Source organism: Lycium barbarum, chromosome 7, assembly GCF_019175385.1.
Source record: "Lycium barbarum isolate Lr01 chromosome 7, ASM1917538v2, whole genome shotgun sequence".
Classification (NCBI taxonomy): domain Eukaryota; kingdom Viridiplantae; phylum Streptophyta; class Magnoliopsida; order Solanales; family Solanaceae; genus Lycium; species Lycium barbarum.
Window position 1 is genome coordinate 124,115,642 of NC_083343.1, and position 125,711 is coordinate 124,241,352.

The following is a 125,711-nucleotide window of genomic DNA, read 5'->3' on the forward strand; positions in this document are numbered from 1 at the left end:
CCTTAGGGACCATAGCCGGGGTAAAATCTACCACGAAGTCGGCTAAGATCTAGGATTTGATGGTCGTTCGAGGTTTATACTCGATATCATAACCGCTAATTTCTACAGCCCATTTGGTTAACCTACCCGACAATTCTGGTTTATGCATGATATTTTTCAAAGGGTAAGTAGTTACTACACATATTGGATGACATTGAAAATAGGGCTTGAGCTTTCTAGAAGCGCTCACCAATGCCAATGTCAATTTTTCCAAATGGGGATAACGGGTCTCCGCATCCCCCAAAGTTCTACTCACGTAATAGATAGGGAATTGTGTACCTGATTATTTTCGGACCAAGACGCCACTTACCGCTATCTCGGAGAAAGCAAGGTAGAGAAAGAGCGGCTCGTCCGCCTTCGGTGTGTGCAGACAGGGGGCCTAGACAAGTACCTCTTCAATTCCTATAGAGCTTCTTGGCACTCCGGTGTCCAAACAAAGTCTTTCTTCTTCCTCAGTAAGGAGAAGAAACGATGACTCTTATCCGAAGACCTCGATGTGAAGCGACTCAACGCCGCTATCCTTCCGGTGAGCCTCTGTACTCCTTTGACGTTATTCACTACCTCGATATCCTCGATGGCCTTGATTTTGTCCGCGTTGATTTCAATACCCCGGTTTGACACCATGAAACCCAAAAATTTACCGGATCGGACACCGAAGGCGCACTTTTCTGGGTTAAGCTTCATGTTATACTTGCGGAGCACGTCGAAGGTTTCCTGCAAATGCTTAAAATGGTCCTCTGTTTCCAGAGACTTAACAACCATATCGTCATTGTAAACTTCTATTATTTTTCCTATTTGTTCTTCGAACATCTCATTAACTAGGCGTTGGTAAGTTGCACCGTCATTTTTTAGGCCAAAAGGCATCACATTATAGCAGTAAGTCCCGTACCGGGTGATGAAGGACGTTTTCTCTTGATCCCCCGGGTGCATCCGAAGTTGGTTATACCTGGAGTAAGCATCGAGAAAACTTAACATCTCATGTCCGGCCGTCGCATCGATCATTCTATCGATGTGAGGCAACAGAAATGAGTCCTTCGGGCAGGCTTTGTTTAAATCCTTGTAATCGACACACATTCGAAATTTATTACCTTTTTTGGGCACCACTACCACATTAGCAAGCAAATCCGGGTATTTCACCTCCCGGATAGAACCTATTTTTAAAAGCTTTGTTACCTCGTCTTTTACGAAGGCGTGTTTTGCTTCTGCCGTGGGCCTTTTTTTTTGCTTCACCGGGGAGAACTTCCCGTCCAAGCTGAGCTTGTGAGTTACTACTTCTGGTGATATACCTTTCATATCTATATGTGACCATGCGAAGCAATCGCCGTTAGCTCGAAGAAATTCAATTAACTTGCTCCTGAGCTCCGGGGTAAGCCTCGTGCCCAGGTATACCTGTCTGTCCGGTAGGTACTCGAACAGGATGATCTGCTCCAGCTCCTCTATAGTTGACTTGCTTGCATCCGAGTCATCCGGCATGGCGAACGATCTGGGTACCTCGAAATCATCCTCTTCATGCACTGGATCCGACCCGGTGTGCTTTGATTGCTATTGGGCGCACTCTCCTCCGGTTACACCCTTTTCCTTCTGAACCGATTCTATGGGCCGAGGCGCCGCTTCCTCTACTGCGAACATTTCCCTTGCAGCGGGCTGTTCACCTCGGATGGTTTTTATCCCTTCCGGGGTGGGGAATTTCAGCAGTTGATGCAGCGTTGAGGGCACGGCCCTCATACTATGTATCCAGGGTCTGCCCAGTAATGCATTATACTTCATGTCCCCTTCGATCACATAGAACACTGTTTGTTGAATGGTGCCATCGACGTTTACAGGTAATGAGATCTCCCCCTTTGTGGTTTCACTTGCCATATTGAACCCGCTGAGTACCCGGGCTACCGGTACGATCTGATCAAGCAGCCCTAGCTGTTCGACCACTCTCCACCGGATGATGTTGGCCGAGCTACCTGGTTCAATCAAAATACGTTTAACCTTAGTTTTAAAGATAAGTACAGATATTACCAACACATCATTGTGCGGTTGAATGATGCCCTCTGCGTCCTCTTTATCGAAGGAGATAGAGCCCCCGGATAAGTGATCTCGGGTGCGCTTTTCACAAACAATAGAAATCTTGGTCCGTTTCATTACCGGCCCCCGAGGGGCATCGACACCCCCAACTATCATGTTGATTGTATGTTGGGGTTCCACCGGCTCGGCTCTTCGATGCGCTTCCCTTCCTTGTAATGACTTTTGGCTCGTTCACTCAGCAGATCTCGGAGATGACCGTTCTTTAGTAACCGGGCCACTTCTTCTCTCAACTGGCGACAATCCTCGGTTCTGTGATGATGGGTCCCGTGATATTCACACACCATACTCGGGTCCCGTTGGCCCGGATCCGACTTTAGAGGTTTTGGCCATCTTACATCCGGGATGCGACTGATGGCCGAGACGAGGCCCGAAGTACTAACGTTGAAGTTGTACTCCGATATCTTTGGCAAACCCTTGCTACCGGCATCACTTCCGACATCGCTCCTGAATGAGAGACCCCGGCTGTTTGATGGACGTTCGACCCGCTTACTACCCCGACCTGAGAAACGGCTTGGGCTCACCCTTGACTTTTCCGACTTAAAACTTTTCCTCTCCGAATGGGAGTATGGCCGATACCTTTCCTTCGATGATTCGGCCTTTGTTTCGTAGCCCTTCTTTGGTTTCTCAAAACTTCTATCCACATTTATTGGGCCCGGGGGGAGCTCGAATTGATCATCCTCCACCTGAATCTTCGACTCGTACCGATTATGGACATCGGCCCATGTCACAGCCTCGTATTCCAGCAAGTTTTGTTTTAATTTGAACGAAGCTGTTGAACTTAGAACATTGAGTCCCTTTGTGAAAGTTTGCACGGCCTATTCCTCTGGAACCGGGGGGAGTTCCATCAGTTCCCTTTGGAACCGGTTAACGAACTCACGCAGTAACTCATCGTCTCTTTGGGTTATACGGAAAATATCGGCCTTGCGGGCCTGTACCTTTTTGGCACCGGCGTGGACCTTGATGAAGGCATCGGCGAGCATTTCGAAGGAGCTGATAGAATGCTCGGGTAGATGGTCGTACCACGTCAATGCTCCTTTTGACAAGGTTTTCCCAAACTTCTTCAGCAATACCGATTCAATTTCGTCCTCCTCCATATCATTACCCTTTATGGCGCATGTGTATGAGGTCACGTGCTCGTGCGGGTCCGTTGTGCCGTCATATTTCTGGATATCCGACATTTTAAACCTCTTCGGTATTAATTTCGGGGCCGCACTCGGAGGAAAAGGCCTTTGGATGTACCTCTTGTTGACACCCAATTTTGTCCCGCCTCTCCTCCAAAATATATATTTTGCGCTTCTAATATTTTAATAAAATAAAATAAAATAAAATAAAAATAAAATAAAATAAAAAATAAATAATAATATATATTATGTTTACTATAGTTATTAGTCCCTATCAATAACGGCGTTTCATTATTCTGTTACAACTATTATTATTATCATTATTATTATTATTATTATTAATAATTATTATCAGCGTTATTTGTTATCAATTTATTAATCATCGTTATTTTTTATTATTAATTATTATCATTATTTTATCATTAATTGTTATTTATTATTATTATTATCATCATTATCTCTCTTATTATTATCATCATTATTATTTTATTATTTCCCCTATTATTGTTATTATTATTAAGTTATTATCATTTTGTTATTTTCAATAATTGTTATTTATTGTTTATTATTAATTACTATCATCTTTATTAGCTTTATTAGTTATTATCATTTCTAATTATCAATATTTGTTATTTACTATTATTATTATATCTATTATTGTTTTATCACCATTTATCATCAACGTTATCATTATTACCATTATCGTTATTGTTATTAACAGTATCACTACCGCTATTTATTTGCTGCTATTATTTAGTATTATTGAAACTTGCATTTTTCGACGTTTCTACCAACTTCCGCACACACATCGCATTTATTTCGCACATTTCTTATGATAGCGTTTTGCTATTAAATATTATAGCACGGCCACTTGCGACATCATATAATTTTTACCCGGGTCTTTTTATAATTAAGTATTTCCGTATTACATGATATTCTGGCACCCTTAGTACATCTTTAATCAAAATGTGTCTCTTATTCAAATTTAGAAGCCAAACTATTTCTTGCACTCAGTCCGTATTTTTGACTTACCGGACCCCAAATCAAAGTCCGATTAACTCCTAATTTTTTTTTGGACTAGACCAGGCTTTTATCTCAATTTTTAAAACCAGTACATGTTTTAATTCACTAGTCCATCCTTTTAGAACCCAGTCTAAAATTGACCCGGTCCACAAATGGACCGGGTCCGACATATGTTCATTAAAACAAGGGAAACCCTAAAAGGTTTCCCATTTTTTTCCGCCTCCGCCTCTCACCTTTCCTCTCTCCTTTTCCTCCGTTCTCTTTTCCCTTTTTCTCCTTGCCGCCGCTCCCACTATCCCCTGTTCCCCGCCACCACCGCCGCCTACCTCACTCCCATTTTTCGCTGTCTCCCACCATACCCTTTCCCCCGGTCCTCTCTCTCTCTTCGTCAAGAAAACCCTAATCTCCCTTTAAATATGAGATTTTCCAGTAGAACTGGGGGGAGGAGAAGGAGGAGAAGGAGGAGAAAACAAACAGAAACGGACCAAAAATCCTCTGAAAAAAAGAAGAACGAAATCGATTTGTTTGATTTCCGGTCGATTCAGAAACCCCTTTCACTTGAAAAACAATCGAAGCTTTTCAGTCGATAAATCCCCTAAAAAAGCGGGTTCCATTTAGCAGTGTTTAATCTCTCTTAATCCCTCCAAAAAAATCAAAAGTTATTTTTGTTTTGTTCTATTCTCTTGGTTTTGTTTGATCCGAGCGCATGCGAGCTCTATTTTGGCGGTGTCCGAGCGTAGATCTGAGGCTTCGCACTTAGTTCGCTGCACTCGAAAAAGGTTGGTAATCTCCCTTCTATTTGATTTTTGTTTTCTACATCTTATGTTTTCATTATTTGTTATGTGTTATGTGTTTATCCTAAGTATGCTAGTTAGTTTATGTTGGTGGGATAATCCGTTTATGTATTAGTTTTGGGTTTGTTTAGTTCTTATGTAATTTGTTAGCCCTGTTTCTTTTACGCTGAATCAGTAATTAAAGCATTTTGCATGTTAGTAAATTAGTCAAATAATGTCAATTAGGTATTTAAGCCTATCGTATGTGATTTATGTGGTTTTATGCGTCGAACTGTTTTAGTTTAGCCTGAAATGTATGGGCAAGGTCTATTTGAGCATGTCGTTTTTTTTAGGTTCGGTTTAGCTTGTTTTAAATACGTCTTAAGTATTACACTGGTCTGGCATATTTAAGGTAGGAAAGGTATGACATGTTAGTTCAGCTGATTTATGGGGTGCTCTGGTTAAAATAAACTAGTTATCCGCTGTTAGCAAGATCCAAGTATTAGCAGTCCTGAATCAAGCTATTATGTATATTTGCCTATGTTCTGCCTGCCACTTTCCCAAGCACATGATATAATCCTGTCTAGAATCTTGTTAGCTTATTTATTGGGCTAAATATAGAAATATAGTTTTGATTAAATGATGAAGAAATGCTATAAATAACTCAAGTGTGTTGTTGTTAAGTGCCTGTTTAGACTCTCCTTTGGAAGATGACTATATGAATCTGTTGATTTATCTGGCAAGAAAATTCGTTCAGTGCGACCTTTATAGACTCTAACTACATATGTGTTTTCTTTTTTTTTTGTGCAAATTCTGGGGACAAAACAAGGTTAGAATGTCCTGAAAATTCTGTTGTTAACCTGCCTTATACTGAAACAGTTTAGAGGTTAAAAAAAAATGATTAATAGTTTATCATGACTGACCTTGCGAACCTGTCATACTTGTTGAACTTGTAGGATTGCTCACTTAGTATTTTCCACCTCTTTAAGGGATAAAACTAGTTTTAAAAAATGACATAGAACCTTATTGCTTGATTATTTGGCATTTGAAACACCCTTGAACTAGATCCCTCTACTCCTAAAGATAAGCTTCTAACTACCTTTGCCTGCAAAACAAATGACTAATTGAAATTGTTGTGAACATCTATGTGCATTTAACTGTTTTGTGTTGATTTACCTGTATCGATCACCCTTTTTGTTATGTCAAAGTGTTTAACGAAGTAAAATATGACATTGTCTATTTGATTATGAGCTCCGAAACTGCGTAGTAAGAATTAGAGGCTTCGAAGTAAGAGATAAGGCTAAAATGGGACTCTGATGGATCTGCACTCACCTAATCGACTCATTAGGAATGGATTAAGCCTTAAAGGGATCTGATCATATCTAAAATTTACGTGAAGTTGAATTTGTGATTGGATTTCCTTGTCTGAGACTAATTATAAAAACTCTGGATATAAACGAACTTAGTATCATGCTATATTGAAGTTTTTTTTTTTTTCACACCTATGTCTATCCTAAAGCCTTTTTTCTTGTTTTTGGGTAAACTTTGGAGTTTTTCCTATGCATAATCTTTTACCACTACTTGCTGTTTAAAATATATCTACTGTATTCCATGATTAGCTCATGATGTGTGATATGAATACTTTAGAACTTGTATTGTGACCCCTTTGCTTCATTATGACATTGCTGTAACTTGTCTTCCTATATGCTGATTAATATGTATCAGGCACTAGACCATTTTTTCCTACTGTGTCCAGTAAATTTTGGTCTTGCTGAATCTTTCTTATTAATCTGATTCCAAGTTGTGTTTATTGGGCAGTGTTTTATTAAGTTTGAGAGTACAAATCTGAGTATAAATATATGACACAATGTGAGCTCTAGGTGGATATAAGAGGGTATGCTCTTCTTGGCGGTTTTGCCCTCTATATCCTAGGTATATGAGAGGTATATCGAGTATATATAGCTGCCTATACTTAGTGAATTTCAGAGCAAAAGCATCATATTTAAGTGGTACATTGATGTATATCACACTCTATGCTTAGAAAATTTTAAGGAGGGATAAGGGGGGCGTATCAGTGGTATACCAGTGGTATACCTGCATGTACCATTCTTTCCAGTTGTCTTCCAGTATCAGTGGTATACCATGCTTTCTAATTGCTTTCCAGTGTCAGTGGTATACCTGTTGTTTCCCGTCCTTATGATATAAAACACTTTCGTTTCTATTTGCTTATCTCAATCCCGTTCATGCTTAAATGCACAAATGTTATACGGTTTTGGATTCTGCCATGTCTAAGTGTTGTTCTGCTTGTAAATTAAATTGTGTTGTACCTGAATTATGCAAATATACGCGGTATATACATAATCCACGGATCTGTTCTGAATTTATATTATACATATGTCCAGTCTTATTTATTGTTCAGGTACTAATCCTCTTCCTTTTCATTTTTTTTTATGCGTGATTACCGCGCGTGAGTCCGAGGGACTCGTCTTCTCCTGCATCCGATGTTGGGTAAAATCCCAACGAAGCACTTTTATCGAGTCGGCCCCATCAACTACACAAAAAAAAAATCAATATTCTGGGCCAGGCCCAATTCCAGCAGCAGCAGCAGCCCAGATCCAAAAAAAAAAAAAAAAAGGGGGAGAGAGAGTTGTTGGGCCGAAGCCCAACAGCAAATAGGCCCAACAGCCCCAAAATGGGCTGGGCCCATTTGATTTACTCCTTTTTATATTTCATTTTCATTTGATTTGTACTGGGTGACTAATATTTTACTTTGTTTTGTTCTTCCTGATTTAGATGAACTTAGTGAATTTAGTGAATCAATCTTAACATATTGGGTAGTAAACCTAGAAAAAAAAAACTCACAAATCAACCTCTAGAATATTTTACCCCCCGAATAATTAATGACATAAATTCATTTTGAGTTAAAGGAATCACGTTTTATTCTTATTATACTAATTTCAAGACATCACTAATGTGCGAATGTAATTTTAGACATATTTTAAATAACCCTTCAAAGTTTAAGTCAATCATGTAATATCCTTAATTAAGCATAGTTAAAAAAAAAAAGGGGGGGGATGAAGAAACTTACTAGTTATTTTGTATCTCATTTATATTTTTTGAAACTCAACGTAAATTAATATACCATCGTTCAGAATTGTTTAAATATTCATTAAAACACTGCACAAATTTGCGTTTTCTTCTATTTTTTGCAAAATCTTATTTTTATAGTATATTTTTTATAAGTTTATTTTAAATAGAATTTGAAGTTTCTTTTTATGCGAATTATTATATTTTCTACAAATTTCATTCTAAATAGCATTTTTTTTAAAGTCTTAACAATATTTATAAATTTTATGGCATTTGAAGTCTCCTTTTATACAAATTATTATATTCTTTTCTATAGATTTTATTAGCATTTTATTTAAGAGCCTTAGCAGCACTTATAAACTTTTATTTCAAATAGTATTCTAAAATCCCTTTTATGCGAATTATTAGTCCCATTTCATTTTTTCGTTATTTAAAATTTTCTTTCTTTATAGAAAATGACGTTTTTAAAATCCTCTTTTGCATAAATTGTTATATTTTTTTTACAAGTCTTATTTGCACAAGCTTTCCTTTAAAATTTAAACACTATATCCAACATTGATTAATTAATCTAAGTTTAGTCGGATAACCGTGAGTTAACGGATTCTAAAGGATGCCTAACCCCTTCCCTTTAGGATAATATAGAACCCGTACCTAGAATCACACTGGTTAAGCAGACCATTAACAGAGGTTTAGTTTTAACTTTACCTTAGTTAATAATTAGGTGTCCTAATTCACCGTAAAAAATCAATTAGGTGGCGACTCCTTTAAATAAAAACAAATTTAGGAATCACCAATATGTTGTACTCCGCTCTAACCCAGGTTAAAATGGGGTGTGACAGCTTGGCGACTCCGCTGGGGATATTCTAGGTTCTAACCATAATAAATTTAGGTTAATAATTGAATTGTTGGATATTTTGTTGTTTTCTTTATGCTTGCTTTATTGTTGCCTTGTTTGTTTCTTTTATGTTCTTTCAAGTGTTTTGTTTTATTATGTAAAATCTTCTATGTAATAATGTGTTACTGCTTTCCCTAAATTGGCATTCCGCTCATATTTCTTCCACTCCTGGAAAATTCACACAAATTCACACACTTAAGCGGTTTCGCGGATCGCGGCCGTGCACTACTAAAATTACCCTTTAGCTGGATTGATCTTGTGGATTTAGTCGATCGGCGGTGCAGTCGACGGCCACAGACTTTCCACTCCCAAGTTGTCCGCTTGGGGGAACCTTGCGTCATAGGAAACCAACTCCTAATCAGCCTAAGATAGAGCTAAACCAAAGCCTTTTATAAGACATGCACGAGCCTAGGAGACTTAATACCCAAGGTGTATTAAGTCCATTAGTAAACCTTTTCCAAACGTCCGAGTGGGTCTACGACCCCGAGCGACAATCATCATGGTATATGCATTGATTTGAAGGATGAATGTGTGTTATGTGGACCCTGTGCTAGTTAGGTAGAACTAACCATTCGTGAACGCAGGTAGCCATGAGTCAACATAATGCCTATCCGAGATTCAGTATGGTTTTGAGCGTCCCTCCCCAACTAAAAGCATGGTGGATTGATTTAGGAGATTACGGACAGCGGGTTGTGCGTGGAGCATTGGGACACTTACCGTCTTTGATGGATATCCAGCCCTATAGAGACGTCATCGAGGCTGCAACTGTGTTTTGGGATGAAAAGAGGATGGTGTTTAGATTTGGCAACATTGAGATGACTCCGTTGTTAGAGGAAATAGGAGGCTATATAGAAAATGTGGCGCTACTACGTAAACCAAGGAAATGGCAAAATTGTGGCATGATTATCCCGAGGCAACCTTCACCAAAAGAATTTGCTGACAGCTTCGGGTTCCGAGAAGGTAAAGGCGTAGAATGTTTGAAAAAGTCTATGATACCACTCGAGTATTTATATCACAGATTCGGTTATCAAAAGAGCTTCGTTGATCATCAGGATGAATTCTCCTCATATGACTCCTGGAAACAGAAACGGTGCTTCGCTTTCGCACTATGTCTTTTAGGGACTATAGTATTTCCTAAAGGAACCACAAAGGACATTCACACCCATCTTGTTATTGTAACTAAGGCTATTTTTGGTGGCATCGATGGGAAACACTATACTCTGGTCCCTATGGTCGTGGCAGACATCTACCGAGCATTAGAACGCTGTAAGCACGGGTATAAGCATTTCGAGGGATGCAACTTGCTTCTACAGATTTGGTTGATGGAACATCTTCAGAAAGTCAACGGGAGTCTATCATTTCGAAAGCCAACGGGTGAAAATCACATTCTAGGTCACGTTCCAAGCGCTATCTTAACGAGTAGACCATTTGAAAAGCCAAAATGTGTAAAAGAGTGGGTAGAATTTCTTAGCCATTTGAACGACGATTCAATTCAATGGATGTTTAGTTGGTTTCCATCCGAGAGTTTGGTGTTTAGAACGAGGGTTATACCATTCTTAATTCTGATGGGACTTCAAAGCCTGCAACCTTACGCCCCACTAAGAACTTTGAGGCAATCGGGAAGAAAGCAAAACATACCTTTAGTGGCAGATATGGACTATTACCGAGCTGATTACAAGGAAGGGAAAATCCCTTTTTTAAAGGAGGTTATCCGCATGTGGAAACTGAGGGAAACTATGAAAGCAGATTCAGTTGAGCCGAATAGATATCAAGCTGGATGCGAGGACAACTATATGGAATGGCTGGCCGCTGATTTGGAGGAATCAATCAAACCCGGCGTTAGTCTGAAAGATCGGATTAAGGATGGGGAAGCCGAAGCATGCATTTTACTTCGACAATTGCGTAAGAAAAATATTGTTTTTGAAGCCGAGCATCATGCGCAACTTAAGGAAAAGGAAAGGGAAGCAGAGAATTGGAAGCAGCAAGCACTTAGTTACGAGCAAAGCATGCAAGAGCTGGACACACTTCTGGCTGAGCAGGGTGATACCTGTATCAAAGAAGGCATCAAAACAGGGGGTGTTTTAGCCATGTCATACCTTGCCCAGAATCGCCGAAAGATTGATCAGTCAATTCGGGCAACCAAGAGACTCAAGAGCAACGAAGGGCCATCTGCATTTTAGTTAACTTGTTCAGTAGCAATTGTAATAATTTCTTTTGCATTGGGATTTTAAACATTGTATTCGTTTTGGGACTTCAATTAATAGCACACTGGAATGACACATAACTACATATGTTATCCTTCAAATCCACGCTAGGCCTACCTTTGGCATAAAAGGTCCCTTGCATAATAGGACGCATCGATTTCCTTCCGATATGTTTGTTTGCTATTCAATATATGTTTGTTTGCAATATGTTTGTTTGCTATTCAGTGTATGTTTGCTACGCAATATGTGCTTATTTGATATGCAGTATGTGATTATTTCAACATTATCTGCTAAATCTCCGTATTATTTTAAACAGCAATCATTCGCACCGTACTAATACAGCTTCTTCATTCGAAAAAGGTCTATTTTTTCTTACTATCCCCCAGAGGTTGATTCGTGTTGACTGTGAACTGGCAGACCACCCATACTTCACGAGATCAAAAGCTCGAACATCCGGCAACATGAATGATTCAGGGGCATCCGAACAGACTGGCTTGGGACTCGTCACTCTTCCGAGAGAGGAACCTGAGGCTTCAGGAGGGGGAAATGATGAACTCATTGCCCAATTGTTGCAGCAAATGGCCAATATGCAGACCGAAATCGAGCGACTGCGAAATCTCACCAATCTGTCCATCACTCTGAACGCCCCTCACCCTGAACAAAGAACAAACACAACAATTCCACCATCCTTTTCGCCTGTCGATTCACCCGCACCACAACCTTCTCCCTCAAACCTTCCACTTTACACAGTCCATCCAAATACCTCCAACCCCCAACAAACTAACCAACAATCTGCCTCACAACAGTCAAATCCACAACAAACCATTCCACACCAGATCCACCCACAACCAACCATCCCACAACAAACTATCCAACAACAAACTATCCCACAACAAGCCAACATACAACAAACTACCTCGCAACCAAATGACCAGCAACAAGCCAACTTCCAGCAAATTAACTTCCAACAAACCAATTCACAACCTTTCACTACCCCTTACATTCCTCAACCTACAGTTACCCAAATTAATCCACATACCCAAAATTACCAAGCGGTTCATCCTACCCCACTGGCACGTATTGCTAGCCATAACACGCAATATGTGGCAGAAGCTCAACCTTTCACGACCCAGATGCAGGCTTTGCAGCACCCAGAGGTTGACCCTTACGAAGAATTAGAAAGGGAGGCCAGGGCAAGGGCAGACGAAGATGTGGCAAAAGAGCTTCGCAGTCTGAGAGAAGCCGTCAGAAATATCCAGACCAATAGAGGAGGTGAAGGGCTGGAATATGAAGATCTGTGCATTCACCCTGACGTTGAGTTACCCGCTGGGTATAAAGTGCCAAAGTTTGACATGTTCGACGGGAAGGGAAACCCTCGGGCCCATTTGAGATCATATTGCGATAAGCTTGTCGGAGTGGGTAAAGATCAGGCCATCCGAATGAAACTATTTATAAGGAGTCTAACAGGAGAAGCACTCGATTGGTATACGTACCAAGACCCGCAGAGATGGCACAGTTGGGGAGATATGGCCCAGGAATTCATGGACAGGTTCAGATTCAACACCGAGACTGTCCCAGATCGGTTCTATTTGATGAAGCTGGAGAGAAAATCGACAGAAACTTTCCGGGAATATGCTATACGCTGGAGAGCGGAAGCCGCAAAAGTCCAACCTCCAATGGCAGAGAGTGAAATGACGATGCTTTTCGTACAATCTCTAAAGGACCCCACATATTATGAGAGAATGTTAAGTGTCATTGGGCAGAAGTTTGCTGAAGTCATCAGGATGGGGGACTTCATAGAAGAAGGAATTAAAACAGGGAGAGTTACAAATCTTGCGGCTTTGCAGGCCACAAGTAAGGCCATTCAGGCAGACCCTGCTAAGAAGAAGAGAGACGGAGTATCCCCAGTCATGGCCGTCCAAGATCAAAAACCAACCCAAAAATCAACCCACCAACATTTCTCACCTCAGCCCTCGCACTACAGCCAGTACACTCAAACACCTCAGCCTTATTACCAACCCCCACCTACCCCTCTTCCCGTCTATCACACTCAGCCAGCATATTATTCACCTCGAACCCCTTCCTACCAAAACCCAACACAACACCGTCCAACCTATGCAACGCAACCCCAGTACCATTCACCAAACCGCCCACAAAACACCCCTAGACCACGCCCAAATGTTGAAAGAAGACCAACCAGAACTTACACACCATTAGCCGAGCCTTTAGCCCAACTGTACGAGAGGCTGAAAATGGCAGGGATACTCCAACCAATTCAAGGAAGAACTCCTGATCCTATCCCAGGATGGTATGACGAGACTAAACATTGTGCATATCATTCGGGAATTGCAGGGCATGATACTGGAAACTGTTTTGCTCTCAAGGATAGAGTTGAGGCATTAATCAAGGAAGGAGTCATACAGCTTAAGGAAGCTCCCCCGAACATAAACAACAATCCGTTACCGAATCACTGCAATGCAGATGCGCACATGATCACTATTGATGAAGATTACAATCTGGAGGGGACCATCGTCCCGGTTAAGAAAAGAGATAAGGTCGAATCGTCAGCTTGTGTTGCTCCCGTAATCACAGTTCAAATGAGGGCCCCGTTCGAAGTACTCACTCCAAGGCCCAAGATCACAGCTTTCGTTGCCCCAGCACCTTCTCACAGCACCAAAACGGTCCCCTGGGACTATCAATCCGGGGTAAAGGACAAAGAAAAAGGAAGAATAGTTGTAGAAACCGTTGCCACCGGGATAACTAGATCTGGACGATGCTATGCCCCCGAAGAGGTGGCACGAGGGGCGCCAAGCAAGGAGAATGGCTCGAAGAAAACTATTACAGACGCTGAAGTCGAAGAATTCTGGAGGAAAATGCCGACGAAGGAATACTCTGTTGTAGAACAGCTGAAGAAAACGCCAGCTCAAATTTCCTTATTCGCATTATTGATGAGTTCTGAAGCTCATAGGAGTGCTTTAGTGAAAATACTGAATGAAGCCTATGTTCCGGCCGAGACTTCCAGTGAAAAATTGTCGGCTATGGTAGGGGAGATCCTCGAGGCCCACCGGGTCTCTTTTCATAATGACGAGCTGCCACCTGAAGGTTTGGGGCATAACAAGGCATTAAACATTACTATCAGATGCAGGGATAAGTTCATCTCCAAAGTATTGGTCGACGGGGGTTCAGCTGTGAATATATGTCCTGTCGTTACTCTACGAGCTTTAGGGATCGATGTTGGGAAACTCCACGGCAGTCAGGTCAGTGTCACAGGTTTTGACGGAGCCCGAAGAGAGGTTGTCGGAGAGATCGATTTATTTCTAGAGATTGGGCCTGTGGAGTTCATGGTGAAATTCCAAGTAATGGACATATCTACTAGTTACAACTTGCTGATTGGGAGACCATGGATCCACATGGCTGGTGCGGTCCCTTCCACTTTGCATCAGAGTTTGAAGTTCGTGTGGAATCATCAGGAAGTGGTAATCCATGGAGAAGGCAACAATTCCCTCTACCCGGAAGTTTCGATTCCTCCTATTGAGAGTGTGGAAAGACTAGACGGATCTGTTTTCCACATCAAAGAGATTGTGTGTGCTGTTCAAGCAGGGAAAATAAAATTGCCACAAGCGCTTATGATGGTGGCATGGGAAATGCTGAAGAACGGTTTCCGACCCGGTCAAGGCCTCGGTTTGAATTCGAATGGGATTGTGGAACCAATCCAACTGCCCGGACACAACCATACTTTCGGTCTCGGATATGAGCCCACCCCTGAGGAGATTGCTTTAGCCAGTCTCAAAAGAAGAAGTGCTAGTCCCTTGCCGAAGCCTGTTCCGCTCCTGAATCAATCATTTCTCAGGGATTCCGCTGCCCAGGCGTCAGAAGAAAAGCTGGAAGACGACCTCCTAGAAAATTTTAAGAACTTATTCATCATCGAAGGAGAAGCAGAGTGCAACATGGTTTCAAGTGGATGTTCCGAAGACCCGACTATCCGGGTTGCAGAGCCAGGATGTCGTCTGAACAATTGGACTTGTACCCCGCCCCCGTTTCTTCGGGAGTCTTGGTAGACAAAACTGTATTCAGTATTTTATGAAACAGACACGATTCAAAATTGAGGCTTGAATCGTGCCTATGCTTTTGTTGTTTTGCCTCCCAACTATTGAAGTTTAAATGCAATTTTCCAGCCATGCTTTTATTTATGTTTTCCATCTTTATTTAATCAATTTTTCTTTTATTTTCAGCAGTCAAATTAATAGATCTGCTGATACCTCGAATATGACACATAGTGAAACGAGCGAGCCCGTAGGAAATGCCGAACAAGATGATGAAGAATGCGAAGAAGATATGCGACCTGAAGGATTAACTAAAGATTATGAATATTTTGAAAATAAGCCAAAACCAAATTTGGATGAAACAGAAATCATAAATTTGGGTAATTCAAAAATCATGATGGAAGTAAGAATCAGCGTCCACTTAACTCCGTCACAGAGAGAGAAATTGATCAAACTTTTGAAAGAGTACATAGATGTGTTCGCCTGGTCTTATGATGATATGCCCGGATTAAGCACTGACATTGTTTCGCACAAGTTGTCTCTTGATCCATCCTGTCCTCCGATAAAGCAAAAGAAAAGAAACATTAAATCAGACTTGAGTTTGAAAATCAAGGAGGAGATCTCTAAACAGTTCGATGCAAAGGTCATACGAACTACGATGTACCCCACTTGGCTAGCCAATATCGTTCCCGTGCCTAAGAAGGATGGCAAAGTTAGAGTGTGCGTGGATTACCGAGATCTTAACAAAGCCAGTCCAAAAGACGACTTTCCCCTCCCGAATATTCATATGCTTATTGATAATTGTGCAAAGCATGAGTTGCAGTCTTTCGTTGATTGCTACGCAGGATATCATCAAATCCTAATGAATGAGGAAGATGCAGAGAAAACAGCATTCATCACACCTTGGGGGGTGTACTACTATCGGGTGATGCCTTTCGGGCTCAAAAACGCAGGAGCTACCTACATGAGAGCCATGACCACCATTTTCCATGATATGATCCATAAAGAGATTGAAGTCTATGTGGATGATATCATCATCAAATCACGAAAGAGCTCAGACCATCTAACGGATTTAAGAAAGTTCTTCGACAGGTTGAGGCGATATAATCTGAAGTTGAACCCCGCAAAATGTGCATTTGGAGTACCTGCAGGGAAATTGTTGGGTTTTATTGTGAGCAGAAGAGGCATAGAGTTAGATCCCTCGAAGATAAAAACCATTCAGGAATTGCCCGCTCCAAAGAGTCGGAAAGATGTGATGAGTTTCCTCGGGCGCCTCAACTACATCAGCCGATTTATAGCACAATCAACGGTGATATGTGAACCAATAATCAAGTTATTGAGGAAGGATGCTCCTACCAAATGGACTGAAGATTGCCAAAGGGCCTTTGACAAAATCAAAGAGTATTTGTCTAGCCCGCCTGTTTTGGTGCCTCCAGAAGCTGGAAGACCTTTGTTATTGTATTTGTCCGTATCAGAAAATGCTTTTGGGTGTGTATTAGGACAGCATGATGAGACAGGAAAGAAGGAGCGAGCGATATATTACTTGAGTAAAAAGTTCACACCTTACGAGGCACGGTATACGTTATTGGAACGCACCTGTTGTGCTTTGACATGGGTTGCACAGAAGTTGAGACATTATTTGTCTGCATATACTACTTACCTCATTTCGAGGATGGACCCACTCAAGTACATCTTCCAGAAGCCTATGCCTACGGGGAAGCTAGCTAAGTGGCAAATGTTGTTGAGCGAGTTTGACATTGTGTATGTTACTCAAAAGGCTGTCAAAGGGCAGGCGATAGCTGATCATCTTGCAGAGAATCCTGTGGACAAGGAATACATACCCCTTAAAACTTATTTCCTGGATGAAGAAGTGTTGTTCATCGGGGAAGGCATCGCAGAAGAGTACCCGGGGTGGAGGCTGTTCTTCGACGGGGCGGCAAATTCTAAAGGGGTCGGCATTGGAGCAGTTTTGATTTCAGAGTCAGGCCAGCACTATCCCATTTCAGCCAAAATCAAGTTCCCGTGTACCAACAATATGGCAGAATATGAGGCTTGTATTCTCGGCCTCAGAATGGCAGCTGACATGCATATACAAGAGCTTCTGGTTATAGGCGATTCAGACTTGCTGGTTCATCAAGTGCGAGGCGAATGGACAACTAAGAACGGGAAGATACTTCCGTACTTGCACTGCGTAAAGGATTTGTGTAAGAGATTCATTAAGGTCGAATTCAAACACGTTCCAAGGACACAGAACGAGTTCGCTGATGCTTTGGCCACGTTGTCTTCTATGATTCAGCATCCAGACAAGAACCGCATAGATCCTATCAAGATAAACGTGCACGATCAACATGCACATTGCTTCTATGTGGACGAAGAGCCTGATGGGGAACCTTGGTACTACGACATTAACAAATATCTTAAGACCGGAGACTATCCGGAAGGGGTAACTAGTGTTCAGAAGAAAACGCTTCGGAGATTAGCAAACCATTTCTTCCTAAGCGGAGAAATCCTGTATAGGAGGACTCCGGAGTTAGGATTATTAAGATGTGTTGACGCTAAAGAAGCGGCTCGTTTGATTGAAGAAGTGCATGGCGGCACATGTGGGCCTCAGATGAATGGCTTTACACTGGCTAAGAAGATCCTTCGCGCAGGCTATTTCTGGATGACTATGGAGTCCGATTGTATCCGTTTTGTGCAGAAGTGTCACCGATGTCAGATTCATGGTGATTTGATTCGAGTTCCGCCAAATGAATTAAATGTGACAAGTTCTCCGTGGCCTTTCGCAAGTTGGGGTATGGATGTCATCGGTCCTATCGAGCCAGCAGCATCGAATGGGCACAGGTTCATTTTGGTAGCCATTGATTATTTCACAAAGTGGGTGGAAGCATCTTCACATAAGTCGGTAACAAAGAAGGTGGTAGCGGATTTCGTTCGGAGCAACATTATTTGCCGATTCGGAGTCCCGGAGTCAATCATAACGGATAACGGCGCTAACCTTAACAGTGGTCTAATGCAGGAGATTTGCGATACCTTCAAGATTACTCATCGCAATTCCACTCCTTATCGCCCTCAGATGAATGGGGCAGTTGAAGCAGCCAATAAAAACATCAAGAGAATACTGAGGAAGATGATCGATAATTACAAGCATTGGCACGAGAAACTGCCGTTAGCTCTTCTCGGGTATCGCACTACCGTGAGAACTTCAACAGGGGCAACACCCTATCTTTTGGTCTACGGGACAGAAGCGGTGTTACCTGCTGAGGTAGAAATACCCTCTTTGAGAATCATCCAAGAAGCTGAGTTAAGTGACGCTAAGTGGACGCAGAATCGATACGAACAATTGATGCTCATTGATGGAAAGAGATTGAATGCCGTTTGTCATGGACAACTTTATCAGAATAGAATGGCCAGAGCTTTCAACAAGAAAGTAAGACCGAGGCAATTCAAAACGGGGCAATTGGTACTGAAACGCATATTCCCATGTCAAGATGAAGCTAAAGGAAAATTTGCACCTAACTGGCAGGGACCTTATATGGTTCATCGAGTATTGACTGGAGGAGCGTTAATCCTAGCAGAAATGGATGGCGAAATTTGGCCGAAAGCTATCAACGCAGATGCCGTCAAGAGATATTATATTTAGAAGCCTTCTTTATTTGTATGTAATATCCCGCAACACTTATTCATGTAATGACACTACTCCCCGTGGCGGGATGCATGACAAACCTATATCAGTTTAGGTCTTTTGGGTATAATTCCAATCAATATCCTTTCGTTTGTATTATGAACTACGCCTGACCTGATTCCCATGGGGGATACGTAGGCGGCCCGCATAGGCCTCGGTCACATCACTTCAAAATTCCAATTTTATTTTGCTTGTAATATGAACTACGCCTGACCTGATTCCCATGGGGGATACGTAGGCGGCCCGCATAGGCCTCGGTCACATCACTTCAAAATTCCAATTTTATTTTGCTTGTAATATGAACTACGCCTGACCTGATTCCCATGGGGGATACGTAGGCGGCCCGCATAGGCCTCGGTCACATCACTTCAAAATTCCAATTTTATTTTGCTTGTAATATGAACTACGCCTGACCTGATTCCCATGGGGGATACGTAGGCGGCCCGCATAGGCCTCGGTCACATCACTTCAAAATTCCAATTTTATTTTGCTTGTAATATGAACTACGCCTGACCTGATTCCCATGGGGGATACGTAGGCGGCCCGCATAGGCCTCGGTCACATCACTTCAAAATTCCAATTTTATTTTGCTTGTAATATGAACTACGCCTAACCTGATTCCCATGGGGGATACGTAGGCGGCCCGCATAGGCCTCGGTCACATCATTTTATTCTCCCCAATCGCAGTTTGGCTTGTAATTTGAACTACACTCGACCTGATTCCCCTAGTGGGATACGTAGGCAGCCTATGTAGGCTCGGTCTCGCCATTTTGAAAAAAAAAAAAAAAAAAAAAAAAAGAGGGATCGCCTCAGGATAACATCGACAGGCTCGGGAGAATGTTTTCAACAGAGTCGTCGGGCAGAAGAAAACTTCGGAAGAGGGGCATTCGCTTTGTTTCACAATGTGTCACAGTTCCGAGTTCAGCAAAAGTTATTTATCACCATACATATATTTTACTATGTCTATTTTCTTCCAAAATAATGTGATCGTAATCAGACTGTTTACTAGTCGGCCAAGACTCAGAATTAGCGGAGGCTACAAGTTCATAGAAAGTTGTAGGCATGAAGCGCCAAGAGCCGGATCCTCAAGTCAACGCGAATCAACCCCCTCCCCGAAACTTACAAAAATTTTCTTTGGATGCAGGTTGCCAAGTTGCAGGAGCGAGGTAGGCACGACCTTGTAAGGATGACGCGTCAAACGGTTTGAGCATTCTTCTATCAATTATATCTTCAAATATCAATAACTTTCGGCGATCACAATAAGCTAATCTTGCAAATTATTTTCTTCAAATATATATCAATGCAAATATTCTGTATTGCCTTCGAATACATTGCTTTTATCCTTTTTTAAATGCCACTGCGTGTGCTTGCATCCGCATTGCACTGCACCTGAATTACTCACCGCCTTTCATATGATGCATGAGCTGCGCACCGCTCTTCGCATCGCTTTCATATATTTACTGGGCCATGCACCGCCCTTTTAAATTTCTGCATAAGGCCATGCACCGCCTTTCATATGATGCGTGGGCTGCGCACCGCCCTTCGCATCACTTTCATATTGCCTGGGCCATGCACCGCCCTTTTTAAATTTCTGCATAAGGCCATGCACCGCCTTTCATATGATGCATGAGCTGCGCACCGCTCTTCGCATCGCTTTTTTTTATATTTACTGGGCCATGCACCGCCCTTTTAAATTTCTGCATAAGGCCATGCACCGCCTTTCATATGATGCGTGGGCTGCGCACCGCCCTTCGCATCACTTTCATATTACATGGGCCATGCACCGCCCTTTTAAATTTTTGCATAAGGCCATGCACCGCCTTTCATATGATGCATGAGCTGCGCACCGCTCTTCGCATCGCTTTCATATATTTACTGGGCCATGCACCGCCCTTTTAAATTTCTGCATAAGGCCATGCACCGCCTTTCATATGATGCGTGGGCTGCGCACCGCCCTTCGCATCACTTTTATATTGCCTAGGCCATGCACCGCCCTTTTTAAATTTCTGCATACGGCCATGCACCGCCTTTCATATGATGCATGAGCTGCGCACCGCTCTTCGCATCGCTTTTTTTTATATTTACTGGGCCATGCACCGCCCTTTTAAATTTCTGCATAAGGCCATGCACCGCCTTTCATATGATGCGTGGGCTGCGCACCGCCCTTCGCATCACTTTCATATTACATGGGCCATGCACCGCCCTTTTAAATTTCTGCATAAGGCCATGCACCGCCTTTCATATGATGCATGGGCTGCGCACCGCCCTTCGCATCGCTTTCATATATCTACTGGGCCATGCACCGCCCTTTTTAAATTTCTGCATAAGGCCATGCACCGCCTTTCATATGATGCATGGGCTGCGCACCGCCCTTCGCATCGCTTTCATATTACATGGGCCATGCACCGCCCTTTTAAATTTCTGCATAAGGCCATGCACCGCCTTTCATATGATGCATGAGCTGCGCACCGCTCTTCGCATCGCTTTCATATTACATGGGCCATGCACCGCCCTTTTAAATTTCTGCATAAGGCCATGCACCGCCTTTCATATGATGCGTGGGCTGCGCACCGCCCTTCGCATCACTTTCATATTACATGGGCCATGCACCGCCCTTTTAAATTTCTGCATAAGGCCATGCACCGCCTTTCATATGATGCATGGGCTGCGCACCGCCCTTCGCATCGCTTTCATATATCTACTGGGCCATGCACCGCCCTTTTTAAATTTCTGCATAAGGCCATGCACCGCCTTTCATATGATGCATGGGCTGCGCACCGCCCTTCGCATCGCTTTCATATTACATGGGCCATGCACCGCCCTTTTAAATTTCTGCATAAGGCCATGCACCGCCTTTCATATGATGCATGAGCTGCGCACCGCTCTTCGCATCGCTTTCATATTACATGGGCCATGCACCGCCCTTTTAAATTTCTGCATAAGGCCATGCACCGCCTTTCATATGATGCGTGGGCTGCGCACCGCCCTTCGCATCACTTTCATATTGCCTGGGCCATGCACCGCCCTTTTAAATTTTTTGCATAAGGCCATGCACCGCCTTTCATATGACGCATGAGCTGCGCACCGCTCTTCGCATCGCTTTCATATATTACATGGGCCATGCACCGCCCTTGTAAATTTCTGCATAAGGCTGAGCACCGCCTTTCATATATCACATGGGCTATGCACCGCCCTTTTAAATTTCTGCACAAGGCCATGCACCGCCTTTCATATGATGCGTGAGCTGTGCACCGCTCTTCGCATCGCGTTCATATGTTTACTGGGCCATGCACCGCCCTTCTAAATTTCCGCATAAAGACGTTGCACCGCACGTGCTTCGTTCTATTATCATTATTTTATTAATACCCTGCACATGCGCAGCCGCATCGCACCGCACTTGCGTCACTGTATTTCAATACTTATTCTTACTGACTATTTTCATCCAGTTTTAGTTTCGCAGGAGCTTTAGCGCAACGTGGAACTATTTCTTCGGCAGCGAACTGGGGCAATACGTCGGGAAGGACAAGCAGACTTCTCGACAAAGGTCAAAGATCTACCTCGAACACTCGGCTCCAAATTCGAATTTCCCGTTCACATTCCAGCACAATCAATTTTCAGGTTTCTATCACGATACCCAGTGTCATCATAATTCGACACTGGGACAATATTTTGCGGAGATCCGCATCAAATCGTGAGTTGCCAGTCATAGGTGTCATAGTCTTTCCAGAACTACACACGGCCTGATTCTCGTGCAACCCGAGATATGTAGGCGATTCAAAGACCAGAGTTCGGCCGTAATTTTATTTACCCTTAGTCCTTCATAATCCTCTAGCCGGGACAAAATAGGCTACTAAGTCAACGTCTTTGCCCGAAAATTCTTTCATCATTATCAGGCAAAGAGGGACAAGTTGTTGACACCCAATTTTGTCCCGCCTCTCCTCCAAAATATATATTTTGCGCTTCTAATATTTTAATAAAATAAAATAAAATAAAAATAAAATAAAAAAAAAAAATAATAATAATATATATTATGTTTACTATAGTTATTAGTCCCTATCAATAACGGCGTTTCATTATTCTGTTACAACTATTATTATTATCATTATTATTATTATTATTAATAATAATTATTATCAGCGTTATTTGTTATCAATTTATTAATCATCGTTATTTTTTATTATTAATTATTATCATTATTTTATCATTAATTGTTATTTATTATTATTATTATCATCATTATCTCTCTTATTATTATCATCATTATTATTTTATTATTTCCCCTATTATTGTTATTATTATTAAGTTATTATCATTTTGTTATTTTCAATAATTGTTATTTATTGTTTATTATTAATTACTATCATCTTTATTAGCTTTATTAGTTATTATCATTTCTAATTATCAATATTTGTTATTTACTATTATTATTATATCTATTATTGTTTTATCACCATTTATCATCAACGTTATCATTATTACCATTATCGTTATTGTTATTAACAGTATCACTACCGCTATTTATTTGCTGCTATTATTTAGTATTATTGAAACTTGCATTTTTCGACGTTTCTACCAACTTCCGCACACACATCGCATTTATTTCGCACATTTCTTATGATAGCGTTTTGCTATTAAATATTATAGCACGGCCACTTGCGACATCATATAATTTTTACCCGGGTCTTTTTATAATTAAGTATTTCCGTATTAGATGATATTCTGGCACCCTTAGTACATCTTTAATCAAAATGTGTCTCTTATTCAAATTTAGAAGCCAAACTATTTCTTGCACTCAGTCCGTATTTTTGACTTACCGGACCCCAAATCAAAGTCCGATTAACTCCTAATTTTTTTTTGGACTAGACCAGGCTTTTATCTCAATTTTTAAAACCAGTACATGTTTTAATTCACTAGTCCATCCTTTTAGAACCCAGTCTAAAATTGACCCGGTCCACAAATGGACCGGGTCCGACATATGTTCATTAAAACAAGGGAAACCCTAAAAGGTTTCCCATTTTTTTCCGCCTCCGCCTCTCACCTTTCCTCTCTCCTTTTCCTCCGTTCTCTTTTCCCTTTTTCTCCTTGCCGCCGCTCCCACTATCCCCTGTTCCCCGCCACCACCGCCGCCTACCTCACTCCCATTTTTCGCTGTCTCCCACCATACCCTTTCCCCCGGTCCTCTCTCTCTCTTCGTCAAGAAAACCCTAATCTCCCTTTAAATATGAGATTTTCCAGTAGAACTGGGGGGAGGAGAAGGAGGAGAAGGAGGAGAAAACAAACAGAAACGGACCAAAAATCCTCTGAAAAAAAGAAGAACGAAATCGATTTGTTTGATTTCCGGTCGATTCAGAAACCCCTTTCACTTGAAAAACAATCGAAGCTTTTCAGTCGATAAATCCCCTAAAAAAGCGGGTTCCATTTAGCAGTGTTTAATCTCTCTTAATCCCTCCAAAAAAATCAAAAGTTATTTTTGTTTTGTTCTATTCTCTTGGTTTTGTTTGATCCGAGCGCATGCGAGCTCTATTTTGGCGGTGTCCGAGCGTAGATCTGAGGCTTCGCACTTAGTTCGCTGCACTCGAAAAAGGTTGGTAATCTCCCTTCTATTTGATTTTTGTTTTCTACATCTTATGTTTTCATTATTTGTTATGTGTTATGTGTTTATCCTAAGTATGCTAGTTAGTTTATGTTGGTGGGATAATCCGTTTATGTATTAGTTTTGGGTTTGTTTAGTTCTTATGTAATTTGTTAGCCCTGTTTCTTTTACGCTGAATCAGTAATTAAAGCATTTTGCATGTTAGTAAATTAGTCAAATAATGTCAATTAGGTATTTAAGCCTATCGTATGTGATTTATGTGGTTTTATGCGTCGAACTGTTTTAGTTTAGCCTGAAACGTATGGGCAAGGTCTATTTGAGCATGTCGTTTTTTTTAGGTTCGGTTTAGCTTGTTTTAAATACGCCTTAAGTATTACACTGGTCTGGCATATTTAAGGTAGGAAAGGTATGACATGTTAGTTCAGCTGATTTATGGGGTGCTCTGGTTAAAATAAACTAGTTATCCGCTGTTAGCAAGATCCAAGTATTAGCAGTCCTGAATCAAGCTATTATGTATATTTGCCTATGTTCTGCCTGCCACTTTCCCAAGCACATGATATAATCCTGTCTAGAATCTTGTTAGCTTATTTATTGGGCTAAATATAGAAATATAGTTTTGATTAAATGATGAAGAAATGCTATAAATAACTCAAGTGTGTTGTTGTTAAGTGCCTGTTTAGACTCTCCTTTGGAAGATGACTATATGAATCTGTTGATTTATCTGGCAAGAAAATCCGTTCAGTGCGACCTTTATAGACTCTAACTGCATATGTGTTTTCTTTTTTTTTGTGCAAATTCTGGGGACAAAACAAGGTTAGAATGTCCTGAAAATTCTGTTGTTAACCTGCCTTATACTGAAACAGTTTAGAGGTTAAAAAAAAATGATTAATAGTTTATCATGACTGACCTTGCGAACCTGTCATACTTGTTGAACTTGTAGGATTGCTCACTTAGTATTTTCCACCTCTTTAAGGGATAAAACTAGTTTTAAAAAATGACATAGAACCTTATTGCTTGATTATTTGGCATTTGAAACACCCTTGAACTAGATCCCTCTACTCCTAAAGATAAGCTTCTAACTACCTTTGCCTGCAAAACAAATGACTAATTGAAATTGTTGTGAACATCTATGTGCATTTAACTGTTTTGTGTTGATTTACCTGTATCGATCACCCTTTTTGTTATGTCAAAGTGTTTAACGAAGTAAAATATGACATTGTCTATTTGATTATGAGCTCCGAAACTGCGTAGTAAGAATTAGAGGCTTCGAAGTAAGAGATAAGGCTAAAATGGGACTCTGATGGATCTGCACTCACCTAATCGACTCATTAGGAATGGATTAAGCCTTAAAGGGATCTGATCATATCTAAAATTTACGTGAAGTTGAATTTGTGATTGGATTTCCTTGTCTGAGACTAATTATAAAAACTCTGGATATAAACGAACTTAGTATCATGCTATATTGAAGTTTTTTTTTTTTTCACACCTATGTCTATCCTAAAGCCTTTTTTCTTGTTTTTGGGTAAACTTTGGAGTTTTTCCTATGCATAATCTTTTACCACTACTTGCTGTTTAAAATATATCTACTGTATTCCATGATTAGCTCATGATGTGTGATATGAATACTTTAGAACTTGTATTGTGACCCCTTTGCTTCATTATGACATTGCTGTAACTTGTCTTCCTATATGCTGATTAATATGTATCAGGCACTAGACCATTTTTTCCTACTGTGTCCAGTAAATTTTGGTCTTGCTGAATCTTTCTTATTAATCTGATTCCAAGTTGTGTTTATTGGGCAGTGTTTTATTAAGTTTGAGAGTACAAATCTGAGTATAAATATATGACACAATGTGAGCTCTAGGTGGATATAAGAGGGTATGCTCTTCTTGGCGGTTTTGCCCTCTATATCCTAGGTATATGAGAGGTATATCGGGTATATATAGCTGCCTATACTTAGTGAATTTCAGAGCAAAAGCATCATATTTAAGTGGTACATTGATGTATATCACACTCTATGCTTAGAAAATTTTAAGGAGGGATAAGGGGGGCGTATCAGTGGTATACCAGTGGTATACCTGCATGTACCATTCTTTCCAGTTGTCTTCCAGTATCAGTGGTATACCATGCTTTCTAATTGCTTTCCAGTGTCAGTGGTATACCTGTTGTTTCCCGTCCTTATGATATAAAACACTTTCGTTTCTATTTGCTTATCTCAATCCCGTTCATGCTTAAATGCACAAATGTTATACGGTTTTGGATTCTGCCATGTCTAAGTGTTGTTCTGCTTGTAAATTAAATTGTGTTGTACCTGAATTATGCAAATATACGCGGTATATACATAATCCACGGATCTGTTCTGAATTTATATTATACATATGTCCAGTCTTATTTATTGTTCAGGTACTAATCCTCTTCCTTTTCATTTTTTTTTTATGCGTGATTACCGCGCGTGAGTCCGAGGGACTCGTCTTCTCCTGCATCCGATGTTGGGTAAAATCCCAACGAAGCACTTTTATCGAGTCGGCCCCATCAACTACACAAAAAAAAAATCAATATTCTGGGCCAGGCCCAATTCCAGCAGCAGCAGCAGCCCAGATCCAAAAAAAAAAAAAAAAAGGGGGAGAGAGAGTTGTTGGGCCGAAGCCCAACAGCAAATAGGCCCAACAGCCCCAAAATGGGCTGGGCCCATTTGATTTACTCCTTTTTATATTTCATTTTCATTTGATTTGTACTGGGTGACTAATATTTTACTTTGTTTTGTTCTTCCTGATTTAGATGAACTTAGTGAATTTAGTGAATCAATCTTAACATATTGGGTAGTAAACCTAGAAAAAAAAAACTCACAAATCAACCTCTAGAATATTTTACCCCCCGAATAATTAATGACATAAATTCATTTTGAGTTAAAGGAATCACGTTTTATTCTTATTATACTAATTTCAAGACATCACTAATGTGCGAATGTAATTTTAGACATATTTTAAATAACCCTTCAAAGTTTGAGTCAATCATGTAATATCCTTAATTAAGCATAGTTAAAAAAAAAAAGGGGGGGGATGAAGAAACTTACTAGTTATTTTGTATCTCATTTATATTTTTTGAAACTCAACGTAAATTAATATACCATCGTTCAGAATTGTTTAAATATTCATTAAAACACTGCACAAATTTGCGTTTTCTTCTATTTTTTGCAAAATCTTATTTTTATAGTATATTTTTTATAAGTTTATTTTAAATAGAATTTGAAGTTTCTTTTTATGCGAATTATTATATTTTCTACAAATTTCATTCTAAATAGCATTTTTTTTAAAGTCTTAACAATATTTATAAATTTTATGGCATTTGAAGTCTCCTTTTATACAAATTATTATATTCTTTTCTATAGATTTTATTAGCATTTTATTTAAGAGCCTTAGCAGCACTTATAAACTTTTATTTCAAATAGTATTCTAAAATCCCTTTTATGCGAATTATTAGTCCCATTTCATTTTTTCGTTATTTAAAATTTTCTTTCTTTATAGAAAATGACGTTTTTAAAATCCTCTTTTGCATAAATTGTTATATTTTTTTTACAAGTCTTATTTGCACAAGCTTTCCTTTAAAATTTAAACACTATATCCAACATTGATTAATTAATCTAAGTTTAGTCGGATAACCGTGAGTTAACGGATTCTAAAGGATGCCTAACCCCTTCCCTTTAGGATAATATAGAACCCGTACCTAGAATCACACTGGTTAAGCAGACCATTAACAGAGGTTTAGTTTTAACTTTACCTTAGTTAATAATTAGGTGTCCTAATTCACCGTAAAAAATCAATTAGGTGGCGACTCCTTTAAATAAAAACAAATTTAGGAATCACCAATATGTTGTACTCCGCTCTAACCCAGGTTAAAATGGGGTGTGACAGCTTGGCGACTCCGCTGGGGATATTCTAGGTTCTAACCATAATAAATTTAGGTTAATAATTGAATTGTTGGATATTTTGTTGTTTTCTTTATGCTTGCTTTATTGTTGCCTTGTTTGTTTCTTTTATGTTCTTTCAAGTGTTTTGTTTTATTATGTAAAATCTTCTATGTAATAATGTGTTACTGCTTTCCCTAAATTGGCATTCCGCTCATATTTCTTCCACTCCTGGAAAATTCACACAAATTCACACACTTAAGCGGTTTCGCGGATCGCGGCCGTGCACTACTAAAATTACCCTTTAGCTGGATTGATCTTGTGGATTTAGTCGATCGGCGGTGCAGTCGACGGCCACAGACTTTCCACTCCCAAGTTGTCCGCTTGGGGGAACCTTGCGTCATAGGAAACCAACTCCTAATCAGCCTAAGATAGAGCTAAACCAAAGCCTTTTATAAGACATGCACGAGCCTAGGAGACTTAATACCCAAGGTGTATTAAGTCCATTAGTAAACCTTTTCCAAACGTCCGAGTGGGTCTACGACCCCGAGCGACAATCATCATGGTATATGCATTGATTTGAAGGATGAATGTGTGTTATGTGGACCCTGTGCTAGTTAGGTAGAACTAACCATTCGTGAACGCAGGTAGCCATGAGTCAACATAATGCCTATCCGAGATTCAGTATGGTTTTGAGCGTCCCTCCCCAACTAAAAGCATGGTGGATTGATTTAGGAGATTACGGACAGCGGGTTGTGCGTGGAGCATTGGGACACTTACCGTCTTTGATGGATATCCAGCCCTATAGAGACGTCATCGAGGCTGCAACTGTGTTTTGGGATGAAAAGAGGATGGTGTTTAGATTTGGCAACATTGAGATGACTCCGTTGTTAGAGGAAATAGGAGGCTATATAGAAAATGTGGCGCTACTACGTAAACCAAGGAAATGGCAAAATTGTGGCATGATTATCCCGAGGCAACCTTCACCAAAAGAATTTGCTGACAGCTTCGGGTTCCGAGAAGGTAAAGGCGTAGAATGTTTGAAAAAGTCTATGATACCACTCGAGTATTTATATCACAGATTCGGTTATCAAAAGAGCTTCGTTGATCATCAGGATGAATTCTCCTCATATGACTCCTGGAAACAGAAACGGTGCTTCGCTTTCGCACTATGTCTTTTAGGGACTATAGTATTTCCTAAAGGAACCACAAAGGACATTCACACCCATCTTGTTATTGTAACTAAGGCTATTTTTGGTGGCATCGATGGGAAACACTATACTCTGGTCCCTATGGTCGTGGCAGACATCTACCGAGCATTAGAACGCTGTAAGCACGGGTATAAGCATTTCGAGGGATGCAACTTGCTTCTACAGATTTGGTTGATGGAACATCTTCAGAAAGTCAACGGGAGTCTATCATTTCGAAAGCCAACGGGTGAAAATCACATTCTAGGTCACGTTCCAAGCGCTATCTTAACGAGTAGACCATTTGAAAAGCCAAAATGTGTAAAAGAGTGGGTAGAATTTCTTAGCCATTTGAACGACGATTCAATTCAATGGATGTTTAGTTGGTTTCCATCCGAGAGTTTGGTGTTTAGAACGAGGGTTATACCATTCTTAATTCTGATGGGACTTCAAAGCCTGCAACCTTACGCCCCACTAAGAACTTTGAGGCAATCGGGAAGAAAGCAAAACATACCTTTAGTGGCAGATATGGACTATTACCGAGCTGATTACAAGGAAGGGAAAATCCCTTTTTTAAAGGAGGTTATCCGCATGTGGAAACTGAGGGAAACTATGAAAGCAGATTCAGTTGAGCCGAATAGATATCAAGCTGGATGCGAGGACAACTATATGGAATGGCTGGCCGCTGATTTGGAGGAATCAATCAAACCCGGCGTTAGTCTGAAAGATCGGATTAAGGATGGGGAAGCCGAAGCATGCATTTTACTTCGACAATTGCGTAAGAAAAATATTGTTTTTGAAGCCGAGCATCATGCGCAACTTAAGGAAAAGGAAAGGGAAGCAGAGAATTGGAAGCAGCAAGCACTTAGTTACGAGCAAAGCATGCAAGAGCTGGACACACTTCTGGCTGAGCAGGGTGATACCTGTATCAAAGAAGGCATCAAAACAGGGGGTGTTTTAGCCATGTCATACCTTGCCCAGAATCGCCGAAAGATTGATCAGTCAATTCGGGCAACCAAGAGACTCAAGAGCAACGAAGGGCCATCTGCATTTTAGTTAACTTGTTCAGTAGCAATTGTAATAATTTCTTTTGCATTGGGATTTTAAACATTGTATTCGTTTTGGGACTTCAATTAATAGCACACTGGAATGACACATAACTACATATGTTATCCTTCAAATCCACGCTAGGCCTACCTTTGGCATAAAAGGTCCCTTGCATAATAGGACGCATCGATTTCCTTCCGATATGTTTGTTTGCTATTCAATATATGTTTGTTTGCAATATGTTTGTTTGCTATTCAGTGTATGTTTGCTACGCAATATGTGCTTATTTGATATGCAGTATGTGATTATTTCAACATTATCTGCTAAATCTCCGTATTATTTTAAACAGCAATCATTCGCACCGTACTAATACAGCTTCTTCATTCGAAAAAGGTCTATTTTTTCTTACTATCCCCCAGAGGTTGATTCGTGTTGACTGTGAACTGGCAGACCACCCATACTTCACGAGATCAAAAGCTCGAACATCCGGCAACATGAATGATTCAGGGGCATCCGAACAGACTGGCTTGGGACTCGTCACTCTTCCGAGAGAGGAACCTGAGGCTTCAGGAGGGGGAAATGATGAACTCATTGCCCAATTGTTGCAGCAAATGGCCAATATGCAGACCGAAATCGAGCGACTGCGAAATCTCACCAATCTGTCCATCACTCTGAACGCCCCTCACCCTGAACAAAGAACAAACACAACAATTCCACCATCCTTTTCGCCTGTCGATTCACCCGCACCACAACCTTCTCCCTCAAACCTTCCACTTTACACAGTCCATCCAAATACCTCCAACCCCCAACAAACTAACCAACAATCTGCCTCACAACAGTCAAATCCACAACAAACCATTCCACACCAGATCCACCCACAACCAACCATCCCACAACAAACTATCCAACAACAAACTATCCCACAACAAGCCAACATACAACAAACTACCTCGCAACCAAATGACCAGCAACAAGCCAACTTCCAGCAAATTAACTTCCAACAAACCAATTCACAACCTTTCACTACCCCTTACATTCCTCAACCTACAGTTACCCAAATTAATCCACATACCCAAAATTACCAAGCGGTTCATCCTACCCCACTGGCACGTATTGCTAGCCATAACACGCAATATGTGGCAGAAGCTCAACCTTTCACGACCCAGATGCAGGCTTTGCAGCACCCAGAGGTTGACCCTTACGAAGAATTAGAAAGGGAGGCCAGGGCAAGGGCAGACGAAGATGTGGCAAAAGAGCTTCGCAGTCTGAGAGAAGCCGTCAGAAATATCCAGACCAATAGAGGAGGTGAAGGGCTGGAATATGAAGATCTGTGCATTCACCCTGACGTTGAGTTACCCGCTGGGTATAAAGTGCCAAAGTTTGACATGTTCGACGGGAAGGGAAACCCTCGGGCCCATTTGAGATCATATTGCGATAAGCTTGTCGGAGTGGGTAAAGATCAGGCCATCCGAATGAAACTATTTATAAGGAGTCTAACAGGAGAAGCACTCGATTGGTATACGTACCAAGACCCGCAGAGATGGCACAGTTGGGGAGATATGGCCCAGGAATTCATGGACAGGTTCAGATTCAACACCGAGACTGTCCCAGATCGGTTCTATTTGATGAAGCTGGAGAGAAAATCGACAGAAACTTTCCGGGAATATGCTATACGCTGGAGAGCGGAAGCCGCAAAAGTCCAACCTCCAATGGCAGAGAGTGAAATGACGATGCTTTTCGTACAATCTCTAAAGGACCCCACATATTATGAGAGAATGTTAAGTGTCATTGGGCAGAAGTTTGCTGAAGTCATCAGGATGGGGGACTTCATAGAAGAAGGAATTAAAACAGGGAGAGTTACAAATCTTGCGGCTTTGCAGGCCACAAGTAAGGCCATTCAGGCAGACCCTGCTAAGAAGAAGAGAGACGGAGTATCCCCAGTCATGGCCGTCCAAGATCAAAAACCAACCCAAAAATCAACCCACCAACATTTCTCACCTCAGCCCTCGCACTACAGCCAGTACACTCAAACACCTCAGCCTTATTACCAACCCCCACCTACCCCTCTTCCCGTCTATCACACTCAGCCAGCATATTATTCACCTCGAACCCCTTCCTACCAAAACCCAACACAACACCGTCCAACCTATGCAACGCAACCCCAGTACCATTCACCAAACCGCCCACAAAACACCCCTAGACCACGCCCAAATGTTGAAAGAAGACCAACCAGAACTTACACACCATTAGCCGAGCCTTTAGCCCAACTGTACGAGAGGCTGAAAATGGCAGGGATACTCCAACCAATTCAAGGAAGAACTCCTGATCCTATCCCAGGATGGTATGACGAGACTAAACATTGTGCATATCATTCGGGAATTGCAGGGCATGATACTGGAAACTGTTTTGCTCTCAAGGATAGAGTTGAGGCATTAATCAAGGAAGGAGTCATACAGCTTAAGGAAGCTCCCCCGAACATAAACAACAATCCGTTACCGAATCACTGCAATGCAGATGCGCACATGATCACTATTGATGAAGATTACAATCTGGAGGGGACCATCGTCCCGGTTAAGAAAAGAGATAAGGTCGAATCGTCAGCTTGTGTTGCTCCCGTAATCACAGTTCAAATGAGGGCCCCGTTCGAAGTACTCACTCCAAGGCCCAAGATCACAGCTTTCGTTGCCCCAGCACCTTCTCACAGCACCAAAACGGTCCCCTGGGACTATCAATCCGGGGTAAAGGACAAAGAAAAAGGAAGAATAGTTGTAGAAACCGTTGCCACCGGGATAACTAGATCTGGACGATGCTATGCCCCCGAAGAGGTGGCACGAGGGGCGCCAAGCAAGGAGAATGGCTCGAAGAAAACTATTACAGACGCTGAAGTCGAAGAATTCTGGAGGAAAATGCCGACGAAGGAATACTCTGTTGTAGAACAGCTGAAGAAAACGCCAGCTCAAATTTCCTTATTCGCATTATTGATGAGTTCTGAAGCTCATAGGAGTGCTTTAGTGAAAATACTGAATGAAGCCTATGTTCCGGCCGAGACTTCCAGTGAAAAATTGTCGGCTATGGTAGGGGAGATCCTCGAGGCCCACCGGGTCTCTTTTCATAATGACGAGCTGCCACCTGAAGGTTTGGGGCATAACAAGGCATTAAACATTACTATCAGATGCAGGGATAAGTTCATCTCCAAAGTATTGGTCGACGGGGGTTCAGCTGTGAATATATGTCCTGTCGTTACTCTACGAGCTTTAGGGATCGATGTTGGGAAACTCCACGGCAGTCAGGTCAGTGTCACAGGTTTTGACGGAGCCCGAAGAGAGGTTGTCGGAGAGATCGATTTATTTCTAGAGATTGGGCCTGTGGAGTTCATGGTGAAATTCCAAGTAATGGACATATCTACTAGTTACAACTTGCTGATTGGGAGACCATGGATCCACATGGCTGGTGCGGTCCCTTCCACTTTGCATCAGAGTTTGAAGTTCGTGTGGAATCATCAGGAAGTGGTAATCCATGGAGAAGGCAACAATTCCCTCTACCCGGAAGTTTCGATTCCTCCTATTGAGAGTGTGGAAAGACTAGACGGATCTGTTTTCCACATCAAAGAGATTGTGTGTGCTGTTCAAGCAGGGAAAATAAAATTGCCACAAGCGCTTATGATGGTGGCATGGGAAATGCTGAAGAACGGTTTCCGACCCGGTCAAGGCCTCGGTTTGAATTCGAATGGGATTGTGGAACCAATCCAACTGCCCGGACACAACCATACTTTCGGTCTCGGATATGAGCCCACCCCTGAGGAGATTGCTTTAGCCAGTCTCAAAAGAAGAAGTGCTAGTCCCTTGCCGAAGCCTGTTCCGCTCCTGAATCAATCATTTCTCAGGGATTCCGCTGCCCAGGCGTCAGAAGAAAAGCTGGAAGACGACCTCCTAGAAAATTTTAAGAACTTATTCATCATCGAAGGAGAAGCAGAGTGCAACATGGTTTCAAGTGGATGTTCCGAAGACCCGACTATCCGGGTTGCAGAGCCAGGATGTCGTCTGAACAATTGGACTTGTACCCCGCCCCCGTTTCTTCGGGAGTCTTGGTAGACAAAACTGTATTCAGTATTTTATGAAACAGACACGATTCAAAATTGAGGCTTGAATCGTGCCTATGCTTTTGTTGTTTTGCCTCCCAACTATTGAAGTTTAAATGCAATTTTCCAGCCATGCTTTTATTTATGTTTTCCATCTTTATTTAATCAATTTTTCTTTTATTTTCAGCAGTCAAATTAATAGATCTGCTGATACCTCGAATATGACACATAGTGAAACGAGCGAGCCCGTAGGAAATGCCGAACAAGATGATGAAGAATGCGAAGAAGATATGCGACCTGAAGGATTAACTAAAGATTATGAATATTTTGAAAATAAGCCAAAACCAAATTTGGATGAAACAGAAATCATAAATTTGGGTAATTCAAAAATCATGATGGAAGTAAGAATCAGCGTCCACTTAACTCCGTCACAGAGAGAGAAATTGATCAAACTTTTGAAAGAGTACATAGATGTGTTCGCCTGGTCTTATGATGATATGCCCGGATTAAGCACTGACATTGTTTCGCACAAGTTGTCTCTTGATCCATCCTGTCCTCCGATAAAGCAAAAGAAAAGAAACATTAAATCAGACTTGAGTTTGAAAATCAAGGAGGAGATCTCTAAACAGTTCGATGCAAAGGTCATACGAACTACGATGTACCCCACTTGGCTAGCCAATATCGTTCCCGTGCCTAAGAAGGATGGCAAAGTTAGAGTGTGCGTGGATTACCGAGATCTTAACAAAGCCAGTCCAAAAGACGACTTTCCCCTCCCGAATATTCATATGCTTATTGATAATTGTGCAAAGCATGAGTTGCAGTCTTTCGTTGATTGCTACGCAGGATATCATCAAATCCTAATGAATGAGGAAGATGCAGAGAAAACAGCATTCATCACACCTTGGGGGGTGTACTACTATCGGGTGATGCCTTTCGGGCTCAAAAACGCAGGAGCTACCTACATGAGAGCCATGACCACCATTTTCCATGATATGATCCATAAAGAGATTGAAGTCTATGTGGATGATATCATCATCAAATCACGAAAGAGCTCAGACCATCTAACGGATTTAAGAAAGTTCTTCGACAGGTTGAGGCGATATAATCTGAAGTTGAACCCCGCAAAATGTGCATTTGGAGTACCTGCAGGGAAATTGTTGGGTTTTATTGTGAGCAGAAGAGGCATAGAGTTAGATCCCTCGAAGATAAAAACCATTCAGGAATTGCCCGCTCCAAAGAGTCGGAAAGATGTGATGAGTTTCCTCGGGCGCCTCAACTACATCAGCCGATTTATAGCACAATCAACGGTGATATGTGAACCAATAATCAAGTTATTGAGGAAGGATGCTCCTACCAAATGGACTGAAGATTGCCAAAGGGCCTTTGACAAAATCAAAGAGTATTTGTCTAGCCCGCCTGTTTTGGTGCCTCCAGAAGCTGGAAGACCTTTGTTATTGTATTTGTCCGTATCAGAAAATGCTTTTGGGTGTGTATTAGGACAGCATGATGAGACAGGAAAGAAGGAGCGAGCGATATATTACTTGAGTAAAAAGTTCACACCTTACGAGGCACGGTATACGTTATTGGAACGCACCTGTTGTGCTTTGACATGGGTTGCACAGAAGTTGAGACATTATTTGTCTGCATATACTACTTACCTCATTTCGAGGATGGACCCACTCAAGTACATCTTCCAGAAGCCTATGCCTACGGGGAAGCTAGCTAAGTGGCAAATGTTGTTGAGCGAGTTTGACATTGTGTATGTTACTCAAAAGGCTGTCAAAGGGCAGGCGATAGCTGATCATCTTGCAGAGAATCCTGTGGACAAGGAATACATACCCCTTAAAACTTATTTCCTGGATGAAGAAGTGTTGTTCATCGGGGAAGGCATCGCAGAAGAGTACCCGGGGTGGAGGCTGTTCTTCGACGGGGCGGCAAATTCTAAAGGGGTCGGCATTGGAGCAGTTTTGATTTCAGAGTCAGGCCAGCACTATCCCATTTCAGCCAAAATCAAGTTCCCGTGTACCAACAATATGGCAGAATATGAGGCTTGTATTCTCGGCCTCAGAATGGCAGCTGACATGCATATACAAGAGCTTCTGGTTATAGGCGATTCAGACTTGCTGGTTCATCAAGTGCGAGGCGAATGGACAACTAAGAACGGGAAGATACTTCCGTACTTGCACTGCGTAAAGGATTTGTGTAAGAGATTCATTAAGGTCGAATTCAAACACGTTCCAAGGACACAGAACGAGTTCGCTGATGCTTTGGCCACGTTGTCTTCTATGATTCAGCATCCAGACAAGAACCGCATAGATCCTATCAAGATAAACGTGCACGATCAACATGCACATTGCTTCTATGTGGACGAAGAGCCTGATGGGGAACCTTGGTACTACGACATTAACAAATATCTTAAGACCGGAGACTATCCGGAAGGGGTAACTAGTGTTCAGAAGAAAACGCTTCGGAGATTAGCAAACCATTTCTTCCTAAGCGGAGAAATCCTGTATAGGAGGACTCCGGAGTTAGGATTATTAAGATGTGTTGACGCTAAAGAAGCGGCTCGTTTGATTGAAGAAGTGCATGGCGGCACATGTGGGCCTCAGATGAATGGCTTTACACTGGCTAAGAAGATCCTTCGCGCAGGCTATTTCTGGATGACTATGGAGTCCGATTGTATCCGTTTTGTGCAGAAGTGTCACCGATGTCAGATTCATGGTGATTTGATTCGAGTTCCGCCAAATGAATTAAATGTGACAAGTTCTCCGTGGCCTTTCGCAAGTTGGGGTATGGATGTCATCGGTCCTATCGAGCCAGCAGCATCGAATGGGCACAGGTTCATTTTGGTAGCCATTGATTATTTCACAAAGTGGGTGGAAGCATCTTCACATAAGTCGGTAACAAAGAAGGTGGTAGCGGATTTCGTTCGGAGCAACATTATTTGCCGATTCGGAGTCCCGGAGTCAATCATAACGGATAACGGCGCTAACCTTAACAGTGGTCTAATGCAGGAGATTTGCGATACCTTCAAGATTACTCATCGCAATTCCACTCCTTATCGCCCTCAGATGAATGGGGCAGTTGAAGCAGCCAATAAAAACATCAAGAGAATACTGAGGAAGATGATCGATAATTACAAGCATTGGCACGAGAAACTGCCGTTAGCTCTTCTCGGGTATCGCACTACCGTGAGAACTTCAACAGGGGCAACACCCTATCTTTTGGTCTACGGGACAGAAGCGGTGTTACCTGCTGAGGTAGAAATACCCTCTTTGAGAATCATCCAAGAAGCTGAGTTAAGTGACGCTAAGTGGACGCAGAATCGATACGAACAATTGATGCTCATTGATGGAAAGAGATTGAATGCCGTTTGTCATGGACAACTTTATCAGAATAGAATGGCCAGAGCTTTCAACAAGAAAGTAAGACCGAGGCAATTCAAAACGGGGCAATTGGTACTGAAACGCATATTCCCATGTCAAGATGAAGCTAAAGGAAAATTTGCACCTAACTGGCAGGGACCTTATATGGTTCATCGAGTATTGACTGGAGGAGCGTTAATCCTAGCAGAAATGGATGGCGAAATTTGGCCGAAAGCTATCAACGCAGATGCCGTCAAGAGATATTATATTTAGAAGCCTTCTTTATTTGTATGTAATATCCCGCAACACTTATTCATGTAATGACACTACTCCCCGTGGCGGGATGCATGACAAACCTATATCAGTTTAGGTCTTTTGGGTATAATTCCAATCAATATCCTTTCGTTTGTATTATGAACTACGCCTGACCTGATTCCCATGGGGGATACGTAGGCGGCCCGCATAGGCCTCGGTCACATCACTTCAAAATTCCAATTTTATTTTGCTTGTAATATGAACTACGCCTGACCTGATTCCCATGGGGGATACGTAGGCGGCCCGCATAGGCCTCGGTCACATCACTTCAAAATTCCAATTTTATTTTGCTTGTAATATGAACTACGCCTGACCTGATTCCCATGGGGGATACGTAGGCGGCCCGCATAGGCCTCGGTCACATCACTTCAAAATTCCAATTTTATTTTGCTTGTAATATGAACTACGCCTGACCTGATTCCCATGGGGGATACGTAGGCGGCCCGCATAGGCCTCGGTCACATCACTTCAAAATTCCAATTTTATTTTGCTTGTAATATGAACTACGCCTGACCTGATTCCCATGGGGGATACGTAGGCGGCCCGCATAGGCCTCGGTCACATCACTTCAAAATTCCAATTTTATTTTGCTTGTAATATGAACTACGCCTAACCTGATTCCCATGGGGGATACGTAGGCGGCCCGCATAGGCCTCGGTCACATCATTTTATTCTCCCCAATCGCAGTTTGGCTTGTAATTTGAACTACACTCGACCTGATTCCCCTAGTGGGATACGTAGGCAGCCTATGTAGGCTCGGTCTCGCCATTTTGAAAAAAAAAAAAAAAAAAAAAAAAGAGGGATCGCCTCAGGATAACATCGACAGGCTCGGGAGAATGTTTTCAACAGAGTCGTCGGGCAGAAGAAAACTTCGGAAGAGGGGCATTCGCTTTGTTTCACAATGTGTCACAGTTCCGAGTTCAGCAAAAGTTATTTATCACCATACATATATTTTACTATGTCTATTTTCTTCCAAAATAATGTGATCGTAATCAGACTGTTTACTAGTCGGCCAAGACTCAGAATTAGCGGAGGCTACAAGTTCATAGAAAGTTGTAGGCATGAAGCGCCAAGAGCCGGATCCTCAAGTCAACGCGAATCAACCCCCTCCCCGAAACTTACAAAAATTTTCTTTGGATGCAGGTTGCCAAGTTGCAGGAGCGAGGTAGGCACGACCTTGTAAGGATGACGCGTCAAACGGTTTGAGCATTCTTCTATCAATTATATCTTCAAATATCAATAACTTTCGGCGATCACAATAAGCTAATCTTGCAAATTATTTTCTTCAAATATATATCAATGCAAATATTCTGTATTGCCTTCGAATACATTGCTTTTATCCTTTTTTAAATGCCACTGCGTGTGCTTGCATCCGCATTGCACTGCACCTGAATTACTCACCGCCTTTCATATGATGCATGAGCTGCGCACCGCTCTTCGCATCGCTTTCATATATTTACTGGGCCATGCACCGCCCTTTTAAATTTCTGCATAAGGCCATGCACCGCCTTTCATATGATGCGTGGGCTGCGCACCGCCCTTCGCATCACTTTCATATTGCCTGGGCCATGCACCGCCCTTTTTAAATTTCTGCATAAGGCCATGCACCGCCTTTCATATGATGCATGAGCTGCGCACCGCTCTTCGCATCGCTTTTTTTTATATTTACTGGGCCATGCACCGCCCTTTTAAATTTCTGCATAAGGCCATGCACCGCCTTTCATATGATGCGTGGGCTGCGCACCGCCCTTCGCATCACTTTCATATTACATGGGCCATGCACCGCCCTTTTAAATTTTTGCATAAGGCCATGCACCGCCTTTCATATGATGCATGAGCTGCGCACCGCTCTTCGCATCGCTTTCATATATTTACTGGGCCATGCACCGCCCTTTTAAATTTCTGCATAAGGCCATGCACCGCCTTTCATATGATGCGTGGGCTGCGCACCGCCCTTCGCATCACTTTCATATTGCCTAGGCCATGCACCGCCCTTTTTAAATTTCTGCATACGGCCATGCACCGCCTTTCATATGATGCATGAGCTGCGCACCGCTCTTCGCATCGCTTTTTTTTATATTTACTGGGCCATGCACCGCCCTTTTAAATTTCTGCATAAGGCCATGCACCGCCTTTCATATGATGCGTGGGCTGCGCACCGCCCTTCGCATCACTTTCATATTACATGGGCCATGCACCGCCCTTTTAAATTTCTGCATAAGGCCATGCACCGCCTTTCATATGATGCATGGGCTGCGCACCGCCCTTCGCATCGCTTTCATATATCTACTGGGCCATGCACCGCCCTTTTTAAATTTCTGCATAAGGCCATGCACCGCCTTTCATATGATGCATGGGCTGCGCACCGCCCTTCGCATCGCTTTCATATTACATGGGCCATGCACCGCCCTTTTAAATTTCTGCATAAGGCCATGCACCGCCTTTCATATGATGCATGAGCTGCGCACCGCTCTTCGCATCGCTTTCATATTACATGGGCCATGCACCGCCCTTTTAAATTTCTGCATAAGGCCATGCACCGCCTTTCATATGATGCGTGGGCTGCGCACCGCCCTTCGCATCACTTTCATATTACATGGGCCATGCACCGCCCTTTTAAATTTCTGCATAAGGCCATGCACCGCCTTTCATATGATGCATGGGCTGCGCACCGCCCTTCGCATCGCTTTCATATATCTACTGGGCCATGCACCGCCCTTTTTAAATTTCTGCATAAGGCCATGCACCGCCTTTCATATGATGCATGGGCTGCGCACCGCCCTTCGCATCGCTTTCATATTACATGGGCCATGCACCGCCCTTTTAAATTTCTGCATAAGGCCATGCACCGCCTTTCATATGATGCATGAGCTGCGCACCGCTCTTCGCATCGCTTTCATATTACATGGGCCATGCACCGCCCTTTTAAATTTCTGCATAAGGCCATGCACCGCCTTTCATATGATGCGTGGGCTGCGCACCGCCCTTCGCATCACTTTCATATTGCCTGGGCCATGCACCGCCCTTTTAAATTTTTTGCATAAGGCCATGCACCGCCTTTCATATGACGCATGAGCTGCGCACCGCTCTTCGCATCGCTTTCATATATTACATGGGCCATGCACCGCCCTTGTAAATTTCTGCATAAGGCTGAGCACCGCCTTTCATATATCACATGGGCTATGCACCGCCCTTTTAAATTTCTGCACAAGGCCATGCACCGCCTTTCATATGATGCGTGAGCTGTGCACCGCTCTTCGCATCGCGTTCATATGTTTACTGGGCCATGCACCGCCCTTCTAAATTTCCGCATAAAGACGTTGCACCGCACGTGCTTCGTTCTATTATCATTATTTTATTAATACCCTGCACATGCGCAGCCGCATCGCACCGCACTTGCGTCACTGTATTTCAATACTTATTCTTACTGACTATTTTCATCCAGTTTTAGTTTCGCAGGAGCTTTAGCGCAACGTGGAACTATTTCTTCGGCAGCGAACTGGGGCAATACGTCGGGAAGGACAAGCAGACTTCTCGACAAAGGTCAAAGATCTACCTCGAACACTCGGCTCCAAATTCGAATTTCCCGTTCACATTCCAGCACAATCAATTTTCAGGTTTCTATCACGATACCCAGTGTCATCATAATTCGACACTGGGACAATATTTTGCGGAGATCCGCATCAAATCGTGAGTTGCCAGTCATAGGTGTCATAGTCTTTCCAGAACTACACACGGCCTGATTCTCGTGCAACCCGAGATATGTAGGCGATTCAAAGACCAGAGTTCGGCCGTAATTTTATTTACCCTTAGTCCTTCATAATCCTCTAGCCGGGACAAAATAGGCTACTAAGTCAACGTCTTTGCCCGAAAATTCTTTCATCATTATCAGGCAAAGAGGGACAAGTTGTTGACACCCAATTTTGTCCCGCCTCTCCTCCAAAATATATATTTTGCGCTTCTAATATTTTAATAAAATAAAATAAAATAAAAATAAAATAAAAAAAAAAAAAAATAATAATATATATTATGTTTACTATAGTTATTAGTCCCTATCAATAACGGCGTTTCATTATTCTGTTACAACTATTATTATTATCATTATTATTATTATTATTAATAATAATTATTATCAGCGTTATTTGTTATCAATTTATTAATCATCGTTATTTTTTATTATTAATTATTATCATTATTTTATCATTAATTGTTATTTATTATTATTATTATCATCATTATCTCTCTTATTATTATCATCATTATTATTTTATTATTTCCCCTATTATTGTTATTATTATTAAGTTATTATCATTTTGTTATTTTCAATAATTGTTATTTATTGTTTATTATTAATTACTATCATCTTTATTAGCTTTATTAGTTATTATCATTTCTAATTATCAATATTTGTTATTTACTATTATTATTATATCTATTATTGTTTTATCACCATTTATCATCAACGTTATCATTATTACCATTATCGTTATTGTTATTAACAGTATCACTACCGCTATTTATTTGCTGCTATTATTTAGTATTATTGAAACTTGCATTTTTCGACGTTTCTACCAACTTCCGCACACACATCGCATTTATTTCGCACATTTCTTATGATAGCGTTTTGCTATTAAATATTATAGCACGGCCACTTGCGACATCATATAATTTTTACCCGGGTCTTTTTATAATTAAGTATTTCCGTATTAGATGATATTCTGGCACCCTTAGTACATCTTTAATCAAAATGTGTCTCTTATTCAAATTTAGAAGCCAAACTATTTCTTGCACTCAGTCCGTATTTTTGACTTACCGGACCCCAAATCAAAGTCCGATTAACTCCTAATTTTTTTTTGGACTAGACCAGGCTTTTATCTCAATTTTTAAAACCAGTACATGTTTTAATTCACTAGTCCATCCTTTTAGAACCCAGTCTAAAATTGACCCGGTCCACAAATGGACCGGGTCCGACATATGTTCATTAAAACAAGGGAAACCCTAAAAGGTTTCCCATTTTTTTCCGCCTCCGCCTCTCACCTTTCCTCTCTCCTTTTCCTCCGTTCTCTTTTCCCTTTTTCTCCTTGCCGCCGCTCCCACTATCCCCTGTTCCCCGCCACCACCGCCGCCTACCTCACTCCCATTTTTCGTTGTCTCCCACCATACCCTTTCCCCCGGTCCTCTCTCTCTCTTCGTCAAGAAAACCCTAATCTCCCTTTAAATATGAGATTTTCCAGTAGAACTGGGGGGAGGAGAAGGAGGAGAAGGAGGAGAAAACAAACAGAAACGGACCAAAAATCCTCTGAAAAAAAGAAGAACGAAATCGATTTGTTTGATTTCCGGTCGATTCAGAAACCCCTTTCACTTGAAAAACAATCGAAGCTTTTCAGTCGATAAATCCCCTAAAAAAGCGGGTTCCATTTAGCAGTGTTTAATCTCTCTTAATCCCTCCAAAAAAATCAAAAGTTATTTTTGTTTTGTTCTATTCTCTTGGTTTTGTTTGATCCGAGCGCATGCGAGCTCTATTTTGGCGGTGTCCGAGCGTAGATCTGAGGCTTCGCACTTAGTTCGCTGCACTCGAAAAAGGTTGGTAATCTCCCTTCTATTTGATTTTTGTTTTCTACATCTTATGTTTTCATTATTTGTTATGTGTTATGTGTTTATCCTAAGTATGCTAGTTAGTTTATGTTGGTGGGATAATCCGTTTATGTATTAGTTTTGGGTTTGTTTAGTTCTTATGTAATTTGTTAGCCCTGTTTCTTTTACGCTGAATCAGTAATTAAAGCATTTTGCATGTTAGTAAATTAGTCAAATAATGTCAATTAGGTATTTAAGCCTATCGTATGTGATTTATGTGGTTTTATGCGTCGAACTGTTTTAGTTTAGCCTGAAACGTATGGGCAAGGTCTATTTGAGCATGTCGTTTTTTTTAGGTTCGGTTTAGCTTGTTTTAAATACGCCTTAAGTATTACACTGGTCTGGCATATTTAAGGTAGGAAAGGTATGACATGTTAGTTCAGCTGATTTATGGGGTGCTCTGGTTAAAATAAACTAGTTATCCGCTGTTAGCAAGATCCAAGTATTAGCAGTCCTGAATCAAGCTATTATGTATATTTGCCTATGTTCTGCCTGCCACTTTCCCAAGCACATGATATAATCCTGTCTAGAATCTTGTTAGCTTATTTATTGGGCTAAATATAGAAATATAGTTTTGATTAAATGATGAAGAAATGCTATAAATAACTCAAGTGTGTTGTTGTTAAGTGCCTGTTTAGACTCTCCTTTGGAAGATGACTATATGAATCTGTTGATTTATCTGGCAAGAAAATCCGTTCAGTGCGACCTTTATAGACTCTAACTGCATATGTGTTTTCTTTTTTTTTGTGCAAATTCTGGGGACAAAACAAGGTTAGAATGTCCTGAAAATTCTGTTGTTAACCTGCCTTATACTGAAACAGTTTAGAGGTTAAAAAAAAATGATTAATAGTTTATCATGACTGACCTTGCGAACCTGTCATACTTGTTGAACTTGTAGGATTGCTCACTTAGTATTTTCCACCTCTTTAAGGGATAAAACTAGTTTTAAAAAATGACATAGAACCTTATTGCTTGATTATTTGGCATTTGAAACACCCTTGAACTAGATCCCTCTACTCCTAAAGATAAGCTTCTAACTACCTTTGCCTGCAAAACAAATGACTAATTGAAATTGTTGTGAACATCTATGTGCATTTAACTGTTTTGTGTTGATTTACCTGTATCGATCACCCTTTTTGTTATGTCAAAGTGTTTAACGAAGTAAAATATGACATTGTCTATTTGATTATGAGCTCCGAAACTGCGTAGTAAGAATTAGAGGCTTCGAAGTAAGAGATAAGGCTAAAATGGGACTCTGATGGATCTGCACTCACCTAATCGACTCATTAGGAATGGATTAAGCCTTAAAGGGATCTGATCATATCTAAAATTTACGTGAAGTTGAATTTGTGATTGGATTTCCTTGTCTGAGACTAATTATAAAAACTCTGGATATAAACGAACTTAGTATCATGCTATATTGAAGTTTTTTTTTTTTTCACACCTATGTCTATCCTAAAGCCTTTTTTCTTGTTTTTGGGTAAACTTTGGAGTTTTTCCTATGCATAATCTTTTACCACTACTTGCTGTTTAAAATATATCTACTGTATTCCATGATTAGCTCATGATGTGTGATATGAATACTTTAGAACTTGTATTGTGACCCCTTTGCTTCATTATGACATTGCTGTAACTTGTCTTCCTATATGCTGATTAATATGTATCAGGCACTAGACCATTTTTTCCTACTGTGTCCAGTAAATTTTGGTCTTGCTGAATCTTTCTTATTAATCTGATTCCAAGTTGTGTTTATTGGGCAGTGTTTTATTAAGTTTGAGAGTACAAATCTGAGTATAAATATATGACACAATGTGAGCTCTAGGTGGATATAAGAGGGTATGCTCTTCTTGGCGGTTTTGCCCTCTATATCCTAGGTATATGAGAGGTATATCGGGTATATATAGCTGCCTATACTTAGTGAATTTCAGAGCAAAAGCATCATATTTAAGTGGTACATTGATGTATATCACACTCTATGCTTAGAAAATTTTAAGGAGGGATAAGGGGGGCGTATCAGTGGTATACCAGTGGTATACCTGCATGTACCATTCTTTCCAGTTGTCTTCCAGTATCAGTGGTATACCATGCTTTCTAATTGCTTTCCAGTGTCAGTGGTATACCTGTTGTTTCCCGTCCTTATGATATAAAACACTTTCGTTTCTATTTGCTTATCTCAATCCCGTTCATGCTTAAATGCACAAATGTTATACGGTTTTGGATTCTGCCATGTCTAAGTGTTGTTCTGCTTGTAAATTAAATTGTGTTGTACCTGAATTATGCAAATATACGCGGTATATACATAATCCACGGATCTGTTCTGAATTTATATTATACATATGTCCAGTCTTATTTATTGTTCAGGTACTAATCCTCTTCCTTTTCATTTTTTTTTTATGCGTGATTACCGCGCGTGAGTCCGAGGGACTCGTCTTCTCCTGCATCCGATGTTGGGTAAAATCCCAACGAAGCACTTTTATCGAGTCGGCCCCATCAACTACACAAAAAAAAAATCAATATTCTGGGCCAGGCCCAATTCCAGCAGCAGCAGCGCCCAGATCCAAAAAAAAAAAAAAAAAAAAAAAAGGGGGAGAGAGAGTTGTTGGGCCGAAGCCCAACAGCAAATAGGCCCAACAGCCCCAAAATGGGCTGGGCCCATTTGATTTACTCCTTTTTATATTTCATTTTCATTTGATTTGTACTGGGTGACTAATATTTTACTTTGTTTTGTTCTTCCTGATTTAGATGAACTTAGTGAATTTAGTGAATCAATCTTAACATATTGGGTAGTAAACCTAGAAAAAAAAAAACTCACAAATCAACCTCTAGAATATTTTACCCCCCGAATAATTAATGACATAAATTCATTTTGAGTTAAAGGAATCACGTTTTATTCTTATTATACTAATTTCAAGACATCACTAATGTGCGAATGTAATTTTAGACATATTTTAAATAACCCTTCAAAGTTTGAGTCAATCATGTAATATCCTTAATTAAGCATAGTTAAAAAAAAAAAGGGGGGGGGATGAAGAAACTTACTAGTTATTTTGTATCTCATTTATATTTTTTGAAACTCAACGTAAATTAATATACCATCGTTCAGAATTGTTTAAATATTCATTAAAACACTGCACAAATTTGCGTTTTCTTCTATTTTTTGCAAAATCTTATTTTTATAAGTTTATTTTAAATAGAATTTGAAGTTTCTTTTTATGCGAATTATTATATTTTCTACAAATTTCATTCTAAATAGCATTTTTTTTAAAGTCTTAACAATATTTATAAATTTTATGGCATTTGAAGTCTCCTTTTATACAAATTATTATATTCTTTTCTATAGATTTTATTAGCATTTTATTTAAGAGCCTTAGCAGCACTTATAAACTTTTATTTCAAATAGTATTCTAAAATCCCTTTTATGCGAATTATTAGTCCCATTTCATTTTTTCGTTATTTAAAATCTTCTTTCTTTATAGAAAATGACGTTTTTAAAATCCTCTTTTGCATAAATTGTTATATTTTTTTTACAAGTCTTATTTGCACAAGCTTTCCTTTAAAATTTAAACACTATATCCAACATTGATTAATTAATCTAAGTTTAGTCGGATAACCGTGAGTTAACGGATTCTAAAGGATGCCTAACCCCTTCCCTTTAGGATAATATAGAACCCGTACCTAGAATCACACTGGTTAAGCAGACCATTAACAGAGGTTTAGTTTTAACTTTACCTTAGTTAATAATTAGGTGTCCTAATTCACCGTAAAAAATCAATTAGGTGGCGACTCCTTTAAATAAAAACAAATTTAGGAATCACCAATATGTTGTACTCCGCTCTAACCCAGGTTAAAATGGGGTGTGACACCTCTTCGAATCCGGCCCTTTCAGTAAAGGCGGGGCCCCCAGGATTTGATCCACCTGAGAGTTGTACGTTTCGACCCTCTTCTCGGCCGTGTCTACCCGTTTTGCCAAGGTTTCGAGCATTTTTAGGACCTCGGTCGAGGATCCAGCTCCGGATCCATTGCTCTCAATGACACGTGCCTCCTCCCTTCTGGGTTCAGCAACACCGCTCATTTTTTTCGGGGTCGTTGTATCCCCTCCGTTCTGCAACCGGGCTATTGCGATTCCCTGCTCGGCAATCGCCGCTCTTTGCTCCTGCAACATTTCAAAAATTAAACGTAGGTCAATATTATCATTGGATGTACCTAGTTCTTTCCGATCCTGTGCCCGGGACAGGGTAACAGAATGGTGGGTATTTATAGGGTCAGTGGCCGGTAAAGTGGCATTCTCCTGGCCCATGGTGTTTCGTTGGTTGAGGCCCTCTCTCGAATTAACGAGGTTAGGATCAGATGGGTTTGGTGGCCCTCGTGGACCCCTTCCTTCGTTTTCGGCCACGATTTCGTTGTTGTTAACGTGACCGGATTGCCCACTGTCAGCCATTTAGTCCGTTTTTTCAAATACGAACAGAAGGTGTTTTTGATTTAGATGGGTAAGGTAGAGATCAAGACAAAAGGCCACTATTATCTTGGCCCCACGGTGGGCGCCAAACTGTTTACCCCGAATTTGGATAATCAATTAAATTTGTGAGTGGGTACAAGATATGTGGCTAAGTCTCAATCTACTTGATAAAAGAAAGATATAAATATAGATATAATGCGGCGGGGGCAATGATAATCGATGGTTCGCTATATACTTATATGTTCACTAATGTGTGAGTGCTATTCGGTTGAAGTAATGCAAGAGATGAACACAACAAATGCGACCAAAATTAGATGTTTGAGAGAGAGATCTTGTATATATATTGCTATTACAAAGTGTTCTTGATGTAAAGAGGCCAACCCACTCAAAGGAGAGGGATGAACTCTATTTATAGTGTTGCCTTCATGGGCTTCATACAATACTAATCATTAAAAAAAAAAGAGAAAGGACAACTCTGAGTGGGTTAGGTTGGTCGTACTGTCTGACACACGCATGGTTGGTGGTTGACCATGGCAGGACGCTACCGACGTGTGGCTCACGTGCAACGGCTCTTCCGGACCCACGACCACGGATAATCGGACTAACGGCCTCGACCGACCCGGTGATGAAGAAACCGGATCAAATGGTGCCTCTGCTTAGCCCCGGTCATTGCGCTCCTCCGGTTCAGAATGGAAGTCTTCATGTATGCTTTTGTCCTCTTCTTCCTTCGGACCCTTGTCTCACCGGTCTACACTTATCCGGTTTTTACCGTATACACATGTAACAAAATCTTATAGTCAAAGATTACATATCCAACAATGATTGAAGCCGTGCTGTTGAATGAACGTGTATCAAGTTTTTGATCACTCCAATTAACCGTAGATCATTAATTAGGTATGAGTACTGCAACAATGCATACATGTATGATTTTCATAATGCAAATGTTACGTCGTTTGTATCTTTATGTATACGTTGTTTGTATTTTTGTCAGAAAACCATGTGAGAACCTGTTTAATTATGATTTTAAAACAGTCAAATGTATATATATACCAATTAATTAGATTTATAGGGATTTTGATCTTATCTTGTGTCTAAGCGATCCTTGCTTTGGATCATATTAGCAAGACAATTAGTTTTGAGTTTTACACGTGTGCAATTGCACCTGCGGCTTTGAATATGCCAAAATTGTATGTAATGGAAATTTGAAGCACGTCTCAAAGCCAAAGGAAAGAAATGTTTTGTTCTCTGAACATTTTGTTTGTTAAAGTTGATAAATGTATTTTATAACGAGGTGACTAATCAAACTATTCTCGCACCAATCCAATATTATCTATAGAAATGAATAATGATAGTACTATACGTACTGTTTGCCTTTTTACTTCTGAACATGAACGAGCTAGGGCCTCAATTTCAGTTTTCCACTATCCCTTCATGAGCAATCAATCACTTCTTTTGTGACATTTTATTAGTCCATTGTTGCATTTTTGCAACCCCCAACTGTTTTGGGTTCTTCAAAAACCTTTCGACCAAAAAACCACATGGTATAAAGTAATTAAAGAACTTTGCAGTTTAACCCCAAAATTTCTATGAGCGGATGCGACGGTAAAATTAACTCATGAAAACATGATCTGCACGACTTACCTAAGTTTGGATAGGTTAATGATTTGTCCATTTTAACCCACCCTGAATTAATGTTAAGGAAAATGAAATTAAATCAAAGGCATCTTTGCATATGCGGCGTGGTCATATTTGGAGGACCAAAAAATGTTTAACTTCCCTTAAAAAATGCAAACCATTTATAGTTGTTTTGTTTTCATTTGAAACTGAAAATGTAATATTAAAGGGTTATAGCAGCATCTTCGTACAGGCCCAACTACCACTGCTGAATAATAGAGCAGCTTATGTTGATCAATTTTTTCGTCTTTAATTAAAAATTTCTTTAAACTATTGGCTTCAACACTCAATAGTTCGTAATTTGGAGAATATAACGTTTTTATGAGCTTCCATTTTCGGAAATTCGACTGAAAGAAACTTTTAAGTTGCATGTGGTTGGGATAAAACAACTTAAATATGCTTTTATTGGCTTGATAGTGTTCGCTTTGAGCAAAATTCATATATTTTTTTTTTCAAAAGGTCTAACATTATTAAGAGTATCTTACATCTTATATATAGCATTTGTTTCTTTCCAGCTATCTATTTGAAACTTTGTTCGCATTTCCAACAATTTTTTCTTGAACTAATAAATTTTACATAATCCATCATCTCATGAGCTTATCTGGAGACCATAATTAATTCGGTGTCGCCATTTATAGAGTATTGTGGCCACCAAAATCCCACTGATTTGTTAGTGTGCATCTCGAAAGCTACATGTAAAGAAAGTAAATCAGCCCGTAGACACACAAAAGTGTAAATCAGCCCGTAGACAGACAAAGGCAGTTAGCCTGGCTTCACGCTATCACTCTGTCATCTACATACTCGACCATATCGCAGAATCATTAACTCTAATATAAGTTATTAAGCTAAAACAATCCAAATATACTTTCATCATGGCTGATATTATCCTTTTTGGGTCAAATCGACGCAATTTTTTTTCAAAAGTTTCACACTATTAAAGATTTTTTTTTTTTTTTAAAAGAATATCCTACACCTTAAATGTAATTTTTTTTCCTTTTTAACTATCAATATGAAATTTTATTAGCCTACCCAACATTTTTTCACGCTGTGGGAACTTTTAAATTAACACACTAGTTTGACTAACGCTAAAATACATTCTTATATGTGGTCCAAGCTGGCTAGATAAATGGAACTAAACTAATCATTTTGCTTGAAATTTCCAATTTTCTAAGACTCTAGTTTAAACGATAGCCACGAATAAAATACTCAAAAGAAACATTTAAGAAAATGAAGAAGGAAATTTTCTACTACTATTTTTTTTTCTATAACGACTTCAACAAGAAATTAACAAAGACTCTAAAGTCGTACGTGAGGAAAATAGTTAGACAAATGATGAAATCATATGCTGGAACTGCAGAAAGGTTTGAAAACTGGATTTATAGGTGCACCAGAAAGAGATTACACCTACCTCAATTCATCATAAACACTTATTTGTCTTGAAAAAGGGATCATTTTAATAATATACAATCCAGCATAAAATATTACATCCATGTAACCATATTTTTTTATTTACATCCGTATAGCCAACTTTTTTTTTTGGATGGGGTTTATACATACGATATACAACATTATACACTTACTGTAGACAATGTATAAACTTGTATAAAAATGTATAATGATGTATAAAAGGATCATTCCGGGTAATATTAGAAATATGGGCCATTTCGGGTAAATATTTTCTCCAAATAGACATAGAGTATTATTACAGCTTGAATTAGATTTAACTTATATATACTTATAAGTATAAAGATCCATAAATTATTAGTAATATATTTGAAGTATTGTGTACCTGATTTTATTTTCAGATTACTTGTCTTATCTTTCATGAAGTTAGTTATTATTATACATTAACTTAAGATTATCGTACGACCAATAAACTTTAAATTCTGAAATCGCGTCTTTGTATACGCCCTCTTTTCTCCAACCCAAAAACTAAATTGATTAGTGTAGATAGAGTTGCAGGAAGACGTACCACCCTCTCCATGATACTCCTACTTTTCTATTTAGGAGGGTGAATCAATCAAAAAGAGTTAGAAGCTCAAGCCAGCCAGCCCCACCTACAGATACAAGTATTCCTATTACAAGAGGAATAACAAGTCAACTATCTCCTAGAAGAAGACAAGTTGCTGGCCAGAAGAGAGCCAAGGTTGCAACTGGAGAGGAACCTGCAACTAGGGGACACAAGAGGGCAGCTGATGTTGGATTTGGCATATACACAAGTACAAGTGGAACTCAAATACTAAATGTAAGTCAATTCTAACTTTGGTCTCTAAAACACAACTACATGTAACAAAACTGATTATGCTTCATTTTTCTGCTAAAATGCAGCCAGGAGCATCAAGCCAAAGGATTCTAGAAACTGATTTAGCTTACAAGGATGCAAGTCCAACAGGCATAGACCTTGGTTATAAAGCTAGAGGATTGAGATGGAAAAACAAGGAAGCTGTCACTGGCCCCCAATTGAGGCAGATGGCAAACAAGAAGAAGAAGAAGAAGAAGAAGAAGAAGAAGAATTGGCAGTATTAGGATAGGATGTAGTATTTAATTGGCAATGTAATATGGCACCAAACAATTTCTCTTTTTGGATGGTTATTTTGGCAATCTGCTACTTGTATGTAGCAGTAAACAATTTGCAGTATTTTAATGTTTGCTTTTGGCTACTTGTATGCTAACTTTGAGCTCATTCTTGAGCATGTTAATATATTAGCTACTATTTGGGGTTACTTTGTGCCCATTATATACCTGTTGTTGGTGTTTAAACAGTTCTGCTAATGTAATTGTAGTTACTTTTGGTGTTGAATAACATTGACCTACCTGTTGTTGGCAATAATATGTAGCTTAAACAGAGCATTGTTGGCAAATACAAAACAGAGCAGGCCAGGTTTTTATGCAACTGTGTGAGCTCAAAACAGAGCATTGTTGGCAAATACACTATATACAAAACAACATTTTTATTTCATTCAAAATGCTGGTTTACATGAGTGACTGTTGGCCAAAGTTCAGTTATGCCAAAATACAAAATTGTCACAACAATGCAGTAACCAAATTACATTCCGACAATCCTAACAATATTACAACTACACAACTTAGCAAAAGGCAAGTACTTAAGGAGCACATATTGTACTGCTCCATCTAACAATTTGGCTTGATTTTCCATATCCCGAGCATCACAAAACCAGCAACAATGGCAGCAACAATGAGCATATTTCTGGCTCGAATTCTTTTCTCCTCAAAAGCCTTCACTTTCTTCAATAAACCCCACATCACCCTATTTGCTTGCGCAGGGTGCCTATCTTCAATCCAAAAGAAATAATCACAACCACCATTTTCTACAAAACTAATTTTCAACCCAACAATTAATCATCTAATAAATAATTAAATAAGGAATGAATGAAGATATAAGTTTACCTTTGGTATTTTACAACATAAAAATCTGCGACCTGGGTTTAATTGGGTCCAAGAAGTCTTCAATAATGCTTCATTACCACATCTACAATATCGGGCATGTTCATCAAAAAACTCCATGAAAGAGTCGGATAAACTCGACATAATAGTAACAGCAATGGAACGAACGAGATGAAGCAGAAAATATTAGCTTGAATTTGAGGGAAAAATTGATCGTGAAAAGGGGCTAAAATTAGGGCTAAATTGGATTTTATTTTGAAGTGGAGAATATGATATGTATAAATGGGGAAGTAATAATACCGTTGGCTGCCACATAGGATTAAAAAAAAAAAGTTACAAGCGCGCTTTTTTGACTGATAACACACGACATGCCAACGGTGCAACAATTGTCTAACTGGAACAGGTATTGCCCACATTAGGTGTTTAAATGAAATAAGGTCCACATTAAGTGCTCAGTGAAAGAACTGGACGACCACAGATGTCGACCGATGGGTTTGGCCTAATTTTAACCCACCCTAAATCTTAGTCAAAAATCAAATGCAAATAAGAATGTAAAGTAGGAGAGAAAAGAGGCTATGGTGCAAATAAAAGAGAAACATATTGTCAGCTAGCTGAGGATTTATGTTAAAGAAAATAAAATTAAATCAAAGGCATCTTCGCACATGGGTCTTTGTCATATTTGGAGGACCCTCTCTTTATAATTTTTCTTAAACAAATGCCAGTTCTTTGTTTTGTTTTAATATGAAAACACCAGCTAGCTGTAAAATTAATAGAGAGCATCTTCGTACATATGCCGAACTACAACTGCAGAATAAAAGAGCAGCTTAGGTTGAACACTTTTTCTTCCTTAAAATCTTCTTAGAAGGAAATAAAACAACAATTTTCTGTTAGTCACAACTCTGTAAGAGTTTTTGGTTGGATTCAACCCTCAAACGTTTTTAGGAGCTTCGATTTTCGAAAATTCATAAATTTGAAGAACAATTGCTACATACAATATACGAGATACAATATACGAGGTGATAAAATCGGTAACGTATATATAATTTTGTTCGTATAATATTGGAATAATAATTCAAAGCGAGATTAAGTCATACGTATGTACACTATTAGGTAACCCGGTGGATAAGCATTCTTAAAACGTGAGATTTTTAATCGTGAAAATAAAAGAGGTTATCTTCTGTAACAAGTAAAGATAATGGTTTAGGATTTACTACATTTTAAACTAATGGCTACTGAGGTTTGTAGTCAAAGCCAAGTGAAAATAGGTTTCCTAATTCAAAAGAAAATATAGTGTTGCATTATATGGCACGTATGACATACCTATTACCGCCAGTACTCAAAACTCTTATAAATTGCTGCCCCTTCCCCACTCAACAAAACCCTGCCTTCTCATACAACACCAAACTTAAGAAAGAAAACACTAACTTTCTCTATAAAAAAAAATGTCAGCCAGCAGCAAGATCCGCCACATTGTGAGGCTCCGCCAAATGCTACAACGCTGGAGGAAGAAGGCCGCCACAACGTCCCGTCTCCGCGTCCCGACCGACGTGCCATCGGGTCACATAGCGGTTATGGTGGGCCCCAATTACAAGAGATTTGTAGTCCGTGCAACCTATTTGAACCATCCAATGTTCAAAAAATTGTTGTCACAAGCAGAAGAAGTGTATGGTTTTACTAACAATGGGCCTTTGGCTATTCCTTGTGACGAGTATTTGTTTGAAGAGTTACTTCATCACTTGGCTCGATTCGACTCCTCTAACAACAATACGTCACTTTTCGTGCACTTTGAAGATTTTCAGAGATATTGTCACATGGATGTTCGAAATAACCTTGATTTCTGGGGCGATTCTAGACCCCTTTTGCATAATAAGTCTGTCTGGTAATCTATGAGAGACGGATCAAGATTTTAAGTCAACGGACACAGACACCTATAGGTAAAGTTTTAGTACAAAACGACAATTTTTTTCTCAATATATTAACTCTCCAAAACAAGTGGATCATCTGTCTAGACCTACAACTTAAATTTCTGTCATGAGAATGTGATTGGAGATGGCAAGAAAGTGGACGAGTTGATTAGCCGGAGAGTCGTCCCAGGTTTTGAATTGGAAATACATTCAAGAACAGAGAAACGAGAAAAGAGATGAGCAATAATTAATGTTGTACATATTTTTTGCACTTATTAGTTTTCTAAAGATCGATTATTGTTGACAGTTAAACGGAAACTGTAGAGAAACTAGAAGCATGTATGTTCGTTACCATTAATATAATGTTTTTTTGGATGAACTATGATAATTTCTATGATGGCTTTTTGTTGTTTATGGTGATGAATAATTGAGTAGTAACGTGCTCGATGTTGTGGGGGAGTCATAATTGGCAGCAACCCATTACCCACGCGAAATCTATGGGCTCTTTAATTAAGAATAGAGAGGTATCAATATTTTGAGTTAATGCATGTATATATAGTGGATTAATATGATACATGTTTTAATTTTTCTTAATTCACGAAACATAAAACATAAATTACGAACAAAATGACGTAGATGTCCATTTTTTATTTTATTTTTTATTTTTTTAATTTCCTAGATCCGCCTGTGCTAAGATCATAATTTCGCGCCCCTTCCTCATCTCCTTTTTTTGTTTTGTTTCTTTTTTTTGTTTCTTTTTTGGTTTTTTGGGTACATGCATGGGTAACTTGAAAAAAATTCATAATCTGTGTGACTTGAATGAACTGGGAGAAAAAAATTCATTTCCTTGAGCATCTTCTGAGACTATCAAACCTTCTTCATATTTATGGTCTTTAATTTGTTTGTCAAAATGCTTCCACATTTGTTCACCTTCCTCCGGATATATATAATTATAGCCGTGATGATTTTCAGTAAATACTTACAGTCTTCAATAATAGTCTTGAGAGGGGATGACGTTGTATGTCGTCCTCTTTGATAAGCCTGACAACAAGTAGGCAGTCGATCTGTTTCCACCTCTAGTTCTTTATATCCCTTTTTTTTTTTTGCTAATTTTAACACTTGTTTGATGCTTCATAGCTCTGTGGTGAAGCTTGAAATAGATTTCATCTTACCCGAATAACCAAATACCACTTTCTTTGTTCGTTTCTAAGAATCCTCCAAATGCAACATCTTCTTAAATCTTGGCACTACCATCAATATCAAATTTAGTACGACTTCTACACAGGAAGAGATCACCAAGCTGTCGTTTGACTTGTTTAGAGCTAGAAATTTGTCTAGGAAATACTTCATCAATTTTCTTAGGAATAATTACTATATGTTTGCGTATAAGTTTTATAGGTGAAGATCTTTTGTCAATCAAATTTTAATTTTCGTTTTTTCCTATATAAGAAATTAAGAACAACACTACGTACAAGAAGAAGATTGCCAAATATTATTTATAATACCATTAAACAATTCACACAATGATTAAGCATTCGTGACAATAATCTTAGTCTGTGAGATAAAAAATTTTAATATATGCTTTGACTTTAGACATGACTTGATAATACGTAAGGATTCCTTCAAATTATCGTTACATCGTTCACATCTAATGGGTTTAACTCATACTTGTTTTGAATAATACCTTATGCTATACGTTGTCATTCATACGTGAAATTAATTCAAACTTTTTAGCTAATGGAGTAGGGTGAAGCAAAAGAAAATTAGGAACAAAAAATGGGGAGTTGGGGCGGGGTAGGTGCTGATTGGAATTTAATGATGAATATTAGAAAAATTCTTACTAATATTTTTGGAAAAAGGAAGAATAACGAAGCTGGCACACAGCTCACATTTTTGGAACTTTTGACTTAAATTAAATTAATACTCAAATTTAATAGTACTAATTTAAGGATATAATGTACTACTAGCTTGCAGTACTGGTATTTGGGTCATCGACCCTTTAACAAATAATTTAAGAGTACATAAGTCACAATAATTAATAATTAAAAAATTATATATTTAAGAAAGAAGCAATAAAAGAAAAATTCTTTTTGATCCGTCAGATAATAATAGTGTCATGTAAAAAGAAATAGAGTGAATAATACTTTTTCTATATTATATTTGATTTCGCTCTTAAATTGACTGAATAGAATTTACCAGAACAAATTGTCAAAGAAATCAGGATTGAAGAAGTTCTGCAAATGTTATATTCTGAATAGGAATTTTTACTCGTTATAGCTGCTTCTAATACATAATTCGTGGTAATAACTACCTTTTATTTTAATTACTAATAATAACTAAATACTTTTCTAATTTAACTATTATACCTACACAGTAACTTTCAATTACCATTTCACAAATACACCTAAAAATTAGCACCCCCAATCCCATATCCCCTTTTAATGGTAACAATATTAATCACTTAATATACATTACCATTCTCTCTCTTTTTTCATAAATTCTTACCTTTTTAAAAAAGGAAGAATCTGTAATGTCCAGTGAAATAGTCGTCTTCTTCCTCTCTTCACCCTTCTGCAAAATTTGATTTTTCATTTTGGGATATTGCAATCCGAAATGGTATTTTCAGTACGGTTATTTCGATTCAAGGCATATGTGGTCAAAGTGGGCCTCTTTCACGTTCTATCCCATCTCTTTTGTTTCGTGAAATTTTCGCTATTTTGTTATTATTCTTCCACAAAAACAACTTGGTGGAAGTGATTGTTTTTGCTCCAGGCCGTGGTGGTGGTTATGGCGGCGCACACGAAAGAAGGGGAGAGAGAAAGTTTTTTAGGGTTTTTGAGAAGATGAAAAATATATGTATTTGTGTATGTTCTATGATATAACTACCGATTATTGTGGTTGGTGGTGTATTTTTGTAAGTTATTCTATATATTTGTGTATTTTATTCAAATTAATTCCATCAGTTCATCTAGTTTCAAATACACGGCTGACGCAAATACATGGTAAGTTTTCTATATATTTATGTATTTTGTTCAAATTAATCCCATCAAATACATGGGTGATGCAAATTGTTACTCACACAAATACATGGGATTTAACATAAAATACATGGGGTTTGATTGGAAACTTCAAATACATTAGTTATGCTATCAAATACATGGGTGATGCAAATTGTTACTCACACAAATACATGATATTTAATATAAAATACATGGAGTTTGATTGGAAACTTCAAATACATTAGTTATGCTATCAAATACATGGGTAAATAAAAAACGAAATCAATATTGAAAACTTCAAATACATTGGTTGTTGAATGTTTTCAAATTTTTGATTTTTTACGTTTGAATGTTGAAGATTGGATGAAGGAATAGAAAATAGTTATGGAAAATAAATCTAAAATCTGATTTTGTGGAAGAGTATGGTAAAAAATACCAATTAATAACTAATTAATTGATCCCACCATTATGGCCTAAAATCAAGGAATATGTTTTCTTTTTTACTGTGTTTCTATGAATTTACACGCATCAAATACATCCGAAAAAATACCTTAATTTGGGAAAACATAACTACAAATGATAATATTTAAAAGGATAGCTATAAATGATAGGAAACTACCATAATGTAGTCATTTGAGTAATTTTACCTTATGAAATATTATTAGGCACGAATCGTGTTATGAATAGGGCTGCAAGTTAGGCCCAATCTTTGGTTGTCTAATAGGAGCACCAAATTAGACATGACTTGGGCCTATTGCCACTTAGGTACGAAATGGTGAAACATTGGGGTCATTTGCACTTTTCCCCTATTTTGTGCTGGTGCTTAATTTTTGTCAAATGGGCTAATCTTTAATTTTGACCTTTAAAATCGAACTTATACTTAAAGGAGCAAAAGTTACGCATCATAATATTTACAAGTTATATCAATGCCCTTAAAGAACTTCTGCCCCGTTAATCATAAGTTCAATTTTGCAGGAAAAAAAATTAAAGATCAGTCCATTTGAAGAGCAAAAATTAAACACCAGCCATTTGAAGGTCAAAATCATGCAATTACTTCGAAACAAGCCATATATAATTTGAACAAAAGAAAACGACCGTCGAATATGTTATTTCGTTGTTTCTTATATCATAAAAATAAACTTTTCTTATAAAAAAGACAAAAACTGTAAATAAATTTATAGAGAATTACAAAATCAATTAACCCTTTGCATTAGACGACTCGATAAGGCAGTAAAAGATGAGTAATTATTAGAAATAATTTAATAGTTTTAATACTCTTTCTCTCTTAAATTATCTGTTGTGGTTATTAAAAATAGTAGTCTCAAATTATTTATTCTTAAAAAGTTCAAGGCGCAATTTTTTTTTCCAGTTTACCCTCAGTAGAATTCTACTAGTAATGGGGATGACACATAAGAGTAAGCATTTAATGGAGAGAGAGACTATAACTTAGATATAAATAAGAATAAAATTAGCCAAATACCATTTTTAAATAATATTTCTTAAAGGACGTGTAAAATAGTTTGACACGGAGGCCCTACTATAAAATTAAAATTGAGTGTGGAATTAACTCGTATTTACTTCGGCGAAGCAAAAACTTAGGACCCGTTTGGCCGTGAGAATTATTCACCTTTTTCCGATTTTTTTTCCACTTTTTTCAAAAGTTAGTGTTTGGCCAAAAATATTCCAAATACAACTTCAAGTTGTATTTGGATCTTGAAAAACAACCAAAACCTTGTTTTTCACTTTTTTCATTTTCTGTTCTTTTTTTTTTCTTTTACCCTAAAAGTTTTTACTTTTATAAAAAGAATCCTCATTTATATTAGCCAACAACCCGGGTAAATATACTTAATCTCATCTCACTAAAAGTGATAACCTAATCTCACTGGTCAGAGGCAACTTATGTTGCTCAGATGCTCTCCACCCAACAACATTTAACATCATTAGCTAAAAAGCCTCTAAAAGAAAAGAAGCAGGTGAGAATTTTGCAACAAAGTCATATTTAGAGATGCTATATTTTCTGTGTACACCAGTAAGCCTCTCAGTTGCAGCCTTTAAATGGAAAGACACCATCAGTTTTGAGCGCTCCATAAGCCGATCTCGAGTGTAGTTGCTATATTTCTCGCACTGCTTATTTTTATTAATTTTTTTGGGTGGTTTTGCTAGTGTTTAGAAATTGGGAAGTATAAATGATAATTCATGTTTTTTTTTTTATAAAAAGTACATTTCAACAACCAAATGCTCCGTTATTTATAAAAGTTATGACCAAACACAACTCCAACTCTAACAACTTTAAAAATTCCAAAAAAAAGTGTTTTTTTTGGGCCACGTGGCCCATGTTTCAACAGACTGATCATAGAGCCCGTTTGGATTGGCTTATAAGTTTGCTTATAAGCTGTTTTCAGTTTTTTTGAGTGTTTGACTGACCAGCTTAAAGTCATTTTGTGCTTAAAATAAGCTCAAAAAAATAATTGGGCCCATTTGACTTAGCTTATCTAAAGCAGCTTATAAGCTGAAAACAGCTTATAAGCCAAACAAAATAAGTTAGATTACCCCAACTTATTTTTTTTAGCTTATAAGTTGTTTGGAGGCATAAGCTCATCCAAACTGGCTCATAATGTCGTATCTTTCTTAGGTTTTCATATTGTCATGCTTTTCACAAAGATATTTTTCATTCAGGTGACGTCTATCTATTTAAGGAAAGGGCATTATCGTCCTTTCACCTTTACTCCTTGCCCTAAACCTCAAAATCGAAACCCGCCAATGCCGCCATATTCCTTCTTTTCTCTCATAACATTAATACTCTTACAATACCAAAAATTCTTCATAAACACTCGTTAATTAGGGTTTAACGAACTTAATTACAATGGGAGTACCAGCATTTTATCGGTGGTTAGCAGAGAAATATTCAATGGTTATAGTTGATGTAATTGAAGAAGAAGAAGCGGTTATTGAAGGAATTAAAATTCCAGTTGATACGAGTAAACCTAATCCAAATAATATTGAATATGATAACTTGTATTTGGATATGAATGGTATCATTCATCCTTGTTTTCACCCTGAAGATCGAGTAAGCATGCACTTTAATCCTCTTACTTTCAATTTAGTGCATTTCAGCCCTTTATGTTTGGTTTTTGCTGTCTTATGTTTAATTTGCTGTGTTATGTTTGTGTTTTTAAGTAGTTTTCGTTCGAATTTGACTGTGTGTTTGTGTTTTAAGTACTTTTTTGCAGATTATATTTTTGGTAGAATGGTTATTGTACTCTTTATTGTTTCTTTAATGTTAATATACTGCAAGTCATGAATTTGTCTCTGCGCGATAGAAATTATAGCTACACTCGTAAACTTAGGCTGACAGAGGTAAAAGATGCCATAAAAAAAAATGAGGATGAAAAACTTGTGGTCAAGATAGTACCTCGTAGAGGTTTGGAAGCGTCTTGGAGAGGTTGGAGTAGAATGGCTCACCAAGCTAATCAATACTACACTAAGAAGTGGTAGGATTCCCGACGAATGGAGAAAGAGAAACCGATTCCAATTTATAAGAACAAAGGAGATATTTAAAGTTTATGCGAACTATCGTGTCATTAAACTCATGGGATATACAATGGTACTCTGGGAAAGAGTCATAGAGCGTAGCTTTATGAATAAAACGAGAGTGACAAAGAACCAGTTTGGATTTATGTTCGGTAGATCTACAAGGGAGGCGATATTCCTACTAAGAATATTAACAAAAACATCCCAATGTAATCCCACAAGTGGGGTCTGGGGAGGGTAAGATGTATGCAGACCTTACCTCTAACTCTATGGGGAAGAAAGGTTATTTCCGATAGACCCTTGGCTCAAAAGAAACGTAGTAAATGCAAGATTATAAGAGATATAAGATAGAAAAATATCAAGATACCAAACAAATGGAGCAACACATAGTAATACACGCATAAGGATAATGATCTACGTGATACCAAAATAACACTACTAAGAAAAAGTGAAGGAGAGATGGAAGGCAGTCCCCCACCTTTCTCACACAAAACGCGACAAAACTCAACTACCTACTAACCTTCTACCCTAATTCTCAACTTCCAAATCTTCCTATCTAAGTTATGTCCTGTCTAATCACCTCTCCCCAGTTCTTCTTCGGCCTACCTCTACCTCTCTTAACTCCTGCGACTGCCAATCTCTCACATCTCCTGACTGGCACATCCTCACACTTCCTCTTCACATGCCCGAATCATCTCAGTTTCGGTTTCCTTATCTTGTCCGCCACGGAGACCACTCCGACCTTGTCCCATATATCTTCATTCCTAATCATATCCCTCTTAGTATGACCATCCGCAGCTGAACTAACCACCACTTTGTAGAACTTACCTTTCAGCCTAGGTAACACTTTTTTATCGCAAAGCACCCCAGAGGCGAGACTCTATTTCATCCACTCTGCTCCAATACGGTGTGCGACATCATCGTCAATCTCCCTGTCCCCTTGTATTAATGGACCCAAGGTACTTGAAACTTTCTCTTTTAGGTATAGGTTGTGCCTCGATCTTCACTTCCACATCTGTCTCATGCATTACGTCACAAAACTTGCACTCCATGTACTCCATCTTAGTCCTGCTTAACCTGAAACCTTTCGATTCTAAGGTTCGTTCTCCAAACTTCTAGCTTATCATTAACTCCATTACGCGTCTCGTCAATCAAAACAATATCGTTTGCAAATAACATACACCAAGGCACCTCCTCCTGAAGATGTCGTGTCAATCCGTCCATCACTAGGGCAAATAGAAACGGGCTAAGGGATGATCCCTGGTGCAACCCCATTACGACCGGAAAGTATTCTGAATCACCTCCCACTGTCCTAACCCGAATCTTGGCACTCTGATGTTGGCCACAGGCACACCTCTAGACTCCAAGCATCTCCAAAGGACCTCCCGAGGAACTTTATCATATGCCTTCTCCTCACTGAACACCATGTGTAAGTCTCTCTTTTTGTCCCTAGACTGTTCCACCAATCTCTTGACAAGATGAATAGCTTCTGTAGCCGAGCGCCCCTGCATGAATCCAAACTGGTACTCGATATCGACACATCCCTCCTCATCTTGCCCACCCGCTCCCGTACTTTCATAGTGTGGTATCAACTTGATACCCCTATAGTTATTGCAACTCTGAATATCGCCCTTGTTCTTATACACAGGATCATTGTACTCCACCTCCAATCCTCTGGCATCTTAGCCGTCCTAAATATGACATTAAACAACCTAGTCAGCCACTCCATATGGTGTTGATTGACCTAGAGAAAGCATATGATAAGAGGACCACGCAAGGTCAATGACGCAAACACAACCTTGTGGACCTTTTACCTTTAAAGACCAGTATAATTTTGGATAAATAATGTTTGAAAAAGAAGATAAATGACATCGAAAATGAATTATGAATGCACGTCTTAGTTTTGTAACACACATTAGTGTCGCATGTGATAGTTTTCTTTTGGTGGAAGTTTGTCCTACTTTTACTTATTTTTAGTTGTATAAAGAAATAATAACTGCTTATTTGGTTAATGATTACTGTATTCCACTTCATTTCGTCACCCATAGTTAGGTTCATTGAGTGCCTGGTTATTAATTGCTTTTCGGCCTCCCCAGATGCCTTATTTGAGCTGCAGGAATCTTTCCCGGATCCTTCTCTCTTTTCTGCTATATTAAGAATGGGAAAGTTAAAATAAATACAACAACAACAACAACCCAGTGAAATCCCACAACGTGGGGTCTGGGGAGGGTAGAGTGTACGCAGACCTTACTCCTTCCAAGGTAGGACGGCTGTTTGTTGGAAAATTATATTCTTTTGTTATGTTACCTGTTTCAAAAAAAAAAAAATTGTACTCTTTTATTGTTGACCTATGTTTCTATTGGATACATGTTTGAAGTATTCTACATTCGTGGTATATATCCGTTAGATGTCTTAGTTATTTATGCTGTCTTCTCTATTCTCTATAACATAAGTTCCGATGCTTTCTAATGCAGCCTTCTCCAACCACATTCGATGAGGTGTTCCATTGCATGTTTGACTACATAGACAGGCTTTTCTCAATGGTGCGTCCTCGAAAGCTGCTATATATGGCTATTGGTGGGTGACTAGGTCAAATTGTCTTTCAATTATTGTATAAATTCTATATTTCAAAGAAAATGAGAGTATGGGTCTGGTCAGATACTGGTCAGATGTATTTGGGAAAGGGGTGATCTATTATTGCTTGGAAACTCAAAAAAACCTTTGGGTTCATTTTTTAAAATGGGAAAGGTTGGAATAATAAAGAGGGGACTAAAACTGCATTTTACTTCCCTCCCCAATACTTAATTACCAACTACTAAAATCCTTAGAAAATCAAATTATGTTTAATGTTGCCTTGACCCTCCTGTATTATTTTTAATATGGGCCCCAGATTTTCCTTTCTAATCTTTTGATTCCCCATTGAACAATTTCCTGTACAAAACAAATTATTTGTATTATAAGTTGATAGGTTTCTGAGCTAATTACTGACTGGATGTATTTGGTAGATGGTGTTGCACCAAGGGCTAAAATGAACCAGCAAAGATCTAGACGTTTTAGAGCAGCAAAAGATGCAGCAGATGCGGTACATGCCCTTTATATTTTTTAATGGTGTGTAAGACTTTCTGCTCAAGTTCTATCTCATGGAATTCATTTTTTAGGCAGCCGAGGAGGAAAAGTTGCGTGAGGAATTTGAGAGGGAGGGTAGGAAGCTTCCTCCTAAACAGGCTTCCCAAGTTTTTGATTCAAATGTAATCACTCCTGGAACCCAATTCATGGCTACATTGTCGGTCGCTCTTCAATACTATATTCATCTTAGAATAAACCATGATCCAGGATGGAAAAAAATTAAGGTACTCTTCCTGTAAAGTTCTTGCTGTTTCAATTTAAGATTATTTGGTTTTGTTTTGTAGTTTGGTGCAGTCGCTTTCTTTTCTGCACCTCTTTATGATAATAAAGAATTGTGTGCTTATTATTTAACTATTGTTTTGAAGGTTATACTTTCTGATGCAAATGTTCCTGGCGAAGGTGAGCATAAAATTATGTCCTATATCCGCCTCCAAAGGAATCTTTCTGGTTATGATCCAAATATGCGTCATTGCCTTTACGGTTTGGTACGTCTTATCCTTTGAATTACTTGCAAATCTTTGGATGGGAATCTTCTTCCTGATTTTCATGAATGTTGTATCGGATAACGTACAATTATATTCTTTGGTGCCACCACAGGATGCAGATTTAATTATGTTGGGTTTGGCTACGCATGAAGTTCACTTCTCCATACTCCGAGAGGTTAATGCTCAACTACTTTATCTGGAGCGATATTTCTCTTTACATATGCGAAATGTCCGCTCAAAATTTGCAAAATGAAAAAAAGTTGGACATTTATGTGAAAATACTCATTATTTTCACCAAGGGAGATTACTTTTGCCTCCTATTTTCCCTTTTGATAAAGTTTCAAGTCCTATTGAAAAGAATTTAGGGATTAATAATTCCTACCTAACAATTTCCTACGAAGTTGTAAATGCTATACCATTATATTTTCCTTTAGTTCTATTGTTGTTTAACTATTGGCTATTTGATACTATACAAGTATATTATTTAAAATACTTGTTTGTTAAGTAACACTACTAATATTTAAGCAATTAAGTAAAGAAAATGATGATACGATCAGTATAGTGATCCGAACACTAAGCAATCTTTTTTTTTTTGGTAAAGTAATAAAATTCATTAGTAAAACATCAAGAAGATGCAAGGTTACAGATGGGAAAAGCTGGCAGGCTTGGCAAAACCTGTAGAACAATCTAAAGATATCCTATCTCTACTGAACTAGAGAAAAGGAGCTGATAAAATCTAGAAAGTTACCCACATTGTTTACAGGGGCAAAAAAATGCCAACTAAAAAGACTAACTAAACACCTAGACTTTAGAGAGCAAATAGGAGTTGAGATTCCTTCAAAGCATCTGTTGTTTCTCTCCTTCCATAGGGTCCAAAAAATTACTGCTGGGATCATTCTCCAAATTCTTTTAATGGATTTGTCAACTCTCCAGAGTATCCAGCTAGCATATGCATCTTTGATGTTGATGCTAGCTTTGATGTTGAAGGGCATTACCCATTGTAGACCAAGCATAGAGTAGAAGAAAAACCAGAGGCTAGCTGCTGCAGGGCAGTGCAAAAATAGATGGTTGACACTTTCATTGGTCTGCTTGCACATGGTACACATGTTAACAACTATTACACCTCTCCTTCTAAGATTGTCTTGTGTTAGGCATGCTTCTTTCAGTGCATCTAAGTGAAGCAAGTAACTCTGAGAGGCTGTCTGGTTCTCCATACAAGCTTCCAAGGCCAAACCTCTAAAAGGCTATTTTGAGAGCACCAGTTGTTGTAACATTCCTTCACAGTGAAAATCTTTTCCTTAGAATTGCCCAGAGTATTCTGTCCTGAAAATCTGCCACCAAAGTACTTTGTCCCAAACTTTCTAATAGAGAAAGAAAATCATCAACTTCCCAATCCTGTAAGTTTCTCCTTAAAGTTGGTGTCCAACAGTTGTTAACTCTATATTGAGCTAATGTTGCTTCTTTGTTAGAAGCTATCAGAAATAGTGAGGGAAATAAATCTTTTACTAAAGTGTCCCCAAGCCATTTGTCCTGCCAAAATCTGATCTTGAGCCCATTTCCAGCCTTGAATGAGACAGCCTGGAAGAATTCCTCTTGGAGACTACTGATGTGTTTCCATACTCCAACACCATGTGGTTCATTGCTTTTCTTTGCAGTCCAGTGGTCTTGAATACCATATTTAGCTTTGATGATTTCCTTCCAGTACCCTGCCTCATTTTGACCATATCTCCAAAGCCACTTCATGAGTAGGCTGTTGTTATGAAACTTAAGATTTCTAATCCCCAGCCCCCCTTGGCCTTTGGGTTGAATAACTGATTGCCATTTGACCAAAGAGAATTTATGAGTAACACTGTTACCTTCCCATAGGAATTTCCTTCTAAGCCTGTCAATTTGCTTTAGAACTGAGGTTGGCATAGGGAAGAGTGACATAAAGTAAGTGGGAATGCTGTCTAGGACACTTTTGATGAGGGTGAGCCTGCCACCCAATGAGAGATATTGCATCTTCCAAGTGGCTAGTCTTTTCTCCATTCTTTCAATGACCCCACTCCATATCCCAGATGATTTGAATTTAGCACCCAAAGGAAGTCCCAAATAGGTGGTGGGAAAGGAGCCAGTTTTGCAGCTAAGAATATCAGCAAGAGCTTCTAGGTTGGTCACTTCATTCACTGGATATATAGTGCTCTTACGCATGTTGATATGAAGTCCAGAGATGGCCTCAAAGATCATGAGGGTAGTGTTGAGATTAGAGACCTGCTGACAATCAGCTCCACAAAATATAAGGGTGTCATCTGCATAGAGTAGATGAGAGACTGAGACTGAGGTGGAAGGATTTCTGCCCACTTGGAACCTTTGAATCCACTGAAGTTCTTTGGCCTTTGCTAACAGCTGAGATAATCCTTCCATCGCAATGATAAAGAGGAAAGGGGACAATGGATCCCCCTGCCTGAGTCCCTTTTGAGAAGAGAAAAACCCAACTGGACTTCTGTTCACCAGAATTGAAAACTTCACTGTCGAAATACAGAAATAAATCCACCTTATCCACCTTTCCCCGAAACCCATTTGCTTCAAAATGTTGACTAAATAAGCCCAGTTAAGCTGATCAAAAGCTTTCTCAATATCTAATTTGCATAGGATCCCAGTCTCACCACTTTTAATTTTCCAGTCTAGCACTTCATTGGCAATCATAGATGCATCAGTGATCTGTCTATTCTTCAGAAAAGCACTCTGCTGTCCAGAAACTAAGGAATCCACCACTTTTTCGAGCCTCTTAGCTAAAATTTTAGCCAGCAATTTGTAGACGCTGCCTATAAGACTTATAGGCCTATAATCTCTAAGCTCTGCGGCCCCTTTCTTCTTTGGGATAAGAGCAATGAAAGAGGCATTGCATGATCTCACCATTTGGCAGTTCTGATGAAAGAAATTAAAAGCTGCTAGCAGGTCTGCTTTGATGAAGTTCCATGATTTTTGAAAGAAAGCCATAGTGAAACCATCAGGGCCTGGAGCTTTGTCAGGGGCACAAGTCATGAGAGCTTCTAAAATCTCCATTTCGGTGAAAGGAAGTTCAAGGTCCTCTTTATCCACTGTGTTGAGACTTGACAGACCTTCAAAGACAGCTGAGGGTCTCCAAGATTCAGTTTCTTTGTAAATTTGTTGATAGTACTCCAGAATACCATCCTTGATCCTTCCTTTGTCTTCAATTACTTCATCCCCTATTTTGAGTCTGTCAATGGTATTGCCCTTTCTATGAGAGTTGGCCATTCTTTGGAAAAACTTTGTATTCTTATCCCCCTCTTTCAACCATAAACATCTTGATTTTTGTCTCCATGAGATCTCTTCAGCGGTTGCTATTTGCTGAATTTCAAGTTTGAGATTCAATGTCTGACCTTTCTCTTCTGTAGAGAGAGCTCTGAGCTCAGCTAACTGGTCCAGCTTCCAAAGTTCTTTGAGTGCCTTGTTCCTTTGAGTCTCGATTGTTCCATAGACCTCCCTATTCCATTTAGTAATGTCTTTCTTGAGATTCCTTAGTTTCTGCATTAGCACAAAGTTTGGGGTGCCTAATACAGTGTAAGTAATCCACCATCCTTCTATCATGTCCATGAAACCCTCAGCTTGAAGCCACATGTTTTCAAATTTGAAATAAGAAGGTGTGGTCTCCCAATCTCCACTTTCCAGGATAATTGGTTTATGATCAGAAAAAACTCTAGGCAAGGGGTACTGTTTGATAGTATTGAACATCTCGCTCCATTCTGTTGAGATAAGGAACCTGTCAATTCTAGAGGCTTGGAGAGACTCCTCCCCTCTTGACCAGGTAAATTGTGCTCCCTGAAGTGGAGGGTCAATCAAATCCAGGTCTAGAATAGTGTTGGAGAAGCCCAGCATCGCCCTTGATCTTCTAACGCAGTTCAATCTTTCCCCCACAAATCTGCACACATTGAAATCCCCTCCTATGACCCATAGGTCAGACCACAATCCCCTGATAGATGCTAACTCGAGCCAAAGATCCTCCCTTTCAGGATTGGTATGAGGGCCATAAACACTAGTAAAAACCCATTTGAAATCCTCAGCAAGACTTTCGAATCTACATGATAAAGAAAAGGCTCCTGCTTCAAAATCAACACATTTCCAAGCTCTTTTGTCCCACATTATTAATATCCCACCTTTGGTACCAATTGTTTTGACTTCTGCCCAAGAGATCCATCTGTTTCCCCAAATTTGCCTGATTAGAGATGGATTCCATGTCTCTATTTTGGTTTCCTGCAGGCAAATAATATCAACTCCCCACTTGTGAATAAGAGATTTCAAAGTGCTTCTCTTGTCTTTATTGTTGAGACCCTGCACATTCCAGCTGAGTGTTTTAACTCTCATCTGGAATGAGCCTTGTAAGACCTGCCCCTCTCTTTCTTCCCACTCCCGTCCTGGAGACCCCAATCCAATCTTTTAAGTTCAGTAACTGCTTTGCTTTTTCCTTTCTTTAATTCTCCTGTTTTATTTTTTTGCTCAAGAATCTGCACTTTCCTTTTTTCCTCCATTCTCAGAATAATTCCCAGAAGTTCGTGTTCAAACCCAACAACATTTACCCCCAACACTTTGCAAGCCTTCATCATTGTCAACTTCGTCCATTTTGAGGTTTCCACCACATCAGGGATATCAACAGTTTGAATTTGTGGATCATGCCAAGGCAAAGGAAGAAAACTGTTGTAGGACTGAGATGAGATACCAGAGTCAGATTCATTTGAAACTGACAGTGCTGAGAATATCGGTTTGGGTATATGTGGGTCCATCGAGTGCCCTGCGTGAACCGCTTCATCATCTGCTTCAGGCTCGGACAGTGTCCCCTCCATGAGTTCTAAATCCCTGAGACTAGAAGCTTGAATTTCTAGTTCAAAAGGATCAAAAGAGAATGAAGCATTCAAGGAAGATGAAGCTCTGAAGCAGCATGAGTCCAGCTTTGGTACAGATGATCTCCACACTTGCTTCTTTTTGTGTTGCTTGAAGTGTTTGCTTGTAAGTGGGCCTTTAGTGTAGTAACCGTTGTTCAAAGCTAATGAAGTTCTCCCTTTGTAGTGTTTCTTACTACCCTGACTATTAGAAGAGAATAAGGCCGGCCCATTTGTGTTTAAATCCTTCGAATTCCTTCTTTTCTCCACAGGTTCTTCCACACGTGTGTCATGTGAATCATTAATGGTATTAGCACGTGGAGCTGAGAGAGAATTTGATCCCATCTTATTACCAACCTCGGGCAAACCAGTTGAAGGACCAGCATGTAAAGAAAAAGACCGGATTTCCTTAATTATTGGCAATTCGAAGATCCTATCATCAAATTCAAAATTCAAACTTGCCGGAAACTTCATAGCTGATTTTTTGACGCAGATGCGAGCCCAGATCAGGTGGGTTCTGTTCTTCGTATCTTCATCAACACCGACATAACCCCCGCAACGAGCCCCTATATGTTCAAAAGTATCCATTGACCAAGCATTTAGAGGGATTCCAAAAAGTTTCAACCATATGTTTTCCGAGCAGTTACCAGATTGCAATGAGAAAATGTCATGCGACCACCAAGATAAAGAAAGATGTCTTCCGTTCCAGAACCAATTCCCTGCCTTTACCCTTATTGCCTCTTGCCTGGAAGGAAGCTCAAAGAGGAACTGATTGTGGTCTAAAGGCATGACTTTGATGCCAGCAGTAACTCTCCATCTACTAATGAACCATTTCTGAATAGTTTCGGGATTGGGACTGTGATGAAATGGATCATTGAAGGTGCCAACCAAGCTTCTGTGCAAAGGATGTTTTCCATTCAATTCTCCTTTGTTGGTTCCTTGACTTATATCTGGCCATCTGTCAATGCTAGCAGCTGCACGATAAGATTTTGTCAATGGGGGAGGAGGAAGCAGTGGCTCTGCTTCGCTGAATTCTTTCAGAAATTGAAGGATTTTCTTCGCAATATCTGACCATCCACTGTTGAGGCTGATCTCAGGGATTATCACTGCTGCTTTAGATGAACCATGCCAAACCTCTATGCGAACAAATCTACCATAAACATTGAAATTTTGGTAAACTCTGAAAAGATTGTGTTGTTGTTTTCTACCCCACCTTCTATATAGTCGACCAGTGCCTTTTGATGCTTGAATAAGCGCTTCGCACACCCATCTCAGGTTCTGAATATCCATATTGATCTTGCTTGTATATCTCTTGCCCCTTTCTATTAATGAAAACTAGTTATAATATTTATCCCCTGTATTCCTGAGTTCAAAGGATTTATCCCCACTGATGAAAAAAAGGTGTGAGCCCTGCATGTTTCTAATGAAAGTCACTGAAACTGAAGGAGTTTTATGTTGATTGATGTGGTCGCCGTCACTGTCAGATGTCACCGGTGATTCTGCCGGCAGCAACTTAGGTTGCCGGAGTTTTTTTTTTTTTTTTTTTCTCCGGCACTGACAGGTCGCCGGAAAATTTATCCGGCACTGTCAGAGGTCGCTGATGTCGACAGAGGGTAGATCTGAAAAGATTTGGAGGAGAGAGAAAGCAAAAGAACTAGAAAAAGCTGTAGATGGAGGCTATGGAGGAGAGAGAGAGCTGGAGTCATGCTGGAGTGAGGGCTGTGATGGTGGTCTGAGGAGAGAGAATCAGATCTGGATCTATTTTGCTTACCTGGGAATCTGTGTCTGGGAGCATTTTTTTAGAAAGAGAAAGTTTCACCCGAACACTAAGCAATCTTAGTGACCGTTCTGGAGTATATTCATGTATTCCTCGTGTAGTTTTTGATCCTTTATTTTTCGAATGTAGTTAAAACTTATATTTGTTTGCTTTTTTTTTTTTGGAAAATTTTGAAGTGATAATCTTTTTTCTTTTTTTTAATTTTTTTTTGATTCCACAGGTTATTATTTCTTTGTTTCAGCCAATATCATTTTTCCTTTTAGATAATTTGGTGCAAATGTTGTATGCTCTTTAATCTATTGTCATAGTTGGACATTGTTGTTTAGTATTTTATCTACTTTGTAATTTTTTCACTATAAATAAAAACAATTGGATTTCATTATGAAACTAGATAAAATCCTCCTAATCCCAATCATTTAATTCATGTCAGGAAACCAGTAATTTGGGTAATACTCTTTATTTGGAGTCAGCTTGAGCAAGGATAAAGATTAGAATTTAATTTAGTGCAAAGGCATTTCAGACTAGTAATGAAATAGTCAAGAAAAGTAGGACATACTAGTCCAAAAGTGTGTTGAACAATAGGACTGATTTGGTACTTTCCCCTTAAATATTTTGTAGTGATGGTGCTTAATTGCATTATTTTGAATATACTTCTATGTTTGATTTGCCTCTTGATTTTTGTTGAATACTATGTCTACCTTTAGGTCGTATTTACTCCAGGCCAGCAGGACAAATGTTTCCTTTGTGGTCAAATGGGTCATTTAGCTGCAAATTGCGAAGGAAAGGCAAAGCGAAAAGCAGGGGAGTTTGATGAGAAAGGAGATGCTGAGGTTGTGGCAAAGAAACCATTCCAGGTAACATTTGATATTTTTTTTTCCAGTCTACCAAAAACATTATGTCTTGATTGCTTGTGGTTTTCCCAATGTATTCAAAGTTTTGCTTTCTCAATTTGGTGCATTGCAGTTCCTCAACATCTGGACTCTGCGGGAGTATCTGGAATATGATCTGAGAATTCCCAATCCTCCCTTTTTGATTGATTTGGAGCGTATTGTTGATGACTTCATATTTATGTGCTTCTTCGTTGGCAATGATTTTCTACCACATATGCCTACACTTGAGATTCGCGAGGTATGTTTTCAATGAGAATTGGTTTTATGTATTTGTTATGACTGGGCTTTTCTCCTAACTGAACTTCTCTACTAGTTTGTATTAAAAAATGTTATATTCGACATGCTTTGATGGTTTTCATGATATTTATGGATTAATATTTCTTTGACCTCAAGAAGTTTGTATCTTAAGCAACAGCCTGCTTTTGTAGCTAATAATGAATTTTAAACGTGAAAAACTAAATTTGGGGGAAAGATAAGTAGTGATCAATTATGAGGGAAAAAGTGTGAACATTTGTGGGGAAAAAATAAGAGAGATTCTGCAAAATGCATAGCTGTCCCTGAAGAATATACTGCCGTAGTGCTCATATATGTAATGCCCTTGCAGTTTTTCCCATCTGTTCTAGCCTTGGTGGACAGAGTTACTCGGTGCCTGTTGTTGGTGGGAGGTGGCAGGTATCCTGTGGATTTAGTCGAGGTGTGCACAAGTTGGCGCGGACACCACGGTTATCTAAACAAAAAATGTACCCCTTGAAGGTGAAAAGATGAAAACAGTAGGAAGTTTGCTTTCCAGTGAGATTAAAATTTATTTTATTGACAGAGGAAGTTGTGTTAACTTTTTTGGTTTGATGGAAAGCTAGCAGAAAACTGCTTGTGTTAAATGGTATTGCATGCATATAGAGTTGGAAAGTAATGGTGCTTTTGCACTCTGTCTAGTGAAGGTGTGTCTGATTGAGAGACATAAAAATGGAGTGGTATTATATGGAGCTTCCAATTTTGCTAATAGCAAAGTTACGTTAGCCAGATGGTAAGGTATTGCGAGTGCAATCTTAGGTTATGACAGGCGACCTGTCAATTATGTTTTTCCTTCTTGCAAGTATGAAATTTGAGTTTCATTGGATAACGGCTTTTGGAGATTTGCCTCTGAAGAAGGATGTGCATAGTCATAGCAAGCAAAATACAATTTTGAGGAAGTAAGTTGGTGTTTCCAGAGCAATCTCCAAGTTGCTGGGTGTTTAGCTTATGAAAAAAATTTCAAGACACTATCTTGAAGTTGGACACTGGAAGAAACAACAGATATGGGATGGATTGGTTGATGGCCACGCTGAAGGTTCATAGAGGTGTTTGATAGTTGGTTTTCGAATCTGGGATAAGCAACTGAACATGATACTGTTTATACTAATTAGGATTATGTGTGGGATTTGAGATTTCAGAGAAATGCAATGGTTGGGTGATGGAAAGATTCAATATGCTGTTAAGAATTTTCAGAGAAATGCAGTGATTTCATAGAGTTGTTTAGTCTTCTTGAAGATTGATCTCTGGATAGTGTGCTTTTGTATATATTATTATGTTTATTATGAATGGATAAGCTTTTTCCGCTGTAAGAAACCCCAAATTTGTTATCCAAGTCTGTTTAACAAATTTGTTGTAGGATAATCATCACAATAATCATCATCTTCTTTATCCTTTTCCTTATCAGGGTGCAATAAACTTGTTGATGTCTGTTTATAAGAAGGAGTTTAAGTCGTTGGGAGGGTATCTGACTGATGCAAGCCAGGTAGGTGGCTACTCCTTTGACTGTGACCCTTAAATCTGTGTATTTGCCTGTTATAACCTTTTTACCTTGTTATTCTTGAAATTTGTAGTTAACCTTTTGGCTTGCCTCTTTTTACTTCTTTTTCAGCCAAACCTTGGCAGGGTAGAATCTTTTATTCAGGCGGTAGGATTATATGAAGATAAGATATTCCAAAAGAGAGCTCACTTACATCAGGTATGTTCTTGTCTGACCATTTACTGCTTTTTCACCTTCCTTTTAAAAAAATAAAAATAAAAAGGAAATTTTAGCTTTACTGATTGCTCTCTTTGGTTTTAAGTGACTTGTTTTTCTGATAATAAAGTTGACTAGTATCTTAAACATAGAAGGTTTTTATGAATGCTCTGTCCAGTACTTGTCCATCACAGATGAAGAAGAAAACAGGAACAAAAAAGAAGGCACTTACTATTCTCGTTTTGGGTAAAAATCCAAGAACCAGTTTTAGCGGTAGTAATTAACTTTCAGTTGTATATCACTAAAATAGAGATGATAAAACTGTTTACTTTTACTTACATTACTTGATTTTATTGCTATAAGTACATTGCATCGATGTTCTAACATTTCACTGCAGTTAACCATTCTATTTTAATTCAAATTATTTTTGAACTGGCAATTGTATTATTTATTCATTCTTCTTTTTGGATAAAGATCATTATTCATTCTTATTGTGAAAAAGTGCCTTTCTTGTATCTAGGCAGTACCATCTAGTGCTTGATCTCCTGCATGTAAAATTAATTTTCACTCTACTATCTTTGTGGTGTATTCAGAAACAATCTGAAAGAATCAAGCGTGAAAAGGCGCAAGCAAAAAGAGGAGACGACTCTGCACCTCGAGCTGAACCTGAATCTCTTGTTCCAGTTGCTGGATTCCATGGTTCTCGTCTTGCTTCAGGTCCTTCACCTTCCCCCTATCAACAGGGTGGCGCTTCAAATTCTTGTAGACCTGCTCAGCTTGGGCACACCACGTCTAGTCTTTCCATCCTTGACATTAAGAATGAACCGTCTGACACTTCTGATGATAAAAAGACTGCTCGTGCCAGAAAAAACAAAAGGAAAAGGGCTGTTGTCCGTGCCAAAAAATTTTCACGATTGAGTTCCGAGGCCACGATAGGAGCTGCCATTGTTGAAGCTGAGAATGACCTTGAAATTGACGTATGTTTTCTTGCTTTAATAGAGGCATTTTTTATGTATTCTGACTCCGGCCATCTTTTAGAGATAAGTTGTATCTTATGAAATCCAATTGTCTAGGTTTGCTTATAGGAGTTGATAGTTTTCTTTTCGCTTTGTTATTGACATACAACAAAAACTGAAAAGCTACTTGTTTAGCTTTGAATATCATTTATGGCTAAGTTGTATCTCATGAAGTTAAAGTGTCTAGGTTTTCTTATAGGAGTTGATAGTTTCTTTTCACTTTGTTACTGAGATGCAACATGTATTGCTTATTAATAACTTAAAAAAATTTGAATATCTTTTAATTTTTTTTCCCTATGCCATTCAGGTTTCTGAAAACAAGGAAGAATTGAAAACAAAGCTAAACAAGTTGCTGCGGGAGAAGAATGATATTTTCAATTCAGAAAATCCTGAAGAAGACAAGGTGCGAAAATAAACATCTCCTGTCTCTCCTTGGAAGTTGTGGGTGTGATTGTCTTGGGAAATAATGTGGCATTTAAAATTATCATTGATCAATCTGATTGGTGAATTTGGATATCAGAGTCAAACTAGTGGTCTACTTGAGGATTAACTTCAGGTCGCTAGTATTGGTAGGGATGAAAATAATCTGAGTATTTGGTGGAAAGAAGTTGTGCTGAATTGCATAGTAAGATTGTTGGCTTTTGTTAAATGATACATTTTGTTCGACTTAGCTGTTAAGAGAGTCAAAGCAGTAGGAGACTTAAGTACAAAATTTTAATCAATTTTTATTATTAATCTAGAATTGATAACTAATGGAATTTTTCTTTCTTGTGTATTATATCATGTTCTTTTTAAGTAATCTATAATGTTTATTTTTAATCCAATTTAATCACTGTTAGTACTCGAGTAAAAATTATCATACCGTGGACCCTTGCACTAGTTTATTCAAGTTTGGGGCTGGGATTATATAGGAGCATGTTCAATTATAGGTATGAGTTAAGGCTTGTAGTCCAGGTTTGCCCAGTGAAACCTATCAGTTGATTGTCTCTTTTATCCGTCAAACAAGAAAAAAAAAGTGAAGACCAATCAGGGGGAGCTTCTCTTGAAGACTGCTAGTTGACTGGTTCTGAACCACAGTATAGATTTTGAAAAAGACAAAATACCGGATAATGGATCCCCCTAGAGGCCCCCTTGCCCATCCAAACGCCAATGGAAAAAGGGTTAAAAATGCTGTATTAGTAGTTTTAGATGGTATGTGCGTGCCAAATCTGCTTGAGTAATCTAGCCATTAGTATTTCCTGAAAGCAAGATGAATAGCACTTTTGGCTTATCGAATTTAGATGAGTTATTACCTTGAAATTCTCTGAGAAGGTGATGAATTTCTAGAGTGCTTGGAACTATATGTGTCTACCTTGGCAATATCTGAGATCGTGTTTGCTGATTGTCCACTTTCTTCTGTGTTTTAAAATGTAGTAGCACCACTTCTAAACAGCCTGAGGGTGGATGTTGCTGTTTTGCTTTGAGATCTTTGGCAGCTTGCTTAACTTTTTAACAAATCGTCACATCAATTTATGCTCCCTCTGGTAGTAGCTACTATTTACATGTTCATTCTGCAAAATTTTGTCTTTCTAGGTCAAACTGGGACAGCCAGGATGGAAAGAGAGGTATTATGATGAAAAATTTTCTGCAAAAACACCTGAGGAAATGGAAGCAGTACGAAGAGACGTTGTAAGTTATCTCATCTTCGGTACTTTCTTACTGGTTAATGTTTAATTTGAGGTGGTTGAAAATTTATAATTTAACATCTATTCATTATCTATTCTTGGTGATGCACCAAAATATAGTTGCCCAAGGCAAGTACATAACTTTTTTTTTTTTTGCTATCTTTACCCTCTTCTATATTTGAGAATGTTGTTTCCAAACCTTATTTATTTGGGGATATTTTCCGGTTGTGTTTTAGTAATGTTTCATTCTTAGAAGTTTCTTTCTAGAACAATTGTATTTGGATGACTGCTTTTTCAAAATTGTGTTTAGAAAGTAGTTTTTAGATGTTTGCTAAAGCAAGAAACCAAAATAATAACTTTTTCTGATAAAGCAATCAGACTCCTCCCCATATTATTAAATCTGTCTCCGTTACGTAAGTGTTTGAATATGCATTGGATTTAATCAACTATTTATCCTAATACTAGATTTTACATTTTGAGAAAATGCATAAGCTGAGAGAAGTTACAGAAAATTTTTGAATGCAAAAAAGAAAAAAAGGAAAGTGAAATGGTGTAAAAAATAAATAAGAATATATTAGAAGAGGGGGGGTTCAAAGTGATGCATTTAAAAGTGTGGTCTATTGAGGAAGTGCGATTGGTTTATTTTTAGTCTGATTCATTTGGTCCAAAGACAAAATTTCAGAATATTTTCAAAATCATTTTTTATGTTACCATTCTAAAAAAAAGATTTTGAAAATCATTTTACAGAAATTTCTCCAAAATGCATTACCGAAAAACTGTCGGAATGCACCTCCATAGCGTAAGAGATCTGAAATGACTACAAACTTCAGCTGTTTAGGCCACAAATGCAAATACTGATCATTTGAGGGTGGTTTGGGCTTTTTATGAATCTTATTGAAATTTTGAACCTTACAACTAATTTGGTCTTTCGTGTGTAGGTATTAAAATATACAGAAGGGCTATGCTGGGTTATGCATTATTATTATGAAGGGGTTTGTTCCTGGCAGTGGTAAATTCTCCCTTCTGATAAGGAGGTTTTTGTGCTTATATTTCTTTCTCGCCCTCTTTAATGTGTGGATATGTTTCCCTTAGCATACACTATGTCTTGCATGTGTATAATGTACATGGGACCAAGAATCCCACAGGATTGATGCATCTCACTGTCGAGTTTTGTCTGCATTTGCATGATCACACACATCTATCACATTTTTTTTTTAAAATTACATAGTGGGTAGGGGAATTTTATCTTTCAATGTATGTGCTATTTTTGTGCTGCATTTTTCTATGGAACAGTCTTCTTATTATGCTTTCTAATTTTAGACACTGCTTAGCTTGGCTGGCTTTCATTGCATAAGTTGCTCCTCTGCAGGTTTTATCCCTATCATTATGCACCATTTGCTTCTGATCTTAAGGATCTTGGGCAGATGAATATCACATTTGAACTTGGTTCTCCTTTCAAACCATTCAATCAGCTGCTGGGGGTTTTCCCTGCTGCCAGGTTTAATTCTCTTCTTTTACAGTCTTTAAACTTGTTACTTGTCTCTCCTATCATAAATTTAAAACAAAAAATAGAATCCACTTGTCACGCTTGGGATGTTGACTCTTTTTTTTTTTTTTTTGGGCAGTGCTCATGCTCTACCCGAGCAGTATAGGAAATTGATGACAGACCCAAATTCGCTCATTAGTGATTTTTATCCTACCGGTATGATCTCTTTTTGTTTTGATAATTGACGTGTTGTCAGTAAATTATACTCATGGCACAAGAAAACACATATCTTCTCTGCTGGTGTGATTGTCCTGCTTATCGTGCTTCTCAATTCAAGTTATATCATGCTTTGTGTGCAGATTTTGAGGTGGACATGAATGGCAAGCGCTTTTCTTGGCAGGTACTTATTAAGCATTTTTAGTTTTCTTTAAGAGCTGGATTTTCTTATTTTGTGTTGACATCTTTCTGTATTGAAGGGTATTGCCAAATTGCCTTTCATTGAAGAAGTGAGACTCCTAACAGAGGTTGCAAAAGTTGAACATTCTTTGACGGTATGATGGCTTTTATTTCTGAATCAGTAAGTTCTCTCTTAACAGGATTTTGATTTGCTAATTTAGTTATTTTCATACAGGAAGAAGAATCACGAAGAAACAGTGTGATGTATGATATGCTTTTTGTGTCATTATCCAATCCTTTGTCTCCATGCATTTTCTCTCTTGATGATCGCTGTAAGCAGCTTACAGACAAAGAACGTGTCGAAGTCAAGGAGCGGTTGGACCCAATAACTAGGTTTGTTTGCACATGTAGTTATCTCTGCTAATGAATAGCTTATTATTTTGGATTTCCCTCTTGTTTGTGTATTTGTTTGTTTTTCATTGCAACTTGTTTATTTGAAGGTTCATTTACTCAAAATGAGAAAATTGATTAAATTGGGGAGCATATCTCATAATTAGCTGGCTGTTAATTGGTGTTTTTGGTTGTTTGTGTGGATAAAACTGTCTTCTAGTTTTTGTTCAGCTCCAATGACGCTAATGTCAGTTCATCCTGCATCCTGGTTCCCCGTTGTTGGGATACTGAAGCTCAAGTGTTCCTTGCTATTGTGTATTAAAGTCAGTGAAACAAGAATGTTGGTTCTGTTGCTTAGTGTCTGTTTGTGGTTGCTGGAGGAAAATACATAAATTGCAACAGTTGTATCTTGAGCTTCTCAGAGCTCCATACTGGAACACTTGTATTGTTTATACTTTTTAAAAATTATTCCTGGTTTTGTCTTTGTGATCTGACTCTTTACTCATGACTCAGCCTGGAGCCCCTTACTAATTCCCTTACTAATTCCTTTTTAGTCCTTCTCTGCTCTTTCTCTAAGTTGGGTCATGTTTCTTCATCAGGTATGAAATTAGTTGGTTGGTCTGAATCCTCTGCTCCATCACGTTGTTCTGTATCTTCTTTATTGTCTATGTGATTAAATCCTGCTCTAACCGCAATATTTGAAGTCCTAGTTGGATTTTTCTGATTCTCCTTAGGTCTACATGCAGTGGTGGGATGAATGGCTACCTATCCCTTTGCAGCGGAGATCCTTGCCCTCCAATTTTTAGATCACCTATTGAAGGGATGGAAAATATTACCCAAAATCAAGTCATGTAAGAACCAAACATTTAGCAGCGGCATCTTTGTCGGTTGCTGTCACTGACCAATGTAGATTTTTATGTTTGCTGATCAGCCTTTCCTGTTCTTGCATTTCAGATGTGCAATTTACAGACTTCCAGATACTCATAAACATATAGCTCGGCCAATGGAAGGGGTTATTTTCCCGAAAAAGGTACTTAATCCAACAGATCATGTACCATGAATCTATTTGTTTCTGGTGTCTTAATTTTTGGTGAAAGCAACAGATCCACGTTTCCACATCGAAACAGTGTCTTTTGCACATTGATGAGGGGTTGTCTAATTATAACCTATTTGGTTGTAGCCTTTGCATGACCTATACAGAATGAAAAACTAGCTGTGGTTATGCGCAGCCAGCTTGGACAAGATTAAACCATTATCATAGTCGTGTTTTATTCATGTGTCATTACCTTATACAAGTTTGTGCGCCTTTTTAAACTTTTCAGTAGCTTCATTTTTGCATTCATTTATCTCTCCCTCTCTCACCAATGCTATACTGTTTGAACACAGATGGTCACATTAGGTGATATGAAACCTGATCCTGTACTGTGGCATGAAGAATCTAGGAAGAAACCTTGGGAAAATGGACGGTATGCACCATGTTAATTGATGCAATGTAATTAGTATGTCATTCTTAGCTATTTAGGTTATACATAACTTGTGTGCACCGTTGCAGGAACACCCACCATCACCACCACCACAACCACCACCACCACCACCATGGTGCAATTTCTGGTCGTCAGCTTGGAGAAGCTTCACGTAGACTGGTGGTTAATAGTTTGCAGATGAAAGAAGATAGGGGTGGACGTGGTGATTACAGGCGTGCACATAATGTTCAGGGACATGGTGATTATATGCACGCCCAACCAGCGTCCTATCCTGCTGCACATGGTCCTCCCGTTCCTTCCTTTCAAACCCAGAGATACCAAATTCATGAAAATGTACGGCCTAGTTTTGGCCATTCTGCTCGAGATGCTGGACGTCACCCCAGTAGTCGTGGTGGGCGACCTGTCAACCACAGTAGAGATTATCGCGGTCATGGACATCATACAGATGGAATGCAGCAAAATGGTGGACACAGTTATTCCTTGTATGCCGGTCATCCTCAGCACGTGGGCCAAATACCAGTTCCACCAACTACTAATTTCCACCAGCAGAGTGGATATAACACTTCTACGAGCTATGAACCTTACGGGGCTGGAAGCTATAACCAACAAGGTGGTGGAAGGGCCTCTCAAAACCAAAATGTTAGAGGATATCATCATCCACAGCCTTCAGGAAATCAGTTCTCAGCTTTTGGAAGGGGAGGAAGTAGAAGGCCACCTTCAGGGCATCGTCGATAGAGAGCCGTTTTAGCCTGGACAATTTAAGGCTTAGCTTAGTTGCTTGTTGGATATGATGAATCCTACAAACGACTTCTGTACTATTGGAGTCAAGAAGCAGAACAAATAGCTGTTCCTGTCAATGATAATTATCTGCAGGTCACTTTCTGGTGCTTGTCATAAAGGTAGTGTGATTGTAGTTCTTTAGCTCTGTATCTTTTCCCTATTCTTTATTCTAACACAATGTTAGTGAGTGTCATTTGTTAGAGCTAGCACATTATATTATTTGAAAGGTCAAAGTTGGATGTATAAAGATGAAATTTCTCATCAAGCAGACTAGTTAATCTTTGTTCCGAGTGCTTTATCTGATTTATTGCATCAATCGTGTAAGGAAAACATCTTGCCCGGTCCCTACCTCCCTCTTACTCTCACTCACTGTCACCACCACAAGACTGCAAGTGTTCTGCCTTAGTGAAGTACTGCTTGTTTAGAAGTTCTAATTGAACAAATTATTCGAGTAAGGCTGTTAGTATTCACTTGTCAGAGCCAACTTTGTTACTCATTTGTCTAGTAAAAACTTAAAAGGTAATGTACCTTCCAGATTCACTAATAGAGTACTACTTTATAAAGACTAATAAGTGACATGAAAAGTTAATTTTTCAACCATTACGTTTACTTTTCTGGCGCTACAACTAAATTAATTCACAAGTCAAGTTAAACATCTTAAAACGGTTAATTAAAATGAAGTAGAGGGAGTATTATTAACCAGATTGGAAAAGTCATTTGGTAAGAGGCCCAAAGAGAGGTGTAACGTCCATACATGCTACTGCTCATGCCCTCTCAAGATAATGTGATGCCTTTGATCCTATGCTTATTATGTTGAACACGAGTCAAAGTTACTTTGCCCTGCGGATTCTGCACAACTAGTAGCTTTGACCCAAACTTTTGCATTTCTATTCTACAGAACTAGTAGCTTTGACTAGACTTTGCTTTTGTGTTTGAAAATACACTTGGTATGTTTAAATAACTAGTTTCTTGACACGTGCGCTACACGTGGATGTCGAGTCACGCAGTACATAATTTACTAAAGTAATAGCAATATTATTTAAACAAAGAGAATTTCCTAACGATCGAGTAGTTTCTCTTATAACAGGTTACCAATGAAAGAAGATAATATTCAGAGAAGTCACTGTATAAAAAAAATATCACTTAATTTCATGATCTCAAAATGACTTGAATATCACTTTTAAGTGTAAAAATGATCCTCCTAATTAATTTAGAACATATTATTTCACTGCTTGAAAGTAAACTCATGTGATTTTTTGCATCTAATTTATATGTACGCCTACTAATTATTTTAGCAAAAAAGATAACATTCATTTCTAATCATAACATGTATACATGCATATTATAGCTTGAACATCACTTTAATGAAATGTCTATCTTATCATTCATAGAAGTTGAACGTCACTAAATATATAGGGTAGTAATAAATAAATAATAAGAGACATTAAAAAAGTAAACCCAGCTATATTGTCATATTCTTACTGAAGTGCACTATTTTGTGGTCGTCTCTTATGAGTTATGGCCCTCTCAAATAACCAGTTTGATATTTCCAGATATAAAAGTCGTTGCCACAACCTTTTAAAGTTAATGAGTGGTACTTCTAGAACTTCTAAGTCGTCCAAAACGGGAAGAAAATTGCTCCTATATCTTTCCCTACGTTTTATTTTTGATTCCGAAGAGATGTACCCTTAGCCACATTTCTGTTTATTTCTACACTTTCTTTGTCAGCCAAAAGAGGAAAGAATTCAGAGAATTAATGTATAGTACTATACAATATCAAACATAAGTTTAAGAAAGGAAGATACAACAATATAAAACTTTTCAGAATGCGTTATGAAATATATAAGGAAAATAATACTTCCTCCGTCTCAAAATATTTGTCGCATTTTTCATTTACACGTCCATTAAGAAAATATTTATAAGGGTAGAATTTTAACTATTTTACCCTCGTAACATATTTCATCATGTTCTCTAACAACAACAACAACAACAACAAACCTAGTAAAATCCCACCAAGTAGAGTCTGGGGAGGGTAGAGTGTATGCAAACCTTACCCCTACCTTTTGACGGGTAGGGAGGCTGTTTACGATAGACCCCGGCTCAAAGAGAGATGAAAAAGTATCAGTAACATAAGCAGTAATAACTCAAGATAATAGGACGACGTAGTAAAAAAAACAAGCAATCCAAAGCAATATAACAAGACATGGCAAGCTATTATCAAACACAAGGGCCTAGAAGAGTAATACTACAACTATCTGTATGCAAGGATAAGTGAAAAAACACTCAACTACTAACTAACCCTGTACCCTAATACATGACCTCCATAATGTCCTATCTAAGGTCATGTCCTCGGTAAGTCGGACATGCGCCATGTCCTGTCTAATCACCTCTCCCCATACTTCTTTGACCTACCTCTACCTCTTCTAAAATCGTCCATAGCCAGCCTCTCACACCTTCGTACTGGAGCCTCCGCGCATCTCCTCTGCACATGCCCGAACCATCTCAATGTCGCTTATCACATCTTATCCACCATAGAGGCCACTCCCACCTTATCTCGGATGTCTTCATCATGTTCTCTCCCTCAATAAATATTTACTCCATTAATGACGAAACCTCTTAAATGTTAGTATGTGAACTCACAAAATCAACCCATTAATGTAATTACTACAAGGGAAAAATGAAAAAAAAGCTACTTAATTTTATCTTGGATAAATAAAATGACAAATATTTTTAGTAAGGACAACAAATATTTTGAGACGGAGGGAGTATAATAGTTTTGTTACTTACAATTATAGAAGTATTCGCGTTCACTAAATCAGCAACTCAACATAGTCGCTCTCCATGTGTTATTTAGAAATTAGGGAGGCACATAACAATAATTTCATGTTTAACCTGAGAGTTATATTTCCAAAATCCTAATGTCAGTTTCCAACAACAAAAAGAAAAAGAGCCAGATTCTAAATAAAAACTTTGAAATCCAGATCCCCAAAAAGGTAGAAAAGAAAAAAAGAGGCACGACACTCAATGATACTATATCCCTGCAAGAAATACTTTGAAACATTTGCCACTTAAGCAATGTTTTACTACATTTTACTTGCTAACTTTTGGTTACTTGAAATATATGAAGAACGATGTCAGATTCTCAAGTAACGTTCTAAAGAATAAACTTTTAGCATGCATGTAGCATCAGAGTTCACATAATTTTGCACAATAATAGTACTTCCTCTGTTCCAAATTACTTGACGGTTCTTTTTTCAAGAGTGAATTTGACTTTTCTTTAAAGAGAATTAGATTATATTAATTTAATTGTTTAAAATTAAAATTTAGATATTTAAAAACTATACAAAAAGTATTATAAGTTTGACTCTGCTAATAACTTGTTACCATGAAAGCGAAATATTATAATGAAACCAAAATTCATGGAATGATGGCTGCTCATTAGGAGACCTATGTGTGATTGTGCGTCCTCCTTTCTCCAAACGTACAATGCTATTGCTAAGAGTAACATATTTTCGTTTTTTTCTCCAACCGTACAAGGCTATTGTTAAGAGTAGCGTCTTTTTATTTGTTGGGTTGGTGCTAAGCGTTGTTTCTTCTTTTTTCTCTTTAATTAATAGTAGGATTTTTAAGTTAATAAGGGTATTTAGGTAATTTAACTTTCAAGTTAGGGAGTTTATGCTTTTAATATATATATATATATAGATATATAGATTTATCCAAAATCCAGTAAACTATCTTTTATAAAATCCAGAGCTCATAAACTTAAAATTCTAGCTGTGATTTGCCCTTCTTCTTGAATCCTACTTTCCTACCCGGAGGAAAGGGGAGAAGACTTTGGGGGTTGGTGAAGGTAAGAATACGATCTCTTATGTGATCTCCTTGAACAAGTGCTGCTTCATAAATTAGGAGAAGCCCTTGTGTACTATGAGTCGGGGTGTCAATGGTTTTTAAAAAATTGATTTAATTGATCAAACTGTACCGTACTAAATCGATTTATAAGTTTATTGCAATAAAACCGACGATTTTTATATATATTTATAACCGTACTGAATAATTAGGTTGATTTTTAATTTTATAAAAATAAATCGAAAAAATATCGAACTGTACCGAATAAGTTTGTATGCGTAAAATATATTCTATATATCAAATTTAAATATAAAATTTTCACCTTACGTTCAGGATGATGAATACAACTACAAGCCGGCAACATAATTAACACCTAACGTTCCAACTCTGAAATATGTTATATTACTCCTATTGAAATTAAATTAATTCTACTATCTCAAGTAGTAACTAGCTTGTAAACTACAAGGTATTCCAGCGATCTTGGATAGAAAGCTACAAAGTGTTAGATATTTTTTCTCTCGTATGATTTTATATTTCTCTTATTTTGGATACTTAATCTTCGTAGACTCAGTTCTTGAGTGCTATCTTGATTGATTTTTGCCCACTCGTGATATCTATATTATACTTTTTGTCTTTGCTTAACATTGTTTTACACTACCACAAAATAGTGGAATTAATCTTTATTCTTTTCGTCTTTCATTTTTTCTTGATTCATCATATTTTAAAACAGTAAAAATGTCTTGGGAGTTTTTGCCAAAGTCTTATAGAAGTATGCATGATATCGTGTCTATAACTGTTATTAGTAAATATCAGTGTTTTAAAAGGCGAAAGCGTAAGGCGGGGCGTTTTACGTCTGCCTTAGTGAGGCGTAAGCCCCGAGGCACGGGGCGTAAGCCCCATGGGGTTTTAATTTTTAGTATTTTATAAAATGATATAATTATAATAAATACTTTTAAATAGGTGAAATAGCGTAAAAAATTTAAGAAAACTATAAATAAGTGATATATATATATATGCTCCACCCCCACAAAAAAACTAATTAGAACAATCTATTATACGCTACTTACAAGTACAAGTGACTGCTCGTTACTTTTTTGAGATAGTAGAAGACAAGATAAATAATTGGAAAAGAATATATATTAGGCATTCTAGCTATAAAAAAAGGTCTTGACTTTTAAATTTAATGTTTCAGTTCCTTTTTAAAACATTTGAGTAATTACATGTTGACTTTTGAGAATTTGAGCATTATATTAAGGACTTATTTAACAAATTTCGTTTTAGTTTGCAGAAGTTTTCTGGGCTTACACCCCAATAAAAAAAACTCGCCCCAAACGCCTGGGCGTAGGGGTGTACAAAGTAAACCGATAAACCGCACCAAACCGAGTCAAACCGAGAAAAAAACCCGACTAGTGGTTTGGTTTAACTTGGTTTGGTGTTGAAAAAAAAAACCCGACCATAATTGGTTTGGTTTGATTTTAGCTAAAAAAAGTCAAACCGAACCAAACCAACCCGACATTACATGTATTTAATTTTAAAAATATTTTATACAAAAAAATATTTATTTGTAATGTAATTTATAAATATTTCTTAAAATTTTTCGGTAGTTTTTAATCTATTATCATATTATTCAAGCTTGAACTTAGAATTTTGAATGTCAATAAGTTTTATATCCTATGGATGTTAGTAACTCATATAAAGTCCTAACCAAAACCAACTCAACACTAATACTAACAAAAGAAATTCAATTTACCACTAGGAATGACAATAATATTGGATATCTATTCTTTAGTTTTGCATAATTGGTTTACCGAGTGAAAATACATAACTTAAGTTTTTTTTTCTTGTCATGTAATTAATATTTATTAGCCGTATTTATTTTAGCATGACTTAGTATTTTTAGATCATGGTCATTTTCTTTATGGCTTATTAATTAGCAGTATTTATTTTAACCCATTTTATTATCTTTTGTTGAATATTTTAATACAATGTCATCACTCTTCTCACATTTTGTGTTATTTTCTTCTGAAACACCTTAATTATATAGTTGTATCTTACTAGGACTAAAGAAATATTTGAAGTAAAAGTTATATGTTTTGTATCAAGGCTATTCCGAAAAAAAACCCGAAAAACCCGAGAAAACCGAATAACCCGAGAAAACCCGAGGTTGAAAAACCCGAATTTTATTGGTTTGGTTTGGTGTATAAATTTAAAAACCCGACGCAATTGGTTTGGTTTGGTGTTTAAAAAAACCGAACCAACTCGGTCCATGTACACCCCTACCCGGGCGTATGCCCCGAATTGCTAGGCGTAGGTCTTTGGAGACTTTCGCCCCGACCCATCGCCCCGAAGCATTTTTGGTACGCCCCGCCCCAGGGATCGCTCTAAAAACGCCTTTTAAAACACTGGTGAATATAACATGATGTTCCTTTTTTTTAAAAAGAATACCGAAAATTAACCGAACCGTACTGATACCAAAGAGAAACCGAGATGATGAGACGACTTAAAAAAGATTAATTTTGGTTCTACAAAATGAAATAACCAAAAAATTGATATGGTATAAATTTTATAAAATAACTGCCCGAACCATACTATTAAAACCCCCAACTGTGATTAGTCATTATTAAGAAGTCTTGGTTAAACAGTTTATTAGTAGAAAACGTTTGACTTTGCAACAACAAAGTCGATATGTCCGAGTGGTTAAGGAGACAGACTTGAAATCTGTTGGGCTTCGCCCGCGCAGGTTCTCGAACCCTGCTGTCGACGAACCATTTTTTTGACATCACAATTTAGAATAGATCGTGGGGAAAATATTTGTGAGAAAAATGTTACTCTCTCAGTCCATTTTTACAGTACTTCCTTCCTCGTTCCATATTAATCGGTCATATACTCATATTACTAAAACGGAAAAGGGCCAAATATACTCCTGTACAATCGAAAAAGGGTCAAATATATCCTTCGTTATACTTTTGGTTCAAATATACCCCTGTCGTTATACTTTGGGTTCAAATATGTCCCTTCACAGTTAAAGTTGACCAAATCCTACATGACATTATTATTTTAATAAAATAAATATTATGTGGCATGCTACTTCACTCACAAACTCAATTTTACCCCTCCCCTCTCTATCACCTTCAACCCCACCTCCCCCTCTACTACTACCATCCTTATGTCCACCACCATTGATTAAATATACCAAGGACTGAAGAAGACCTTCCATTCTTAAGTCATTGAAAATTCAAATGCACAACATTAATGCTAAAGTCTTGGCTTTGAATCAATTGGATTTTGACTTGTTGTCCCTCTATCAATTTATAATGCATTTGACATCTCTTTCATTGCGATTGTTTATTATTTTTTCGGCATGATGAATGATGTGATCAGAGGAAAAGATTCAATCTTTTTCAGAAACAGAAACACCCCAAAAAAGTAAAAATTACCAGAAATCTACAGGGCAAAAGATGCAATCTTTTTCAGTTCTTGAATAGCCAAAAGCACATGTGAATACAGATGTGTGAAAACTTAGAACCCCACATCCAAATTTTCACTTTAACTGCCAATAATTACAAAAAAAAATGGTACTCAAGATCTCAAAAAACTCACCTTTGAGCTGCTAAATTTTAACCCACAGTATATGTTTTATCTCAATCTATTCATAGAGAGCCAATCTTTTTCGATTGATTTTATTAAGGACAAAGCTTGACATGATTATAAAAAAGATCTTAATATTAGTATATTTATGACTTCCTTTTATTATAGTACTATTTTTAACGGTGATATGGACTTTTGATTTCATTAATCTGATTGTCATTCTTTAGTATTTAATTAACCAGGGCATAAGGAAGGTAGTAAGTAGTAAAGGGAGGCGGGGTGGAAGTAAATAGAGAGGAGAGGGGTAAAATTAAGTTTCTAAGTGAGGTGACATACCACATAATAATTATTTTATTAAAATAATAATGTCATGTAGGATTGGGGTAATTTTAACTGTGGAGGAGTATATTTGAACCCAAAGTATAACGGTAGGAGTATATTTGGACCCAATATATAATGAAGGGTATATTTAGTCCTTTTTCGATAGTACAGAGGCATATTTGACCCTTTTCCGTTACTAAAATTATCTGTCCCAAATACTTGTTCATCTTACAAAATTAAGATACAATTAATTATTTTTTTAATTTTATCCTTAACATTAATTGTTTTTCAAAGTAACCAATATTGATTAGAGTGCAATTTATTGGAGAGAGATAAGAGTAATATAATAAAATATACTTTTATTTATAATTTTTTAAAGGACGTGTAAAGGAGAAAGTGATCAACTAATATGGAAGGGAAGGAGCAATAGCCAATGACTTTCTTTGTTTTTTCTTTTTATTTTACTACTATTAAGAAGTAGGCTCACTTTTTGGTCGTCATTTCGTCGTCCGTTTGTGGGCCCATATATTTGAAACAACTACTAATATTTTAAAAAAAAAATGTGAGCTCACATATTTTAAACAACTACTAAGATACCAACCAATATTTTAAAAAAAAAAGTAAATAAAGTGAAACCCACCATCTCCAAACTCACGAGGAAAAAAAAAAGTGAACACTTTATTTTTTCCTTACACGTCCTTACTATTTCTTAAAACACATTAAGAATAGGGACATTTTTGACACTGTAATCTTTAACTATGGTGGTCCATAGATTAGTAAGGACATTTTTAATGTGTTTTCAGAAAGGACATTTTTGACACTGTAATCTTTAAATAAAGTGGTCCATAGATTAGTAAGGACATTTTTAATGGGTTTTCAGAAAGGACATTTTTGACACTGTAATCTTTAAATATAGTGGTTGGGATTTTTATGTATTGGTTGGAATTTAGAGGAAGAGCAGAAGGATGGCATAGGTTAGTACACGTGTCCAATCAAAAGAAAAAGGAGAGCTGCAGCACGTCTATTAAATACAGCTTTGGGAAATTTAAAAAGTTAGAGCAATTTGACAATTTTGCCCTTGAACGACCATCCTCCGGCATAACTTTAGTCCTGCCTTAAGCGCGCGTATGCCGTCTCCGGTATAACTTTCCCAAGTCTTGCCTTGCGAAATTATTTTTTATTTTTATATCTGAACGGGAGTTCGAACCCAGAACATCAGGATTTCTACGCAAAGGGCAAAACATAAAGACAACAAATATGAGGGGCAAAATCTAAAGACCACCCCAAAAGAAGAGCAATCTGCGCAAAAAAATGAATCTATTTTAGTTAATATTCTTTTAAGGAGCTTACCAAAAAAATATGACAAGTAAAATGAACCGGAGGAAGCAATAATGACTGCAGTTTTAGTTCATGATGACAGTAAGCAGTATATAATAAAGAATAAGTAGAAGACAGATGAACAACAATAAAATTTAAGAATGGGCTCTTTTGATCGTCCTCACAAGGAAGAAATTTGAATATTGCAAATAATGTGGCTGCTGTAGCATCAATTGGCTTTAATCTTTGGTCCTTTTCTAAATAGTGAATAGTGTACTACTCCTGCCTGGGCCCATTGTAACATTTCGTCGTCCGTTTGTGGGCTCAAAAAAAATTGTGGGCCCATATATTTGAAACAACTACTAATATTTTAAAAAAAAAATTGTGGACCCACATATTTTAAACAACTACTAATACACCAACCAATATTAAAAAAAAAAAAAAAAAAAAGTGAAACCCACCATCTCCAAACTCACGGGAAAAAAAAGGTGGACTCTGTATTAACAAAATCAAGCAGTTTTTAAAAAAGGTGAATTCCATATTAAAAAAAACAAACAATGTTAAAAAAAAGAGTGCAGACTTTGTATTCGTAGCAAACACTAATATAATAAAGTTTTAGATACAGAGCACAAACTACAATGTTATATTAATCGTGTTTTGAACATAATATCCCATATTGACAAAATCAAGCAATATAAAAAAAAAATGAATCCCATATTAAAAAAATAAACAATGTCAAAAAAAAAGTGCAGACTTTGTATTCATAGCAAACACTAATATAATAAAGTTTTAGATACAGAGCACAAACTATAATGTTATATTAATTGTGTTTTGAACATAGTATATATATATATATATATATATATATATATATATATATATATATATATATATATATATATATATATATATATATATATATATATATATATATATATATATATATATATATTATATGCATAAAAATAGTGCAAACTAATAATGTCCAAAAGGGTGGGCCTCATACTAAATAGCACTAAGCAATATAAAAAAAAAAAAACTATATAAAGCATGGGTTTAGACCCGTGCTTCGTCGTCCGTTGTCCCTTAAAAAAGGTGGGGTGGGGGGGTCCCATACTAAATAACACCGAGCAATAAAAAAAAAGGAAGAAAAAAGCGGAACTCACCATCTCCAAACTCATGGGAAAAAAAAAGTGGACCCCATATTATCAAAATCAAGCAATATAAAAAAGAAAAAAGTGAACCCCATATTAAAAAAAATATAATGTTAAAAAAAAAAGTGCAGACTTTATATTCGTAGCAAACACTAATATAATAAAGTTTTCGATACGGAACACAAACTACAATGTTATATTAATCGTGTTTTGAACATAGTATATGTATATATATTATATGCATAAAAATAGTACAAACTAATAATGTCAAAAAAAAAAGTGCACCCCATAAAGAGTGAACCCCATACTAAACGACATCAAGCAATATAAAAAAAAAGTGGAACCCACCATCTCCAAACTCACGGTAAAAAAAAAAGTGGACCCCATATTAACAAAATCAAGTAATATCAAAAAAAAAAAGTGAACCCCATATTTAAAAAAAATAATGTAAAAAACAAAGTGCAGACTTTGTATTCATAGTAAACACTAATATAATAAAGTTTTAGATACGAAGTATAAACTACAATATTATATTAATCGTATATATATATACTATTAAAAAATAACTATATATACATAAATGTATTATAATTTAAAGTATTGGGACCATGCGCAACACGGGCATAGACCGTCTAGTAAAAAGAAATAATGAGCTTAGAGTCTGAGACAAGCATTGACTTCCATGCAAGGGTTGTCTTTTCTCTTTTTTTCTTTGTGTGTCTGGTTCATCCTGAATAGACAAACACACGTGAGAGACTTTTGTCTTTCTTACTCATTATTATTATTATTATTATTATTATTATTATTATTACGGAAAAGGGCCTAAAATATTCTCGAACAATTAGAATTGATGCAAAAATACTCTTCATTCACCTTTGAGCCTCCAAATACCCATGTCATTCACCTTTGAGCCCCCCAAATACTCCTAGCATTCACCTATGGGGTCTAATATACCCTTATTTCTAACAGTCCCATGTTGACGCCCAATTTGTCCATCCTTTCATCCAATTTACATTGTTGAGCTTCTATTTTATTAGAATATTAATTATATTTTTTTATCACAACCTATAGTTAAATTTCTTGATATATTTTTTATTTATTTATTATTATTATTATTATTATTATTATTATTATTATTATTATTATTTAGTAGTAGTACCTTTTTGTTTTACGAGAAAAAAAAAATCACTCCTGCATTTATTCTCCTTCTGGCTTAATTGCAGTGTTAATCCTATTCGTATTCTCTATAAATATTTATTTAAACATATTTTTTTTATTAGCGTCACACTTATAGTTGTTGTTATGTTTCTATGATTACTTTACTATTACAAGTGATAAAACTATTTACCAAAATATTTTGTCCCTCTACTTTTATTATCATTATGAAAATTGAGAAAATCTATTTGAAATTACTATATTCCACAAATAAACCAAATAAATTTTTTCACCTATTTCCTAAAGTTTCTACCCAACTCATAATCCCTTTCCAACTAAAAATCCCCAAAGGCATCAGGTTACCCCCAAAACCAAATATCCATAACTCATTGTTATTTACTCAAAATTCCTAAGACCCCGTCATCTCTAAATTTCCGTAAAATCAAACATTCCCCGATTCTTGTCGAACTTCCACGGCTACAAAATCCCTTTCTTTGTGCCTTTTGTATTCTTTCATTTATTCTAGTTTGATTTCCTCTTCTCTTCTCTTTTCAATTCCACTTTCTTTTCTTAATTCATTCACCTTAATTTCTTACTAGTAATCATAAAAATCATAGCTTAATATCCGCCTTAATTGCGAAATCGAAACTTTCCTCTTTTCATCTAATATGCCAAGAACAAAATGACAGAAGTTTGGACTCGAATCTATTTGAAAAATCCGTCCAAGTTCAAGATTAATAATAATAATAATAATAATAATAATAAGTAGTAGTAGTAGTAGTAGTAGTAATAGTAATAATAAAAGTAATAATAGTAATAGAGATCACCAAGAAATTTGACTACAAGTTGTGATTAAAAAAATATAATTAATAATCTAATAAAATAGAAACTTAACGATGTAAATTAGACGAAAGGATGGATAAAATTGGGTGTCAACATGGGGCTGTTAGAAATAAGGGTATATTAGACCCCATAGGTGGATGACAGGGATATTTGGGGGCTCAAAGGTGGATGACAAGGGTATTTAGGGGGCTCAAAGGTGGATGGAGGGTATTTTTGCACCAATTCTAATAGTTCGAGGGTATTTTAGGCCCTTCTCCGTTATTATTATTATTATTATTATTATTATTATTATTATTATTATTATTATTATTAGTAATGCACAGTTTATTAGTTATCTTCCGGGGATTTAATCATTTTATATGTAATAATTCTTTTAATTTGGGCAGTATAATTTTTAGATGAATGAAGTTTAATTGACCACTAATTGTCCGCCAAGCTCTGTCCTATGTTGTGAGCTGTGAGGAGTACTAGATAGGTATAGTTGTAGAGATATATATCGAAAATTTTAAAATAGTGAGTATAGACTATAGGGTATCCTTGTATTTGTTGCTCCTTTTGTCTCAATCTATATTATATTTTTTGTTTTTCGAGATTTAAATATTTAATTAATATTTAAAATGCATCTTTTATCATATTGATACGAGAAGAGTTACAACTTATAGTACTTTTCATACAGTTTTTGAATATATAGAGGAATCCCGTATATAAATTATAATCTTAAAATATTGAGTTGATCTAATCCGATTTAGCTTCAAAGATTAGTTAAATTAACTGCAAAAAGCGAAAAATGCCACATAAATTGGTTCGGAGGGGGTATTTTTTTTTTATACAACAACATATCCAGTGTAATCTCACAAATGGAGTCTGGAGGGTAGAGTGTTCGCAGACCTTGCTTTTACTTTGTGGGATAAAAAGGATGTGTCTGATAGATCCTCGGCTTAAAAGAAAAGTTTTCGAAGCAAGGTTGCATGATCAATATACAACAAATAACAAGATACATAATATTTCTTTATGACGGTGAATATAGTAATATTCTCCTATATAAGAAGTGGGATTGAGCTGCTGAAGGTCTAGGGGTGGGCATGGTACGGTATTGGAAACTTTCGTATGGTACGGTAATTTCGGTATTCAGTTTTTGAAAATACTATATCATTATCATACCAAATTAATTCAGTATGGTTCGGTATTTTTAAGTTCGGTTTTAGGTATTACGGTAAATCGGTACCATAGCTTGTTCGACTTCGACTTAGGTATACTCATATAATAAAGAATAACGACTTCGGCTATTCAAGAAACGTCTCAATTATATTGTACTAACACCTTATACATGTAAATATATTCAAAAGAAAGCACAACCAATCCCCTTCGTAAATCAACCAAACAAAAAGGACATTTCAATCAAAGATAGATTAGTCCTAATTCTAATGTTTAAACAATTAATTTTGTACTAATATTTGTTAGTATTATAATACTAATATATATAAATTATATATGTAACTATATACTTCCGTATGATATTTGATATTTCGGTATACCGTATCAAATATCAAATACTGTACCAAATATCATAATATCAGAATCTTAATATAAAAATTTCGATACGATAATCAGTATATACCTTACCATGCCCACCCGACCACTCCTAGCTGAAGCACACACCACCTCGTTGACATCCCTTCTTAGTAGGCATTTTTGGTATTCAGAAATTTTGAATATTTTGCTGAAATAGTGGGCCACTTCAACTTGCCATTTTACACGTCAAATTGCACGTTCAAACGTACCTTTGAAGGCCATCATATAATGTGGGCCGTCCTAAAATTTCACACCCTCATTTTACAATCAGCACCCGTTCTTGCACATATAATCTAGGGGAAACTACATAAATGACAAAATTCTGGACTTAACTCAAGTCACATAGCATATGTTTCACCAATTATATTTGGTAGCAACAATAAGTAATAAAGCGCGTGTATACAAATTTTATTTTTTAGCTGTATATATGAATACAACGTTGTATTCATATATACAACGAGTTAAAATTTGCCAAAAATTAATAAACACCATATTTTGCGGTATGTATACAACAAATACAGGCGTATACAACATAGACACACCAAAAATATTAACAAAAACAGGCGAAAAATATTGTATACAACATATGTACACCAAAAAAAAAGTGAAGACACTCAAAATATTGAATACAAAAAATAAAATTGATTGTATTCATTTGTATACAGGCGTTAATTCACTCTATTTATTTGTATACAAAAAGATCTTTTTCGAAAAATCCAAAAAATATTATACCGTGTATGTATACACAGATCTGAAAAAAAAAACTTCCGAAAAATATGTATACATTATATGTATACATTGTATGTATACACAGATCTGGAAAAAAACTTCCGGTCAAAAATTTTGATCAGATCTGTGTACACCTTCTCTTCTTCGTCATCATCACCGTCACCTTCAGATCTAAAAAAATCTTCACTGAAAGGAAAGTAAGCTCCGGTTGGCTGTGGTTGGTGTTGTTGCTGTGGTTCGAAGGAGAAGTAAGCTCCGACGACTTCTCTGGCGATGGCTGCTGTTATTGCTGTTGCCAGTGAAGAGGAGAAGAATAGCTGTGGTTGGTGTTGTTATTGTAGTGATCAGAAGAATCGCTGTGGTTTTGTTGCTGTGGTTCACCGGAGAAGTAAGCTCCGGTAATGGCTGCAGCCATGGCGGCAGAACAGTGGGGGAGTGGGAAGAGAGAGATGGGAGAGTTGGGTTGGAAGTGAATAGTGTGATGGGTATTCTACTTTGTGTGTATATATATATAGTTACTAAATGTCATTAATATACAAATGTTTGCTATGAGAAGTAATTAAGTTCAACTATAGCTACTAAATATGGCGTTCACCATTTCTATTCTCTCTCCTCTGCCCTCCAACTCTCCACCCCACCCGCCACCCCGTCAGGTGACCAGACCGCATCACTGTTCAGGTAACTCCGGCGACCAGGTAACGCCGGCCACTTTTCCGGCCAGATCTACCTTTTTCTCTCTTTCATTTTCTTCTTCTCTTCTCCCCTTTTCCTTTTTTAGCTGCTTCTGCCGCTGCCAGAACACAGCTGAACACAGCTGCGTCATCGCCGAAGACTTTTTCCGGCCAGCCCTCTCTCTCTCTCCTTTTTTCCTTTTCTTTTCTTGTTCTTTTTTTATTTCCATCCCCTCTCTCTTCTCCCGTTTCAGGTCTCTGTGAGCAGAATTCCGGCAGTGAACAGTAACTCAACAGTGAATAGTGTGAACAGTACTCGGACGTTGAACAGTGTTTTCCGGCGGCGACCAGGTTCAGTTCAACTGGAGTTGGTACCTCCGGTTGCCACATCCATTATTTGTCCATACACTTGTAGTTACATTTTGCTAACTTTAGACTTTTGAATAATTTATTAGTTCATACTCATTTTCGTGGCTTTGCTTAGTGATGGTAGACTAGGGTCATGTTCTCGTTCGGGGACGGAGGCGAGGGTTAAGAGGGGTAAGTGGGTTAGAGGAGCGTCTAGGTTGAGAGTAGGATCTTGGAACATTGGGACGTTAACGGGGAAGTCCATAGAGCTAGTTAAGATTCTTAAGAAGAGGAATATTAATATAGCTTGTATTCAAGAGACCAAATGGGTAGGTCCTAAAGCTAAGGAGGTAGACGGGTATAAGTTGTGGTTCTCTAGTAGGTCGAAGTATAGAAATGGGGTGGGCATTTTAGTATATGGTGAATTAAGGGATCAGGTGGTAGAGGTTAGGAGAGCCACTGATAGGATGATGTCAATTAAGGTGGTCGTTGAAGGACTCACTGTGAACATTATTAGTGCATATGCGCCGCAAGCGGGTTTAGGCGACGAGGATAAGAGGCGCTTTTGGGAGGATTTGGACGAATTAGTGGGAGACATACCGCCTACTGAGAAGCTATTTGTGGGAGGTGATTTCAATGGACACATCGGGCCTATTTCGGGAGGTTATGATGATGTGCATGGAGGCTTTGGCTTCGGGGACAGGAATGGAGGAGGAGTCTCACTTTTGGATTTTGGAAAAGCTTCTGGGTTGGTGATAGCCAATTCGAGTTTCCCAAAGAAGGAGGAACACTTGGTAACCTTCCGTAGTTCGGTGGCTAAGACTCAGATAGACTTTTTACTCCTTAGGAAGGATGATAAAGGTCTGTGCAAAGATTGTAAGGTCATTCCGAGCGAATATCTTACAACCCGACATAAGCTCTTGGTGATGGATTTAGCGATCAAGATGACGAGGAAGAAGAGGGTCGTAGAGGACTGACCTAGGATCAGATGGGGGAGTTTGACCACGATTAGTGCCCTGGAGATGGGGGAGAAACTGAAGGATATGGGGGCCTGGGATAGTAGTGGGGATGCGACCAGTATGTGGGATAAGACGGCTAGTTGCATTAGGGTGGTAGCAAGGGAAGTGTTGGGGGTCTTGACAGGTAGTCGTGGTCAGCATAGAGGGGACTGGTGGTGGAATGGAGAAGTTCAAGGGAAGGTGGAAGCAAAGAAGGTGGCGTATACGAAGTTGATAGAAAGCAAGGATGAGGTGGAGAAGTGGACGAATACAGAACTTTATAAGATGGCGAGGAAGGAGGCGAAGTTGGCTGTTTCGACGGCAAAAACGGCAGCTTTTGAACGCATGTATGCTGAACTAGAAGAGAAAGGAGGGGACCAGAAATTGTTCAGGCTAGCCAAGGCGAGGGAGAGAAAGGCACGTGATGTGGATCAAGTAAAGTGCATCAAGGACGAGCATGGCAAAGTATTGGTAGATGAGACTCTCATTAGACGGAGATGGCAGTCATACTTCTGCAAACTCTTGAATGAAGAAGGGGACAGAGACATTGTGTTGGGAGAATTAGAACATACAGGAAGGCGTCACGATTTTGGGTATTGCAGGAGCATTAAGGTTGACGAGGTTAAGGGTGTTGTTCGTAGGATGCGCAGGGGAAGAGCGACCGGACCTGACGAGATTCCTGGGGAATTCTGGAAGAGCGTGGGCCCGGCAGGTTTGGAGTGGCTGACTAGGTTGTTTAATGTCATCTTTAAGATGGCTTGATGCCCGAAGAATGGAGGGCGAGTGTAATGATCCCTCTATACAAGAATAAGGGAGATATCCAGAGTTGCAACAACTATAGAGGTATCAAGCTTCTAAGCCATACTATGAAAGTGTGGGAAAGGGTGGTGGAGATGAGGGTGAGGAGAGGTGTGTCTATTTTTGAGAACCAGTTCGGATTCATGCCGGGACGCTCAACTACAGAAGCCATCCATCTTGTGAGAAGGTTGGTGGAGCAGTATAGGGAGAGGAAGAAGGACTTACATATGGTATTCATCGACCTAGAAAAGGCTTATGACAAAGTTCCAAGACAGATCCTATGGAAATGCTTGGAGGCTAAAAGTGTACCTGAGGTGTACATTAGGGTGATCAAGGACATGTATGAGGGAGCCAAAACCAGGGTAAGGACAATAAGAGGAGACTCAGAGCACTTTCCAGTTGTGATGGGGTTGCATCAAGGATCAGCTCTTAGTCCGTTTTTATTTGCCTTGGTGATGGATGAATTGACACGGCAAATTCAAGGTGAGGTGCCATGGTGTATGTTGTTCGCGGACGACATAGTCCTGATCGATGAGACTCGTAGCAGAGTTAACGCTAAGCTGGAGAGTTGGAGACATACTCTGGAGTCTAAAGGGTTTAAGCTGAGTAGGACCAAGATAGAGTACTTAGAGTGTAAGTTCAGTGAAGCACCTCAGGAGGCTGGCTTGGAAGTGAGAATTGGTACCCAGGCCATCCAGAAGAAAAGTAGTTTCAAGTACCTTGGGTCTATTCTGCAAAGCTGCGGGGAGATTGACGATGATGTCACACATCGTATTGGGGCAAGATGGATGAAATGGAGGCTTGCTTCCGGAGTGTTATGTGACAAGAAGGTGCCACCAAAACTTAAGGGCAAGTTCTACAAAGTGGTGGTTAGACCGACTATGTTGTATGGGGTGGAGTGTTGGCCGGTTAAGATCTCTCACGTTCAAAAGATGAAAGTTGCCGAGATGAGAATGTTAAGATGGATGTGTGGCCACACCAGGAGTGACAGGATTAGGAATGAGCATATTCGGGATAAGGTGGGGGTGGCCTCGGTGGAAGATAAGATGCGAGAAGCGAGATTGAGATGGTTTGGGCATGTGAAGAGGAGAGACACAGATGCCCAGTGCGGAGGTGTGAGAGGTTGGCCATGGATGGTTTCAGACGAGGTAGGGGTAGACCGAAGAAGTATTGGGGAGAGGTAATTAGACACGACATGGCGCAACTACATCTTACCGAGGACATGACCTTAGATAGGAGGGTTTGGAGGACCCAAATTAGGGTAGAAGGCTAGTAGATAGTCTCGTTTTCCGTTCTTATTAGTTATTAGTAGTCGCATTATCGCAATATAATTTCTTCTGCTCAGATTTCTGCTATTATCTGTTATTTCCTGTGCTTTGATTATCCTGTGTTATCTGTGTCGCTTGCTTTATTTCATTTCATATCGCTTTGATTCTCTTAACCTTATCTGACTTCTTTTTATGATTTTATTGAGCCGAGGGTCTTTCGGAAACAACCGTTCTACCTTGGTAGGAGTAAGGTCTGCGTACACTCTACCCTTTCCAGACCCCACGATGTGGGATTTCACTGGGTTGTTGTTGTTGTTGTTGTATAGCTACTAAATGTCAATACCCACTATATGTTTGTTATGTCATGTAATTATCCCTATAATCTAAACTATGCCTCAAATTTTTGTAATTTTTTTTTCTTTTGTGGTGCAGTATTCTAAAATTTCACATGGGCTATTCAATTTCTCTAGACAAATTAGGATAGTGTTCTAGATATTTTAAATAACATATTGATAAAGTTTTTATATCTAAATTGATATTAATAGTGTAAAAATGTGCTATCCAATGTAAAACAACTGAAATTTGCATCACTTCTAATATTTTCAGGGAAAAGAAAATAACTTAGTATTAGTAGATGCAAAAAACTGGATTGCTGGTTGGATTTACAAATCCGAAATTTGCTTCAATAATTTATGTGTACGTAATTATAAATTATATGTTCCTGTTTGTAAAGACAAATAGTGACCATTTTTTATGTTTGAAACAACTTTTTCACTTAAGAAAAATCTCTATGCTATTTTACCTATACAGTCTTGCAAATCAAACGAACAAAACAATATAGATTTCATCATAGTAGCATAATAGAATGTACAAGACATTGGGTCCGTGCATAGCACGAGCAACACCCGCTAGTATAGAAACAGGGCATAGAAACACACCTAAACTATAGTGAAGTTGTCAGTTGAACTTCATTTTTGCAAGGGTCGGAGTAGAGAGAAAGGCGCAGCTGAAGAGAGAGACAACAATGTGAAATATTAGGGCATTAACAGATATATGTTCAAATGTTATTTTTTCTCTTTTTTTCTTTTCTTTTATTTCCGTTTTTGGACTATGTTGAATTTGCTTTTGATTGATAAATAAAAAGCCAACACGGGTATTATTTTTTTTTTGTTTTAAAAAATTGTCAATTAAACACCTAAATTGTCACTTCATAGTGGAGTTAAAAAATTTGGGTGCAAATTACCTGATGATCGTGTAGCTGTGATGAGGAATGAGATTTGGATAAGAAGAAAATGACGATAATAACCCCACGCATGTGCCTATTGTCAAATTATAATAATTGAGTGTATTTGCAACTCCTCACTGCCAAATGTAAGTGTCATCATATCTTTCACACCTGTAACTTGATTCCAGTCTAGGGCTGTGCATGTTAACGGTTAAACCAATAACCCGAACCGATTATTGGGTTATTGGGTTAATGGTTCGGGTTAATGGATTACCGGTTCGGGTACCGGGTGGTGTTTTTGACTTAATGGCTTATTGGGTCGGGTCGCGGGTTGACCATTTTTGTTAACGGGTTACCTGATAACCCGATAACAATTTAATTAATTACACTTCTACCCTTTAACTAAGTTGTTGTGCACTGTTTTGCCTTTGTCGCTGCTGCCCATTGCCCACTAGAAGTTGTTCTATGGGCTGTTTTCGAAGTTCTAATCTATAGCTTAATTATGGTCCTGTCAATAGCGTTGGTGTTCATAGGTAGTTTACTAACCCCTGTAAAGATGCAGACCGTAGAATGATGGAGAAATGTAAAGATGATTAACAACCTGCCTTCTTGATAGTATTAAGGCTGAAACATAGTATTGTGTTTTGTTGGTTATACACTTAAGATGCTTTGCTGCCTTGTTTATGTTCTGTATATATATAAGTCTCAGGTTGTGTTTGCATATGATGTATGTTAAGATTTAAACTCAATTGCTGCCTGTTTATGTTCTGTTTATGGGTTAGGAGTGATTTTAATCTAACCTTTTGAAAGATGGTGGCAAAATAACCTTCTTTTAACAGTATTAGTTTTCAAATGAAGAAAAGTCATATATGGAACTACATCCATTTCTTGATATTTTTGTGGGTTGAAACCCATTGTCAATTATAAATCATGATTAAGCGGGATAAACCTGCCAATTACCTCAATTTTAACCAGTCACCGTTCATATTGTGGTCAAGACATTTTTTTGTTGTGTGAAATCTTAACGGTTAAACCGATAGCCGAACCGATAACATACAACAACCGATTAACCGATAACCCATTAACCGATATTTTAACGGTTCTTTAACGGTTTAATATATCTACAAACCGATAACCAATAAGTTAAACCGATAATTTTGAAACCCGAACCGAACCGACCGATATGCAGCCCTATTCCAGTCAATACTCTTTTAACTTTTTTCCCTTTTTGTTTTTTTGCTTACTGGAATAGTTAAAGTCCGTCCCCTAACCTTTTAAAAAATAAATAAATTATAAATGACAAAAAAAAACGTCTAATGAGATTTTCTTTTGAGTTAATATCTTTAGCGGAAAAGGGCCAGATATGTCCTTGAATTATACGATATTGTCCGAAAATGCCTGTCTTATAAAGCTGGATCAAACGTGCCCTTGCCGTGCAAAAGCTGAGCTATTCATGCCCCTAATTTGACGGAACCCACAAAAAATTAAATTTCTCCGATTAATAACCAAATAACTAACACGACCTATTCACCCTATTTTTAAACCCGAAAAATATATAGGAGGACATATTTATTCAGTATAGGGGGATATATCCATTGAAGTCCCTGAACTGTATATTGCACCGATAGTTCTCATTATTTTCAGTGCACTTTATCCTATGACCCTCCTGGACTTATTTTTTACCCGTTCAGTAATGACTTGGGTTGGAAGGTGAATGCACGTTATATATAGGAGCGCGTATCAACCAACTTAAACACTATATAGTCCTTAATAAAAGCAAGATACGAAGTATTTCCTTATGACAACGAGTAATATATAGGGATAAGACATAGAAGCACACTTAAACTATAGAGAAATGATTAGTTACACACTTGAACTATGCGGGGTCCTATAAACCCTGGACTTAATTTTTTTTGTATTTTTTACTCGGCTCAATAATGACTTGGGCTGAAAGGTAATTAATGCACGTTATAGGAGTGTGTATCGACCAACTTAAACCCCATACATTCCAAATATATTTGTCACGTAAGAGTCTTATTCAGAAGCTAATAACATTTTAATAGAAAGAAAACCCTTCCCCTCTCGTTTTAGTCATTGACGATGAGCGTTGAAGCTCAAAGTTTTCAATGATGTTGGTTTTGTTGGTTTGGAAAGGTAAGAATATTTTATTATAAATTCCAACTCTCTATTCCTTTCAAATTAGGTGAGTACTCAGTTATGTAACACCGAATAATCCTTGGATCTCTTTAAGTTTCGACGAGATTACAATTACAAATGAAGAATTAACTTGAGTACACAAATGGGTAATGTTGATTCATAAAAGAAAGTAAAAGAGGAGAGTTTGGTCTCATAATTATGAAAGAACTAAGAGGTTAAGAGATGAATGATGGTCCTGGTTATCTTGGGTTTAAGGGCATAAAATGAAATAATGGATATAAGACCTTTTTTTTTTTGTCCTGTATAAGCGCATGTATGCACAAGTTAAGTTTTAACCAGTTTTCTTTATCAATCTGGTCATTACGGAAAGGGATAACAAATATGAAAAAAAATAAGTCCAGAAGAGTTATAGAACCTCCACATAATTTAGGTGTATAACTGATAATTACACGATAATTCAAATGTGCTTTTATGGCTTATCCTAATATCTATTCGTATGTATATAAAATCTTAACCTACATATTTTTTTAATTATTCGAGTCAGAAATGGCAAATGTGCTAACATCATTCGAAGGCATGTGGCAGTATGTCCACGGCATTGGTCCTCCTCGAGCAATTACATTTCTCTGTACTCGATGATGATTCATTTCGTTAATTTCATGGTCTCATTCATGCTCGTGGCTTAATTTTGGATCGTTCCCTTTTAAGACTAAGTCTCGAAAATGTGGTTTCCAAAGTCTTTTTTTTTGTCTACCTGATATATTTTATTCGTATTGAACTCAAATAAATTCGAATCCGTATCGAGAAATCCCTACATACGGCTTAACTTCTTAATTAAAACAACCTCATATTCAAAAGTCGAACCATAACTTCTAATTAAGAATGAACAAATATGTATCACTTTACTATAATCTTTATGGGTTGGTTGGTATCCAAGGCTTTGCTAAAACCAATTAAGCTCAGGCTCATCCTTCTTTTCTGGGCCTTTGCCTTTTCACCATCTTTTCCATAGTGTATCCACATGCAAAAGGACTTCCATTTAAAGTCGTTATTTCTTGTGTAGAATTTTCATCATATAATAATTGTTTTCATATATTACTGACTTATTACAAGAGTGTACATAGTAATTTACTCTCTCTCTCTTTTGCTTCAGAGTTTCTTCAAAGGGCTCTTACTTCAGAGTTAAGCCTAATGAAAGGTTAGTGAACCAAAATAAAATAAAATTAAAGGTTAGTGGATGGTTACAACTTACAACTGAATGAACAAAAATGGATTAGATCACTGACAAGTGACAACGACACAAAACGAGATCATGTGATTTCCCAATCCAATGATAAGAACCTTTTATTTTTATTTTTCAAACTAGTCTTTTTTTTTCCTTTCTTATAATTAAAATGTTCCTATTAGAATCCAAATTAGCCCAAGTATTATTCATTCTAATGATCATTGAATCCAAGTATATATCCAGCATGCTGTATCTTCAAGTGAACCTCAAATGAGTTTTAATATTTTAACAAGCTAGTTTGACTACACCTCATTATCTTAGTTAGCTGCTTCAAAAATCACGGTTGATTTGTTTGCCAAAACAAACAGACGATTTTAAACTAAAAATATAGAAAAGAAACTACTAAAGTGATATATAGAAGAGGGACAAGAACGTCACCAAGTATATGGATGTAATTCCTCCATTTTTAATTAGAAACATAAACTAATTCAGAATTTAAACTTTAATTTATGATTTCTAAACAACGGTCTCAAGTGCTAGTAAATAAGTTCTAAATTTAATTGTGCACGTATTTATTAAATCTATTAAACAAATATACATTGTTAATTTGGATCAAGTTACTGAATTTTTTCAAACCTATATCCTGAAGGCTAGCTTCGCTCCTGATCAGAGCTCTCAATTTTGGCCCCTAAGGATTGTATAATTCTTGATAGAGAATGCCTGAAAGTTTCTCCCTTTAATATGTATACATGGTGAAAATCCAAATTATCTGGGACGGTATATTTAAATACGTAGCAAATAGTTAGAAAAGTGTGGTTGAAATAGACGTTAATGAAAGGAGTGGAGAAAAGCAAAAAAGTCTAGTATTAAGGACATTAGGCATATGCACATAACTTTTGATGCTTTTGTTATGGTGAACAACTGAATATAGTACAAGTAATTATTAAGGAAGCAATCTAAGAAAGAATCTTTTCTTTTCAATTCCTTTTACTTCTTGTTTTTACTTTTGGGAGGGTTAAATAATATTCTTTGCTCTTCATATACTTATCCATTTTAAAACCTAAATTAGAAAATACAGTTAATATACGTAGGATCAAAGCTGTATACACTGACAATTTAAACAATTATCCCAAAAAGAATTGCCAAAATGCATCCCCAACCAATTTCATACAAGTTCATTAGCCTAATATACATGTTTGGTAAAGACTTGGTAGTATCTAAGATTGACGCTAACATTTCTCCAAATAAGTTGTTCATAGTGGATAAGGTATCAAATGAAATCTTGTCTTCCACTTAAAGCCATTAACACAATGCAATTCTAAGGCGTGTTTGGCATAAATAGATTATTTTCCTAAAAAATTAATACTCCTTCCGTCCCAATCTATGTGACACCATTTGACTAGACACAATTTTTAAAAAAGAAATGAAGACTTTGGAAATTTATGGTCTAAAACAAGCCTTAGATATTTGTGTGACTGTAAATCATTTCATTAAGAGTAAAAGGAGAATTTAAAATTTAAAATGTTTCTAAATATAGAAATGTAACATTCTTTTTGGGACAGACTAAAAAGAAAAGCGTGTCACATAAATTGTGACAGAGAGAGTAATTTTTACTTATTTTATGGTACTTGGTAAGTAAATAAAAATATTATCTCAATAACATTTATATATAATTTAGACAAACACTATCGTTGAGTTGGGGGTGGGGTATAGTTATAGGAGATGGGCGGAAGAACGTGGGTGGGGGCCGACCGGTGGGTATGGGAAAGAAAGACAATCAGCATGAAACTTCACTTATGAAACTTATTTTTTCAACTTTTACCATAAACTCATTTAATTGATTTGTAAGAAACTTATTTTTCTAGATATAATATTTTTTTAAAGCACTTTGACCAATCAAACATTAAACAAAAATGAAAAATAGTATGTCGTTTGGTACATGGTATAAACTGAGATATCCCAACACTAATTTTATACCATATTTGGTAGAAGTTCTAAATTTATCCTGAGATAAATTTATACCTTCTACCAAACAGAGTATAAAATGAAGCACAATCTTAAGGATGAGATATCCCGGCTTATCCTATTAACCTTGAGATTATTTTATCTCATCTCCCGAATGGGATAAATTAGTCCTTAGATTATAATCCCGAGATAATTTAGTCCGCATACCAAACCACCCTGAAAGAGTTGGAAAACATACATTTTCCTTCCTACCAAATTTTTCTGTGGTTATGATGAAGATACCCACTCCATCACCATAGACCCTCACACAACTAATCTCCCCTCCAACACAAATCAAAATACAAAACCCCACTATAAGCTAATTTAAAAATGGTATCATGGAATTAGATACATAAAATTTCAAAAAGACACAAATCCAATCACCCTCCGCTCCCACGCCACCCCCCCCCCTCCCCCCGACCCCACATCTCAACGGTTCGCCGGTTCCGGTAACTTCTACAAACACGTCGTTAAACTACATTCTCATCGTTTATTAACGGAGTAACTAACTATTACTTGTGTTGTACACATTTTATTTTTTTCATTCATATCAATTCTTTATTTGATTCATTAATAATAGATACGGTTATTTCTTGTGTACAAAATTTGAATTTATTAAATGAGTGATGCAATGCAAGGCAGTTTGCATGTTTGAATTAGTAAATGCTTGCTTGAATGTGATTCTAGACTACTAAGGGGTCGTTTGGTAGTTGTTTAGAGTTATGCAGGTATTAGTAATATATATATATATATATATATATATATATAGTTATATAGTTATTCATGTATTCCTTCTGTCCTGCATAAAATAATACTCCATCAGTCTCAATTTAAGTGTCTTAGTTTGACTGGGCACGGAGTTTAAGAAAGAAAGGAAGACTTTTGAAATTTATGGTATAAAACATGCCATACATATTTGTGTGGCTGTAAATCATTTTATTAAGGGTAAAAGGGAAGTTTTAAGTTAAATTATTTCTATATATATATATATATATAAATGTATCATTTTTTTGGGACAGACCAAAAAGGAGAGTATATCACATAAATTCGGACAGAGAGGGTACATAGATTCCCTCATAATTTATAAATGTATTAGTTATGCGGGTTTTTAAATTGTAAATCAAACACCATATTAATTTTATGCCTGAATAACTTGCCTCCTAACTAGCTACCAAACGACCCCTTAAATGCTTGCTTGACTGGCTCCTATATGTTTGTTTTGATGTGATTCTGGACTAAGTTGTGGCACACTATTGTCTTTGTAATGTTCTTTTAGCTCAGTCGAAAGGGATATATTATTGGATGTTTGCTTTCCTGTGATTGCTGTATAGCTTTGTTCTTTATTTTTAGGGATCAATGTTATTCCTTCTCGGTATTCGGGGCTGATAAGCTAATGAGGGGATTTGTATAATCCTTGAATGGATTAAAATGCAAATTTGTGCTTATAAATAATGAAGTGGAAACTAAAAGCAATTTTATTTAATGTTAGTATTGGAACATTGGGCTCCAAATAGAGCGGAATAGACATAGAGGATATGTGTAGCCAACCCAAATAGTTTGTGATTGAGGCATTGTTATTGTTGTTGTTGTTACTCCATTGCTTCTGGCACAGAAAGGCCCAAAAGTACTGGCATTCTTGGCACTTCCTGTGTTCCTTTTTCTTTGTAATATTCCCGTTTGGCCGTGAAAATTTTGAGTATTTGAAAAAAGTAGTTTTTGTTTTCAAAGTGAAATGGTATTTGGAAACTGGAGTTGTGTTTGGCCATGAATACAAATTGGAGTTGTTTTTTGAATTTTTGTGAGTGATTTGGGAGTGAAAAAAAAGTGAAAACAACTTTTGTGCTGTTTTTCAAATTCCGGAATTCAACTTCTAAGTTGAACTCAGGAATTTTATGGCCAAACACGATTTCTGGAATTCAACTCCGGAAAAAAGTAAAAAATATTCATGACCAAACGGCCACTATGTTTAAACTGATTTGTCCTCGTAAAATTCAATCCCTGTGTGTTGAACTCTGTATGCTATCAGTGTGAGAGCTTGCTTAACATGTACTGGCTTTTTTCCTGTCACAGGGATTCAAGATGATTGGATCTTTTCTCACCAGAGGGCTTGTGTAAGTTTGAATATATCCCATTATAAATATTTAACACTGGTAGTCCTAGTTTTTTCGATTGCTGAACATCCCTAATCATGATCATTCCTTTTCCTCGCGCAGGATGGTTTTCGGTTATGCTTATCCTGCTTATGAGTGTTTTAAAACTGTAGAAATGAATAAACCTGATATCCAGGAACTTCGCTTTTGGTGCCAGTATTGGTATATTGCAGCATTTTCTCTTTCGGTCTCTAAAGTATCTTCTTGTGAATCTTGTCTGTAACTTCGTCATTCCTCCTATTTTTCAGGATCTTAGTTGCTCTATTGACAGTTTGTGAAAGGTTTGGTGATGCTTTTGTTTCATGGTAATCATACAAAAAATATGGCTGTTCATATAAACTTCAGTGTTAAATCCCCATCTAGTGTTAACACTTTTGTTTTGTTTTGAAGGGTTCCTATGTATAGTGAAGCTAAGTTGGCATTCATCATATATTTGTGGTGCCCCAAAACTAAGGTACTCCGCATACTCGTGTTTGAATATTTTTTTCTTTGGTTAGTTCTGGTAGCGTCTTTTTCTAATTGTTTCGTTTTCTCATAAAATTATTGCAGGGAACAACATATGTCTATGATTCCTTCTTTAAACCGGTAGTTTTAAAGCATGAACCTGAGATTGATCGTAATTTGTTGGAGTTGAGGACAAGAGCTGGAGATATGGCATTTCTGTATTGGCAGAATGCTGCTAGCTATGTGCAGACTACGATTAGGAGTTTTGATATATTGCAATTTGTTGGTTCTCAGTCAACTCCTCGCCCAACTCAGGTTTTCATCAATGTGTTTTGGAGTTGATCTTCCTATCTCAATTATGTTCTTTGAGTCATACTATTTACCATAATGGTGTTAGCTGCTCGACATCTGAAATCTTATTTCATCAGGAGCATAAATTTGCTTCTCCAGTTATACAATAATATGGTTTTAGTAGCTTCACACACCTGAGATCTTTTTTTTCTAAATAGCATTTATGTGCTAGTCATATCTATGAGTTGTTCCATTTTTTGGGGCTATTTTTACGAGATTGTGGCTAATGAGTGCTGTTACGGACTCATTCATACTTAGAGAGATGGGAATGTAAGAATTAGAATTTCAGCAGAAATTGGTTTGTCTATGTTATTGCATGTATTTTGTTTCCTATCCATCATGAACCCCCTCCCACCTACAATCTTCTCTCCACAACTGTGTTACTGGAGTTTGGGGTTACACTTGGTATGTTGTTGTTGTTGTTTCAGAGGGTCAATTATGAGCGTTTTTCTTGAAATTGCAGCCGCAAAAGCAAAACAGTAAAGGTCGCCAACGCACAGTAACACCACCAAAACGCAGACCAGTTGCCCCAGCAACAAAGGTACAGACTGAAAAACAAGCATCTCCTGCTTCTACTGAATCTTCAAGTGAAAATGAAGCAGACGCAACAAAAAAGGTGAAGCTCTCACAACCGCCTCCAGTGGCTGCCCCTGCTGCTGCTGCTTCCGCCTTAAATGCACAAAAAACAACTCCAACTGAAGCCCTCACTCAAACCACCAAAGCTGCTTCGAGTTCAAGCGAAACTCAAGTGATGCAGATTGATCGAGTGCCTTCATTAGACAATCAAAGTGCAAAACCTCCCGTTGATACAGTCATGGAGGAACCAGTTCGAGTAACACGTGCCAGATCAAGGAGGACACGGGCTGCACCCAGTCCTTGACTTAGCTTGTTGCAATCCGGTCCTTATGCATGTTAGTTTGAAGCATCTGTTTAGATGGTGGGGTAAAAGGATGGATTATAGAATGTTGAGCTCAATGTACATGTCATATCTTCTTTCATTAATTACTGAAGTTGTCCATGATTTTTTTAGCATGGATTGAGAAATGAGGGGGTTGAGTGAGGAGGGCCAACGGACACAATTACCTTTCATGATGACTATCAAAAATCCAAATTTAAGTACTTGTAAGGTGCTTAGTGATTTGAGATGTTAATTCATGGTTCATTTTGTGGGGAACTACCAGCTAGCTATTCTTACTCTGACAATGATCTTGAGCCAATGAAACTTTGAGCTTCTTAGAGAGTAACTGAATATATTTTACTTGAAAAATATGTTTACGTTATACTAGGCCTTCACTATGTAACCATCCATATTCATGAGCCAGACCAGAAAAATTACATAGAAATATGGGATGGAGATTTGTACCACACAAGTCAAAGCTGATGCTTTCTAGGAATCGATCCATCTTATATTTAGTAATCTCTTCCTCTTTTCTATGTTTGAGAAAATAAGCAGATTAGTTAGCCATAATTAGCTCAGATGTGACTTTTTTGCTCGGTTTCGGTTGCTAGACTCAGTAATGGCCCTTCAAAGTCATTGACTCCATGGAACGGTTAAACTCCTTTTTTGACCTCCCTCACCTTTGAAACTCGGCAAATCCTACTTTGCTTTTCAATAATCAGTTTGATCAAATATCGAAATGATACGAATCTCCAGCGTCTTAAAACTTATTTCCAAACAAACCGAATCCTTCATCATACTTAAAGTTTATGCGGAGATATTTGGTTTTCTCCTATGAATATTTAGCATATATCATTTTGTTTTACTCCCAAAACAGAGAAGGGGTTTGAGCATATATGAAGACGGTTAGTTTCGTCATAAACAGCGTTAATTAGAGAAGGGCCATTCATGTACATGGACAATGGACTTTCCTGCATGAAACTGTACCCAACGGCCAACCCTTTTGATCTGTTGATTGAATAAACTTAAACTTAATATCCTGAGGAAAATATTATTCATGCTAGTAAACTTCAAGAATATTTAACTACGAGCATCCATGTTCACAGTTTTACACTAATAGAAATGCTACGTCATCAAATTCAGTATTCAATCATCAGAAATGTGATCACGGGGCAATGAATTCCCTAATATACATGTAAATATCACTTATTTATGTCACAAAGTAGTAGTAAGATAGTAGTGGCAACTTACCCCTAATTAATACTATACCCCTTAATGCTACAAAGCTATATATACACGTGCACAAACAGAGACAAGATTACAGGAGAATACTGATCATCATCTAGCTAGCTCGCATATGTAAATGTAAAGCCTAATATTTATTACTTAATTATTACATATTTCTTAAAGTTCTTCTATATATATATATATATATATATATATATATATATATATATATATATATATATATTTAGGGGCACTTGCGCCTGCCACCATGGGTAGTCATGTTATAGTAGCAAGGGCAAAGTTCTTGATTTCCAGAAGTGCCAGGTGGCACACAGTTACAACGAGCACAACAAGTCCCACATGCTCTCTTGCACATTTTCTGTCTTGATGCAAGACGACATCTTGCCTCACATGCTGCTCCACAATCTGCAAATTGTAACAACTCGGAGTCAGGGATGGATTCAAGATTTTAAGTCAATGAAAGTTGGTCCTTAATGCAACAACTATTACTTTTTGTGACCATGAAGGAGTGGTAAACGAGCAGGTTGAATTGGATATGGGCGGGTCGAAAACGGATAAAATATTCGATCCGTCCATAGTTAACATGGATAAAATTAAAATGGGCTAACTGATAGATTAGAGGTATATCCGTATTATTCATAGTTTCGGGAATAGTAAGATCAAAACACAAGCTAAAAATTAAAATAAGCTTATACTTTCGTAAAGCAAGAACTCATGAACAATAACAAGCAGACAATGGATATTGATAACATGAATATTCATATTTGATCCATTTTTTAAAATTCAATTACCCAATCCATGTCTAATGGGTCGAATTGGAAGATTACTTGTCTTTCTTAAGCATTTTGCCAATCCTAGGACTAATTAGTTATATAAATAACATCCATCCCTTATTGATGAACCGTATTTGAGTCCAGAGTTTAAGTTTATGATTGAAATTATTTATTACAATATTTCTATTACTATAAGAACGTGTAATTATAACTAAATAGTATATATAAAAAAGATTAAATTTATTAAAACTTTCCAAATGTAAGAAATGTGTCGGAACAAATTTTGTTTAAAAGAAAAAGTGTCATGGACAAATTAAAGGGGTAATACTCTCATCTTGAGAATCTGAAAATTTAATGAAGGACTAGCACATCTATTTTATGAGTTTTAATTATATATTATCAGTATAATTTTCCTTTACATTATAGGTCCCTTTCATCAGTTGTATCAGTTTTTTTAAAATTTATTTTCAAGATTATAAATAAGACAACATTTACTTATAAACTTTCTTTTAATAACCTGATAGTATAAAAATTCATTTCAAGCGAAATAGATTAGAGTATGTAAAAGAATACCTAATTTAGGGGTGTAAGAACTCTCTGTTGCATGCGTGTTTACCTGAACGATCAAATACCACAAGCATACGTTAGTAACAAGCTCCATGTAAAAGAAAATAAATTCAAACATCATCACTAAATATCTTATAAGTAATAAGATTTTTCTGAAAATTCGTCGTTGAATAGGATTAATGATCAAATTTTTATTATTTGGCGACATAAATTGTCCATTGTTTTGTGTCATAAAAGAATATATAATTTCATGATCAGCACTCAGAAGCTAAAAAGGATACCACTTGGTTGTCAGCTTCAACAAGTTGAACAAGAAGTAGAGAAATAAAAACCATAGCAGCAAGAAGCAATTTGGAGATGGCCATGTCTATAAGAGCTCTAGTACTGGCTGAATAATATTGTTTGCACCGTATTTGAAACTTAATACCATTCATATATATAGAGAGAGAGAATGAAAAGAAGATAAATTTAAATTAAAGTGAGCAACAGCTGTGAACAACTAGATAAATTAATAATAAAAACTCTTGTTCCTTTCCTTGACGTCGATAATAATCTATATATACTCATTGGCGGAGATAAGGAAAGGATATGTTTAACCAATGAAAGGAAAAGGGAAAGGATATATGTTTCCCGTGATCTTAATTAAGAGAAAAGCACCTATATATTCTTTAATAATTCCTTGCATGCTCTCGAAGGTTCCAATTGTTACAAATTAGTAATCTCAAGATCAACTTTATCATCATTAAAAGATTAATATTACCTAACTTTCTTTGAAAAAATTACTAATAATTTATCGGCTGCTTTAATTTGTTCCACAATTTCACTACTCCATCCGTTTTAATTTATGTGAACCTATTTAATTGGACACGGAATTTAAAAAGGAAGAGAAGGTTTTTAAATTTGTAGTGTTAAATGAGTCACATATATTTTGTGTGGCTATAAATCATTGTATAAAGGTAAATTATTTTCAAATATGAAAAGAAATCATTTTTTGACACGAATTAATAAGGAAATAGGTTCACAAAAAATTGAAACGGAAGGAGTATTATTTTTTACCAACTAGGGCGCACCGTACGGTCTCAGAAGATGGACCCTTAAACTTGACATGTTTTGTAAGATAGGCATATAAACTTACAAGGTGACCAGATAGACACTTAAACTTACTCAAAGTGTATTTTTCAAGTTTTCCAGTTATTTTGAAAACAAAAACTATATTTTTCAAACACTCACAATTTTCATGGCCAAACAAGCCCTAAATATATCACAAAATATTTTTTTTTTAAAATGCAAAAATAAGGCAATCGCATATACATGAGACTATAAATGTGCACTTAAACCAATAAATACTCGCTAATCGCAATTTTGCAGCTTTCAATTAACTCGGTTTTTTTTTACACTTGAATAATTAAAAAACAATAAATTTAACCAATAAAAATCCTTAAAAAAAGAAATTTCAAATTAAGAAATTTCTTTTTTTTAAGGATTTTCTTCTCGGCTTTACAGTTTTCTTAATTTGAAATTTCTTTTACACTTGAAATACTGAACTTAGAAATTTCTTAATTTGAAATTTCTTTTTTTAAGGATTTTTATTGGTTAAAGTTATTGTTTTTTAATTATTCAAGTGTAAAAAAAAAAACCCGAGTTAATTGAAAGCTGCAAAATTGCGATTAGCGAATATTTATTGGTTTAAGTGCACATTTATAGTCTCATGTATATGCGTTTGCCTTATTTTTGCATTTAAAAAAAAATATTTTGTGATATATTTAGGGCTTGTTTGGCCATGAAAATTGTGAGTGTTTGAAAAATATAGTTTTTGTTTTCAAAATAACTGGAAAACTTGAAAAATACACTTTGAGTAAGTTTAAGTGTCTATCTGGTCACCTTGTAAGTTTATATGCCTATCTTACAAAACATGTCAAGTTTAAGGGTCTATCTGGGTATTAAGCCTTATAACTTTTGTTTCTCACACTTAATAATTCCACAACTTAGTAAAAAGGAGTCCTCTGCTAGATTAAAGAAGAGGGTGTTTGGATTGACTTATTTTAAATGCTTATTGACTTTTAAGTTTTTTTTTTTTTTTGAGGTGTTAGGAAAAAATAAAAAAATGTTTTTAAATATTTATTTTTAGGTCAAAAAAGTATAAAAATATGCCGAAAGTCAAAAATTGGCTATTCCCAATTTATGACTTTTAGCTTTTAAGCTATTTTTGAAAAACCAATCCAAACACCCTCTAAACTGTATAACAAGTTCTCTAGGTTCCAGGATAGTCATTCGATCATGTGTTTTGCTAAGTTGTCATAATTTTAATAAGGAGTTAACTTTCTCTTTATTAGGTGATGGGTATAGGTTAGGTGCTATATTTAGTGATGCGTAGGTTAGGTGCTATATTCTTTCCTTTATGTCTTTACATTTTAGATAAAAAAATTGGTGGTAGCTAGGTTTCCACCTAAACCTTATTCCAAAACATTTTCTTTGGCCAGGGCAAGAGTTCCGACAACTTTATCCTTAAGTATTATTTTTGGGTTTTATATTATATACTAGACGGCTTATGCCGTGCGCACTTTAGATTATAGTTTATCTATGTGTATGTAGTTGTCTTTGAATAGTGATTATATATATATAGTATATGTTATGTTTAAAACATGATTAATATAACATTCTAGTTTGTGCTCCGTATCTAAAAATTTATTATATTAATGTTTGCTACGAATACAAAATCGGTAAATTTATTAATATTTTTTAAAAGAAAAGACTTGGTGTAGAAATTGATTTTCTATCTAAACGAAGAAATACTATTTTTTAATTGTTGGTAAATATTCTCGGTTTAGCTCATTTTACTTGTCATGTTGTCTTTTGCATTAAATTCTATCTTATTTTAAAATATAAATATTTTAAGTATATTTAGTGAACATAATAACTTGATTTTGTCAATATGGGATAATATGTTCAAAACACGATTAATATAACATTGTAGTTTGTACTCCGTATTTAAAATTTTATTATATTAGTGTTTGCTACGAATACGCATGGTGTTTAATATGGGGCCCACATTTTTTTTAACATTGTTTGTTTTTTAAATATGGGATTCACTTTTTTTTTTTCAATATTGCTTGATTTTGTTAATATGGGGTCCACTTTTTTTTTTCCAGTGAGTTTGGATGTGGTGGGTTCCACTTTTTTTTTTTTTTAATACTGGATGGTGTTTAATATAGGGCCCACAATGTGGGTTTCATTTTTTTTTTTTATATTGTTTGATTTTGTCAATGTGGGATACTATGTTCAAAACACGATTAATATAACATTGTAATTTGTGCTCTGTATTTAAAACTTTATTCTATTAGTGTTTACTACGAATACGCACGGTGTTTAATATGGGGCCCACATTTTTTTTTTTTAATATTGCTTGATTTTGTTAATATGGGGTTCACTTTTTTTTTCCCGTGAGTTTGGATGTGGTCGGTTCCACTTTTTTTTTTTTTTAATACTGGATGGTGTTTAATATGGGGCCCATATTTTTTTTAATATTAGTTGTTGTTTAATATATATAGGGCCCACAATTTTTTTTAATGGTCCTGTTTAATATGGGGCCCAATTTTTTTTTTTTTTATATATATATACTATGTTCAAAACACGATTGATATAACATTGTAATTTGTGCTCCGTATCTAAAACTTTATTATATTAGTGTTTGCTAAGAATACAAAGTCTGCACTTTTCTTTTTTGACATTGTTTATTTTTTTAATATGGGATTCATTTTTTTTTTATATATATATTGCTTGATTTTGTCAATATGGGATACTATATTCAAAACACGATAAATATAACATTGTAGTTTGTGCTCCGTATTTAAAACTTTATTATATTAGTGTTTGCTACGAATACGCACGGTATTTAATATGAGGCCCACATTTTTTTTTAACATTGTTTATTTTTTTAATATGGGATTCACTTTTTTTTTTAATATTACTTGATTTTGTTAATATGGGGTTTACTTTTTTTGTTCCCGTGAGTTTGGATGTGGTGGGTTCCACCTTTTTTTTTAATACTGGATGGTGTTTAATATGGAGCCCACATTTTTTTAATATTAGTTGTTATTTAATATATATGGGGCCCACAATTTTTTTTTTACAATTTTGTTTTTTTTATGGGCCTGTTTAATATGGGGCCCAATTTTTTTTTATATGTACTATGTTCAAAACACGATTGATATAACATTTTAATTTGTGCTCCGTATCTAAAACTTTATTATATTAGTGTTTGCCACGAATACGCATGGTGTTTAATATGGGGCCCACTTTTGTTTTTTTTTTTAATATTGTTTGTTTTTTAAATATGGGATTCACTTTTTTTTTTCAATATTGTTTTATTTTGTTAATATGGGGTCCACTTTTTTTTTTCCAGTGAGTTTGGATGTGGTGGGTTCCACTTTTTTTTTAATACTGGATGGTGTTTAATATAGGGCCCACAATGTGGGTTTCATTTTTTTTTTTATATATTGCTTGATTTTGTCAATGTGGGATACTATGTTCAAAACACGATTAATATAACATTGTAATTTGTGCTCTGTATTTAAAACTTTATTATATTAGTGTTTACTATGAATACGCACGGTGTTAAATATGGGGCCCACAATTTTTTTTTAATATTGCTTGATTTTGTTAATATGAGGTTCACTTTTTTTTTCCCGTGAGTTTGGATGTGGTGGGTTCCACTTTTTTTTTTTAGTATTGGATGGTGTTTAATATGGGGCCCATATTTTTTCAATATTAGTTGTTGTTTAATATATATAGGGCCCACAATTTTTTTTAATGGGCCTGTTTAATATGGGGCTCAATTTTTTTTATATATATACTATGTTCAAAATACGATTGATATAACATTGTAATTTGTGCTCCGTATCTAAAACTTTATTATATTAGTGTTTGCTAAGAATACAAAGTTTGCACTTTTTTTTTTTGACATTGTTTATTTTTTTAATATGGGATTCATTTTTTTTTTATATATATTGCTTGATTTTGGCAATATGGGATATTATATTCAAAACACGATAAATATAACATTGTAGTTTGTGCTCCGTATTTAAAACTTTATTATATTAGTGTTTGCTACGAATACGCACAGTATTTAATATGGGGCCCACATTGTTTTTTAACATTGTTTGTTTTTTTAATATGGGATTCACTTTTTTTTTAATATTACTTGATTTTGTTAATATGGGGTTTACTTTTTTTTTTCCCGTGAGTTTGGATGTGGTGGGTTCCACCTTTTTTTTTAATACTGGATGGTGTTTAATATGGGGCCCACATTTTTTTAATATTAGTTGTTGTTTAATATATATGGGGCTCACAATTTTTTTTTTATGGGCCTGTTTAATATGGGGCCCAATTTTTTTTTTTATATGTACTATGTTCAAAACACGATTGATATAACATTGTAATTTGTGCTCCGTATCTAAAACTTTATTATATTAGTGTTTGCCACGAATACGCATGGTGTTTAATATGGGGCCCACTTTTGTTTTTTTTAACATTATTTGTTTTTTAAATATGTTATTCACTTTTTTTTTTATAATACTGGTTGGTATTTAATATGGGGCCCACAATTTTTTTTAAATATTAGTTGTTGTTCAATATATGTGGGATCCATAATTTTTTTTTTTAGGGCTTGTTTAATATAGGGCCCAAAAGTTTTTTTTTTAATGGGGCCCATCAACAGACGACGAAGAGGAACGACCAAACTCCCTCTTCTAAGTAGTAGTAATGTTGATAGTATATATAAAAAAAAATTAGACTATATTATTGTAATTTATTTGGATATAATAGGTTGTTCTATTTTTCAAATTATCGTATCAGGCTTGTGTAAATAAATATCTATTGTTTTAATAACCTAATGAGTAAAATTTTATATATTTGTCAGTACACACAATTAAACCTTTTTTTAATTGCGTGAGAGCGTTTCAACGCTGTAAAACGGAAGTATGAAATGCATACATGTATTTGAAGCGACAAACCAGATATATTGTCACAATGTACAAGTCTAAAACTTCTAATCCGATAACTAGTTAAATTAGACAGACTAGAGTGGAACGTACATCTGAATTGAGGAATTTAACGGGGAAGAAACTGATTTTTTTATTATTATACAAAAATACTGATTAGATCAAGTTTAACATGACAAATGAGTTATGAGTATGGAATACTATGGGTGGTGCTAAAGCTGTGGACAAATGAGCATAATCTTGCAAGGGAAACGTGAAGAACATTGCATTTTAATTTGTTCTGTATAGAACATATACAGGTTAGTTAAATGTTACGGTGTTTAAGAAGTGTTTATGCTTCTATCTTAATTAAAAGAAGTTTTAAAGACTATAAAGGGGTGTGTTAGAGTGATTAGGAACCTTCATTAATTTTAACTAAAGGTTTAGTTTTCAGAGTATTTAAAATTCTTTTTAGTAGGAAGTACCTTACGTTTTTGTGAACTTGCTCGTCTTGAATCTAACATAATCAGGACATTAAATTTCGAATATCACATGGCTAAAAATTACCCTATACTGCGATTTTTCCTCATAGTTTGTCGTTCTATGGAATCTTAGCAATCTCTAGCTAGCAAGCAGAGGTTATCAAAAACCCTCTGATTGCCATTGTGGACAGCTTGTGTGTAGGTGGAGTGATGATTTGAACGTTATGGATTTTAAATTCGAAGATAGTGATATTAAGTGTTAGTCATTGAATTTTAAATTTACTTTTTTATACATTTTTAAATGTGAAGGACCTTAGAAATGTTGATTGAACCTTTTGCCCTTCACTCCGCAATAGACAAAATAGTAATTTACTATTTTCTTTCAAATTATTATTTAATTATATTCCTGATATTTCACCTAACACTGATAGGAGTCCTTTCAAAATAAAAATTATATTATTTAAAATAGACATTTATTATTCATCTAATAATTAGGACTTCAAAACTATCTAAATCTTGGTTTTAAAATTCTAGAAAGTCGTTGTGACATTACATGTAACTTAAAATTTTTCCTAATATTTAGCCTTTCTTTTAGGTATCCTATAAACTATTGATGTCCCAAAAAAAAAAAAAACTCTAAAAAATCAACGTGCACTTATATTTTTGGCATTTTGAATTCAACTAAAAATATGCAACTTTGACATTCCATTTATATAATTTCAAATATTTAAATTGAAAAAGGAAAAATTGCTTTCAATTACTTTCCATCCAAGATTCCTATTCCTATAATATTGTTGGCAAGTTTGTGTAAATAAAATAATAAGGTAAAGCCGTAGGACTGAAGGTAATTTTTTTGTTATTTCCATATATTTATTTTAAGGAATAAGAATTGTTATTGAGTACTATTTTCATATTTTGGTGGAAAATAAAATCCTATTAGGGTTAGAAAAGTGCATCTGCAAATAAAATCGTATTAGAGTTAGAAAAGTACATCTGTAAATCTATAAAAGAATTTTATCAATGGGTGAAATAATAGAGAAAGAAAACCTCCGTTAGACTATGATCAACAACTTCTTCTTCTTCTTTTTTTTTTTTTTTTTTAAATAGTGTTCTTTTTCAATTATACAATCTTTTTATAATTTACATGTGTCAATATTGTATATGGTGGATAGATGTTTAATTAATGATCTGACTGTTTTCTTATTTTTCCATAGATTGGTTGATTCAAGTCACAAATTATTGCTCCAGCCTGCTGATTCCGTCTACCTTGCTACCTAGCTCAAAGGCAGAAAAGGTTAGAGTTTTTTTGTAGCGTATTCTTTTTCATTGTTACCTTATTTAAATAATTTACATTAGGTTATAGTTGTATGGTTGATTCCATAAAAGAATAAACAGTCTGCAAACATTGCACATCCAATCATCGTACTTCTTCTAGTTGTCGCTACCATTCGAGCCTACGCTATTGCCGTTAATCTCTTTGCCAGATTTTTTATTAGAACAAGGATTAAAAAGGTCATGGAATTTTAAGGTATCCCTATATCTCTATATTAGTCAATGAAATTCTGTTTAGAGATTTTCGCGGATCACTTTATTTTTGTTTAGATATTTGTAGTATATACACCTCTAGGACATTCCTTTTTGTTGAGTTGTCTTCTTTTCTCATTTTTGCTTCATTAACTTCTATACACTTTTATATCTTTGCATAGTATAGTTTTTTAAAAACATTCCGAACGTTGGCTTCTATTTATGCCTTTTTGTTTTACAGTTTATAAAGCTTCTTCTTCTATTTGATTCCTTCATATTTATGTCCTTTTATTGAATGATTTTTTGAATAATTTTTGTTTATTTTAGCTTATACAGATTTTTTCAGTGATTTGGTTGAATCATGCCACAATGTTAATGCTACAGATTGAGGAACAAATAAGGAGAATTGGAGATTGGCAAAAGGAAATGGTGGGCGGAGAGGTAAAAAATAATTGTTTCTATTTAACTATAATTTAAGCTAATAGTGACCCTTTTTCCTGTTATTGCAATCTTTGTAATCTTGAGTTTTTCATGAGTTATTTTCTTAGTAATTTATCTTGGTTAAGGTATCATACTTCATCTTATAATAAGTTCAATCTTTTCGTTCTCGCCCCTAATCCAATATATTCATCCTAATTGTTGCTTTTATTTTTTTGGATAATTTTAATGATAGATCTTTTTAGAAGTGTAAAGTCGCGCCGAGTAAGTTCCAAGCCGACAAGTTTCCATAATAAAATCTATATTTGGATTTACATTTTATAGTTGGATATACATATATCAAATGTTTTTCTTCTTTGTTACCTTTATTTTTGGTAACGCAAGATTTTTAGTTAATTCTAGCCTCTCAGGTATATAATTCTTAAGGAATCTTCTTTTTAGAAAAAAAAATATTACCAGTACATAATTACCTAAAAATTATGGCATAAATCAACGAGCAGCAGTATCCTTCTGAAGAAATAAAGGAGAATCCAATAAAACAATCTCCGGTGAGTAAATTGATGTTCCACGCTCTTTCACTTTTATCTTTTTTATTTTATGATAAACATGACTTGGATTTTCTCTTTCTAAATTTTTTTTCTCGCTTTTCTTATTTATGTAAGAAAAAAGAAATCTTAATATTCTAGAATTATTTTGTTCTTCAGTTTGGCACATCACCAATGCATGTTTTTTTCCCCCTTAAATTTTGAGAAGTTAGAATTAACACGATACATCTAATTTAAAAGATGAATTAAGTGTCAAACATTTTATGTAAGATTGTAACTATAATTAATATTTGAAGCTTTGAAATAACTATAAATCTCTTATTTTATTTTTTCATAATTTTGAAAAATCGTCCTAAGCAGTGTGAACATTTGAATTCTTAAAGTTGTATATTGGGGGATTCCATCGAGGTTCAAGATTCGAAGTTTAGGGTAGCCTAAAATTTTATTTGATCTAGGATGAATGTGATAAAGAGGGTGTAAATAAGTGGACCAAGATGTCAACTTAACTTACCTATGATTTTGATGTCTTTGAATGAACAAACAAGAATTCTATGCACCATAGGCTACAATGAACAAATTTCTTCACCATGTTAAGAATAGACATATAAATATCAAAAGAAAAAAAAATAAGAACCAACCCGAGAGAAAAAAATAAAAGAAATATTTTAACCAAGACATGTTTCTTTAATTGAACTTCTTTTTTGGTGTTTGACGGGAATAATATATCACTCTCAACTTTTATGTTTCTGTTTATGTTATTAATTTGATGTATTGTGCACTAACCCATTATTGTTTTTATCAAGATTCTGATTATATGGATATTTAAATTGCAGGATTTAATAGATTAAATTTTCAAGAAATAAATATTTAGAGATATCACAATGTATATACGAATAAACAAATAGATAATACCTTTATATCGAAGTTAAGTTTTACAGTTTGATGAAATAACCAATTACATAAATTCTAGCATAATGTGAAAATTGTTGGTCAAAGTATTATTGGTAAGACATCTAATACTTACACAAAGAATTATTTTTTAAGATAAATATATTTATTCTCATTATCTCAAAATGTATCTAACCTTAGAGAAGAAGAAATATATTATTTAAGATTATAATTTTATCATATCAAAGGACTCAAGGAAAAATCTAAATACTTATTATAACTACTGGAAATTCAGCAACTAAGTCAATGTAATAATATTATTATCTCATTTAAGTGAATGTTGCATCATTTTAACATCTATTGTTATTTCACATAATTTATTCTTTTCGTATAGAATTTGTAAGTTATTGACACAACGCACGTGCGCTAATACTAGTACAAATATAAACTTAGAACTAAAGTTATCAAATTTAATCAAATCGTACGTCGATTTCTAACTCGGCCCTACTAGACTAGCTAGTGTGCGAAAAGGAGGTCGATTTGTATATCAAGAGACAAATTGTGCAAAAGACAAAGGCCGCAGTAATAAGTATGAAGTTTATCCGATTTTCGAGTATTTTAAGGATGCCAGCATCAAGTAGATACTTTTTCTTCATTTTTTTATTTTGTCTTATTTCATAATCCAGTAACTTTAACCAGCTTCTCCTGTCGTCCTGTTTTTCCTTTTGTCGTAGAAAGAATAATTACAAACATTCCGTGAAAGTCGTGTCTTGATTTAAGATTGAGCTTCGTCGTCCCAACTACCAACAAAGATCCCAAAGAAAAATATGGGAACTTGGAACTTTAGATTTCAAAACATTATCATCTCATTTGTCTCATAGTTTTGAACGGCTTGGAGGTAGAGCCGGAGCTAGGGGTGCAAGGGGTTTATCCGTATTTTCTTCATTAGAAAATTACATTTTATAACATATAAGGTTGTATAGTAATTTTTATGTGTAATAAATAGTAGGTGCTGAATCATTTTATGTTTTTGTATATCTATATTTTAAATTAATTTTGTGAAAATATTGGCTCCGTCATTATTTCGGAGGTAACAACTAGCTATCAATATCATCAGAAATAACTCGTTTTGATCAAATCTTTGGTCCTCAGTTCGATCCAAGTTTTGTTGCTTTACATATATGCGCGTACTCTCTATCTCCGACTTGCAAAATGATACCGCCTGTGAACATGATTTGTTTAGGTTAATAATGAAATGTGTGTTACAAGCATTATTTAATTATTATCTTAAAGAACTTGGATCTATTAATAGTCCTAAAAATGATATTGATGAGTAACTAAGGATTTTAACAGATGCAGGTGTGCCAAGAGAGACATAAAATTTCAGTATCAGTTTTGGAGTAAAATTTCAGTATCAGTATTGGAGTAGTGACTAGTGACAGTTGATGCTTGTGGTTTGATGTCTTTGGCTCTTCAATTTCAGTCGGTTGGAAAACCAAACATTGTTGAAGCAATTGCAGTTAGAGAGGACTTGTAAATTACTGCTCGTAAAGGACGGAGAAAAATTCATATCCTATATCGTAAGCAAAGAAATTGGTAATGATAATTGTGGGACTGAAATCATCACCTTGACTTTACTGGAAAATATGAGTAATTGGAAAATATCAGTCAGCTATGGAACATACTAAATGTTCGTTTCTCTTTTATTAGAAAGTACAAGCATAGGTGTGGTCACCGTCTAGCTAGTTTTTCGAAGACTTTAGTAGATGAAGTTTCTTGAAATGAATAATTTCTTAAATGGCTTGTACATAAAACT

At 37.0% G+C, this 125,711-nt stretch overlaps 4 protein-coding genes and 1 non-coding gene across 8 annotated transcripts; 4 read left to right on the forward strand and 1 right to left on the reverse strand.

Moving 5' to 3' along the window:
• Positions 1-54,837: 54,837 nt before the first annotated feature.
• LOC132602571 (protein SMALL AUXIN UP-REGULATED RNA 12-like) lies at positions 54,838-56,795 on the forward strand. Its single transcript, XM_060315390.1, has one exon. It carries the CDS (start codon positions 55,044-55,046, stop codon positions 55,482-55,484), a length of 441 nt encoding a protein of 146 aa, XP_060171373.1. The 5' UTR covers positions 54,838-55,043; the 3' UTR covers positions 55,485-56,795.
• A 4,395-nt stretch (positions 56,796-61,190) lies between these two features.
• Positions 61,191-82,672, forward strand: LOC132604152 (5'-3' exoribonuclease 3-like). Of its 3 annotated transcripts, none has more exons than XM_060317511.1 (23): positions 61,191-61,571; positions 64,510-64,612; positions 65,041-65,117; positions 65,194-65,385; positions 65,527-65,646; positions 65,759-65,821; positions 73,005-73,154; positions 73,264-73,428; positions 74,887-74,964; positions 75,091-75,177; positions 75,768-76,151; positions 76,498-76,593; positions 77,763-77,858; positions 78,793-78,863; positions 79,224-79,352; positions 79,480-79,556; positions 79,700-79,740; positions 79,817-79,891; positions 79,972-80,129; positions 80,861-80,977; positions 81,081-81,156; positions 81,513-81,592; positions 81,679-82,672. In XM_060317511.1, exons 1-23 carry the CDS (start codon positions 61,368-61,370, stop codon positions 82,343-82,345), a joined length of 3,306 nt encoding a protein of 1,101 aa, XP_060173494.1. In that variant the 5' UTR covers positions 61,191-61,367; the 3' UTR covers positions 82,346-82,672. The 3 variants fall into 3 exon arrangements, with proteins under 3 accessions (XP_060173494.1, XP_060173495.1, XP_060173496.1); XM_060317512.1 differs by having other exon boundaries at positions 80,873-80,977; XM_060317513.1 differs by having other exon boundaries at positions 61,510-61,571; positions 64,510-64,578.
• A 6,243-nt stretch (positions 82,673-88,915) lies between these two features.
• TRNAS-UGA (transfer RNA serine (anticodon UGA)) lies at positions 88,916-88,999 on the forward strand. The gene has a single exon. It is a non-coding gene; the product is annotated as a tRNA-Ser (tRNA).
• Positions 89,000-107,879: 18,880 nt separating this feature from the next.
• LOC132604153 (putative HVA22-like protein g) lies at positions 107,880-111,798 on the forward strand. Its single transcript, XM_060317514.1, has 7 exons — positions 107,880-108,058; positions 109,680-109,720; positions 109,823-109,921; positions 110,008-110,064; positions 110,150-110,213; positions 110,309-110,518; positions 111,018-111,798. Exons 2-7 carry the CDS (start codon positions 109,689-109,691, stop codon positions 111,432-111,434), a joined length of 879 nt encoding a protein of 292 aa, XP_060173497.1. The 5' UTR covers positions 107,880-108,058; positions 109,680-109,688; the 3' UTR covers positions 111,435-111,798.
• A 768-nt stretch (positions 111,799-112,566) lies between these two features.
• Positions 112,567-114,570, reverse strand: LOC132604154 (gibberellin-regulated protein 1-like). Of its 2 annotated transcripts, XM_060317517.1 has the most exons (4): positions 114,322-114,570; positions 114,047-114,089; positions 112,901-113,105; positions 112,567-112,868 (listed from the first exon to the last, which is right to left on the reverse strand). In XM_060317517.1, the coding sequence occupies exons 1-3, from the start codon at positions 114,472-114,474 to the stop codon at positions 112,924-112,926; spliced, it is 378 nt and encodes a 125-aa protein (XP_060173500.1). In that variant the 5' UTR covers positions 114,475-114,570; the 3' UTR covers positions 112,567-112,868; positions 112,901-112,923. The 2 variants fall into 2 exon arrangements, with proteins under 2 accessions (XP_060173500.1, XP_060173499.1); XM_060317516.1 differs by having other exon boundaries at positions 112,567-113,105.
• Positions 114,571-125,711: the final 11,141 nt, after the last annotated feature.

Excerpts from the sequence above, each read along its gene's own strand:
- LOC132602571 (XM_060315390.1), top strand. The coding sequence starts at position 55,044 with ATGTCAGCCAGCAGCAAGATCCGCCACATTGTGAGGCTCCGCCAAATG.
- LOC132604152 (XM_060317511.1), top strand. The coding sequence starts at position 61,368 with ATGGGAGTACCAGCATTTTATCGGTGGTTAGCAGAGAAATATTCAATG. Across the intron at positions 61,572-64,509 it reads GTTTTCACCCTGAAGATCGA|CCTTCTCCAACCACATTCGA; the intron begins GTAAGCATGCAC and ends TTTCTAATGCAG. Across the intron at positions 75,178-75,767 it reads AGAGAGCTCACTTACATCAG|AAACAATCTGAAAGAATCAA; the intron begins GTATGTTCTTGT and ends TGGTGTATTCAG.
- LOC132604153 (XM_060317514.1), top strand. The coding sequence starts at position 109,689 with ATGATTGGATCTTTTCTCACCAGAGGGCTTGT. Across the intron at positions 109,721-109,822 it reads TTTCTCACCAGAGGGCTTGT|GATGGTTTTCGGTTATGCTT; the intron begins GTAAGTTTGAAT and ends TTCCTCGCGCAG. Across the intron at positions 109,922-110,007 it reads CGCTTTTGGTGCCAGTATTG|GATCTTAGTTGCTCTATTGA; the intron begins GTATATTGCAGC and ends CCTATTTTTCAG.
- LOC132604154 (XM_060317517.1), bottom strand. The coding sequence starts at position 114,474 with ATGAATGGTATTAAGTTTCAAATACGGTGCAAACAATATTATTCAGCC. Across the intron at positions 114,090-114,321 it reads TTGAAGCTGACAACCAAGTG|GTAAACACGCATGCAACAGA; the intron begins GTATCCTTTTTA and ends TTGATCGTTCAG. Across the intron at positions 113,106-114,046 it reads TTCTTACACCCCTAAATTAG|ATTGTGGAGCAGCATGTGAG; the intron begins GTATTCTTTTAC and ends TACAATTTGCAG.